We start from the raw sequence: 144179 nt of genomic DNA on the forward strand, positions 1-144179 counted from the left end.
ACTTTTTCTAATTTTATTTGTTAATAATTTTTATAAAAAAATTAGAAACACTTTATAAAATTACTATCAAATACATTCTTAAGGGATTAAAATAATTTATTTTCTCTATTATATCTCACATTTTTATTATTTCTCCATTTTAAAATAATTTATAATAACTTTTGAAAGATATTTAAAAAAACTACTATCTCATAGTTTTAAAAAATTAAAATTAATTTTTAAGGACTTAACATAAAAGTTATTATATTCTATATAGAAATTATTATTTATTATAAAAATGGTAGAAACAAGATGGGTAAAAAATGGAAAAGACTAGGGAAAAAAAGGAAAATAAACAAATTATACAGGCCTTGGATGCATTATTTGAATACATCCGAGTAATTGTTAAGCTAGAAAGCAGAGATGAATTATTGTCGAAGTGTCGGCCTGGCCGATATTGGTATGAGTTGTACATGACCATTTTCAAACACAGAGGTGACCCACGCACAGTTTCCGCCAAATCATTTTGATTATTTAATTTGTCCCACCACATCATTTATTTTCCAGATATTTAAATCTCACTCCTGGCTTTTAGCGGCACCTCGCTTTCCCTCTTTGGCGTTTGAGCTTCACCAGCGCTCACTGTCACTTACTTTAGTTTTATCTTTTTCGTGCCTAGCCGCGAAAGCTCCATGTTTTCTTCGCCAACTGCGAAACCCTAGCTACTCTACTTTTTGAGCAGTTCCGGTTTCGTACTTGTCCAGATCTAAGCTCCATTCTGGTGAGATCCACATTTCTCATCTCCTTTTTCTTTATACTAACTGCATTCACATTTTGGTTTTTTGGTCTCATCTCCTTCGTTTTTTTTTTTTCCTGGCTGAATCGACGTCGGATGGTTGGATTCTGGTTGGAAGAGCTGCATTTGGTGCTGGATCGGAGGAGGAGTTTTGGCATCCAGGGAGCGTTGCTGCATTTCTGAGATTTTGAGGTATTTGTGGAGTTTTGGAGTTGTGTGGTGGATTTTGGCTGAGTTGGCCTCTGTTTGGTTACTGAGAAAACTGGGGGGAAGGAAGGAAAATTAGAGTTTGGAGTCTTGAAGAAGGCGGCTCGGCTGAGTTGAGTAGTTGTGTTTGGCGCCGTTGGTGGTGAAATTGTGGAGATCTGAGATTTGAATTTTTGGCGTCTTTTCTTTTTCCATTTTCCTGTAATTTTCTTGGCAACCAATCGGCGCATTAGTGTGCATTTGCTTAATTTTTCTGATTATTCTTTATTTGGGGCTGTATCAGACATTTTGCCGATGATTTACTAGAACCGGTCTTGTTTAGACCAAAATGGAGGATCCGGTGGTACAATCCGGTGAAGGTCCTCCTGAGAAGCCTCAAGTATCTGAACAAAAGCCCTCTGTGAGTTCATCAGAAAGTGCAAAAAGGGTTTCAAGAACTGTAAAGCCTAGTGTTGCTGCGGCCTCGAAGGTCCTGGTGCCCACTGGTTCTATTCGAAAGAAAATGGAATCAAAGATCAACTCAGATTCGAGTTCAGGCGTGGTGAAATCTACTGTAACTGGGTCTGGGTCCGCTCGAAGTTCAAATTCAGTTCCGTTGAGAAGAAATAGCACTGGAGGCTTGCCCGAGAAGTCATCAGTTTCTGTTACTAAGCGCCCAAGCAATGTTAGCTCAGTTGCTAGCAAAAAGACTACGACATTGGCTTCAGACCCATTAAGACGTTCTCTTCCTGAAATTAGAAGGAGTTCATTACCTTCAGTGGTTACTAAAACGTCTCCCAGAGTGGGTGTTTCAGAGACTAGAAAGTCGGGGCCGGTTTCACCTCTTACTAGGAGTTTGAGGACATCAACTGAGTCTGATGTAAGGAAGCAAGAGACTGTCAAAAGGTCTTCAGTTAAATCTGCATCCTCAATTTCCTCTTCTTCAAAAAGGGTCACTTCATCATTGGACAGCAGTGGCAGCAGCACATTTAGGAAGGTGAGTTCTAAGCTTTCTTCTCCATCAGCTCGATCACCAGCTATTTCTAGTGGGTCGAAAGTTGGTTCTCTATCCTCATCAATGGACAGAAGTTCTAGTTTTTCTGGGAGGAGAAAAGCGGCAACTCCTGAAAGTCGGGATTCTCGGTTTATTGTTCTCCCACAGGTGGAGATCAAAGCTGGTGACGATGTGGTAAGCAAACTATCTATTTTAGTCAATATTTACGAAAATGCATGCATGCTGGTAAAGATGAACGATGTTTGGGTCTATTAAGTATTGTTATTCAGCTTGGTTTCACAAATTAGGGAAGCAATTGCGTTCAAATTCATTTTGTTGACCTTAAGGAACTCTTCTTCTTGGAGCTTCTCAATGTTTTACAATTGTAACTGTTCGAGATGTTGATTATCATAAGTTTGGTCATGTAAGGATGGCATTGCTATTTTTTCTTTTTCTATTTCCATTGTTTACTTGTATTGGTGATACATGCACGTTAAAAACCTATTGCCAAAAAAGATTGCATTTTTCTCTGCCCTTAAGGTGAAAACACTTTTTCTTTCTTGTATTTTTTTTTCTTCAGCTTGCTTATTTACAGTGTCTATGGTATTCAATGTTCATGATGTTTGAGAAGTGATCATATGTAAATTCCCAAAACTATTGGGAGTTGACAGAGCATGTGGAGAAGATAAAGCATGAAGATTGTTTGACTTGGATGAGAGTTCTGTATCTCCATTAGGATTCTCAATACTAGAGGATGCTTATTTCTGTATAACATGCATTTGATCACATGGTTGTTTCTTTTTGTACATCTAGGATGTGAATCCACGTCAAAACATTATTCTTGACCTTATTTAACCTTTGTTTTTCTACTAATATTATGTTTTCTATTTTTTATCTTGTTGTACTAGCGGTTGGACCTCAGGGGTCATAGAGTTCGCAGTCTCAATGCTAGTGGGTTGAATTTGTCACCAAATTTAGAGGTAAATTGTTCTTATATTGGGTGCATTAGTCTTGTTACTTATTTGGTGGACTGTTAATTAAAGAGTTAGAGGAGTTACAGCCATTTGTGGTTGTTGGATTACTTAACAATAATCTTTTTAAATGCTCCTGTGTAGTTTATGAAGTTTCAATCATTGATGCCACATGGTGATGTTAATTTTTTCATGCTCTTAGTAATTCTATATATTAGAGTTCATTTTTGTTGCATTATAAAAGAAATGGATATTTTACCTCTAGATTAATAGAACATGTTTTAAACATGAATCTTTAGTACTTAATTGGGTTACACAACAGTGACATTGACATGGGTATTAGTTTTCAACAAGGTAACCTCAAAATAAATTGTGCATGTACATAACAGGCTGAAACTATTTCTACCGTTTTAGACACTTAAATTTACATGAGAAGGAGAAGAATATTCATGCTGAAACTATTTCTACAATTTTAGACACTTAGATTTACATGGAGAAGGATATCGCAATGACAATTGAAATCTATAATAGATCACAATAGTGTCCCAAAGAAGTGAATGACTTATTCTCTACCCTTTTTTTGATAAGTGTAAATGTATTAGAGTAAAAATGGAGTGTACATGATGTATACAAAGCAACTAAAAAACCAAAAAAACGCAGGAACACAAAAACTAGCAATCATGCTCTACAAAGAGCCTATCTAGTCCACAAACTCTAACAACGATAAAAAGCCATCACCAACGTACAATCTTACCCACTCCTAAAAAAAAAAAATTCAAGTAAGAACTTTTGATTATTTGGTCCAAACTTTCACAATTTTCGAATGCTCTCCTATTTCTCTTCCTCCATATGGTTTAGAACAAGCATAATGGAGTAATCTTTTGAGCCTTTTTTCTTTTTTCCAACAAAAGACCTGTGTTAACTTAAGAGATACAAAGCAAAAATCAATTGCCATTATATACCGAACAAAGCAAAAATCAATTGTCACAAAACGCATGCTTTTGTGCAATGAAGAAGAATAAGATCACTCGTTTCTTTTTCTTCTTTGCACATGTAGCACCTATTGGGAATCCTCTAACCTCTCCTTCTAAGCTAATCCAGGATCAAAATCCTAGCTGAGGTTGCTTCCCAAGCAAAGAAGCTAACTCTTACTAGGACCTAGGAATTTCAAACTATGTCACGAGGGAAAGGCTTCGTTCACCCACTCGCCAAAGAGGAGTAATATGATATAACAAAGAAATTACCATTCTTTAACCCCAACCACACCATAGTATGCTCCGAGTTTAAGCTAATGGAGTGGTCATACAATCTCCCAAAAAATTCATCAACCTCCAATTCCCAATCTTGCAATTGTCTAACAAACCTTGGGCCCCAACTAGCACCATCCCATACATCAATCACCTAAGCATCTTTTGAAGAGGAATGAAGTGCCAAAAACAAGTCTTGCAAAGTTGTGTCTCCACACCATTTGTCTATCCAGAACTTCACCTTGTTGCTGGAGCCAACCTTGAAACCTATTCTATCTTTGAGTGCCTCCCAACCACTTCTGAGTGCCTTCCACACTCCCATTCCATGCCCCTCTCTCACTTCTTTAGTGTGCCAACCCACTTCTTCTTACTCATATTTCCCTACAATTATTTGTTTTCAAAGAGGGTTCCGTTCACTCACAAATCTCCATAACCATTTTCCCAAGAGAGCCTTATCAAGGATTGATAGGTTTTTGATGCCCAAACCTCCTTTTTGTTTTTCCATGCAAACAAGTGCCCAAATGCGACTTGTGAAGCAATGTCCCCTCTCCTCAAAGAAAATCCCTTGAATCTTTTTCAATCTCACAACTACGATCTTTGAGATGGTGAATAGGAACATGAAATAAATCAATAATTTGGACATAGTGCGCTTTATTAGAGTTTGCCTTTACCCTTTTGAAAGATATTGTCTCTTCCACAAAGCAAGCCTTTTTTGAATATGTTCTTCCACCATTTCCCAAACCCTAAGGTTATGTGGACTTTAAATAGGTGAGGATACACTTTACTGAATTTTATTTGTCGATCACTCGAATTATGCATGAATTGACTTATAACACTAAATGCGTATGACAAGTCAACTCTAGTGTGGGTGAGATAGATTAATTTCCCTATTAGTCTCTAATATCTTTCTTTGTTCGTTGGAATCTGATCAGGGTAGATAGACAAGCCATGATTTATCTTAATGGGAGTATCTATAGGTTTGCAAGCGGAGTTACTAGTTTCAACCAAAATATCTAATGTATACTTCTGTTGTGAGAGGAAGAGCACTCACTTGGATTGAGACACCTCAATACCCAAGAAATATTTTAGAGCACCCAAGTTCTTCATTTAAAATTCCTTGGCTAGATAGCTCCAAAGCTTCTCTATTTTTGTAGAGTTACTACTTGTAACAATCATGTCATCAACATAAACACTAAGTAAAGTAATATCATCACCATCTCTCTTATAAAATAGAGTGTGATTTGCTATTGCTTGTTTAAAACCATACTCCTTCATCGAGTAGCTCAACCTGCCAAACCATGCCCTTGACGACTGCTTTAATACATTCAAAGCCTTAATTTGTCTTACATTAATATGTCTTAATGGCTAGTCTAGATCACCATGGAAAAAGATATTTTTTACATTAATCTGTCTTAATGGCTAGTCTAGATTAATTGCAAGAGAGAGTATGACTGTCTCATCTGACTTGTACTATACTAAAAACTCCCACCATCTTCTTTTCTTGATGGAGCTCGACCATCTCTCAACTAGAGTTCTTCTGAAGAGCTTTTAATATATTTGCGTTGTTTACCTATCAAAAGAAAAAAAAAATCTATTCCACTAGGGCAATAGAAGAAAAGATGATCGATTGATTCACTATTCTTCTTGCACTTGGCAGCTAACTCTAGATTAAGAGCTTTGAAGAACCTCCACTTCTAGAAGATATCATTGATATTAATCCTCTTACTAGCCATGAGCCATGCAAAAACCTTTACTTTAGAAGGGGCATTAGATTTCCAAATAAAATTAGTCGGAGCAAAAAAAACAAAGGTGGATTAATGAGAAAGGCCTTTTGAACAAGCTCGAAGAGGACAAGTACCAAGCCTTGACTTTAGGATGGGGAGGTTTTGGGTATTGAAATAAATCACCTCACCAAGTGTAGGGCCTCTCATTCTTGTTTGTACATAACTATAGTTTTGATTAGAAAAGAAAATTAATGACATGGATTTAAAGAATTGAACTTGTGTTGCAAAAATCATAGTCATTGGAATAACTTGAACCCTTTGGTAACCTATATCCAAAGAGAAGTTAGGAATATAATCCTTTTTTTGATCGAACATCACTAACATGTTCCTTTTCCTTAATTCTATAACTGAAGTGAACTTGGTAAAAGGAAATTGGAATTTCACTTCTGTTATTGTGTAAAAACACAGTTAAATGTCAAAAGAGAGCAGGGGAATAAGATTTTTTCTTCTTTTGAATTTACCGAACTACCAAAATAGATCACCACCAAAGAAGGAATATGGAAGCGTAACCTAATTGATCCTGGGAAGGAGAACTATATTTTCCATAAAAAAAAATTCAGCCGGAAGTGAACTGTTGCTTTGCTGCTGAAATATGGTCTTTACATGTCTGGGTAAACAGCTTGACAAAGTGTTCTTTCCAGGTGCATCCTTTTAGTGTAACTTTCTTCTAGCACTTCTGTTCTTTCAATCACAGAATTTCTTCAACAGTCTTCAACATTCTACAAAGTTGAGCTTTTTGATGTTTGTATTCTAATGTCATGGACAAGGTTTTTGGTGGAGAAACGTGTCTATGAGACCCACTGTTTAATGTAAAAAGGTGGTAGTTGCTGTCTGGTGTATATATAAGTGTGCAGAATTACAGATAATGTACAATATGGAACACATAGATTGTTGACTTAAGTCTGGTTTTTAAAAAATGTTGCTATGTAATAGCTACTCACATTGTTTTGACCTGTTGACTTGCAATCTTGTTCCATGTGATTTTGAATTGCTATATGCCAAAGGCTTTTCCTTTTTATTTCCTAGAATCTATTTCGGAGTGGAGGGAGTGTGTCAAATTTGATCATTTCTTCAGTGATTTATTTATTCCTCAACTTCAATTCTTCTTTGGCAGTTTGTTTATCTTAGAGATAATCTCTTGTCTACATTGGAAGGAGTTGAAATATTGAAGCGGGTTAAGGTTTGTTTTCAGAATTAAGATATCATGGTTTTGTCTATTTAGTTATATGTATTTTCCTTCTGTTCAGAGATTGAACATTTATATTAGTTGTAAGTTCATGAAAACTACGGAATTGGAAGGGTTTCATTGGTAGTAATTTTCACTTTCCAGGTTCTTGATTTGAGCTTTAATGACTTCAAAGGGCCTGGGTTTGAGCCACTTGAGAACTGCAAGGCCCTACAGGTTTGGTGCCTCGTGCATCTTTATCTCTTGGAATGTCATGGTGTTGAAATATTTTAGTTTCCCATGTAATAAGGTCCTGAAATTTTTTATTAATTGTGAAGCAACTGTATCTTGCTGGAAATCAAATCACGTCACTTATAAGCCTTCCTCTGCTTCCTAATTTGGAGGTAAGTCTTTAAAAAAAGGTTGCAGTTCTGCCTGACCTGCTTTACTGTTTCTAATTCTGAACATGTTCACCATATAATATATTATTGTTCCTCTTTTCTTTTCCTAGTTTCTCTCTGTTGCTCAAAATAAGTTGAAGTCTCTTTCAATGGCCAGCCAACCTCGACTACAGGTTTGCTTGTTGTGTGAATTTTTTGTTCCTTTTTGCTTCTACTTTACATTTTTTTTTGTAGATGTTTGTGTGTGTGCATGCATGTATGTATGTATTTATTTGTATATTTAACATTTTATTGGCACAGGTACTGGCTGCCAGCAAAAACAAAATATCAACTCTGAAGGGTTTCCCATATTTACCTGTACTTGAGGTTGGTTTCCCATTAAATATGAGGGGATGTTACAATATTAATTGGGTGTTTTATATTTCTTCTGTAATTGAAATATTTGTAATAAAATCTACTAGGTTAGTTGGTAACTCTGTTGTAGGTTATGGCACAAACTTGGGCTTAAGCATCTGTATCACTGTCTACTTCCTTCAAAGGGAAAAGCTCCATAGTGAGAGATCATTCATCTCAGTCATACTCCACAACTAAGTCATTTTACAGCAATACCTAATATGCGTCTTTAACTATTATAAACTCTTGATATAAGAACACTGGATCCACTTGTTTTGGTGATTGGACAATCAACTAGTTATAACACTCTAGCTGAACAATGTATGTATATATATATATATATATACATATTTTGATAAGTACTCTAGTTGAACAATATATGGTCCTTTTCCAGGTTATTGTGTAGGTATTACCTCATGATGGGATGATAATGTGTAAGGAAACAATCTTGTTGAAATCATAGTTGTTAGAGGATCAAGGGCCATGCTTTACATGGAAGGCACAAGGGTCTCTTGGAGCCTAAGGACAAGCCACATTTTGAGGTGAGTGCCCAAGTAAAGGGTCATGCAGTTATCCAATATCAAAATCATTATTTAATTTACAATACCCAAAAGGGTCAAAACTATGTAAAATAGAGAATTAATTGTTACCTAAAGCCCATTGAAGTACTCAATATGTCTTCATTTGTATACAATATTGAGGGCTTACTCTAAAAATATTAAAGTGAATTTAGTTATTGAGGCGGAGAGACTAGCAATATTAGAAGACTTACTACATGTTAAAGTTTTGCGTCTTTCCAAATTCTACTGTTTTTTTTCTTTTTGATAGGCATCTTTCCAAATTCTACTCCTGTTATTTTCTCAGTGTATAATAGGGAAGGAGACTCATGGAAGTTTGATAGATGATTTCACAAAACTATATATCTTGATTGTAAGGTGTGATGCTCCTTCTATTGGGTTCCTTGCTTGGCTAGTCAAGTGGTAATCCAGTTGTTAAGCAAGGAGCAAAACACTTGGTTTCATTTGTTGGATATTTTATTCCATGCTGAATATATTGATTGTAAGAAAGTATGGAGAGGTAGAGGGGGGTTGGTGTTTTGGAGCATCAAGCAAAGGTTATGGGGTGGGTCTTTGGATATCAGACAAGGGTGGAAGGATTTTAACAAAAGGATTGTTTTTAGGGTAGGGAATGGAAGGAGGGTGAGATTTTGGAAGGATAAGTGGTGTGGTGAGGATACCTTGGGTGAGGCGTTCCCACAATTGTACTCAATAGCCTTTGTAAAAGATCCCTGGGTAGACCAGATCTGGGAGTAGGTGGGGGAAGTGGGTTGTTGGAATCCATTGTTCCCAAGACAAGATAATGATTGGGAAATGAGAGAGGTGGAGGATCTTTTTAGAAGGTTAGAAGGGGTGTTGAGGATGTCATGATTTGGCAGGAGTCAAATGGAGGTATCTTTTCAGTTAAATCATTTTACAACTCCTTAGCAGTTAGCAATCTATAAGTGTTCCCTTTAGGCATTGTGTGGAACCCTTAGGTCTAGAGGAGGGTTAGCCTTTTTGCTTGAGAAGAATTCTAACTCTTGATTAGCTAAAAAGGAGGGATTGGTGTTTGTTGAGCAAATGTTACTTCTGTAAAGGTGAGGAGGAATCAACTAATCATATCCTTTTTCATTGCCTTACGGTAGCCATGCTTTGGTAGCTTTTTTTTGGCTATTTTTGGTGTTCAATGGGTGATGCCTTCTTTGGTCAAGGATGCCCTGCTGAGTTGACATGACGCCTTTGTAGGGAAGAAAAGGAAGAAGACTTGGGAAGCAGCTCCCTTATGCTCATTTTGGACCCCATGGAAGGAGGGAAATCAGAGAGCTTTTGATGATTCTGATTTGGCGGACCAAGCTATTCTTAGGTCCTCATGAACATGTTCTTGGAATGGGTTATGGTGCATTTAGGCTATAGCTCGTTCTCATTATTTAATTTTATTGATTGGCTAGGGTGCAAGTGAGGTGAGGGTGTTGTTTTTTATGTATCCCTCTTCTTTTGTGGCCTTTGGTGCCTTGTTAACATCGTATATACTTTTGTGTGCCCTTCTTTAGTTGCTTTTTAATACAATCACTTTTACCTCTAAAAAAAAGTGTATGGATTGCTTTTTTCCGCCCATGGTGCAAATGGTTTTAGTTTTTTGTTGAGTAGTAGGTTTTTCTATTTGTGATAAGTAATTATAAATCTTGGAAGGATTGCTCATCCTTCTTTATATAGACCATTCAATGCAATGAATATTGTTTGTTTCTAATAAAATAGGACTCAATATATTTATATTATAATATAAAAGGATTATTTTATAATTAGCTTTGTATTACACTAGTTAAAGTAACATATCTATATGTTGTGTGTGATAGTATGGAATATAAGAGGTGACATCCTTGAATAGGCAAGGTATACAACACTATGGAAATTGAGTTTCAGTGGGGAAGAACAAATATAGAAAGCTTTATGAAAAGTGTAATTTTAAAAAATAAAAATAAATAAAGAAAGCGTATTTGTGGAGAGGATTCATTCTCACGAACTCTTTATTTATTATTAATACATCTCTTGTTTTTGATAAAAAAGAAAGAAAAAATTTCAAAATAATTTGAGGCAGAAAAATTTTAAAATAATTTTTGTAAGCTACCAATTAACCGAAAAACTTGAGTTGTTAGGTTGTGGTCGAAGCCTGAACACCCTATCTCATCAGCAAACTTTTGAGTTTTCATGTAGTTCAATAAATGGAGGAAAAATAAACATGCCGTGAGGATCAAATTCATGACTTCCTGACAGTTATGCTACAAGTTTGAGTAATCAGGTAGTAGGCTAATAATGTATGTCAATCTTATTTAATTAATTTGAGTTAAATCTCTAAAAATTTCAAAAGATATTTTTCTTATGGTTGCTAAAATAAAAAGTTCAAAGCCAAATTTACTGTTTGGAAAGCTTGGTCAAATTCCAAAAAAAGAAAAAAAAGAAATGCAAACAGCAGCTTTGAACAAGAAGAGAGAATCTTTCATGGTTTGGTGACGAGGAGGGAGCTATTGAGTGTGCCTGTAAAGATGGAGACAACTTTAGCAAAATAGTTCTTGGAGAGGGGTGATCAAGTCTTACAAAGCTTTGTACAACCTCCTTCGCATTCTGTCTTTGTTTTCTTATAAAGATCTTAGAGAGAGAGGGAGAGAGAGAGAGTAGGCTCTTCTTTGACATTAGGAGGCTTGGTTCAAGTGCTCAAGGCTAGCATCAAATTACTATGGGTGTGTGACATAACACCATATATTTAACATGGTAGAATATTTTATTAAAACAACATTTTAATTCATCCTGCTAGCTTTCCACGATGCCGATTTCTGAGGTTGGACCAATTACTTGTTGTGTTGTTTGGTCTTATTTCTTTGTTCGGTGTGCTAATTAATAGCCATATGGAGCTGTATAAATGCACTATTCCATGGCATGCACTAACTGGCATGCACTTTTGTGTGCACAAATATTTTTATTTATTTAACATCAAAATTTTGAACTACTCTCTTGTACTGCAGCATTTACGAGTGGAAGAGAACCCTATACTTCAGATGTCTCATTTAGAAGCAGCTTCAATTTTGCTTGTTGGCCCTACCTTGAAAAAGTTCAATGATAGAGGTATGTTTTAATAAATCAATATATTGCTTCAGTATCTTGACTGTGTGTTTGCACCTTTAATATGTAGCATGGTAATATGTTATATTGTTACTTATGAGACATTAATTCAAATGTCCCTTAAAACAACACTTTTTCCTTTTCATGCTTTCTTCTCATTTCTTTTGCTTCTTCCTTATTTCAGTGAGCTAAATCTTGTTATTTTCAATTTCTGGGTTTTGATGGTTTGTTAAAGCTTATGTTTGTTCTTATATATTAACTTGCTTACTGTATTTTATGTTAAAAACCTCCGCAGATCTTTCTCGAGAGGAGGTAGCAATTGCTAAGCATTATCCTGCACATACCGCTTTATGCATCAGAGATGGTTGGGAATTTTGCCGTCCAGAGCATGCAATTGGTGAGTTCTTTGCTACCTAGACAATGGCTGGTTTCCTACTATGTCAATTATTTCAGCATCATCAATGTGTCTTCAGTTTGTCACAGCTTTAAGACCTGTTTCTATTATGCAATTGATGGTCTGTTCTCCCTCTCTCTTTCCTGTTTTGAAGGATCTCTCATCCTTCTTGATTTTCTTTTATCAGTAATCTATACTATTATAAAGTGACGCTTCTTGGTTTTCTTTTATTCATAATGTATGGTATTATAGAGCAAAGAGAGTGAGGTTTCTCCTACACCCTCTTTTGCAATACTACTCTAGAACCTTCATATTGATTAAAACTGTTCAAAACCAATGTTTTCTTAAAGCTGCTCACAACTGCCTAAATTCCCTCTAAGATTAACTGACTAAAAGCATATTTGACTAAAACTCTCTAAAATCTTAGTTGACTTGTGTGAGGCCAGAAAAGAGGGGCCTTGATCCTGGAGATTTCATAGGTTACTGCTTGCTACATAATGGGATTTAGGCATATAGGATCCTAGTGTGTCATTGTTTTAGTTTGTCCTTTAGTTGTGATTTGTACTTAGATCCTTTTATTAAGGAACCCCAGTCACTTTGTCCCTTGATTCCTAAGGAACCTTGATCTTCTGTTCATTCTTATTCTTCTTTGATATTTTCTTGTGGAATTGTCTTCAAGATTTTCTTTGATATAACTTCTTTATTTTTCTTATTGAAGTTCTTTCCTTTTAGTATGGATGTGAAAATTTGGCATATGCTTGAAGTTTATGACTGTTGAATGCAACTTAATCTTTTGGTGTGACTTAATCTTTGGCTTTTGAGGAAAGTGATGCATTTTAAACTATTACAATATTGTATCTATGGATGGATGTTTTCAATGTTAAAGATATGGTCTCTTGAACAGATTCAACTTTTCGCTTTCTTGTTGAACAATGGAAAGATGATTTGCCTCTGGGCTACCTGATCAAGGAGACCTCTATTGACCAACCATTTGAAGAAGATGCTTGTCAGTGCCACTTTATTTTCGTTAAAGATGGTACTTCGAGCATTTGCTCAAATTTAGTCTTGAAATTCCAATGGTTTATAGGGGAGAGAAGTCTTTCAAATTTCACAGCTATTCCTGAGGCCATTGAACAGGTAAAGGGTTATTTGAAGCGTTATTCCTGTGTCTGAGCTTCTGAATCTCTACAGATGTTTCATTCTATATGATCTATATCATGATGATAATAGAATATTTGATTAGGTATATTGGCCAAAGCATGAGGACATTGGCAAAATTCTGAAAGTGGAATGTACTCCTATACTGGGAGAGATCGAGCATCGATCTATATTTGCTATCTCTTTACCCGTTTCACCAGGTATGCTTTTCTCACATTTTGTGTGAAAATGAATGCTTGATATTAAATGTTCATACTTGTTGATTGAGCTATGATGAACAATGTGGAATTGTTATACAATCAATGATGAGGCAATGTGGAATTTAAAGTTGAATGTTATCAATTCGGGCTACAAAGTGATCAATGGATCAAATTATGTAATCCCTCTTTTGTGTACTTGAGGTCTATGCTAAATGTATATTATATGTGCTATTTTTCCAAAAACTTACATATCATTTTGAAAAAACTATAAAGTTTTAGCTGACTTAACATGCAATAATGGTCTATTGCCTTAAACCTTGAGCTTTTCAGTTAATTGGTAGTTTAACATGCTGTTAAAGCTTTAGTTCCAAGAGGTCTTAGGTTTGAACCTCTTTGCTGGATGCATGTATTGGAAGAGGCCACAAATGAGATGGGTTGTCAAGTGTTATGTCAACTTGATGTACATTGTTGGTGCATTACCTAAAAGCTTAAGCCTTTGGGTTGATTGTTAATTCTCATTAATGGGCTCTCTGAACATGAATAGGGAGAACTTTTTTGAATTGATTGTAGTAGGGCTTTGGGATGTGGCCACTACTTTTTTAGCTTCTTTGTTTTGTTTACTCTAATTTGATGAGTCCTAAGTTGTAACTTAAGAGTCATAAAGGAAGTGCCACCGAGTCATAAGAATTGTTTAAGCAAAAAAAAGCAGGTGGTTTGTTGCATATGAATTCTCTGGAGTGGTTTTGGTTCAAGAAACCAATCTAAAGATCTTTAACAGAAAGATGCTGAATAACATTTGGGAGTCTAGCTGTGAAGAGTAGATTGTGCTCTTTTTTGTTGTAATATCTGGTCGTGTCCTTGTAACTTGGGGTTTAGTGCATACAACAATATGGTTGGACCAACATTGAGAGGAGCTTAGCTGGATTTGAGGAGATGTCATTTTTTGTGATATATCTCCTTGTATAGTGGAGGAGTTCTTTGTTTTGATCATGGTTGTGTATTTGTGGGAAGGATTCCTCATGCTTCTAATGAACTCTTTATTCAATTTTTTTTTTTTTTTTGAATGGATAAAAGGATGTATATTAAAAGAGAAGAGGAAACACCAAAAACAGTGCTTACAAAGTATACAGGGAGTATACAAAAATAGCCTAAAGACACACCGAGGGGGAAAGGATAGAAACACACCACCTTTCCTTACTTAAAACCTAACCAATCTAAAAAACTTACAAGAGAAGAAGGGCTCAAAACTATAGACACCCTAACCCAAGACCAAAGATTACATACAAAAGAATATTTCAGTCTTTGAAGCGAAAACTCCTCATTCCCAAAAACTAATAAATTCCTTTCCTTTCAGATTGACCAAAATATACATAAGGGGGCCATTTGCCAAGCCTTTTTTCGAGCTTTCCCCACAAATGCTCCATGCCACCCAATAAGAGTTTCCTTTACTGTACACGAGAGAGTCCAATCCACACCAAAAAGGGAGAAAAGAAGATTCCACAAAACTCTTTATTCATAATTAATACATCTCTACTTTCTAACAATAATAATAATAAAAAAAAACAAAAGAGTCTCAAAGTTGTTGTGGATTCTTTTTCCTTTTTCTATTAGATGTAAGGACAAATTGGACAACTTGTTGGTTGTAGATGTTAGGTTGGAGCTTTGGATTTAGTTAGGTCATATGTTTAGCTTGGTTTTCCTTCCTAGTTAGGGGAGGGGAATTCAATGCATCAATTGCTCTAACAAGAAACATGGATGGTATAGTATTACTAGAAGCATGAGGGTTAGGTGGGTTCTGTTGCCTCTTCTTTCTAGAACATGTGGCTCCATAACACTTGTTTCTCCATGATATTAGAAGATGGTAGATTGAGGATCATTTCTTGGTATGGGAAGGCCATTGTTTTGTGCAAGAGCTCAAATTTACAGAAGCCAAACTTATAGTGTGAAAGAAGCTCACCTTTATGGACCTTAGTGAGATGAAATATTCGCTTGTCAAGGGTATTGGCTTCTTAGATATCCTAAAGGGCTTGGGTTGTTTGTTTGACAATGTTAGACTTGTTATAGTGCCCATGAAATCTTAGCTTGCGTTGTGCTAAAAGAGAAAGTGAGCTAGAAGTAGAAATAGTGGCTGAAAGGATTTTAGTTAATTTCACTAGTCTTTTTAATGGTGAGTCTGAGAGGTAGTTAGATGCGTTTAGATGTTTGAGGTAAGCCAATCCTCTCTTTCTATTTTATATTTACTTTTGTGATGTTTGTGTGTTTTTTTTTTTTTTTTGTACAAGCAAATCAATTATCGTGTGACAAGTCACGAATGGAATGTTACTAGGTTGAAGGAAAATATTTAATTGAATGTTCTTTTATAGGGACGGTTAGTTTAAGGATCTTGCTTTCTAGTTGTTGATGAAGTTATTGTTTTCTCTAGGTCTATTGAAGATAAATTTTCAAAATCAATATTTTCTAGGCTTTTGTTGGTTTTTTTTTTAAAACAAAAACTAACTATTCATTTCTATCAATTTTTATTTTTTTATTATTATTAGAAACAAGAGATGTATTAATTAATGTGAAGAAGACACGAGAAGGATGAGAAATCCTCTCCATGAAATACAATTTTTTTTTTTTAAAAATTTTTTTTTTGATAAAAAAAAAACAATACAAATTTGATCAAAAGACCGAAAAAAAACCCTCTTCCTTACAAGGAGATTTGCACAAAAGGAAGAAAAAGACTATACAAGTATAACATCTCCAAAAGCTCATCTAGGCTCCTCACCATGTAGGTCGAACCCTAAGGTGTGCATACTGAAAGCCATCTAAGCTTAATGACACTCTAAGGGAAAGGGTTTAAAAATGTCAGTACCGTAGGCCTAAAAAGAGACATAGGAATGACGCAAGTCCTACATCATTTCAGGTGTCTAAAGTGCACCTCCCAACCCCTGCCACCACCTTCTTGTCTCCCCCAAAGATCAGCCACTACAGCAGAATTATGTGTTGCAATTCTAAACAGCAAAGGGAAGAGATCCTTCAGCTTAGAGTCTCCTACCCAAATATCCCACCAAAATCTGGTTTGTCTCCCATTTCCAATACAAATCCTAGTTCTAAGAAAGAACTCCTCCCAACCCTTTCTAATGTCTTTCCAAAGGCCCGTCCCATAAGACTCCTTCACCTCTCTAGTGGTCCAACCACCTTGCACCTCCCCAAATTTACCAACAATGACTCGTCTCCAAAAACTCTCCCTTTTTATAGGAAATCTCCAAAGCCATTTTCCGAGCAAAGCATGATTGAAGTCTTTCAAGTGCCTTAACCCCAACCCTCCATGCCTATTATCTTTGAAAATAACCGCCCATCTTACCAAGTTTATCTTCCTTCTCTCCTCCATATCTCCCCACAAGAACTCCCTTTGAATTTTTTCCAATCTAAGTCTCACTTTTCTTGGGATAACAAAAAGCGACATAAAGTAGATAGGGAGATTTGAGAGTGTGCTCTTGATGAGGGTAAGACGACCTTCCTTAGAAAGATATTGTTTTTTCCACGTAGCCAATTTTCTATTGAATCTTTCTTCTACCCCATCCCAAACTCTACACGACTTGTGGGGGGCCCCAAGAGGTAAACCTAGATAAGTAGTAGGGAGATTGCCTACTTTACACCCGAAAACTGCAGCAGCTCTATCCACCTCTTCCACTCTCCCAACTGGAATCATTTCGCTTTTCTGCAAATTAATTTTTAGGCCTGAAACCACTTCAAAGCAAATAACAACCCACTTCCATAAAATCAACTGGTCCCTATTATCCTCACAAAAAAGAAGAGTGTCATCAGCGAACAATAGATGGGAAATCAAAACCCCTTCTCCACGTCTTCTCGTTGCCTTGAAGCCCCTAATAAATCCTTTCTCCTCAGCTCTTGATATTAAACTACTGAAAGCTTTCATGATCAGCACAAACAGATAAGGTGAGAGTGGGTCACCCTGCCTTAGGCCTCTAAACGTTGAGAAGAAATCTGTGGGAGTACCATTCACTAAAACTGCTATTCTCACAGTCGATATGCAGAAAAAAATCCAGTTTCGCCATTTTGGACCAAAACCCATTTTCTCCAAGACTGAAAGAAGGAATCTTCAGTTTACAAATCATAAGCCTTTTCAATGTCCAATTTGCACACTAAGCCTGCGTCGACGCTTCTCTTCCTTGAGTCTATCGCCTCATTAGCTACCAAAACAACGTCCAAAATCTGCCTCCCTTCCACAAATGCATTCTGACTATTTGAAACCAATTTTCCCATCACTCTTTTCAGCCTATTTGCTAGAACTTTGGCAATAATTTTATAAAGACTCCCGACTAGACTGATTGGTCTATGATCCTGCACATCACTAGCCCCCTCTTTCTTCGGTATAAGCACTAAGAAAGTTTTCAAGATTGGGAGTTGGAGGAGGTGAATCGCTTTTTGGGTTACATTTCTGCAGTAAAGGTGCAAGAAGGGGAGGATTTTCTGGTTTGGAAAATTGAGAGGAAATGAATATTTAAGGTTAAATCTTATTATAGGTCTTTGAAGGAAGACAATAGCCCTTTATTTCCAACAAAGGAGGTTTGGGGTTCGTATGCCCCTTTAAGAACTCGTTTTTTTGCTTGGGAAGCAGTTTGGGGTAAAATTTCTACTGTAGATATGCTAATGAGGAGGGGTTGATCTATGGTTAATAGATGCAATCTTTGCAAAGAGAATGAGGAAACGACGAACCACATCCTAATTCATTGTGGTAAGACAAGGGATCTTTGGACTTTGTTGTTTTCTTCTTTTGGGGAGGTGTGGGTGCTCCCGGAATTAGTGAGAAATCTGCTTCTTGAATGGAAAATTAAGGGCCTAGGGAAGAAAAGGAGTGTAGTTTGGAAAATGACACCTATTTGTTTGTTTTGGTGTATTTGGGGAGAGCGAAATCGAAGAATCTTCCAAGAGGAAGAGATGTCAGATACGAGCTTGAGGAAACTCTTTCTTCGGTCTCTTCTTGAGTGGTCTCAACAATTTTTGGACTTGGACTTGGACTATCTCTCTTTTCAGAATTTGTTGGGTGATCGGGTTGTTGTTTAACTATTCCTTCTTAGGTTTTTTCTTTCTTTTGTTGCCATAATTTAGGCCTTCTTTGTATACAGCCTGTGTACACAGGGAGCGCCCCCTGTTTTTTGGCGTGTTTTAATCTAATTTTCTTCTTTGTCTATCAAAAAAAAAAAAATAAAAAATCATTTCAGGCGTCTTCCAAGTAGCCTAAACAATCCTAGCATTCCTCTCTCTCTACACAATCCACATCAAAGTGAAACAAGCAATCATTGAAAGAGTCTTGCCTTTGATGATCCTAAATTAATTTGAATGGAATTGGCAAGGAAGGTTAGGAGCATCTTAAATTTAATTGACATTGTTTCTATGTTGTGGCAAGAATTGCTATCATTTAGTTTTTTTTTTTTAAATGTTTGACGGTATGTGGAAAATATATCTTCTTCACCTTGTTTTTGAGTTACACCAATTATGGTGTAAATGATGTCTCTTAAAATTTCATATGCAAGCTTATTGGATGCTTATTGAAACAATTGTCCTATGGTGTTTGCAACTTGCATTTTTCTCTGTCATTCATTCTTACCTCACTGTTTTCTGAAGGAACTGGGTGTCCAAAGGTTGTAAGCCTTGATGTCCATGGGGAACTAGTGGAAGGAAATATTATCAAGGGCTATGCTAAGGTTGCATGGTGTGGTGGGACTCCAGGAAAAGGTGTTGCCAGGTGAGATTTCTTTTTGAACCATTGCAGGGTATATCATTGTATTAAATTCTCTCCCTCTAAAAGTAAAAGAAATGAATTTTCTTAGTTGAAGGGAGGAAAATGGTGAAAAACAGCCAAGGGCAAGCAAGGTCTCCGAGGAGAAACAACAGTTCAAAAGAGAGAAACCAAAAAATTTCCAAGAAAGAGTTGCTGCCTAAAATGTTGTCCTCTACTGAAGAAAACTCTTCTAGACACAATTGGTTTCAACTTCTTGTTTGGAAACATGGTATTTAAAAAAAAAAATTCTCTTTCCAAAATTCCAAAAGATTGCATGCAGAGCCACATTTCAAACCCTTCTTACCCTTTTGTCATCAACCAGATTCTGAAATGCGATAAAACAACTGCTTGCATGTTTGAGGCCACTTTTCAATGAAGAAATCAATGATCCTTAAGTCGTTTTATGGGTTATGTGGTGGGGGTTTGATGAAGAGGCCATGCAACCCTTCTTCACAGTTGTCAAGGATGGAGTTATTTTTTGATAGGAACAAGGATGGAGTTATCTTTGGCATCTTTCAGGAATGTATGCTTAGACGAGAAGACAAAAATAGATTTGAAGGTAATTGAACCCTCAATGAATTATGAGGAGAAATAGGGAGGGAGGGAGTGAGTGGGGGATGTGCGCTGAAAAGGGGGTGGTGCAGATGTTCCAATCTCTACTGTTAAAATCATTAGATCCTATTAAAATTTGGAACCTGTTTCCAGCTGTTCTACAATACTGTGAGGTTTTTCAAAGCAGCGATTTTACTCTTGTTGAAATTAAAAAATAATGTAGCTTTTCTATTTATGTCTTTCAGTTGGTTAAGAAGAAGATGGAACGGCAGTCCAGTGGCAATAGTTGGAGCAGAAGATGAGGAGTACCGATTGACTATAGAGGACATTGATTCGAGTTTGGTGTTCATGTACACGCCTGTAACAGAGGAGGGTGTTAAAGGAGAAGCTCAATATAAACATACAGATTTTGTAAAAGCAGGTATGGGTAGATGAAATTAGTGTTACCTATTCTAGTAGATCTGTTGAGTTATGATTTTACAGATGTGCTTGCATGGTATTGTAACTGTTTCTAAACCTTATCTGGTTTTAGGAAACACATGAGATATCTTTTTGGAATGGTATTCTCTTGTCAACCGACCATGTATTTAGATGATTTGTTTCATGGTCAGTGAGATTTTGATTTATGGTAATGATGTGGCATACGTTCTGTAATCTTAAAATTAATAAAAATGATTTTCAATCTTTGGACATGATATTATATGCTGAAGGAAATTAATAAATATTTACCTTTAGATAGACTTTATTTTTTATTTTTATTTTTTATTTATTTTTACCTATTTTAGATTTTTTTTTTCAAAGCTGGCATGCTTAATATTTTTATATTAGACACAAGTAGAAGTGACAAAATTCATTTTTGAGCTTCTTTGCTAACTTGTGTATTGTGGGTGGAAAATATGTCTAAACTCACTCAGAATTATAGTTGCTCTTTTCTCCTGCTATTTAGAAGATGTGCTTGCTTCTACCCATTTACTGACTTGGGTTGGTAGAGACAAGCATATTCATTGCCTTGGGAGGGTAAACACAAAGGATGTGTAATTCTTTCAAGATGTACAAGGTCTTAATAGAAAGTGGACATTTTATCTTGATCCACGAAAAGCTAAATCCATTTGTGCATACTATAGGTATAGAAAACGGTACACATACCCTAAAAGTTTCCAATACACTCAAAGAGAAAAAGTCTCAAAAACAAGAAACTAATGGCTTTGCTCCTTGCTTGGCTAACTGGTTTGCGGTTTGATTAGATGGACGAGGGATCCAACTTGGATCATCCAGAGAAGGAACACCCCACCTCACTACCAGTTGGAACCCCATTAACTAGAACTGAAAACTTGGCTGAAGATATACAACTCCACATCCAACCCAACCACTTTGAGCCAAATCCCATTTTGTGTAGTGTCTTCAACAAAAATTGCCAGTTGATGCTATCATACGCTTTCTCAATGTCCAACTTACAAATGAGCCCTTTCTCTTTTCTTTTCTGCCACGAGTCTATCACCTCATTCGCAATTAAAGAAGCATCAAGGATTTGTCTTCCCATCACAAATGCATTCTGGGTTGGGGCTACCACTTTGCTTAACACTCTCTTGAGTCTATTAGCTAACACTTTAGCCATCAATTTGTATAGCGCCCCCAAGAGACTAATGGGTCTAAAATCCCCCAGATCAGCCGTTCCCCCTTTCTTAGGAATCAGAACCAGGAAAGTATTATTGAGACTTTTGAGAAAGGAGCTTTGCTCATGAAACTCCTTAAACATCTCCAAGATCTACCCTTTCACAAAATCCTAACAACTTTGCCAAAACGCCATAGTAAAACCGTCTGGCCCAGAGGCTTTATCCCCATTCATCTCCATCAAGGCTGAATGGATCTCATTTTCAGAGAACGGAATCTCAAGATTCTCTGCTTCTTGCTGGCTAATTTGATCTAATTGGATCCTCCCAATATTTGCCTTCCACCCCAAGTCTTTTGAGAGCATCTGCTGATAAGCATTAGCAATCCCTTCCCTTACTTCCTGTTCCTCTAAGAGCCAAACCCCATCAATTTTAATTCTGTCCAAGGAGTTATTGTTACGGTGGGCATTCGCCATCCGATGAAAAAATCCCGTATTTTTATCCCCTTCCTTAAGCCATATCTCCCTTGAGAGTTGTCTCCAATGACTTTCTTCCAAGAGAACCCATTTTTTATAGCTTTCCTTTGCTTCCTTTTTTAATTCTGTCTCCTCCAAAGACAATCTTCTTTCACTTTCCACACGGTCCCAATAATCCACTTGCTGCAAAGCTGCACTTTTATTGCCTTCCAGATTTCCAAAGACCTCTCTATTCCAAACTTTTAGTTTCTGTTTGAGCTCCTTCATCTTTGCTGCCAAGCTATAACTAGTAGTGCCTCTGACCTCAATTCCCCTCCACCAATTCCGGATAAGGTCTAGAAAACCCTCAACTTTTAGCCACATGTTTTCGAACCTGAAAGGAGAAGGACCTCTCCTTAGCCCGCCTCCTTCTAGAAGAAGGGGGAAGTGGCCAGAAACAGGATGAGGCAGCCTTCTTTGAATCAACCCACTGAACTGATCTAACCAACTAGGAGACACCAAGAACCTGTCCAATCTAGCCCAGGACTGGTTGTTAAGGCCCCCGCTCCAAGTAAACACTCCCCCTTGCAACGGAAGATCTACCAACCCTAGATCATCAATAATATAAGCAAACCTCCTCATGGTCGGGGTTATTTTCCCTTGTCGGTTTCTTTATCTTTGAAAAAGGGTACTATTAAAGTCACCCCCTGAGCACCAAGGCTCGTCCCAAATTCCTCTTACAGCCCCAATCTCTTCCCACAAACATTCTCTTTCCTCTTTGGTGAAAGGACCATAGACTCCTTGTAAACACCCAAACAACCCCATCTTCCACATTCTTGAATCTACACGATAGGGAGTACTGGCCCTCCTCCCAATCCACAATTTCCAGCAACCTTTTATCCCAGCAAATCAACAGACCTCCCGCTGCCCCATCCGCATCCAAAGCCCTCCAATCTAAGAATCTTCCTGAGCCTAAACTTCTCACCACCCCCTCCGACATTGGCTGAATTTTTGTCTCCTGAATACACAGTAAGTCATCTTTTTGATTCCTTATGAATGCCTTGATAATTTTCCTCTTGGACCTGTCATTTGCCCCCCTCACATTCCAACTTAACAACTTTAGCTTCATTAATCTACTGCAATTTGATCCCCTTTGCCCTGTGAAGGGCCTTTTTGCTTATACCCCTTCTCATAATTAACTGAACACTCCAACCTCTTCAATTCCCTTTCAAATTTTGACTTCTCCATCAATTCTTTGCTATGAATTCTCTCCCATCTCTTTCTTATTTTGATCAAAAAGTTCAAAATTTCCTTTTCCAGCCCCTCTGTCAAAAAGCCTAAAAAGTGACTAAACTTGGCCAAGCTACTTTCCTTCCATCTATCCTCTTTCTCATTTATGATCTCTTGAGGTTCTGTCATCTCTGAATTCCACTCCACCCCCCTAGCCAAATTACGGTCCTTAGTGAATTCTACCAAGTCCCAGGATCCATTGCCATCCATTCCGGGGCCAACTTAATTTATTTCCCCTAGCACCCTAGAGTGAGCGAAAGACTCCCCCTCCGGAGTCCGATCAAAAGAATACAGGATAAGATGAGAAGACCCATAACCCCTTTCCCCCTTTATTCTTAGTCCAGAATCATACCTCATGGCTTCCTTTGCCAGAGCCTTGTCTGTTGCTGAGAGTATGGCTTTCTCCCTTTTCTTCCTTATTTCCTCTGTCTCCCAGATGACTAAGTGCTCTCCCTTTAAAGAACTCTCGTTGCTAGCAATTCTGCATTTTAGAAGACTTTCCTTCTCCAGGGGTCTTTTACCTTTGTTTTGGGCCATGGACTCACCTGATCTGGCCTCTTCCATCTCAGATGTTGGGCCTCTCCTATCATGAGCCCATCTTTTGGGCTGGCTAGCCTCTAGTCCAACAGAGATGGCCACCCTTTCCTTTAGCTTTAGGCCCATCGCTGCATTCGACCCACATGGACTCTTCTCTACGCCCCTTATCACTGGCGCCTGGGCCCGGTCTGCTATTCCTTTCCAGCCCAAGTTCCTCTCCTGCCAGCCCAGCCCCTTATCTGAATGTGTCAGCACCTCGGGCTGTTCGAAGACTTACTTTTAGGCCATGGGCTTAATTGGTTTGGCCCTATCTAGCAAAGAGCCATCCCCATCAAAAGCCCAGCTCTTGGATGGCCCAACCTCTGGCCTCGCCCCTTCTTTCACCACTCCCTTTAACTTTAGGCCCGAAAAGCTCGGCCCACAGGCCCTCCTCTCAGATCCCATGGGCGCTGATACTTGGGCCCGGTCAGCTATCACCTCCCGGCCCATAACCCTCTCATGTCTCCCTGTCCCCTCATCTGACAACAGTAGCTCCTCAGGCTTTTCAATGGCTGATTCCACCTCCACGCGCGAGCCGTAGCGTGAGAGGTTGTCACCCCTGACTTCCCCACTTTTTCGACTGTCAATCCTAATCTTCTTGACTGACGGCCTAAGCTCCCACCAAAGGAAGAGGGTGTAAGCTTCCTCCTCAATCCCAATCTCCAGCGTACTCGGCTTAGCTTCGCCGTCCATCTTAACCAGAATCCTAGCCCATTGGAGCTCTTCCAACTTCGTTGTCTGCGGATCGATGGCAACGAAGCCACCACATTCATCCCTCACCCTTCTTAACACAGTCGGGTTCCACAACGATACTGGTAGCCCAAAGATTCTAACCCAAACTTCATTACTTTGTTCCTCCTCCTCCCTGCAGCCAGTCCTTGGACTCTAGCCTATGCCCTCCCATCGTTCTCTCTCCTGAAAGGAAAGCCCGTTGAGCTTCATCCAAAAATTCAAATTCCAACAAGATTCTGTTTCTCTCCAATTTCGCCAACCCTAACCTTCCTTTCAATCCCCAAGAGCTCGCCAGAAATTTCCCCAATTTCTCCAAATCTTCTTCGCCTGACCTAGGGTTCCAACTTCCAACTACACAATATTCCAATTTTTCTAGATTTCTGTGGATTTCCTCCCTCCATACCTTCACCTTAACTGAATTTATATCTCTGCAGATCGGTCTCTTCACCACTTCCGCGAACGTTCTCTTCACAGCCAAGTTTCCACGAACCATTTCTTCTTGCATATTGTCCTTTCTGCCGATTAACCTTCGCAGTATCTATAGATTTTCCGCCATTGAAGCCCATCCCTTTTTTCCTCTTCTACCTTTTGGGATGTAGATACAGTATTGTTTTCGTTCCGAGTCGGTTACCCCTAGCCGGAGGAAGCATCCTGCTTTATTCGCGCTTCGCAACAGAGAGTATGATCTGCCCTGTTCCTTCCATTCCTTTACCCATCTGTCTTCCTTCTCGTCTCTTATACAGTGGTTTAGGTTCTCCATTAGGAACCCTAAGCTCTCCACTCCCACTCTGACCCAAGACGAGACTCCACCCTTACTTTCCTCTATAAATATTAGGGGTTTTCCTCTTCTCTCTATTAACGCCAGCTCGAACACCTTTGACTCTACTGCGAACCTGCTCCCCCTTCGTCTTCTTCGAGGCCCCTCCTTATCTTCAGCTCCTTCGTCGACGTAATCTTGCCTTCTTCCTTCATCACGTTCTCGCTCACCGCCGCGTTCACGCTCTCTCTCTAACCTAACCATCGTCAAGGGAGAATACTATTCAAATAGTGAATTGTGAGTCAGTATACTTGCCTAGAACTGTAACTGGCAAAGAACCAGATCACCGTTTCTTTAACATGCATGAGCAGTGTTGGAGTTTTATCTACTCTGGGCACCAAATGATTATGTGTTCTGCTTATAGATATTGTTGTATTGGAATGGTAGTTTATAGTATTTCCCCATTTTGAGAATTAATGTTAACGCTTGCTTTACCTTTGTACATGAGGTGAAAGGATCAATCCCACTATTTGATATTATTTTCTGGGGGTGGGGTGGGGGCATGTGTCTCTCTTGCACGTAAGCTAGCTTTGCTAGTGGCCTCCAAAATACTAAGTAAACCTAAACAATAGTAAAGTTCCACATCATAATATACAAAAAAATTAATTCATTGCTCTAATATTAGAATCTCTCAATTTTGTGTTTGGTTCTTAGGTAAGTTAAGAATTAATAGAGGTTGGTTTAGGGCCAAGGAGAGGATGAGAGGGGGAAAGTGCTGGTGTGCTATAGAGTCGAAGACGTTTGAAGTTTCAATAGAGGAAGTCAGAGGGAAGCTAAGAGGTACCATTGTGGAGAGGAGTAGAGGTTTCTCCTCTTGGAACAGGTTCGGGGTGGCAAGTCTGAGAAAACTTCTGGAAGGTTTTGAAGATTGTTGCAGGGATGAAAAGAAAGGAAGGTTAGTTAAAGTATGGGAGGAAGAGGAAAGAAAGTTCAGGTTGGAAAGGCGTGAAAATGGGGCGGGGAGATACATCTTATGTTCTGTGGTTGATGTAGAGACTAAGAGATTTTGCTTAGTTTTCCCTGAAGGAAAAGGTTTGCTAGGAGGCAGCAAAGTTTAAAGAGGCACTTCGAGTTGATTCAAAACTGAAAGTGGTGACAGCAGAAGATAAGGATGAAAGATGCCTTAGAAAAAAGGTGGAGGGTGAGAAAAAGACTTTTGTGGATGTTGCTAAGGAATCGGCTAGAAGGCAAGGAGATGCTTTATGGCTTCAGGTTGGAGGGAGAGGGTTGAGAAATAGGGAGGAAGGGTTGGGTCGGTGCCTTGTTGGAAGGTGGGGTGACAGGTTGGTGGTGGAGACGGAGATGGTTTCGTTTAGAAAATGGGAGGAGCGTAGCTGGAATCTTAAAAAAGGTGTAAAAGTGTTGAAACTGGGAGGGCCTTTCATGTTGTTGGAGTTTGAAGCTAAAGAGGAGGCAGAGAAAGTGTTGAAGAGGGGGACGCGCCGCTTTAAAGACAAAGTGTTGCACTTAGAGAGATGGAGTGAGGATGCGGGGTGCTTGCAGGAAGGAAGCCAAGCACAAGAAGTTTGGGTTAGGGTGGTGGGACTCCCGCTTCATTGTTGGAATATAGAGATGTTTAAAAGAATTGGTGACTGCTGTGGAGGTTTTGTTGAGGTGGATGAAGAAACAAAAAATTTATCTTAGAATCAATGGGCCGGAATTTTGGTGAAGAACATGGGAAATTTTTTTCCGGGAACTTTGCATTTGGTGATCGATTCTTATTGTTATGCATTATAGTTGTGGTGGGAGAGGCTGCCATGGATCTCTGTATTGGTGCCGATGAAGAAATTGAAAGAGGGAGAGGGGAAAAAGGTTAGGGAAGAGTGGGAGGTGGGCTCACGCGTAGGGAGTTGCAGTGGCAAGGGGAAGGAGAGGTGGCGTGTAGCAGAGGCTGATGGGGCAGGTTTAATCAGAAAGGTTAGGGGGGAAGAAAGGGGTGATGGAGAGGACGACAGGTACAACTGAAGTTTATTTAGCCTTTGGGAAGGAGGCTGGAGAAAAATGGAGTGATGGAGTGGGCTTAAGTGAGGGGCATGCTAGGCTTGAACATTGCAAGCCCGTCTGTGAAGTTGCTCAAGCCCAAATGGATTGGGTTTTAAAAGATAGGGAGACTTGTGGGCCCAGGGTGTGCTGAGAAGAGGGGCAGCCCAGTAGAAGTGTGGGGCGGGCCTCTTGTGATTGCCCTCCAAACTCTCAATGGGATGGGCTGGGTTGTGTGGCTTGTAGGCCCAAGTTGGGCTTGAAAGAGGGGCAGCCCATTAGAGGAGCAACTTAGGCTTCTTTTCCATTTAGGCCCATTATGGATGAACATATAAAAGAAGCTAGGGCTTTTTTTTGTCGAACGCGATCTGAAAGGTGGTTTGAAGAAGAGCTCTTGGCCGGCGGGATGGGTCCAGAAGTGGAGAAAGGGGAAACAAGAAAGTGTTCCCTGGCGGATGCGTGCCTTTTGGAGGAAGATTCTAGGTATTCCCTCTTTGAGCCTTCTTCTGTTTTTTTTTGGGGGGGGGGGGGGGGTGTCTCTTCTTCTTCTCCTTTCTCTAGGGTGGAGGGGGCTTTGATTGAGATAAAGGAAAGTCGTGGTTTTGATGCCTTGTTGAAGGAAAGCGAAGGGAAGTTGACTTTAAGTCCTTTGAGAGTGTGTCTGGCGGAAGGAAGGGTCGGTCAGAAGGTTGTTGGCGATTCTTTCTTGTTAGAGGAGGGGAGGGACGAAAGGGTTGAGAAAGAGGGAGAGGATGAAGAAGTGTGGAGGTACAGTTGCCTGGCAAGGTTCTGTCAGTGTTTGGGAATGCCTTTTGAGGGCTCTGAAAGTGAGATTTTGAAACTCTTTAATAGAATGAGAGAAAGAAGAGACTGATCTGAGAGAGTAAGTGGACAAAAGAGAAAGGGACAAAGACCTTCGAGATTTGATTGCGAGCTGAAGAAACTTGAATGGTTGATAAATTACGGTGGATCAAAAGGAGATCGGGGTCATCAGGAGTGTGTTAGATGAGGCTTAGAATCCTTTCGTGGAATGTAAGGGGAGTAAATGACAGAGACGAGAAAATTGATAAAGAATGTGATTAAAACACAGAAGGTGGACTTAGTGTGTCTCTAGGAAACAAAAACTCAGGAGATGACTCATGGAATTGTAAGAAGCCTCAGGGTAGGAAGATATTTGGAGTGGGGGCCTTAAATTCAAGTGGTGGGGGGGTTGTAGTGTTTTGGGATAATAGGGTGCTGCAAATGGAGGAGATGGAGGTGGGTAAATATTCAGTTTCCTGTCGCTTTAAGAATTGTGAAGATGGATTCTGCTGGATTTTTTTTAGGAGTGTATGGGCCCATTGTGAAAGTGGAGAGAGAAGATTTTTTGAGTGAGCTAGGGGCCATTAGAGGTTTGTGGAATGAGCCGTGGTGTGTAGCAGGAGACTTCAACATGATAAGATTTTCTTCTGAGCGGAGTAGAGGAGGTCGTATGTCCCCGACGATGAGGAGATTCTCAGAGGTTAGCCAAGGTGTTGGCTAACAGAATGAAAGGAGTGTTAGCCCAGGTGATCTCAATGTGTCAAAATGGTTTTGTGGAGGGGCGGCAGATTATGAATGCAGTGCTGATTGCTAATGAGGCAATAGACTCCATTTTGAAAAGTAATAGAGGGGCAATTCTTTGCAAATTAGACATTGAGAAAGTGTATGATCACGTGGACTGGTCATTTCTTTTAGCGGTATTGGAGAAGATGGGGTTTGGGGAAAGGTGGTGTAGTTGAATAAAGTGGTTTTTATCCACTGTTAGATTTTCAGTCTTGGTGAATGGAAGCCTTGTTGGTTTTTTTCCAGAGCTCAAGGGGTTTAAGGCAAGAAGACCCTCTCTCGCCTTATTTATTCGTAGTAGTCATGGAGGCTTCTAGTTGTTTGTTGAAAAGAGCAGTTGTTGGAGGTTATTTGACACTGTGGTCAGTTCGGGGAAGAAAGGGTGAAGGGGTCCAGATCTCCGATTTATTGTTTGCTGATGACACGCTGATTTTCTGTGAGGCTAAAGAGGAGCAGTTGACATATTTGTGCTGGTTGTTAATGTGGTTTGAGGCAATGTCAGGGTTAAGAGTGAATTTGGAAAAAAGTGAATTGATTCCAGTTGGTAGAGTTGAGAATGTGAAAGAGTTGGCTGATGAGTTCGGTTATTGAAGAATTTCTGAATTCCTTTATTGATATTTTTAGGTACACACCATACACATATATATACACAAATGACTGAATAAGAAAGTATCAATCTAGCTTGATTCTCTCCTAAAATTAGGAAACTGAATCATCCTAAATGATCTCTCCTTTTTTATTCCTAAAATACTTTCCTAAATTAAAAACCCTAACTTTGAATGCCAAATTCAACACTCCCCCTCAAGCTGGAGAATATATATCATATAATCCCAGTTTGCAAGTTAAGTCTTCAAAGTTAGGCCTAGGTAAAGCTTTGGTGAGGATGTCTGCGGTTTGGTGCTTGGTAGGAACATAGTTCAATCTAACCGTCTCACTAGTCACCTTCTCTGTGATGAAGTGTTTGTCAATCTCAACGTGCTTGGTCCTGTCATGGTGCACGGGGTTCTTTGCTATGCTTATAGCTGCCTGATTATCACACATCATCAGAATTGGAGATGAACTCGTTTGCCCCAGTTCACTAAGAACCCTTTTTATCCAAATCCCTTCACAGATTCCCTGTGCAAGAGCTCTGTACGCAGCTTCTGCACTACTTTTGGCTACAACTGATTGCTTCTTACTCCTCCAGGTAACAAGATTTCCCCAGACAAAAGAACAATATCCAGAAGTGGACCGCCTGTCAATGATGTTTCCTGCCCAATCCGCATCTGAGTATACTTCAGTGTCACGGTTCTCTGTCTTTCTGAAGAATAGGCCTTTCCCTGGTGTCATTCCAGGAAAGACCTACTTAATGCTCCTCTCCGTGCTAACCCATACCTTTCAATGTACATACGATTCGACCGACCGGAAAGCGTTTTCTCCCTTGGCTTTGAGAACAGGGACTGATGACCTGAATGAGAGATGGTCGGATTGAGAGATGACCAGAGAGATTTGGCCGGAATGAATGATGGCCTGAATAAGAGGTGGCCAGAAGGGATTAGGGTTTCAGAAAACTGGCTCTGATACCATGAAGAATTTCTGAATTCCTTTATTGATATTTTTAGGTACACACCATACACACATATATATACACAAATGACTGAATAAGAAAGTATCAATCTAGCTTGATTCTCTCCTAAAATTAGGAAACTGAATCATCCTAAATGATCTCTCCTTTTTTATTCCTAAAATACTTTCCTAAATTAAAAACCCTAACTTTGAATGCCAAATTTTAACAGTTATAAAGTGGGAAATTTTCCCTCCACCTACCTAGGAATGCCTTTGGGTGCTCCTTTTAAATCTGTTGGTGCATGGGATGGAACAGAAGAAAGATTCCGAAAGAAATTGGCTATGTGGAAGCGGCAGTACATCTCAAAAGGGGGGAGGATTACCTTAATTCGAAGTACCTTGACCAATTTACCGATCTATTTTATGTCTCTTTTCTAGTTGCCAAGGGTGGTCAGGATGAGACTGGAACAAATTCAAAGGGACTTTCTGTGGGGTGGTGGGGCTATTGAGCAAAAACTGCACTTAGTAAGGTGACCGATTGTGTGTGTAGACAAAAGTAAAGGAGGGTTGAGGGTTAAGAGTCTTGGTTATTTCAATAGGGCTTTCCTTGGCAAGTGGGTTAGGCGTTTCAATAGGCCTTTTAATGATTGGGAGATGGAAGAAGTGGGGAGACTACTTTGTTGCTTGGATGGGAAGATGGTTAGGGTGGATGAGGAGGATAGGGTGAGGTGGATGGATTCAAAGGATGGGGCTTTTTCGGTAAAATCGTTGTATAGGGCTTTGCAGCAGGTGTCTATTGCTTCATTCCCTTCGAAGATTATTTGGAATTCTTATGTGCAGCCCAAGATAAGCTTCTTTGCGTGGGAGGTTTCTTGGGGAAGAGTTCTAACCTTGGACCGTTTACAAAAGAGGGGTTGGGCTTTGGAAAATAGGTGCTTTTTGTGCCAAATGTGTGGGGAGTCAATTTACCACCTCCTCCTTCGTTGTGAAAGAACAAGGGAAGTGTGGACGTTGTTCCTCTCTTTTTTTGGAGTTTCTTGGGTCTTTCCTTATTCGATAAAGGAAACCCTTTTAGGATGGAGGGGTTGTTTTGTGGCAAGAAGAGGAAGGTGGTGTGGCAACTGAGACCATTATGCTTGTTTTGGGTCATTTGGAAGGCTAGGAATAAATTGCTTTTGAGGACGGTGTGCTGTCCATTCAAAAGTTGAAAGTTTCTTTTTGAAGAATTTCTGAATTCCTTTATTGATATTTTTAGGTACACACCATACACATATATATACACAAATGACTGAATAAGAAAGTATCAATCTAGCTTGATTCTCTCCTAAAATTAGGAAACTGAATCATCCTAAATGATCTCTCCTTTTTTATTCCTAAAATACTTTCCTAAATTAAAAACCCTAACTTTGAATGCCAAATTTCAACACTCCCCCTCAAGCTGGAGAATATATATCATATAATCCTAGTTTGCAAGTTAAGTCTTCAAAGTTAGGCCTAGGTAAAGCTTTGGTGAGGATGTCTGCGGTTTGGTGCTTGGTAGAAACATAGTTCAATCTAACCGTCTCACTAGTCACCTTCTCTGTGATGAAGTGTTTGTCAATCTCAACGTGCTTGGTCCTGTCATGGTGCACGGGGTTCTTTGCTATGCTTATAGCTGCCTGATTATCACACATCATCAGAATTGGAGATGAACTCGTTTGCCCCAGTTCACTAAGAACCCTTTTTATCCAAATCCCTTCACAGATTCCCTGTGCAAGAGCTCTGTACGCAGCTTCTGCACTACTTTTGGCTACAACTGATTGCTTCTTACTCCTCCAGGTAACAAGATTTCCCCAGACAAAAGAACAATATCCAGAAGTGGACCGCCTGTCAATGATGTTTCCTGCCCAATCCGCATCTGAGTATACTTCAGTGTCACGGTTCTCTGTCTTTCTGAAGAATAGGCCTTTCCCTGGTGTCATTCCAGGAAAGACCTACTTAATGCTCCTCTCCTTGCTAACCCATGCCTTTCAATGTACATACTAAGTACTTGTCGAGCTCTCACATTGAGAGGAATGCCTTTAAATGATGTGGTGCTAGAGGCCTAAAAGGAGGCGTAGGAATGAATTAGGTCCTAAAGAGTCTTTGAAGTTCTTGCCTTGTCCTAAAAACTCATAGATTTCATTCTTGCTAAATAACCTATATCAACGAGAGACAAGCGATTTGCCATAGAACCTTGCCTCTAATGGAGCTTCCCAATCCCTTATATGAGATGGTGATCATGTCACAAATACTCCTAGGAGGAATGCAATCCAAGTTAGCTAATCTAAATAGTCTATACCATAGCCCTAAAGTCAATAGACAATGTAAGAAAAGATGATCCACTGTTTCTCCACCCTCCATGCACCAAAAGCAAACATCATGACTTAGGGCTTTGTAGGATCTTCTCATTTGTAGCTTATTGTTGGTGTTTACCTTCTTGTGTGCCACTAGTCAAGCAAAAACCTTGGCCTTAGATGGGATTTTAGATTTCACAAAAAAGTTACTTGGATAAAAAAGAATAGGATATGATGGATTGGACAAAATTAAGAAGAATGACTTTACTATAAGTAATCTTGATGAAGATAATGACCAAACTTTTGCATTTGGGATGGATAGAAATAAATACAAACAATCGAGAGAGGACATGGCTCTTGATATGGTGATATGTTAAGTTGCATATTAGGTGGTAAGAGAAAGATCTAGCAAAATCAATGGTAGGCCTTGCATTTACAATTAATCTTTTTTGGCATTTTGGCTGCTGATGTTTTAACCACTGAAAATGATTCAATAAAAACAAATGCTGAAATATATTTTCTATTTTCATTTTGAAATAAATTTGTCTTTTCCCTTCCTCCTCGAGTGCTGCGGGTACGGTTTGGTTGTGTTTGCTTCGCTCTTTTTAGTGTGTTCTACTATGCGGCAACTTGTGCATTCCTCTTTCTTACTGATTTTCAATTTAAAAAATAAGAATGTGTTTTCAAAGTATGGTCTCTTTTTGTTAGCACACAGGCCATTGAACATTTTTAATATTGTGTGTTTTGGTCTTATGTTTGAGTGTTTTAGATGACAATGTACGGTGTTGGTTATTCTAGAAGCATCAATCATCTCTAGTTTTTTATCACCTTGCAGAGCCATAGTTGATTTTCTCCTTTTTTCCCTGTTATCATCAAACTATCAAAAATAAGGTAAGAAGTGCTAATGCATACTTGACATTATGTTTCATTTGACAGCACCTCCATCAGTCAACAATGTACGAATTATTGGAGTTCCTGTGGAGGGAAATACCATCAAAGGAGTTGGTGATTATTTTGGAGGAAGGGAAGGTCCAAGCAAGTTTGATTGGTTACGGGAGAATTTGGAAGCTGGGTTAGTATTCTTTGTGGTTAGTCCAATGGAGGACAATAGAATAAACAAGTAGGAAATTCTATTTTACATGATTTTCTTGCCTTCTTCCTTGAAAATTTGAGGTGTGACATAATTTAGTTCAATAGATTATTTCTCATTGGGGTTTTTTTTTTATTTTTTTATTTTTTATCTCCCTTAACTTTTGTTGGTTATATGTGAAAATAGACTAGAAAGTAATTGTTTGTTCAAAGATTTATTTCTTTTATGCTCCATTTAGATCAAAAGTGGTGGGGGGAAAAAGGGGAAAAAATAGGAAGGAATTTCAAATCCTCGTGTGCTTTGTGATTAAAAATATGAAAAAAAAGAATATAATTAAAAATATTTAAAGATTTTTAAAATTTCAAATTCTTTATTGTCTATATAAGAGAGGAATAAAGTTGGAGAATGATTAGGTTAAAATTCGTTGGACTTCATCATCCTTTTCTTCTGTCACTTTTCATCCTTCTTTTCTTTGCCTTGTCATTTCCCTTGAGCTTTCCATGATCCAAATGGAGCCTTAATGGCTTGATGAGTGGTTTATACTATGTGAAACATGTCTTTCTTACTGCTAGGGTTTGACTTATCACACAAAATCTAAAATCAAATTTATATTTACCTTTAAATTTCAACATTTAAATGCAATTAAAGCCCATCTGCATGCTTCCAAAAAGAGCTTCTGGGCTTCTGTGGTGTGCTTTTGAAATGATTTAGAACACACTTTGACATCTATGAAAGCCAAATAGGCACTTGGTTGTCTTTGGTGTGCTTTTGCCTTAAAACTTGCTTCTCATTCTTTGTTTTTGTTTTCTTGTGTTGCTTTCTATATGTTTCTGTTTTTTCAAGTACTTTTTGCTTCATGTTCTTGGTGAGCTCATGATTTAATAGAACTCCTTTGTTCATCCTTACTTCGTTTGGGAACTTTTGTTTCATTTAGCTTGGTTCTCTTCATTCATTTAAATTGGGAGCTTAACATTTTTCTTGATGGATTTTATTGGCAGAGATTTTGTTTTGGTGTCTAGTGGTACTGCTGAGTATACTTTGACAAAAGAAGATGTTGGACGACGTTTAGCTTTTGTATATGTACCTATGAATTTTGAGGGTATGCTTATTGATTATTTGTGAAAACATTTTTGGTTGCTATGAAGCTTGATAAGAGATTGTGGTGTGAATTTATATTTGGCGCTTATTTTCCAGGACAGGAAGGGGAATCTGTATCTGTTGTGTCTGAGACGATAAAGCAAGGTATGTATATTTTTGTGTCAAATTTTCCAGGACAGGAATAGTTCATGCATTTTGATATTGAGATTCCATGTTGTATTGCTGTCTCCTGAATCGGTCAATTTAGCATTTTCCCCATTGGGTTTTCTCATCACCCTTAGATTAAGTTTACAAATCTTTGGAAGCATATGTAATTTATTGAATTTGATCAACATTCTTTAATGTTTATAATTTCGACTACAAGTGAAACTTGAAGGCTTGGTGTAGGTAGGCCAACTACATAACTGATTGAGCGCCTTGCCTTTATTAAGGGTGTTGGTACATACGTTTTCTTTCATATCGCTAGAATCTTGTTTTTTTTTTGTTTGGGTGAGAATTGTTCTTGTGGCTCACAACTTGATTAGATAATGGCTGTTTTGACTGATAGTCCTTTCCGAAATGGAATTTGTTAATGATGTATTTTATACTGATCCTTTATCAAGGTTATTACATAAAGCACACTAACAAAAGGTGACAGATTTGAAATTTTTGGGCTTGCTTTGTACTGAAAATTATTAAAATGTGTAATTTTACTAATTAGGATTATGTGGTATCTTTGTTAAAAGCAGTTTTTATTTAAATTTAATTTTTTTTTTATATTTTGAATTAGATTTTTGTTTTTGGGATTTGTCCTTTTAGAAGTCAGAAAGCTTTCATGAAAGTTTCTTTTTCTTAGTTATTATTTTCTCTCGACTCTCTCTTTTTAATCTTTTCTGAAATATTAGTAAAGGAAGAGAAGATACAAGGAAAAGTGGGAGATCATTTAATATAAAATAAAAAGGTAAGACAATAGGAAGCCTATTAGAGGTCAGCTCTCGACAACAAAATTCTTACAACGTAAATCACCCAACAAAAATGATACTTGAGATACTAAAAGCAGGAGGTTCTCCAAATTTTAAATAAGGCATTCAAAGGCAAAAGACAATAGGAATTGAGACAAAAGACAATGAACAAAGTGATAATTTATGGCTATATTTTTGTCTAATAAACTAGGATAAAGAGAAAGAGATAAAGAGAGGGAGTCAAAGAATAGAGTTAGATTTTTTTTTTTTTTTTTTCGGTTTTTTGGTTTTTGTGATAGGAAGATAGGTATAAATGTCTTAATAAAAGAATCTAATGAAAAATAGGGCACAACTATTTACACAAGATGTATGCAATAGAAAAAAGGGGTGAACCAACCAAATTCTTCACTTGGCTATTCAACACCCACAATATCAAGACAAATGGAAAGGTGGGATTAGCTTAACTTGATCACCCATTTGGACCTAAGAATTGGGCCATAGAGGTGGTGGTACAATAATGAATGAGGAGAAAGCTAAAGGGAGAAAAGAGTAAGAAACTAATTGAGAAAGCCCTTTTTTAGGCCCTCTTCAGCACTCCCTCTGAATTCAATTTTGAACCCAAAATTTATGAAATCCCCCAATGAAAAAAAGGATAATCTCTCTATTGCAAAGATCCAAGAAGAAATTGACTGAGAAAAAGAGAATGGGAACTGTTGAAAGAGAGAGAGAGAAAACCTTAATTCTCATTCATATGATTAACTTCTTACAATAGAGAAATATATATACAAGGCTAGGTTGAACTAACTACCATATATGTGACCTATATTAAGAAAGGAAAGAAAGATTGTACACTATAAATACATTATATTCAACAGAAACCATCACTGTTGACATTGATTGAGAAGGATCCTTAAGAAAACCTAGACAAACTCAATTCCCTTTCAATTATGTCAAGTTGGCAATTTTAACCTTTTTTACTCAAGCATGTGTCCCACCTAGAAAGGGCCTTTCAAATAGAAAAAAATTTCTATTGGCTTTCTCCAAAAAGCCAGTGTGCATAATGCCTTAACTACTTGATTAAGGCGATAACTTCACTTTGTTTTACCTTGGTTTTAAGGTAACTAGGTGTGATGACTTGAACCTGGAGGCCAAGATGCCACCTTCAATTTACATGTGAAGCCTAAAGGCTTGACATGAGAGTGACCGGACAAGTTGGAGTAATTAGCAATATGCTAATCATAGAACTTGTTTGAAGTAGTAATTAAGCTAACAAAAAGTCATAAAGAGAAATCATCTTTCCATGCAAAAATTTATGAATCAAATTATGATTAATCTCTCAAAATGTAGTAGTGAAATAAACCACTAACATAAAAAAAAAAATCCAATTAAACTTGTCTTATAGCTAAAGAAAGAAATAAACTTCTCGAACCCTTCCTACCCACGCCCACGTCACTCCTTACTAGAATATCATGGGTACTTGAAAAATTTAATCAAAGAAGTGAGGTTGAAAGGCCACTAAGGGGTAGAGATCGAGTACATTTATTTTTTGAAAATGAAATAGTAAATGTTCGTAATATGAATCCAATCATGCAAAATAAACTTGTACTACATGTGCTATTTTCACACCAATCTCAAATTGAATTTTTCAATAAACATAAAATATATATTAAAAATTTCTACTAGTTAACATAAGTGCCCATCATAGTGAGACTTATAGAAGTGGTTAATCTCATATGTTTCTTACATGTTGATGGATGGAACTAGAACAAATCCAATAGTATACCATAGGTTAGTAACTACCCTATGGACTTTGTTCTTAGATCATCATTACCCCCACCAAGGGTTATAATGGTCAATATCTTTTCCCTTGTTGAAGGCTAGATAACTAAAATGTACATGCAAAGCAAAATATAGCCAATTAAAAAATGATTGTACATGTTCCTTCTCTTTACTTTGGCTAGATAACTAGAGAGTTTGTTCGTTTTTACTTTGTATTTTCTTGTTTTCGTATTCTTGTTGTTTAGTTTTCTTTGGTGGAAGGATTTCTCATCCTTCTCTTGTACTTCTTTTTTCTTTTAATATATTCCTTCGTCGTTTCCTATAAAAAAAAATGATTGTACATGTTGGTGGATGGAACTAGAGCCAATCCAATAGTATAGCATGGGTTAGCAATTACCCTATTGACTTTGTTCTTAGATCATCATTACCTCGACCAAGGGTTATTAAGGTCAATATCTTTTCCCTTGTTGATTAGGGTTAGATAACTAGAATGCAAATGCAAAGAAAAATATAGCCAATTCAAAAATAATTCCTAATTTTGATAATTCAAGCTTATCTAAACATTTTTTCTTTCAGAATTTACAAAAGAATATACTTGATCATTTATAACAAAAAAACATATTTTCATAGAATCCCTTTATTTGAGTTCGATAATCCCAAAAGAACAAAGTTGCAGAATTTTCCCTTGAATCACTTGAGAGATTTAATGGAATCCTTCAAACTAAAGTTCCAATAATTATTATACTTATTTATTTATCATTTAACCTACTGCCAAAAATAAACTAAAGTTCTAATAATTATTATACTTATTTATTTATCATTTAACCTAATGTGAAAATCAAATTTCCATTACTTAGGCTGACTTGACTTTGTTTTCCTAATGAATTACTCAAGTTTCTTTCCTAAGGAATTCAGGTTGGTGCATGTATATCAGATATGTCCAACTTGCCTAACATCTAATAAAATACATGACCTTTTTGTCCTTTAATAAAAATAGTTGCAAGTTGATTATTAGTTTTCATAGATGGTGTATAGATTTGACGGACTTGATCTTCTCCTTAATAAATCTTTGATTGACCTCAATATCCATAGTTCTATTAAGATGAATTGGATTATGAGATATGTTGATTGCTACTTTGCTGTCACAAGATAAACTTGTGGGTAGCTTAGCTTTTATTTCTAGTTCTTTGAGAAGAACCTTCATGTAAAAGTTGATGAATTCCCTGGGCCATTTCTATAAACTTGGTTATTGGACTTGACCTTGATACTAGTGGTTGTTTCTTTTTGCCAAGTTACAATATCTCCTCTAGGAAAGGTACGATATTCTGCAGTAGATCTTTTGTCAATTATAGAACACGCTCAATCTGCATTAATGAAGGCCTCAACTTCCACACAACCATCTTTCTTGTACTTCTTTTTGGGTCTATCCAATTTTCTAATAGAAGGAGATTCTGCTATTGGTATATCATAAGCGAACAAGAAAACCCCGAAAGTTTGATGGGCGGTTGCACCAAATTATTGATATTTTGTCAGAGTTAGGATGTTTCTTCACTTGAGCTCCTTGGTTAGGCAATCATGTGGTACATGCGTTGAGCAAAACATGAAGCTAGACAAATTGTTTCTTTTGTAAGGGATTTTATATCTATGATTTTGTATAGAAGATTGTATATTTCTAAGGAGTATTGTGCACTATTTTAATGCAATGAAATCATTGTTTTTATTTTATTTTATTTTATTTAAAGAATCCTTCTTGAGAGATGCTGTTCAGAACCCCAAAACTTTGTTTGTAGCCTCTTGATGGCAAGATGTGGGTGAATGCATATATTGGGTTATAACACTAAGTGCATAAACAATATTTGGTCTGGTGAGGGACAAACATATCAATCACCCCATAATTCTTTGAAATAAACTTGAATTTGTGAAAAGGCTTACACATGCATCACGTCATTGATGATTCACCTCAGTTGGTATGTCTACTGGTTTATATTATAGCATCCTAGGTTTATTCAACAAATCTAACACATTATCTTTGATAAGCACAGATTTCTTTATTTGATTGAGTTATCTCAATTCTAAGGAGATGCCTTAGGTTATTCAAGTCTTCGACTGCAAACTTTCTTCCTAGGTATTCTTTCAATAAGGAAATCTGAAATGCATCATTCTTGGTTAACACTGTAATCAACATACATGATCAGAACCATATGTTTAAGCTTGACAAAGAAGTGTGATCTTCCAGCCTTGGTGCACCAATATAAGTCAAAACTTCAACAAACCTATTAACCCATGTTCTTGGAGATCATTTCAGACCTTATAAAAAGCTTTCTTCAAATGACACACTTTCCTTCTCTTCCTGAAGTTTTGAATTATGGAGGTTGTATCATATGTACATCTTCGTCTAAATCTCTGTGTAAGAATACATTTTTACATCTCAGAGCATCATCTTGCACTCATTCTACACCATTCACACAAGGAAGAACTCTTGCAAAACTTTCTTCTTAAATGATTCTTTGAAGTTGCTATTTTGCTCAAGATGCATTTAGTGGTGCATAAGTTATAGTTTGCATGAACTAGTTCATGTAGAAGCTCAAATATATTCCTTTTTTTTTCCTTGTGTTTAAATTCCATTGTTTGTTTGTTTTGTCTTTGTTTTTGGTTCATAGTTGTTGTCTGTTGGTGTTCCATTTTCTAATTGAATAATGATGTGTTTCCTGTTGTTCTCATACGTATGTTCTGTTCTAATTCCAGCACCTCCAAAAGTAACAAATGTGAAGATAATTGGCGATGTAAGGGAGAATAATAAGGTTACTGTAACTGGTGTTGTCACTGGAGGATCAGAGGGATCTAGCAGAGTTCAATGGTTTAAAACACACTCTTCAGTATTGGATGGTGAGAATGGTCTTGAAGCAGTTAGTACTTCTAAAATTGCAAAGGTGGGATATGTTTAACTCGTCTAGGGTTGATTGGGTTGTAGTCATGCTTCAAACATGTCATTTGTCTTTCATGCTTGTATATTGCTGTACTCTTTGTTGAGCATTTACCTTTCTTCAGGCATTTCGCATACCTTTAGGGGCTGTGGGTTATTACATTGTTGCCAAGTTTACTCCTATGGCTGCAGATGGTGAATCTGGTGAACCTGCATATGTTATTTCTGAGAAAGCAGTTGAAAGTATGTACATCTTTTTCATTTTCCTCGTTGAATAGGATTGAATTTTGATTGAGAAGGAAAGCATCATGAATTTTGTGATTTTTTGTTTGATTATATAAGCTTGTGTTGTTATTCTCAAAAAATGGGTTTTTGTCATGAATTCTTTACATTGCATATGGCATTTAACTTAGTTAAGTTAGAGTACTAAGTTTCTCATACAGGCTAAAAATTAAACCATTGAAACTGGATGCCAACATTACAGTTAGGTGGTCACGTCGCAGCCGCCGCCGCCCCCCCCCCCCCCCCCCCCCGCCCCCCGGAAAATTGTATTCGCATGCATAATGTTACATGAGAGATAAGCATTTGTATTCACATGCATGGTGTTACATGAGAGATAAGCATGCCTATGTTTGATACTGGCCAGAATTTAATTTGGCACTAAACAAGCTGAGAATTTGTCTTCGCATGCATGATGTTACAGTTTAGATTGGTACAATGTGTAAACATAAGCAAGTTCTATGTTAGATTTACTTAATGATGTGCTAACAAAAAATATGAAGTTGCTCATTTTTGAGAAAAAAGAACATGAAAAAGTAAAGTTAGGAATGTCATCCAAGAAACTGTGGTGTGTTGGAGTATGAGGTGTGTTAGCATAATAAGTACTTCATTCTTATGGGAAATTTCCATCTAACTAAATGAAAATATCATTTAAGAAACAGAAGTGTTCATATCATAACTTAGCTTTGCTCTTAAGGTGGGACTCATGCGGTAAAGGGTTGAGATTGGATTGTGTAAGGTTTCATGTTCAAGTGCCAACAGGGGCGAAAAGGATGGAAAGAAAAATCATAATTTTTTTTTGTCCATGCTTTTTGTTCCTTGACAATTGCCTGTTACTTAACTTTGTTCTGCTCTTTTTTATATTTTATTTAAATGTTTGTGCTATTTGCCCTTCAAATATAGATTGAATAAATTTCAATTGTCTGTTCCTTTTGTGATTCTTTATTCTGTACAAGTAGTTTTTATCATTCTTCATTCTTCAAACTGCCTTAATAGTGTATATATTACTAAAATGTAATTAACTTTTTTGCAGCTCTTCCCCCAAGCCTTAATTTCTTGTCTATTACTGGTGACTACATTGAAGATGGGATACTAACAGCATCATATGGCTACATAGGGGGTCATGAAGGAAAAAGTATATACAATTGGTATCTTCATGAGGTATATATTTTAATTTAATTTATTCCTGTACAGTGCAAAAATTTATGTATGGTCAAGAGCCTAAATTTGTCAACTTACATGGTCATTTGCTCTCAATTCTTGTCTCCATTACAAAAGGGGAAAGAAACAGAATTTATGTTATGCTTGATGGAACCTGGATGCTTTAGTCAACTTTCCTACCCTCTTCTGCATTTGAGTAATAATGTTGTTCACTCTCACTTTTATAGCCATGTATTTTGTGTTTCAAAAAGGTAACATGTTAGAAGCAACTTTAGTTTAGAATTCCTTCCATGTGAACCAATTTGCTTCGGACCAGCCTTGAAAAGATTTATTTTATTAGTGTAAGTACAAGCTGTTCAAAAGGTCCAAGTAAAATTGGTAAAAATGCCAGTGTTTTTATAGAAAAAGTGGCCATCTATGAGGCTTCACTTGGAAGCAAAGCTGCAGGCTTTATCTATGAGGCAAGCCATAACGCACTTTTCAATGTACAATTACTTACCCTGGAGCGCAAGGAATCAACTGATGGGTATTCATTTTTGTAAAATACTTTTTTCTGTTGTGCATGCTTAGAGTGGTTAGATTGAGATTAGAGCAAATTCAAAGGGACTTTCTTTGGGGTGGGGAAGGGGGCTTTGGAGCGGAAGACTCATCTTGAAAAGTGGGCAGTTATTTGAAAGCCTTTCTATGCTTGATAGGGCCCTCTTGTGTAGATGGAGCTGGCGCTTCATGGAAGAAAGGAGGTTCTTTGGAAGCAAGTTATTAGTAAGAAGTTTGGGGTAGAAGAGGGTGGAATACCTGTGAAGTGAGGGAGGGGTTTGGAGTGGGGATATGGAAGGAGATTAGGAAGGAAGGTTCTTTGTTGAGCAACAATATTGTGTTTTCTGTGGGAAATGGTAGAAGAGTCAGATTTTGGAAGGATAAATGGTGCGGTGATGAGGCTTTGTGTGTTTCTTTCTCATCTTTGTATGGCTTGGCAGTTTCAAAAGTGGTGCGGGTGGCGGAGGTTTGAGACTCTTTGGTTGGGTGGGGGGAGGTTGGAATCCTTGTTTCTCTAGGCCTTTCAATGATTAGGATGTGGACTTGGTGGAGTCGTCCCTCTTGACAATTCAAGGGAAGAGGGTAAGTGCAGATTTGGAGGATAGGGTATTATGGAAAAAGACTAAAGATGAGATTTTTTCTGTTAAGTCCCTTTATGGTGCATTGGAGCCTGGAAATGCAGTTCTGTTTCCGTGGAGAATCATTTGGTGCCCTTGTGTTCCTTCCACAGTGGGCTTTTTTTCTTGGGAATCCTTGTAGGGTAAAGTCTTAATGTTGGATCAACTAAAGAGGAGGGGGTGGTCCCTAGAGAATAGATGTTTCCTTTGTCTTGCCATAGAAGTGTCTATTAATCACAGTTTAATCCATTGCACTAAGACTAGGGTTTTGTTTGTTTTGGTGTGACATGGGTCCTTTGTGGGCAAAAAGTGTAAAAAAGTTTGTATATTGGCTTATTTTCCTTCCATTCTTGGTTAGAGAGACTCTCTTTCTATTTTTTATTTATAACATTTTCCTGTGCTTTTACCTATCAAAAACAGAAAAAAAGACGCAACCTATGTATACAAGAAATATTCATTGTTTCATTTCCTAAAACAAAAAATAAAGCACATGGTTAACAGTTGTAATTTTTTTTTTTTTTTAATTTGGTGAGCATCAGAAATTCATTGTTCTAAGAGGCTTTTTAAATGCTTATAACATGCCTTTTGTGAAATGCATGCATTACAATTGCTACTGTAGTCATTGATTTGGATTTTTATGCCTCTGTTGATGTTATTCACACTTCATTTGTATGTTTTAATGACTTACATGCTATGTCTACTTTATGACTTTTTGTGTGGTTAACAACTTTTTATCAACATTCTCTTATGTCATCTTTATCAGATATTGGTATCTTTTGATTGCCCAGACAATTTTTTTCTCTCTTTTTATTTTTTATTTTTTTATTATTATGTTTCTTTATTTGATTCTGCTCTGTTTGATTTAGTATTTATATGGTGAATTTTCTTGCAATTTAATTTGCAAGAAAATGATTGTCATGTTTTTTCTACTAACTTTTTGTTTCTGCTTGTTTCTTAAATATCAATGCCATTATAGAAATGAAATACCTATTTTTGGTCTGTCTTTGTTTCCCTATATACATTTTCAGTAAGCCACCCCTAATGTCAACTTTCATAACTTCTTTCCAGTGATAACTGCAACCCTTGTGGTTTCCCTGTCTTCATCCTCTTAGGGTAAATCTGACATTTTTTTGCATGCATAAATCTTTTGCTCCCCTCTCTTAAAAATTAAAATTATAAGGCTTATGCCTCATACTTTGAGTCTGCATGTTTTGTGGGGATCAAACTAGGTTGGAGTTTTTGTTTTATTTATTATGTTGCCTTTAAAAACACTAGGCACATATGTGCTTTAGGCCCAAAAGCTTTTGATTTGATCTATGTTACATGGACATTTGATAGTATGTAAACCACCCTTTTTTATCATGGACTAGGGTTTGGATATGGGTGTCCTACACGAGTATTGGTCAAATATGCATATTAAAAGTTTAGTCAACAAATAAAAAGAAGAATAAATTGTTAGTTTATCTTTATTGGCCATAGGCTCACATGTTGGGCACTCTATCTTAGCTATTGATTCTATTTGACCTAGGGTATAGAATGAGAGGAAATGGAAAGTTAGCTTACGTGGTTGTGTCCCTGTGTCCTAAGGTATGGGGATTGAACAAATATAACACTCAGATATGCACAAATATAAAATACTTGTTACCGACTACATGTAACCCTTTGATCCGTTTGTATATTCCTGGTGTCTGCAGGTTGAAAGTGACTTTGGTACTTTAATACCAGAGGTTTCAGGGTTTCTACAGTATCGCATCTCCAAAGATGCAATTGGTAAATTTGTTTCCTTCCAGTGTACCCCAGTGCGTGATGATGGGATTGTTGGTGAGCCAAGAACTTGCTTGGGACAAGAACGAGTTCGTCCTGGTGATTACATTTCTTTGACCTTGAGGATTAGATTTACTAATATTGAAATATATTTAAGATTCTTTTTGTGTTCCTCATGCATGTTGTGTGATAGCTTTGACCAGAATGATTTTTGAGGGAAAAAATAAATGTGGTACAAATTTCAGAATGCAAGGGAAGTTAAAATGTACTTTTACATAAATTACAGGATAACCTTTAGTCTTCTGTAAAACTATGGTTTAAAATGTTTATTTCTTAATATGAATTCGGTCTCAACATATTATTTTCTGTTGTGGGAGGTTGCGCTATTGTTGGACACACCTGTTGTAGAACTTTCCAGTCAAATCTTAAGACCATTCCCACCTGTACTATGGTCTATATGATTTAGGTAGTAGTTGTTTTACATTATGTGTTGTTTTACGTTTTAAGTGCTACATGGTCAGGAAGCCCAAGATTGCTCTCTCTACAAATTGTTGGAACTGCGGTTGAAGGAACTTCACTTAGTGTGGACAAAAAATACTGGGGTGGCGAAGAGGGAAATTCAGTTTTTCGTTGGTTTCGGGTAATTTTTAGTAATTTTGTGGATTATTAAAATTTCTCTATTATATATATCTAGCAAAGCCATGATCTTGACTGATTTTAATTTGTATGTAACCTTACCTAGTACCTGTATCAGAGCTTTAGTTATTTCCATAGTTGGCATATTAAAGCATCAATCTGATAAAAAAAATATTAAGCATGAAACGATATAATGTTTCTAAGTTCTCTTTTTCTTTCTTTTTTCTTTTGTTTGCAGATGAGTTCAGATGGCACACAGATTGAAGTTAATGATGCCAGTACTGCATCATACAAACTATCAGTTGATGACATTGGGTTCTTTGTTTCAGTTTCATGTGAGCCTGTCAGAAGGGATTGGGCACGTGGACCCATTGTTCTTTCTGAACAAATTGGTCCAATAATAGCTGGTATACATCTGATTTCTTGGTGCAACCTTTTAATGAATTTTATACTCAAGAGGAATGGCAACAGTCTTTCTAGTCAAGGAACCTTCTTATGTCTTACCCATTTATTGGGTTAGACTGTTGACATGTAACATGGATAGCTTCAAAATTATTGAGTCCCATCTCGGAACAGAAAGAGAAACATGGCAGTGTACCCCCTTGCTCTCACAAAGATCTGCTTACTCAATGGTGTGATACATGCACATTCACGTGACACTTTGCAAGTTACTATCAATGCTAAATATGTTATTTGCCCCACCAAACACAAAGCCCTTCTTACCCATGATGCGAGGCACTCACATACATGTGGCACATCATTTGTTACTTATCAGAGTAAATATTTCTTTAGCTTGATGGGCCCTTGTTCCCTTTTCCTCTCATCTGATGCCTTTTTTCTTGCCCCAATGTGGATTTGGGATAAATTATCCATGTTTTAAACTGGTTTCCAATGTGGTTGGTCTTCACAAAATCTGCCGTGCTTCCATCCCTACATTTAAGAATTGTGGGTTTTAATTTCCTTCTTCCTTTGTGTGTATCATGGTTTGGGTTGATCAGCAGTGCTCTCTTTGTATTATTCTGTTAAACTCATGATGGTGCTTATGGATATTAACTATCCTTTTAGAGAGTGAAAAGTTTTAAACAGAATTATGATATATTTCTCTTAATATAAATGCAGGCCCACCAACTTGTCCATCTCTCGAATTTCTTGGATCTATGATGGAAGGACAAAGCTTGAGCTTTGTTGCATCTTATAGTGGAGGGTAAGATTTTTGGTGAACCTCCTCCATACATGTTTGATTGTATGTTGAACTCCAAAGCTTTTTATGGCTATAGCTGAAAGCCTGAAATTGAAGGTATTGTTTATGATTCAGGGAGAAAGGAAATTGTTTCCATGAATGGTTTAGGTTGAAGAGTAATGGTTCCAAGGAGAAACTAAAAGCAGATGGTGAGTTTTATTGGGTTATGGTGAAATTTTTTAAGTTATGCAGTAGGGATGATAAGATGTTGAGTTGTTATCTTAGCAGAGTTTCTGAATTTGACCATCGAGGATGTGGGAAAAGTTATTGAACTTGTTTACACTCCAGTCCGGAACGATGGAATAAGAGGGAATCCTAGGAGTGTAATATCTGAAGTGATTGCTCCTGGTAAGTAGCTCTTTTATCCTGCCACATCCAGCATACGTCTTCACATTGAACAGCTGATCATTACGTTTGGACTTTGTGGTATCTGATTGCCGAATGGTGCTACACTTATCCTATTATATTCTCTGAATTGCTTGGTGCTTCCACTTCATGACTAAGTGGCTTGCATTTAGCCTTTGACTGCATGAATGCATTAACAAGTCGGGTGGTGTTTTGGAACAAATTAGCTGGGGTCACTTTTTGATTATATCTGTAGGCCATTGCCTATCAAAAAAATATCTGTACGCCATTAGGACTACAGAGATGAGCCATAATGTTTTATTTTCCAACTTATGTTAAATTATGACTATCACTGTAATTTATAGAAAATGAATTATTTAGGTTGCGTTAGAAAGAAGTATATCTTTAAGATGGATCTGGCAGGTTCCACTGTCCTAATGATCCCTTAAGAATTATACTTTATTTACAATATATTTATGATTCTGATAAAAAAACAATATATTCATGATTTTCGAAAAGAACTTGGACTTAAGAAATAAGCCTTTTATGCTTGGAAAAGTTATGAAGAATAGTGTTTCCTTCTCCACCATGGAAATGTTCCATAAAAAATAAAACACCAATACATCTCTCAAGCCTTACCAAGGGGTATCATCTCATATCAGCTTCCTGATTAGCGGATCTAAGCTTCCAAGCAATGGAAGGGACAATACTCCTTAAAAAGTAAGGGATCCTGCTTATACAATCCCTTGACCTTAAGGTGTTTAGTACCTAAAAAACCTGTGTTCCAGTAGGGTAACACCTAGAGAGGGGTGAACGAGCGCATTTTGAAGATTATAGTATAGACATTGAAAAATTGAACCCAATTAAACCTGCGAGAGGGTTTTAAACCTTTTTAATTCAATTGAACCCCCTGGTAGATTAAAGATGATCAGAGAAAAAAACAAATCACACACACGAGACAAAAATTTTTACGTGAAAAACCTTCACTCTAATTGTGGAGATAAAAAACCATGGGGTTATGGTCTTTGGCACCAAGTTATTGCAAGTATTTATGAGACACTTCTTAATGGATGGGATGCCAACATGGTAGTTAGATGGTTGTATAGATGTCCTTGGAAGGCTATTGCTTAAGTTTTTTAGGATTTTTTTCCCATACATCCATCTTGTGGTGGAGAATGGGGAGAGAATCTGATTTTGGGAAGATCTTTTGTGGGGTGACCAACCTTTGTGTTTGTAGTTCCTAGGTTTCTATAGAGTTATCTTAGTGAAAAACCAAACTGTCTCAGTTGTTCTTGGTAATTCCTTTCTGTTCTCTTGGAATTTTAATTTTTGTCCTAATCTCATTGATATAGAAATTGAACTTCTTGAAAGACTCATGTCTTCCCTTAATTTAGTGCACTTGTCTCCTTTTGCTGTAGATTCATAAGCCTGGTCTTTATCCTCCTCGGGCTTATACACAGTTAATTTTTTTTTCTTGGCTATGTCCAATTACTCAAATCTTATCCCATTCCTTCCGGCCAATTTTTTTTTTTTTGGAAATTAAAAGCTCTCTCAAAGGTTAAGGTCTTTGTTTGGTTAGTAGCACATAGGAAGGTAAAAATGAATGACATGCTATAGTTGAGAAGACCTTATAAAATTCTTAGTCCTCACTGGTGCATTTTATGCAAAAGAAATGGAGAATCAATTGACCATATTTTTCTACATTGTCCATTAACTTTGGGGCTATGACGCAAGCTCTTCAGTCTAGCAAGGATGGATTGGGTTTCACCTATGAGTATTGAAGATATGATGATTATTTCTTTTAGAGGATTAGGGAGTTCAATCAAAGGCAAGACTCTTTGGCAAATTGCCTCACTTTATCGTGGATTGTGTGTCAGGAGAGAAACACTAGGATTTTTTAAGGAAAAGTGGATATTGGAAGGGATGTTGTGGGATTTACTTCACTTCTACTCCTTTTTTTGGGTCTCCTGTATTGCCTTGTTTAGAGAAGTTCCACTTAATGTTATTCAATTCAATTGACTTTTGGTTTGTGATTCAAAATTTTCTGATTGGTGGGGAATGCCTTTGTGTATAGTTTTTGCATAGGGGGATATCTGTATTACTTTGATCAGGTTCTATATTGCTTTGATCAGGAATTGTATTGCTTTGATTAGGATTTGTATTTCGAGGGAAGGACCTCTCATCCTTCTCTTGTTCTTTTATTATCATCAATAAATTTTTGTTTTTGATAAAAAAAAAAAAATCATGGGGTCTAAGACCTCAGATAAAACATCCACTATTTGAGATCAAGATACAAAAATTTACCTAATTGCTTACCCAAAGACTTACTCTATAGTACCTATATCATGATCCACATCCGCGACGCACCACTTCAACTACTCTAGTGGATTCGCCTTCGCTTGAACGGACTTAACCATCACTTGAGCACCTCAGACGCTCGAGCACTTATTTAAGCTCTTGAGTGGTGGCTTCAATGCTTGAGCACTTTGGCTAGTGCTTGGGTGCTCTTGTTTTACCAAAAATGATTTTATAATGCTTTCGTTTAAAAAATAATTATCCAATCCAATCCTTACCTTTTTTAAATATGAACTTGTGTTTAACAAATCTTTTTAGAGTTATCTGTCACAATCTAGTTGAATGAACAAGAACCTCAAATCTTCAATTACTAGTCACTATCTAAAAAGGTTCCTATGCCAGAATGAAAAAGATTCGAAATTGCCAACAAAAAAATTGAAAACATAATGCCTTAATAGTACCCATGTTGTTGTGATGTTAATTTATCTTTTCCATGTGTAAATTACTAAATGTTCTAGATTAAGCCTCTTTTGGCTCTTCCAAAAAGGCTAGCAAGTTTTCTTTAATGGCCATCCCAATTCTTTGTGCTAAGAGCTTGCTGCCTTCTAACAAAGTTAAAGTAGGAAGGATTCTTTTGATTCATCTCTTTCTTCTGAATACGGAAGCAAATAATATCCATTTTTGTTAAGAGCTTGTTGACATCTATGAATGTTGATGACACTATTTTTCTTGTTTAATTTAGAATATGGGACTCTAATCTCAATCTTATTTTTGGAGTATTTGATCTGGTCTTAAGCCTTAAGGTTAACATTGGTAAACTTTGTTTGGTTTAAAATGCATCAAGGTGTCACAATTTGCCACAAGCATATGGGTATTTTATCCTTCTTTGTAACTCAACTTTGACCATAGGCAAATTTATTGAACTATAATGGTCATCAGGTACCAGTTGCTTCAACATATAATTTTCACTAATAAGGGCATGCAATCCACACAAAACAACCAGCAATTATTATTGCACAATAACAGATGAATGTTTTTGTTATGGGAATTGGCTAGAGGCTAGAAGCATAATCCTTTTTTGTGGTTCCATTCTGGTTATGTTGTAGGGAATTGGATTAAGGAGAACAGGAGGAGTATAAGTTAAAAAGAAATTGATCAGAGAGATGTGATAGAATCTATTCTTGGCTTTGCTTTAATTCTTTGTCACCAAAGAGTTTACAGTAATTCCTATATGCATTGGTGGTTTCTTTGTCCATTATAGTGTGAAAGGAAAATCTCCCTTCATTTGACTCCCCCTTCTTGTTCTTTATATCAAAAAAAAAAAAAAAAAAAAAAAATTATGCAGTACATGTTGTGCATTATTTTGGTTATACTCTATTCACTATCCATTTCCTTGTTATAGCATATTTTTTCCAAAACATTTTTGTTATGCTGTATTCATTATCCATTTCCTTGTTATCATAAATTTTTTCTGAAACATTTTTGTCATACTTGAGCTGTATGGCTGTTTTGCTGATCTTTTGAGGAATGCTTTCTTCTTTTTTGTTTTTAATGAGACTTTGTATTTTTGGAAGGATTTTTGGCAGGATTTCTTTTCCTTTGCTTGTTTTTAAGACTTTATACCGATGAAAGAAACTTTCATCTAATACTTAGAACTTCTATCCAATATATGTATTCTTTCTGCAGGGGAGCCTACAGGTTTGGAGCTTATAATTCCTGATTGCTGTGAGGATAAGGATGTGGTTCCACAAAAGACATACTTTGGTGGACAGGAGGGTGTTGGAGAGTATATTTGGTACCGGACAAAGAATAAGCTGGACAGCTCTTCTCTCATGGATATATCTGATACTTGTGATGGTGTTGTTACGTGTGGAAAAACATTGTAAGTTCTGATATAAGGTGATGGGTTTAAGTTTTTGGTATTTGTATTTCTATCCTGCATAAAGTCATCTGAGTGATGTTCCATATGGCAGAACCTATACTCCATCCTTGGAAGATGTGGGGGCTTATTTGGCTTTATATTGGTTGCCCACTCGAGCAGATGGCAAATGTGGAAAACCATTAGTCTCAATTTGTAATTCTCCAGTTAACCCAGGTACAACTCTAGTTCTTCATATCTATCATAGTTTATCTATCTTTCCAGTGACCATGAGGGTAGTTAATCAATGTTCTGGCAGTAACAGTGGCTAACATGAGAACCAAAGGTTAAATGGCCTCATCTATGTATTATGCCTAAGTAACTCTTATTTGGTGATCAGTACCGCCATTCTTATATATTTTTCCTGAGGGTTGCAAAGTTTTTGGTACTTTTTTGTGCATGTGCTTATCCTGAGTGGTTGATTTTTATATCATGAGTAGTTGATTTTTGTTTGTTATGGTTAATATTGGTACAAGTGGCATCGTATTTTTGCTCAAATTGTTGGTCCTATGCAATTGCTATGCCCTTGATATTGTCTGTTCTGGTGACTTTTGTGCTAAGCCATACCAGAGGTTCCTGTTCATTTGTTTTGAAACTTCTCTGTTAACAAGTCAAAGTGAAAATATGGCAGCTCTCCCAATAGTTTCTAATGTTCAAGTGAAGAAGTTGTCTTCGGTTATCTACTGTGGAGAAGGAGAATATTTTGGTGGGTATGAGGGATCAAGCCTGTTTAGCTGGTATAGAGAAACTACTGATGGAACTATCATTCTTATTAATGGAGCTAACTCTAGCACTTATGAAGTCACAGATTCCGATTATAATTGCCGTTTATTGTTCGGGTAACTGTTCTGTCTCTCTCTTTTACTGTTATTCTAAATGGTGTCAATTAAAAGACAGTGATTATAACACCTCTTATTTTCTGACATTTTAAGCTCTATAAGTACAAATCAGTATTGCTGTACCGTTACATAGGTTGTATAATTGTGTTAGAAAGTTCTTTGAGAAATTCAGGAATACTTGTGTAGTAATTAGTACAATTTCTAGTTTATTAAAATCTCATGAAAATATTAAAAGGTTCTCTAGAAATGTTTGTGATATAAATATTTCATCACTTTTCATGACTAATTTTCAAATATTACACTCTAGCAGATCTGTGAAAAATATATGTGGGGAAATTTGAATTTCATTAATACAAATATTGAGATTATAGCAAGGAAATATATACATCTCTATAAAATTATTTTAGGAAACTATCAAATCAGTCTAGCCACCGTTCTAGGAGAATTTACAGCCTACATATTAACCTGCATATTTACAACAATAAGATAATTAGGGAAGAACTGTCAGTCTGCATATATACAACCTACACAACAGCCTGCATATTTTCATTCTTGAATATGTCACCTTTATTTTAAGGAAATATTTAAGCCTTCCTAAATCCTTGATTTCAAAATCACAAGCCAAATATTGGCTTAAATTTTTTATTTCTTCTTGATTATTTCCTGTCACAATTATATCATTTACATAGATGATTAGAACAACTACTTTATTTTGAGGTCTCTGTTTAATAAAAAAGGGCATGATCACGTTGACTTTGTTTGTATCCAAACCTCATCACGACCTTTGTAAATTTATCAAACAAGGCCCTAGGGGATCGCTTAAGGCTATATAATGACCTTTTGAGCCAACACACTTTCCTTTCAAACCTATCTATGAAACCAGGTGGAATTTCCATGTAAATCTCCTCATCTAGATCTCGATGCAAAAAACATTTTTTTATATCAAATTGCCGCAAGATCCAATTTAGATTATTAGCAAGAGAAATTAAAATTTTAATGTTATTCATTTTAGCCATTGAGGCAAAAGTTTCATGGTAATCTATCCTACTAGTTTGAGTGGATTCTGAATACCAACCTAGCATTATATCTCTCTAAAGACCCTTCAAATTTATGTTTGATTGTGAAGATCCATTTACAACTTACAAGCTTCCTCCCTTTAGACAAATCTACTATCTCCCAAATTTCATTCTTCTTCAAGGCTCTCATTTCTTCCAACGTAACTTCTTTCTAGTTTGGATTACAAAAGGCCTCTTTGACACTTTTAGGAATCTCTATGATAGGCAATTGGGAGACAAAAGAATTGAAAGTATGAGAATGGGGTATTGAATACATGTTCTTTTCCCTTTTCTAAGTGCAATAGGAAGAAACAAATCATCATTGGAAGCACTTGATTCAATTGAAATAGAATCAATATTACTTGGTTTTTGTTCCAATAGTTGAGCATGCTTTGGATCTATGATAGGCTTTTTCTTCCTTGAGTAAACCCTCAGTGGAGATGGCTTATCTTGCCCTTTAGATGGCAAGTCCTCCTTTGGAACAATAAGATCAGGTTCAATTTCTACAGTAGGAGATGAAATGGGAGATTCTTGTATGGGTGGTGACTTGGATGTAATGGGAGGCTTGGGGGAAATGAGTTAAATGAATGGCTATCAAAATAGCTTCACCCCAATCTAATTTTGTTACTTTCATTTGGAAAAGTAGAGTTCTAGTAGCCACAAGCAAATGTTTATTTTTCCTCTCAGTGACCCCATTTTGTTAGGGAGTATGAGTACATGAAAAACTATTGAATGACTCTAAAAGGGATCACTCTTTTTCTTTTTCTTTTTTTTACTTTTGAGTATAGAAACATGAAAGGGATCTTCTATCAATGAATTGGTGAAATAAAATATTGTTGTTGTTTGGTCTTAACCAGTGGCTTTCATGTTATTTATTGAACTCTGCTAGTGACTTGTTTATAAAATGCTAGTTTTTTTTTGGCGAAATCTGAAATATTGTGCAATGGGTTGATTCAAGGATAAGTTTAGCTAGTTATTTATTTATTTGTTTATTGTTTTGGTATTTATGGTTCATTTGATTGTATTACCATTTCTTGTTTTCTCCCCTTTCTTGAATGGTAACACTTATGAAAACATATTCACCTACATTTATACATTTCTTCAAACATTTTTCAAGTTTTCAAGAGACACCATTTTTTTAAAAATGAAAAGCTCTCATAATTCTTTTAAATGTACGAGTTTAGCAATTTATGGAGACAGACAAGAAATTTTATTTTATTGTTTCACATTTTTGTACTATGTCTTATACTACTTTCAATCATCCTCACTGCTGCCATTTTCCCCACTATCCAACAACTGTATCCACTGCAATCTTGACAATATTGGACATCCCACTTACTCCGTCACCACCACCACCACTAACTATTACCAACAACCCATACTAATTTTATTCTCTATTATAAGCAAAAACTAATTTATTGTGGTCATTGCACCTGGCTTCTATATAGAACCAGAGTCACATGGATCCACTTTACAATGCAACAAACAGTTTGACACTTAGATGCTTCTTAAATAAGGGTTATTGTCATTTTACTGACACATGTCAAATTTAGCCCTTGTGTATTTGCCTTATATGTCCTGGTACTACTCACATGCAAAGCCATTTTCTTCCAGAAGAGAAGCATATGCTGTAGTTGATTTTATTGGGGATCTCATGCCTACTTTTATAATTTTATTTTTAAATTTTTTATAATCTATTTTTTTAGGGATGAAAGTGAAGGCTTTTGACTATGAGAAATCTGTTGCTGTATGTCTGGGATTTTTTGTTGTCTCTTTTGAAGGATTTCTCATCCTTTTTCTTTTAGAAAATTCACTTTTGCATGCAGTACAAATATATGCCAATGCTAGCTTTAGTGTGGTCATCCACCTGGGCTGCTTTATTGCACCAGGGTGCCATGGATCCCCTTTACAATGCAACAAACTGTTTGAAACTTAGATTTTTCTCGAGTACGAGTTATTGTCATTTTACAGACACATGTCAAAGTTAGCCCATGTGTATTTACCTTATATGCCTTGGTACTATACACAAGAAAAAACATTTTCTTCCAACAGAGGAGCATCATCCCTAGTTGATTTTATTGGGAATCTCATGCCCCCTTTGTTTTTTATTTAAAATTTTTTTATCTTATATTTTTTAGGGATGAAAATGAAGGCTTTTGACTCTTAAGGATTTTGTTGCTGATCTCTTGGACTTTTTCTCTTTCTCTTTGAAGGATTTCTCAGTCTTTTGCTTTAAAAAAAATTCTCTTTTGCATGCAGCACAAATGTATTGTTTTTTAAAAACAAAAAAAGTAAATGATGCAACAATATAATCATGTTTTGGCCCAAAACCTTCTGTTCAGCTTGTGAAAATCAACATGGAGTTAACTTGCATGAACAAAATCTGGGAACTGAGATTGTCCCCATAAACCAACTTAACCTCTAAAACCAAAATGACCACTGAAACAAGCCATAGGAATCTCCCACCTTTGAGAAGAATCTAAGCTCTAAGACATTTCAAAATTGATATCTCAATTTTTTGTGCTTGAATGAAAACTAAAAGAAAAAATGAACCGTTGGTTATTCTTCCATTTATCTCTATTAACTAAGAGTGTATAGAAGTTCAACATAATTTTACTGAACCAACCCTGATTTGGTAAAAGTAGAATACTTAAATAATTCAAAATGAATTGGGTAGAGAATGAATTAGTGCCTCAAATAAGGGAAAGTGTAGAAGAGAGATTGAATAATAAAAGTTAGAAAATTCTTTTTCTTAATTCTTCTGTACTAAGACACATACACATATTTATATGCAAAAGTCCTAGAACTCAAATTAGGGACTTTCTTAAATCAATTACAACAAAATCCCTTTGATTATAGGATTGCCTAATTCTCCATTCAGAATCACATCTTTCCTAATTTCAATCTTCCACACTCCCCCTCAGATTGGTGAAAAGATGTTTTCCATTCCCAACTTGGATATGCTTGCTTGAAACTTTGTACTGCTTAAATGTTTTGTGAATATATCTGCAAGTTGGCGGTCAGTAGATACATATGGGTTAGAGATCAATCCACTATCTAGTTTCTCTTTGATAAAATGCCTGTCAATTTCCATGTGTTTCCTTCGATCGTGTTGCATTGGATTATGTGCAATATTGATTGCAGATTTATTGTTGCAGTAAATTCTCATTGGCCCATCCCATTTAATCTTCAAATCTTCCAAAATAATCTTCAACCATGGTAGTTCACAGACTCCTTGGGCCATTGCTTAAAATTCCGCTTCTACACTGGACCTTGCTACCAAACTTTGTTTTCACCAAATTCCCACCCATGTAGAAGAGAGATTGAAGAATAAAAGGTATAAAATTCTTCTTAATTCTTCTGTATAGAGACACGTACACACATATATATATATATATATATACAAAAATCCTAGAACCCAAATTAGGGACTCTCCTAGCTCAATTACAACAAAATCCCTTTGATTACGAGATTGCCTAATTCTTTATTCAGAATCACATCTTTCCTAATTTCAATCTTTCACAGAAAGACATTCAGTTCCAGAAAAATTCTAATCCTCTCTCTTTTCTCCCTTTTCTCCATAATTATCTGCCTCTCTCTCTAGGTTGCCCTTTTTTTTTTCTAGCATTGTCTCTTAAATTTGGTTGATGTATGAATGAAGATCTTATGTGTGAAATATTGGCCCTAAGTACTACAATATGCCTTTGCATAGGGGCAGAAGGTGGCAACACTAGAAGCTGGCACTTTGCATTCAAAGTTTGCCTATTTGCAAATTTTATGAATTTTCTGGATTTTTACCTACTGACACTAAATTCTCCCTAACCCACTTTACTACCATGCTTGATGCTTGCAAAATTACATCCAATGATCACATTAAGGCATTCAACATGTCGATTTTGAGTTCTAATGTATAGAGGTATAATACTTTTTTATTTATTTTTTAATCATCATTTTCCCAGTAATGTAAAGTCCATATTTTTATTGCTTAGGGCACATGATATGATTCTTAAATTTTGTTTCTCTATCAGCATTTATTTATTTATTTTGCTTAATATGTTTCTATTCCAACAAACCTGTTTAAATGCTTCTCACAGGTATACTCCAGTTCGCTCAGATTCTATTGTTGGAGAGCTGAGATTATCTGAGCCGACTGAGATTATTTTCCCAGGTAACTAGTCCCAATTGATAGTGCCAAAGCTTCTACTCTGTATTATCTCCATTATATTGTAAATGGACTGTACATCAAAGTCCTGACATGCAAGATATTGGAATTTCCTATTAAATTGATTACTAGTTCTTGATGTAGGTTCCATCTTGCAGCTTCTTCTGTCATTTGAATATATTTGTTAATTAAAATGCAATTGAACTTTTGTTGCATGGTTATTTTAGTCATGTATTATCACAGAAATAATAAGGAATATAGGCTGCTATAAAGAATGGGAGACAACAAACATTATTAACTGCTCTTTTGATTTGTTTTTGTCACATCATGCCTTTCTTTCTCCCCACCTTACTAGAAGTCATATGCTTAAAGGCACTAAGCTTTAATAAAGTTACCCAATTTTTAAAAAATAAACAAATATAGGTCCCTTGCTTAATAATCGAAATGCTCAACATTTCTAGAAACATCATTTTTTTTTTTTTGGCTTTCAACTGTTAGTGTTTATGGAAGCTTCTACGTATTTGATTTTTCTCTGGATTGTGATGGAATCAAGGAGAATGGTTTCTGTTTATGTCCTTTTCCTTATATATTGGAATGAATGGGCTCTTTTCAAGCAGTCTCATTATTTGGCCTGCAGCTGGCATTGATTTCTTTTCCATTTTTACTGCCATTTTTTATTGAAGCAGATGTGCCTCTTTCTAGTGTACAACTTTTACTTAGTATATTTGGATTGTGTGGAAAGAGAGAAATGCTAGGATTTTTGAGGATAATGGAAGGGTTGTGGGATTTACTTGACTTTTACTCCTCTTCCTGGGCCTTGTGCACCAAGGCTTTTAATGGTATTCCTCTCAATGTTATCCAACTCAACTAGCTTTTAGTGTATAAATCAAAAGGGTTTGGACATCCTTGAGAGGAGTTGCAATTATAGTATAAACCTTTTGTATATATTCCTTGTATAGTAGAGGAGGTCAATCATATTATGATCAGGTTTTTTTGTAATAGTGGGGTGGAGTCCTCATCCGTCTCACACTTTCATTAATATAAATATATACTTCTCTTGTTTCTAATAAAAGAAAAAAAATTTCCACTCAGTATGGTGCCACTGTAATCTGCATACTTTTAAGAACAAATATTTGGTGGCTATATTTCTATTCCCTTAAGGAATGGTTCAGTGACTTGATTTCCTTTATAGTCTTTTGTCTTGCTTCTCTTGTTCTTCTTTGCATCTTGAAGTGTTTTATCAGTAATATTTCCTTCATAATGAAGCTCAAGAAAATGACATTATTTTGAATTTAGAGCTTCCAAAAGTTGAGATGCTTGCTCTCACGGGAAAGGCAATGGAAGGAGATATCCTCACAGCCGTTGAAGTGATTCCAGAGACTGAGACTCAACAGCATGTGTGGAGCAAGTACAAGAAAGATGTTAAATACCAGTGGTATTGTGTTACTTCCCAGTTCTTTATGGTTACTTTTGGGGTTCTTCTTAGAAATAAAAATCATCTTTCTGTTGCAGTAAGTTTTCAGTTAGTGTGAAGTTATCCAAACTAGTACTGCAATATGAAATGAACACCTTCAATTTTTACAGAACTCAAAAATTCTTTACCAAAAAGACTTTTTTCAAAGTTGCTTTTTGAATATAGATTAAGTTGTTACAATGTTTATCTCTTTTTTTCCTTTTTGCAATCAATATGCAGACCAAGCAGATGAAAATTTTATTATTATGCCATTCATCTGTCTCATTTAGGTTTTTCCACATTGGCCTTTTATGTCTTCATGTACACCTGGAAGGCCTGAAGATTGTTTTTCAAGGAGTGAAATAAATTGTACCACATTTTTCGATGCATATTTATGATGCTGATTATTTAGAAGATATTATTTATTGTTGTACATGACACAAGGTATGCTGCAGGTTCTGTTCGACAGAAATGGGGGATAACAAGTCCTTTGAGCCATTACCTTTGCAGCGTTCCTGCTCATATAAGGTCCGGTTGGAGGACATTGGTTTCTGTTTGAGATGTGAATGCATTGTCACTGATGTTTTCGGAAGGTCAAGTGACCTGGCATATGCTGAAAGTGCTCCTGTTTCTCCAGGTCTTTTCCTTTTTTAAGGCAGTAACTTACTGAAAACTACTGTCTTGAACAATTTACTGGATGAGATTTCCTTTCTTTAATCTGTTGATTTGACTTGTAATGTTTTGGGGTGCCTGGGGCCTTGCTACTCAAGGAGTATGCAAAGAATTAAAAATACATGTCCATTCCTTTAATTGTTTTGACTTGAAGATGTGGATTTCACTTAAAGCTCATATTTCATTTTCTTGTTTCATTTTAGACTGAAGTGATCATAGACTGATATTAGCCTGTCAAGGTGTGTCCATTTTTCATTCTACCACAGTTTCTAGTGCAAATATTTTTGCACTAAAATCCTGTTTTAATGCTTCTTGTTTACAAAAATTGGAAAATTGCAAGTTGCTTCATCCTGTTTCCTTGTGAAATTTGTCTGTTGTTGACTAAATGTTAATCACTTTAACCTGGATGTGGTTTTGATTTGATCTATTATGTAACAGTGATGTCTTGCTTTGATAGTTTGTTTTCTTGAACATTAATCTTTTCTATGTTCTTGTCCTGCTTGTGTCTGTTTGGTGAGGGCCATGCTTAGATTTCACTTCAGTAACATGAAAATTTGGGGCAGAAATACCACAATATATAGTTGCTTTCCATTATTTTTTGTCACTCTTTTAAAGAAATTCCTGGCACTTGCGATTTTTTTTCCTCCACCTTAACAAATATTTACTTTTCAAATATTTTAATTAACCTTTTCAATATTATTTAATGTTTTACTTCTGTTCATGATCCCTCTATTTCACAAGTTTTTGTTGAGGTTTTACTACCAACTTTTTGGTGAATTTATTTATGATTTGTCTGTTTTGCAAATGTCCCCTTTTTTCTGCATAAGCGGATGTGTAATGGTTTATTTATTCCTTTATTTACAAGGAAGCATTAATTTCTGTTGCATCTTTGTGACTCTGCCTTTTTCCCCCACTCTTCAGGGATTCCTAGAATAGACAAATTGGAGATTGAGGGAAGGGGTTTCCATACCAATTTATATGCTGTTCGTGGCATTTATAGTGGGGGGAAGGAAGGCAAAAGTAGAATTCAGTGGCTTAGATCGATGGTCGGAAGTCCTGATCTCATATCTATACCTGGTATGCCTGGTCATTGTGTTATTGCTATACAATTCAAGCATTTATGTTCAGTTTTTTGGTAAATTCTATGAATTCTTTGATCTGTTTGTTTAATTTATTATTTAACTGTCTTTATCAAATACTTCATCATAGTTGCAAAATGAATGCAACATATATAAACTTGATGGGTGTATGTTGTGCGGAACATTACTGAAAGATTGTTCTTAACAAATGACTTTAAATCGAAGCGTCCCTGTGAACACTTTTTATAAATCCTGGCTCCAGCAATGCATGATTAGATTTTTTTATTTTTTTTTTTAAGTATTCTGAAAATTTATTTAATTAACTAAAAGAAGAATGATATAGAAGAGAATCATTGTAGTAGTGGGAAAATAATGAAAAGCTAAAGGTTGTGTACAGATATCGGGTCTATGATCCATCTAATTCTCAGATCTAGTTGATCCATCCCAATAATGAACATGATTAGCTATATTTTCCTTCTTTTTTTTTTTATTAACATTGTTTTCAAAATATAATCTCAATGATTTCTTGTTATCAAATCCAACTCAATAGTATTATTTTTATTGCCTACATTTCTTTTAGGTTACACAAGGGCAATGAGATCAAACATTGGGTTATTTGTGCAAACCAATGTGGGATGGGAGGAAAGGAATGACATTGTCATTCCAATTCTTGCTTTGCACAAAACCAAATCTCTAGAGTGTGAGCAGAGGCTAGAGGAGATTTCTCAATAAGTGAATTTTGAAACATACCCTGCTTACCACTTTACCAACCATAGATTTTCACATTGATCTGATTAAGATTATGGCAGAGGATCATAGCCCAAAATAGGAACTTTCAGCCAATCATTTTCTGGATTCAACCCTGCAAAAAATTTACTTCTCATTCCTTCAACAAAAGTGGATAGAGTTGGATGATTGTTGGAATTTTAGTGCTGATTGTTCAACAAATGCAGCAAAATACTGGAACATGATTGTGCAGGACTGGGTATTTAAATTTTTTGCAGGGTTGAATCCAGAAAATTACGGCGTTTAAATACTGGAACCTGATTTTTTTTTTTTTTATAAAAAAAAAGAGGCCCAAAATGATGCCGTTTTGGTTTGTTCTTTTTCCAAAACCCAATATATTATCATTTTGGACCTGTGAAACAGAAAAAAAATGCCCTAGCCTCCCAAACAGTGTGAAGAAGAGAAGAAGATGAAGAAGAAGGGGAAAAATAGAGGGAAAATTTTCAGGCACTTGATTATATTAAATAAAAATATATATGTAAAATAAGGTGTGCCTCACTTCACTAAAGCTTGTGCCTTAGGTGTGCCTCAGGCTCCGGGAGGACTTTGCGCCTTGGTGCACCTTGAGCCTTTTAAAACTATGTTCTAATAAAAAAAAATAAAAAAAAAGAGACAAGTAAAACATCAGTGGCTTCTTTCTTGCACAATTTTGTGAATTTCCTTGGTAATTGAAAATTTTTTATTGCACTTCTCACCTTTGAATAATTGAATAATTCTCAATCCTTGGCCATCTGTAGAAACATGCATACTATTACTGATTTAAGGTTTTAGGACATGGAGTAGCTGAGGCATCACAGTGGAATCCCCAACATCCTAGTTTTCATTTACATCACTTGAATGAGATTCTTTTATTCTCTAATCCAGGTAACCATTTTCCCTTTGCTCTTAATATGCATGAGGGTAGATTACTGGCAAGCCAGATACTTCCTTCCATCCAACTTCAATGTGGTAATTGGTGAAGCTGTTTTGCATCATGGGTATTACCCAGTCTCGTTTGACCCCTTCTATCGTGGATGAAGTTTTGAAATTTTTCAACATGTTTGAAAAATAGGAAGTCACTGGGTAAAGAGAAAACTTAATTAACATTAATGTTCTAACTCAAAATTAATTGAACCATTAGGCTTTCTTAATGAATTATGCCCTTGATATAAGATTGCAGTTATGCAATTTAACACCAACATCAATCCTGATGGAATAGGGTTACTATTAACATATGAGATGCTACTACAAAGCTAGATTGCACATCCGGTTTGTGAGTTTTCTGTTTGTTTGCATTCATGTGAACTAGGGGCACTTGAAAACCTCATCCAAATGGGCTAGTGGTGATGATACCAAAGGGTTCTGTGAGGTACTACTACCTTTAGATCGCATAGCTATTAGGAAACAATTTATGTGGCTTATTGTAAGAGTTCAAAGCTTAAATGAAACATCAGGAATGATTTTTTTTCCACTGCTCAGCTGTCAGAAAGAAAAGTTCGTCCATGTGTGTGGTTAAGAGTTCTCTCCACAAATAGTCCTCTTATCATTGGCTACAAGAATTTGTTACATTTCCTACTGATAATAAATATTTGTAATGAAAAGTTGTGGCATATCCTCTCTTTGATTTAATTTTGTTGCCTACATCAAGTTATCCAGTTCCACATATTTTCCAATGACTGAATGAAATTTGAGAATGCAGGGGAAATTGGAAGGATGTATGAAGCTAATGTTGATGATGTGGGCTACAGGCTGGTTGCAATTTATACTCCTATAAGAGAGGATGGAGTGGAGGGTCAACCTGTTTCTGCGTCAACGGATCCAATTGCAGTTGGTAAATTTTGAAGCTCATTTCTTATCTATATATTATTATTTACCTGTTTTCAGGTTCTGCAAATTTTTCTTGCTGTAAAATTTTCTTTTCTAATTAACCTTGTGCTTCATTGAAACTGTATGCCAGTATAGTGTTTTCTTTTGGATTCCTTTTTTCTTTAGTTGATTGTAAAAAAAAAAATGCAGATATCTAGAAGAGACATAAGACTGTTACACAGCACAAGGTTGTGTTTCAACCATACTTATTAAAGGGCACCTAGGCTAAAAGGTGCAATGAGGCCCCAGCTTTGGAGCCTTACCTGCCATGTGGCAAGGTGCTATTGTTGTTGGAGAGGCATGCCTGTTTCTTTTCTTTTCTTCTTCCTTTTCTTTCTTTTTCCTTCTTAAACTCCTGGCAAAAATTTGCTTTAACATTATGTCAAAGGATGTCAACATGAAAATTGCTTATACTTTTCTCAGACTCCTGAAATATATCTGTCATTGTAACAATAAAACAGTGTCTTTGTTTCTGGAATTTCTATTCTTAAAATTTTTTACTATCTATTGAAATTGTATATTATTGCATTATTTTTTGTCATATTCTGTTAAATGCTTGGGATTTTGGCCTTTTTTGTTGCTTGGATTGGAAATTTGGCTCACGTTTGGGTATATATGAGCACATAACAAATTTGTATAAGTGTATGTTTACGATATTTTATCAAATTTTGAATGCACCCAAGCTGCATCTCACTTCGCCCAAATGTGCTTCTTAGATTGCGCCCTATGCCTAGTCCTAGACCCTATGTTTGGTTCTTGGAAATTTGAGGGAAATGCGAGGGAAGCAAATTAGGTTGTAAAAATAGAAGGAAAGAAAAGGAGAATAAAAAATTGATTTAAAGTTTATTAATGATTTTACATATTTCTTTCAAGTTATTTAACTTATTTTTGCTTTTTTATATAAAGATTAAATAATTTGAAAATGCTAAGTTTCTCACTAATTTTAATTATATTTTATTTTCTTTTGTATTTTTCATTGTAGACCAAACATGAGAAAATTATTTTCCTTAATTTTTTTTCCCTTCCCTTGGTACTTTCCAAGAACCAAGCATAGCATAAGAGATTTTGGCACCTTCAACAACATCTACTATTTTTAATTGCATATTTGAATTGTATTAGATTTTTACTATAAGAAGTTTAATGGTTTTTCAAGAGAGTTCCATAAATGAACCTGTTTTAAAAAATATTGCTAATTGATCAGCAGTTATTTTAAATGCTACTATATTTAATTTACTTGGTTGGTTTGGGACTCTTAAAAAGGGGATTCGGGTTGCTCTATATCTATCTCTAGTTTTGTAGGTTGCATGAATCATAATCTCATGTGGTAGCTTACTTTTGAAAGGGAGTTTTATTGTACATTGTTGCATATTTTGTACATGTTTTTATGTCAAACTTTTGGATACAATTTCTTATTGCTCTTGTTACCTTTTTCTTCTTTTTTGATCATTCTTTGTATTTTGGAAGGATTTCTCAACTTTTGCTTGTACTTAAAATTCTTATAAATGAATAGTTTGTTTTTTTATTAAAATATATATATAATAAGGGTTTTCTTTTGGTTAGAAATATGCACATTATCATTGCAACTATTTTTTTTCTTTAAATGAATGCATGCCTGGTGGAAGATTTTTTTTTTTTGTTTTTTATTTTGGGTTCATTGTAATAAGGTTTTTATTTGGTTTACAATGCTGAATTAATTTTTATATTGGATTCCGAGAAGCTCAAGTTCAGCCTGCTTCAGAACTATTGAACTCCAGCTGATATAGCTGGTACTACTTGGCTTGATTTCTACCCCTAATCGGAGAATGTGGATGTTATTTTTCTTGCTTCATTAACTTTCATCACATAATATATTTGATTGATGAGGAATTTTGAAGTAGGACAACCCTAGGATGGTTACCTAGGCTCAAATAGGTGGGCTAGGCTTTTTATTTTTAGGGTGCATAGAGAGAAACAAGGAATAAAATTTATGGTAAAGAAAAGTAAAATTAAAACAATAGAGAGAAAGTTGATGCGACGAAGAAAAGATAGAAACCCTAGAGTCTCATTGAGGCCTTCTAGGCCATTGAATATTGCAACACTTGCAATGAAAAAAACATAATATTATTAACATCAATCAATTCATTCTTTTGACTTACATCGATTAGCCTAATTTATAAGCTTCTCTAAGAAATCCTAAGTCTACTAGGATTCTAATAACCCATTATGATTCTAATTCTAATTCTAATTGTCTTAGAACATAGTTAATCCTAATTTGACTCTAACAAATATTAATACTAATTTAATTCCAACTAATACTAATTCTAATTTAATTCCAAGTTATATTAATCCTACTTTAATTGTAACTAATACAAATTCCCTTTCTTGATGATATCTTAGAGATCCATCCTCATCAAATTTATATGAGATGGATATAAAAGGCATTCATGCTGCATTTATGAATGCTGGGATGAAAAAAATGTCTATACATAAAACAACTAATACAAGGACATTCAGATGGATGAATGATGAGATATGTGACATGATATTTGAATCTAATGCATGCTATGCAAATAAATGTAGCCTCAAGGTGACAAATTGAGGGTCAAATGACATGACTTACTCATGGAATAAAGACCAATGAACAACTTAGAATGATTAAAGTCTTTGAGCTTTATAGTTTTTTCAGGGGAGGAGTTGGATATCTTCTACATTTTAGTTAAAGCAGTTACTTTGAAGAGTTCCTGTCTATCATAATCTCAAGATTTTATATTTTTATTTTTCTTTTGCATTTATTACTGCATCTGATCTACTTGCAGAACCTGATGTTTTTAAAGAAGTGAAGCAGAAGCTTGATCTCGGATCAGTGAAGTTTGAGGCACTGTGTGGCTATTTTGTACTTTTATCTCTTTTGAGCTTCTTTTCAATCTCGTAACATATTTTTAATGTTTCTTGTAAGTTCATTAATATTTTCTATATATGTAAACACCCATAGAACACCAAAATGGACACGAGGTAATTCAAATTAATTTTTCATTAAAAGTAATCATGTTATTCAGGAGATATCATCAGCAAAGATACTAAAGAAATCTGTTGACCCTAATTATATGTGTTTACTACATCAAATGATTTGGAATAACAGTTATGACTACTTTTTGGGAAGGAGCCACTTTGATGTTTACCCATTGACAACCTCCAGATTCTGAACTAGACACACTACTTAACATAGATATTTCTAAATGTAGCTTTGCTAAAGATGGATGGCCCAAATAAAAATGCCATTGAAGAGGGGGGAGAATAGCAGTCAATCTAATGGAGGGTCGCTAAGATTTGGATAATATAACCCATCTTTCTCATGTCCTGAACCAATCATGCTCTTCATCTTGAGGTCCTAAAAAACACATGAATTGGGAGAAAAGATTATAAAACATTTTAAGTTTTTAGTAAGTTTACTTATATAAAGCAAATTAAATGAAAAATTAGAAGATAATGATATTGACTTTGTTGTGTAAGACACATTTCCTTATAATAAATGAAGAAAAATCATCAACTAAAACGATATGGTGCTTAACGAATTCAAACTTAGAGAAAAGAGATAAGTTACCAGATATGGGAGAATTAGCTTTAGAGTCGATGACCCAAGATGAAGTTCATTGGGCTTCAAATGTAGCATTGTTCTGAATTGGCTGAAGTGATAGTAGGAAAGGATAGAATGGAGGTTCACTATGTTTGGATGAAATCATTGAGTAGTAGGTGCATCATGAGAACTAGAATGAGAAGCTACATGCCTAGTGAAGTAGAAGGCTATAATGGTTGTGTAGTATGATCAATAACTTGATTCACATTAACTGGTTAACCATATTTCACCCTATAAACTGGTTAACCACAATGATGACACTTCCTATTACTGGGTCCACAAATATGGTCACATCCAAAGAAACCACCAAGAAAACTGCAACCACCACCACGGCTATGTTAGAGCATCACTGAGAACCACTATGACCTCTCCTACTAGCTATTTAGGAAAAAGACCGTAGAAGAGCCATAGTGGAGCTTTGTCTTAAAGAGAACCTTAAGAGTCAAAGAATCAGCATTAGCAGTAGCATATGGTCTTGCTAGCAAGCATATGATCCAGTGTTGTTAAAAGGAGAAGGCAAGGTTAAGGCAATAAGACTCCTTTTAGCCCAAGGCCAAAGGTGAAAAACAAGGCGATAATCTTGATTATAGAAAGATAATAAAATATATATATTTACCTATTCAATACTTAACCAATATAAGCATCATCTTCAACAATCAACACTATTTTTTTTTTTTTTGATAGGAAACGACAAAGGAATATATTGATAGAAAAATGAAGTATAAGAGAAGGATGAGGAATCCTCCCACCAAAGAAAACTAAACTACAAGAATACGAAAATAAGAAAATACAATGTAATAACGAACAAGCTCTCTAGACTAGACCAACCCAAAGGAATTACATGCCGCTAGCCAATCAAGTTGTAACACAATAAGGGGAGTCCCCTTAAAGACCTTGGAACAAAAAGCCCAACGAGAAGTAAGGAAATGAATAGAATCCCAAAGATTCTCTGAATTCCTTACTTTATCCTAAAAACTCCTCGCATTTCTTTCCTGCCACACAACCCAAATTATAGCTATACACGCAGCTTGCCACAAAACTATCATTCTCTTAGATAAACCAAAACCATTGTAATTGATGGACAACATGTCGGAAATGCTCCTCAGGGGAACCTAATCCGTCTTGGCTAACTGAAATAATTTGTGCCATAACCCCATCGTCAAAGAAAAATGTAGGAAAAGATGATCTGTTGATTCTCCATGCCTCATGCACAACTTACAAATATCAGGACTAAGAGCTTTGTAGGGTTTTCTCAATTGCAGCAAGTCATTAGTATTTACCTTCTTGTGTGCTACCAACCAGATAAATGACTTGACTTTGAAAGGGACTTGAGAATTCCAAACAAACTTAGTAGGGAAAACTGGAGGAGAACCAGAACATTGGGATAAGGCAAGAAAGAAAGATTTGACTGTAAAAAGTCCTGAAGAAGATAAAGACCAGGATCTAGCATCTGAAACCGAAGATGACAAATGCAAACAATCAAGTGACCGCATGAGGCCTTCTAAATCTTCTATCTCAAAATCGGATAGGTTGCGGCGAAAATTAAAGTTCCAAGATAAGGGACGAGTAGATCCGAGAATTGAAGAAATAGGAATATTTTTATCCGTGACTACTATAAATAGTCTTGGATATTGGGATCCCAAAGGTTGGTCCCCCCACCACAAGTCTTCCTAGAACCAAATTTTTTCCCCATCTCCTACCACAAACTGAGTAAACTTGGAAAACTCCTGAAAGACTTGTGCAATAGCCTTCCAAGGACAACGATGTGACCATTTGACTATAGTGTTAGCATCCTAACCATTAGAGTGTGATTCGTAAATGCTTAAAATAACCTGATGCCATAGAGCTGAACCCTCCCTAGGGTACCTCCACAACCATTCCCTAAGAGAGCGACATTCCTTAGAGCAATCTTCCCAAATCCCAAACCCCTTTTTGCCTTCGACTTACACACTACATCCTAACTAACAAGATGATCTCTTTTACCTTCCCCAACCCCTGACCATAAAAATTCCCTTTGCAATCTCTCAATTTTTGCAGTCACTGAAGCGAGTATCTTAAACAAGGAAAGAAAGTAGCAAGGCATGTGGGTGAGGCAAGATTGGATAAGAGTTATCCTACCTCCAAAAGATAAATAAGTCTTTTACCACCCATCTAATCTTCTTGAGATCCTCTCAATCATTGGATCCTCTCAATCATTGGATCCCAAAAGCCACAAGCCTTGGGATTCCCTCCCAAAGGATGACCCAAGTAGGGTATAGGCCAACCAGAAGCCTTGCAATCTAGCAACTCGGCCAACCTAGAAAGATGATTCTGTTCAAGATTGATGCCTTAAATATCACAATCAACACTATTAATCCCTCATTAATCCCTCATGGTGTCTTATGAAATTAACAATATAGTAATAATTATTCATAGTGTTAAATATTATTCCTCACATCATAAGAAATATCATATTGTTAAGATAAATTCATCCTATTCAAATGCATATTTTAATTTTCTATACATTTGAAAATCATAATTAAAAAAGAAAAGGGAGAGAAAGGACATCCTAGAGAAGCTTTGGGCATCATCATCATAGTCGTCATTGAAATTAAAATTGTCATTACTTTCATTAAGACTAGATTGATATCCCTCCATCTCATTATCAGTATGATTGATAACATAATATTCCATCTTAATTCTCATTAATGTTAGATTGAATTAAATTATAATCTAAGTGTTGAGAGAGAGAGAAAGAAGAAAGACCTTAATTCTCATTAATGTAATGATCTACTTACAAGTGAGTAATATATATATATACAAGGCTAAGAGTCCTAACTACCATACATGTGTCCTACCATATATGTGTCCTATATTAACAAGGAAAGGTTATACACTATAAATACATTATATTCAACACTCCCCCTCAAGCTGGAGCATATACGTCATATGCACCAAGCTTGTTACAAATATATTTAATCCTACGACTTCTGAGAGATTTAGTGAAGATGTCAGCTAGTTGATCATTTGAATTAACAAAACTTGTAGCAACACATCCTGATGCGATCTTCTCTCTAATGAAATGACAGTCAACTTCAATATGTTTGGTCCTTTCATGAAAGACTGGATTGGATGCAATATGTAATGCGGCCTGGTTATCACATATGAGTTTCATCTGTTCATCCTTTCCAAATCTCAACTCTCGAAGAAGATGTCTCAACCATAAGAGAAGGATGAGTTCACATGTTGCCAAAGCCATAGCTCGATACTCGGCTTCAGCGCTAGATCTGGCCACTACATCTTGTTTCTTACTCTTCCAAGATATTAGATTACCTCCAATAAAAACACAGTACCCTGAAGTGGAACGTCTATCTGTGGGTGAGCCAGCCCAATCTGCATCTGTGTAACCAACAACCTGAGTATGACCTCTGTTCTCGTACAACACACCTTGGCCTGGTGTACTTTTGATATATCGAAGAATGCGGATTACAACATCCCAATGGCTATCACATGGTGATTGTAGGAATTGACTAACAACACTCACAGGAAAAGAAATGCCTGGACGAGTAATGGTGAGATAGTTCAATTTACCTACGAGCCGTCGATATCTCCCGGGGTCTCCTAAAGGCTCCCCCTGTCCTGGTACAAGTTTGACATTCGGATCCATAGGTGTGTCTACCGGTTTACAGTCTAACATACCGGTTTCTTCCAGGATGTCTAAAGCATACTTCCTTTGGGAAAGGACCACAGCAGAACTGGATTGAGCTATCTCAATTCCCAAGAAATACTTGAGTTTCCCCAAGTCTTTGGTCTGAAAGTGGGTAAAAAAGTGTTGCTTTAGTTTCTGAATACCATCCTGATCACTGCCTGTAATGACGATGTCGTCCACATAAACAACCAGATAAATACACTGCCCCAAAGAGTTATGATGATAGAAAACTGAATGGTCTGTTGTACTGCGAAAGCATGCCAAACTCTTGAACAACAGAACTAAAACGGCCAAACCATGCTCGAGGAGATTGTTTCAAGCCATATAGAGAACGGCGTAACCTGCATACTAAACCAGACTCCCCCTGAGCAACAAAACCAGGAGGTTGCTCCATATAAACTTCCTCGGCAAGATCACCATGAAGGAAGGCATTTTTAATATCCAATTGATAAAGAGGCCAAGAACACATGGCAGCCATGGAGAGAAGCAGACGGACAGAAGCAATCTTGGCAACCGGAGAGAATGTGTCACCATAATCAGAACCATAAACCTGAGTATAGCCTTTAGCAACTAAGCGGGCCTTAAGGCGATCAACCTGACCATCAGGACCAACCTTAACTGCGTAGACCCAACGACAGCCAACGGTAGATTTAGAAGGCAGAGGAAGGGCCAAACCAATACCTTTAGCCACAGTTTGAGAACCATTAGCTAAGGTAACAGTAGGTAAAGCAGAGGTAGTAGTAATAGAGGAGAAAAAATCCTTATTACCAGATAAGTGATCAGAAGCTCCAGAATCTAGAATCCAGGGTCCAAGAGAAGATGTGTGGGTAAGGCAGGCAGAGGCATTACCAGGCTGGGCAACAGAGGCAACAGAAGCCTGAGATGCGGAAGAGCTCGGAGGCTGAGGCAGCGGAGAATCAGAGGACTGGGCCACATGGGCAGTGTGAGGAGGTCGTCCATGTAACTGATAGCAACGATCGCGAGTGTGGCCAAATTTATTGCAATAGGTGCAATGAGGACGTTGACCTCTACCTCGGGTACCACTGCGGCCTCCTCGAGAGTTAGTTTGAGAAACTAACACAAAAGAATCCGAAGAGCTATCAAATGGCAAAGTCTGAGTGGAGGAGATACGGAGGAGGCGAGCAAACACATCATCCAAGGACGAAACTGATGAACTACCAAGAATCTGATCGCGGACAGGCTCAAGATCCGTTCGGAGGCCAATAAGAGTAAGAACCATGAAGAACTTGTCAAGCTGTGTTTGTTGAGCCCCAACATCAGGAGTAAGAGGCATCACAGTCAAGAACTCCTCCTTAAGAGAGGCAATCTGGCCAATATAAGTAGATAGATCCAAGTCCTGTTGGCTGAGATGGACAATAGCAGAAGCCACCTTATAAAGACATTGGAAATCATTCGTATATAATCCTTTGGCCTGAGTCCAAAATTTAAAACAAGTTTTGTAGGCCCGAAGATGAAGAAGAATCTTGGGATCAACCGATTGCCATAATACACTACATAACTGTGCATCTATCTTCCTTCACTGTACGCGGTCAACCTCAGGGATATCTGCTTCCTGTGTAATCAAGTGATCCTCATATCCTTGACCCATAAACCAAAGTTCAACAGAGGCAGACCAGGAAAGATAATTGTCACTGCCAACCAATTTCTCCGAAGTAATCATAGGAGATCCAGATATAACAGCGGAAAAAATGGAATTTTTAGTAGTCATATCTACTTATCTGGAGAATGAAGTATGTTTGGATCGAAGAGAGCCCTAATACGGCTTCAGATTGCGGCGTGGCACCACCGAAAAAGGGAGACGGCCTCAGATCGCGGCGTGGTACCACCAGAAAGGTAGAAGAACACTTCCCAAGGCACGTGTAGGGATTGGAGTGGAGAAAAAGTAGTCGGAGCTTCGCCGGAAAGACTGTTTGGAGGGCCGATGGAGACAAAAATCCCCAAAAGAGGTACGTGCAGGGCTCGGATGGGAGAACCAGGGAGGTAGGGAGGCTGGTCGGCGTCAGGCGAAGCTGGAGGAGGAGGCGCGTCGCCGGAAAAGGCCTCATGCGCCCTCACGCGCCGGCGCGTGAGATGCAGCCGCCGGCCGGAAATTTGCGCATGGACAGCACGTGGATGAGCTTTTGGTGCCGGTGCCTCCACAAAAGTTGTAGATCTCCTCCAAACGCTCCTTCTGGTATGGTCGGTGTCGGAAAAATACGTCGTCGGAAAGTTCGCCGGCGGTGAGTGGTTTCTGTCGACGATCCGACTGACCGGAAAGTATTGGGAGATGGGGAAGGTGACCGGAATGAAACACGGTCACCGGAAGGTTTCCCAGAGTTGATGACATGGGAAACAGGAAAGAATTAGGTTTTCTTCCTTGGCTCTGATACCATGTTGAGAGAGAGAGAAAGAAGAAAGACCTTAATTCTCATTAATGTAATGATCTACTTACAATTGAGTAATATATATATATACAAGGCTAAGAGTCCTAACCACCATACATGTGTCCTACCATATATGTGTCCTATATTAACAAGGAAAGGTTATACACTATAAATACATTATATTCAACACTAAGTATGTTGTATCTTAACCCATGGTCAAAGGCTTTGCCTTTATGCCTGACGCCTTATCCCAAAGCGATTGCCTAAGCGTTATCTCTTTGAAGCTGTCCTGCCTGGGTCTTCAAGAAGTGACTTTTATCTACTCCACCTGGCCTTGTGGCCTTGGTGACCTAGACGATTGCCTTTGATAACATTGATATGATCTTTAAAACCATGAAGATTGGAGTCCAAACTGGATAACAAGGAAGCAATAATGAACTCCAAATCTCATTTATGTTGCTCTAAGTCGATGGTAAAAGGCCGATGCTATAGTAATAAATTTTTTTCATGACTATTAAACTCAAGAAGCATTATTTTGTTATGAAAATACTTTGCAAGTGAGTAGCAAATATTTTTAGAAGAATCTTAAAATTCAACTTTAGTCACAATATGGGGTTTAATATTATCATATCTATCCCATAATAGTAGTCTTCACACATTCTATCTTCATACCTCTAGTCTTTGTATCTAGGGGAAATATCTATCAAGTAGTTCGGCATCCTTTGTCCGCTTAGAAAGATCTGAAAAGAATGAATGCAATCAAGATAATTAACATCGTTCAATTATTTCAATGCAACTGATTTTGATATTCTATCATCCTTGTGAAGGTGTAATTTATCATCACCCATGAGAAATTCCAAAGCTCATACATCCAAGTAATTTGAAGCATTACAAATTAAACCCCCAAATTATAAACATTAAAAAAAAATTATCTAATACAAATAAACCAACAATCCAATCAATCTCCTAACCCAAGCTTGTGATTCCACTTGAGTCACAAACTAGCAGGTAAGCAACAATAAAGACTTCCAATTGGAGTAAACCAACAACCCAATTATCTCTTAAGCCTAGCATTCCATTTAGAACTGAATTGAACAAAAAACATCCACAAAATAACTGTCTCAAATTTCAAATTCAGAAAATATGGAGCACAATTCTGAAAATCATATGAAAATAGAAAAGTTTGATCAAACAGCTTCAATTCAAGTTTATTCACTGTACCAAAAAGAGAAAAAAAATCAGCGGATATAATCACTAGAAAAATCAAAGGATTGAACCTTGCAAATTTTGGCTTGAGAAACACTAGGATTGTGCTTTGGTAATAGGTTGAAACCAAGTGATTTTAGGGTTTTAAAGGATGGGGAGAACTACTTATTTAATATTTTTGAAACCAAAAAAGAGAAAATTACAATAATATTTCCATATAAACTCTAGCTAGAATAAACTCTGAGACTGCGTGTATTTGTATGGCATTATTTTGATTAGTTATTCAAAATCTCTGTACTACCACTATTATTACCCTTCCTCTCTTATTATATTTTTTATTGACAGATATTAGTTTTTTTTTTTTTACAAAAACAAAGACATCTCCACTGTATGTTTCACCTACTATTTACCACATCATTGACACAAAATGTTAGCATGGATATTCACATGGTAAGTAGGACATGGCATCTAAAACAGATCATTATATGATTAAATATTAATATGATTATATATTATCTATTATATGTGGCAATCATGAAAGTTTAATTTATTTTTATGATAACAATTATATAAAGTGGAAAAGTTTGAAAAATATAATATATGTAATTCTATTGAATAATGTGCTAATTTGGTCTGCTTATTACAGTGTTTCTTTAGAAATATATTATTTTTTATTTTACTAAAGCAAAATAATTGTATACCAGTAATCCCATTCAAAAGGAATAGTTGTGTCCAAATGTGTTCTGTGCATGCTTTTCCTTTTTCCCCCTTTTTTTTATCCCCTGGAGAACAAACTATCCTTGTACTGTTTTAAGTAATTGGCGGATGCATAAAGGGAAACATGCATATGAGTACATAAAACCAAGAGAGAAAACTCCCTGCAGAAAAAAAACTCTAGGCTTTAGAACCCTGAGGGTTGTTCCATCAAATCTCAGGAGTAACTGGAGAAGGGGATCCTCTCTTGGCCAGCCATCAGATGCCAAATTTGCAAATCTAGACTTCAACATGAAAGAGGCAATACTGTAGCAACTAGGGAGATCCATAGTCCTTCATGCTTATATATCCATGGCTCCTCTTCAGTTGGGTTTATGGCAGGTTCCAGGTTCAAGTTCCAATCAGGACAAGAAAAAAAAACCTATCAAAAAAAAATCCATGAGTCACTTTGACTGTTCGCCACCCAATAAAGGTTTTCTTAATTGAACCTTGCCCCACCAGGATATTGTACATACCCAACTATCTTACACATTTCAGACCCTCAAGTAAAGTGTTTCTGCCTCAATACCTTGTTAAATAACTAGGATATCAGAAATGCATACAGGAACTACCCATGCTGCTTTGCAGAAAGCAGTCTCCCAATTTGAATGCAATAAGGACTAATGGCTTTATGAATCGTGCTCTGGTCAGTGAGTGCTGTGTTTTGTGTCTTTGCACACACAAAGTATTCTTCTTAAACAACTAAAATAGCAGCTTCAGTGATATTATATTCCTTTCTGCTGTGACCATTGATTATCAATGGTTAACTTGATAAGGAGATTGCTTAAAGAATTTTTATAAAGAGTTTGCTGAAAGAATTCTCCTCTTTCTTTTGGTGTGTGTTGAGTCTTAAGTGGCTTTGAGTAACATAATATATCAGTTGGGCTATCCAATATGAGCAGCATTATACAAGAGCAATTTGCGGTTTAAATCAATTAGAATTTGTACAAAAGGTCCATGGTTTTTCAATCCAAGAATTAGAATTTCTTGTGGTTATGGGGTGTAGTCATTCCTAGGGAGTGCAATCTTTTTTTATGAGGAACAAAAGTATAGTATATTATAATAAGTACAGTAGAAGGATGGGAGATCCTCAAAAAAAATGTAAGAACCTCCAAAGTTCAAGTAAATCCACACAACTATAAGGTTCCACAAACCATGTCCCATATGGGAATATACAAAAAGCTAGAAGTGCAATCTTAGCATACGAAATTGTTTCTATTCTTCTTGGATGGGGATGGGGCCTGGTGCCTGGAGTGGGAAGATGATGCCAGTCAGTCCGATTAAGTCCAGACTTTTGGTCGGCAGATGAGATTGGAATCATCCATGCTAACAGTTAAACTTACATTGGAGGCACCCATGTGCTCTTTCATTTAAGCTAGGTGGATGTTCACTCCCCTTTACTTGTCAAGTAATTTCTCATTTCATCCATTGCTTGTTGCCATTCCATTCCAATTTTAAACCATCACTTGGGGTTTTTGTTGACTAAACTTTTTGGGAATATACAGCAGTACCCATAGAGCTTTACTGGATAGAAGTTTTATATGGTTTAAAATGTGCCTATGTATTTCTTTATAGTAAAATACCATTGATTTATTTACCAAAACCATGTGTTTTTACATATTTACACGCTACTTGGTTCTTGGGAAACAGGCACTGTGTGACAAGGACCGATCTCCAAAAAAGGTAGCTATCTTCTGTGTCACATATTCTGCCTACAATCTTTTAGTTTACATGCTCATTGTAAATAAGATGGACAAATCACTGTTTGTTTTGCAGGCTCCAGGAGTAGGGAGTTTTGAGAGAAGGATTCTAGAAGTTAATAGAAAGAGAGTCAAGGTTGTGAAGCCTGGTTCTAAAACTTCTTTTCCTACTACTGAAATTCGTGGAAGCTATGCTCCTCCTTTTCATGTAAGTTTTTGTCTGCCCTCAAGACACTCCCATATTTCATTGCATCCCTTTCATCCATGGGGATTTGGAAGGCTAGGGATTGACATTCCCACTCGTAGCATTCTCACACAATTATTTTAAGAAAATGCTTTGGCTGTGCTAATTCTTGGATTTACCTCTGCTGGATTGTGCTCCATTTCTGCATGGAAAAAGAAAGAAAAGGGAAATTTTTGAGTATTTCTGCTTTCTTTGGCTATTATAAGATTCCAAATTTTCTGATCATTGTTTCATATTTTCTTAGCTTCTAGATTGATAAGAGTTTAAATACAGAAAGTTTCTCCAGAAGTGGATTGGTTGGCGATAGTAAATAAAAGTTTAGGCTATGTTTGATTTCCAAAAAATGTGAGAGAAGATGCAAGGGAAAATAAATAAAAAGGAAAATAGAAGGAAAGAAAAGTGAACGAAAATAAGAAATAAAATTTAAAATTAATAAATTATTTTTACATACTTTCTTAGACTCATTTTACTAATTTTTCTTCTTCTATATGATGGTTAAATAATTCGAAAATATATAAGTTTCTAATTAATTTTGATTATATTTGATTTAACTATTTTTCATTGTAAAGCAGCAACCTAACAAAATCATTTTCTTTACTTAGTACTTTATCAAAACCAAACATTGCATTACATTAGTTCATATTTATGAGTCATGTACTGGGAAAGCTGTTTGTACATAGAGATGCTTGTAATTAGGCAGGTGAGAGACTCAAAACTATGCATCATATGCAGTGTGTGTTTCATGACTGTCTTGTTCATGGTTAAGTACAATCTGACAGTGAAGATTGTGTGTGCAGGTGGAGCTTTTTCGAAATGATCAGCATCGGCTTAGAATTGTGGTGGACAGTGAGAATGAAGTAGATTTGATGGTGCATTCCCGGCACTTGCGAGATGTCATTGTGCTTGTGATTCGAGGCCTTGCTCAACGGTTCAATAGTACATCCCTCAATTCACTCCTCAAGATAGAGACATAACTTATAATGAAGGTATATGTAAAGTCCATTCACAATGAAAAGTAGACATATCTAGGATTTTGGGGGTTATGTTGCCATTATTGCCCTCAATATTATTTTTATTTTTGTTTAAAAAAAGGAAGTCATTTTAGTATTGGCCAAGTATTGCGGGTATTGTGTTTGGGTTTTTGTTGTGTGATATATATGTTTGTGCAGCAGCTGTAGGGACTGGGGATGCCAGTTACTGTATATTAATGTATCAGAGACTAGTAATTTCTTAGAAACATTGGCGTTTCGGTTTATATTACCATTTCTTGCCCATCTTTCTTTGTATTAAAGTTTAAATATTCTACATCCTAGTTCTCCTATAGGAACTGAAATCATTAGTTTCTGTAAATGATAAAAAGAATATACAGCTGCCATTGAAATATAATTTTTATATTAATTCTTATTTGATGAAAAAATAATTTGATATATTTTTAAAAATATCAAAATGATAGAATTAACTATAATAATAAAATTATGGATAATGAATCCTTGTCATCCTTGAAAAAAAAAATGTTATATTTATTCTTAATTAAAATAAGTTATTTTAAAGTTATGATTTGACAAAAGATGAATTGATAAAACAATTTAATTATATATTTTTAAATGTTCAAAGACATCAAATTTGTTATAAAAAAAGCTATAGAAAATGACAAATTTCTTATAATTATAAAAGTTTAAATGTATCAAATATCCAAAAACCAAATGTGCTACATTTTAATAGTGGGATCAAGTCTTGTAATAAAATTCAAATGTATTAAATATGTAAAATAAGCAAATTAAATGTATCATATTACAGTAATTACATAAGCAATATACCATATTTATTACACAAATCCAAGTCAAATACTTAAAAGTCATTTCTCTAAGTTTTGAATCATCACATCTGCTCTTAGTCACTTTCCATATTTATTCACAACTCTCTATACTCTTTCTTCTTGCAAAACAAATTACTTGTTACATAATCGAATGGATTCTCGTAAGTTAAGAGTCTTTTCAAATCTCTATGGTTTTTCTTCTTGCAAAACAAATTAGTTGTTACATAATATAATGGATTCACATAAGCTAAGGAAAATCTTTCATACATTTATTCATTGAGGATCCTTCAAAATTCTTCAACACATTCATTATTCTATTAATTTCTTGAGTTTGTTTTTGTTTTTGTTTTTGTTTTTTTTTTGTTTTTTTTTTTTTCTTAGAACCTTGTATTTCATCACTAGTATTTCTTGGAAATTTGTCATCTTCCTCTAAACTAACTAGAGTTTCACTAGGCATAAATGTAGAACATATTGATAATTCCTCAACCTCAAAAGCTATCACTCCAATTTTTAAATCCCCAGTAACTAACAATCCTCCAAACAACGCCTCAAATTCCTCAACATTTACCAATGGTTTAAAATAGAATTGCTTAAATATTTCTATTTTACAATATAAATAATGAATTAGTCATACGTATGTATATAAGACAACCATTTTAAGAATTAAGTCAATAAGAAAATTACTTATAGATAATCTTCCCATATTTTTGCTGACCAATAAAAAGTTTTGGTTATAGAGTAGTAACCATGTCCTATCATAGTTATTAGTTTACTCCATGTAAGATATTACCCTTTTAAGGTAATCCCACCCATTCTAAGTTATTTTGGACCACAATGACTTCCCAATAACTTTTCCAACTCTTGAGTAACATATAAAAGAATGGATCAAACCCTATATGCTAAAAAGTTTAATCAAACAAATGAACATGGAACAAGATTCACTGTATTAAAAACATAAACAAGATGCAGATGCAATCACCATTTTTTCTTACAGTTCCAACAACATGCTTCATATATTAATTTTTTTCCCTACAATTCCACCAACTACAAAAATCTTCCTTAAACTCTACTCAAGAAGATGCAAAACAAAGTAAGTCTATGAAAGGGTGAAACAAATTAAAAATAACTTATAAAAATATGATGATGGGTGAAACAAGCATTGCTAATTCTTCCAGTCAAAAACTTAATCCAACTATGACTTTATCTTCATGAAAGGGGCACACATAATAGTTATAGTAAGTTTCTTCCATATAAAAGGGAGGAAACCTTATTATCGATTCAATTCTGTTGAATCATGTTAGAAACCTTTCTTTTTCTTCTTTTGATATGCATTGAATCATGTCATAAACCATATTTATTGCCTACTTATTAACATAGTCAAGAATTAGGAGTAACATATTGATTTAGAACAACTCTTAAAAAATCTACATAGATCAAATATAGAGTCCTTAAACAGGTCCTTAGATCTTACTAAGACAAAAAATATTGCATTGATTCTATGTAAAATGAAAGAAAAAGAGAAGGACAACTTGATAAACTAAAAATTAATAAAAATTGTCTTCATGATAATTGTGCGAAGTCGAAACTAGTCATCAAATTACTATATAGTGTAGAAAGTTACACTAGCCAACACCCACACACTTTCCATTGTATGTTTCATGATCTGTCTTATGTTACAATGTGTTTAAGGTTAAGGAATAAGATACAAGAGAATAAAGAAAATCCTCCAATGAACATAAATTTCCATAACTCAAAATTAAAGTGATTTAATCATTCAAGACTCTTCTTAGGAGTTACTATATGGCTAACTGAAATTTCATTAGCCTAATGTATTTTACCTAGCATTTTCAGTCTATAAATTGGTATTGCAGTAAGGATACATCAACAAAATCACAAAAATGAAGAAATGGGGTTAATCACCAAATCCCAAGAATACCCTTGGTCTCTAAATGCATGATTAATTATTCAATGATTGATAACTCAGATAACCAAAATCTATAGTTAGGATCCAAACATGCAACACTTTGGCTTCCATATGGGTAGCAAAGAAGAATCATTCTCAAAATTCCTTTTTGTTTCATTCTCTCAACCAAACTCGTGAAGAATGTTAATGATGCAAAAGGTCAAGGAGATCCCTTGCATGGCATGAAGGGTCATAGGCTCCAAAATCCTTCTTTGCACTAGTCAAGGAGCCCTATCGAGTTTACCCTAGTTGCCTATGAGTCTTCCTTTGAAATGGGGATGTCATGCATCTTTGACTCTAGTTGGACCATTTGGAACTTGTAGAATCTCTTTTTTGATCTTTTCCCCTCACACATTGTTCGTTTTCTTGCACATGACTTCTCCTTCGTGGCTATGGGGTGATTTATTAATTGATATTATATTGACATCCCTTTGAGCTTCACATTTTCTTAGGCAAGTGTTCTATTCCTTTTCACTAACTCTTCTATTCTTTGTAGTGTCTCCTTTTTTTTTACACAAACTTTTTTTTCTATTGCAATGATTTGCCCAATAGAATGTCTTTTTATGGTTGCTTGTTGTTTGTGCTAGTTGGATTCAAGTTTTTCTTTGTTTCTCATAGACAACGCGAATTTGAGTCATCAAAAAAGTGGTGGGTTCACTTTTGTTTACGACATTCCTCAAGATTAGAGAAGAAACTTAGAGTGGAGTGCTCGGTTTGGCCAACCCCTCTTTAATGATCAAGTTAGTCATAGGCAATGAGAGAATTTAACATATGGATACTAAGAGAAGGAATAAAGACCCAAAATCTTTTGCACCTTTACATACTTTAATTAGGTTTTTATAGCGGCTTGGTCTTACTGGTCTAGTTAGTTTGACTGCATCAGTTATTGACCCACGTACATAATTTTGTACCTAATTAATATGTCATTAGACAATGATTATGGGATGCTTGTTTTGTGGGATAAGGTTCCATATACAATGTAACAATGAAGGAAGAGTTAATCATATTTAAAGCCTATCTTGTTACATTAAATATTGCAACCAATGGCCCGAACCTTGCCTTAGGAGGGGATGGTAGTTCCACAAGTGTTGATCTTGAACCATCCAATCCTCCATTCACTCGTGCCTCTATATGTACATTGGAAAAGCCTGTAAAGCATGTGTTAGGTGGTATCTCTCTCATCTCTGGTATTTTTCCTATGCTACTCCCATATGATATAAGGATCGACCCTGTCTAATATTGCTCCAATGCTGGAGCCATTCTATGCACGTGAAAGCAATGAACTCTTAATAGTAATAAATATGTGCCAAGTAAAACCATTGAAAATATAAAAAGGAATAGGCTCCTAATAGTTTTGTACCGCTGAAATGAGAATGATCGAAGGCCAACAACAGAGAGATAACCGTATGTACACGAGTCTGAAAGGAAACAGTAACATACTTTACCCTCAGTGTTGCCCAAAAGATCAACTTAATTACCATGGACATCTTTTCCTTCTGAGAACTATGATGCAATCCCCGCTTCCATGCTGGTGGCCTGAGACACTTGAACTTCTTTTTGAGCCACCTTAGCTGCATCATATGAAGCATGTAATCCCACAAAAAAATAGTAGACGAGCAAGATCCCTGTCCACACAGCAAATCTTGCAAACGAACTTCCATCCATAGACCCCAGGATGAACACATTGATCGCAATGCTAGCTGATGGCAGCCATGGAACTATTGGTGCTCCCCAAATTTTGGGTTTCCTCCCTTGCTTCATTGTCACATGTAGACCCAGTGTTGCTAGGAACCAAACTGCACCTCCCACACTGTATCCAATCCATCCATGTTCGCTAACAGCCCAGTATACAGCCATGGAAATTGAAGACCCTAAGATTAGCACCAAGAAACCAATGAACTTATTTCGATCTGAATCTGATGTCTCGCCTGAAACATAGTATCGCCTCACCAGTAGCGCTAGGGCCACAAGTGAAAAGATAAACAAGGTTGAAATTGAGAGGAGGTTTGCCAGAACATCAAGACTTGTGAAGAATGCAATGACGGAGTTTGCAATGGTCATAAAAACTGTGGCGTTCACTGGGGTGCCGGTTTTCTTGTTGATGGTTGCCAGAAATGGCGGTGCCATGTGGGTTCGTCCAATGTGGGTGAAATATCGAGCTTCACCAATGATATTTGCTAGCAAAACTGTGGTCATGCCCTTCAATGCTCCAAAGGCAACAATGTACTTAGCCCAGTCCATCCCTACAGCTGAGAATGCCACACTGTATGGCGCATCAACATCAATCTGGGCATATGGCTGCATCAAGACTAGTGTGGCCGCGAGAAGGCAATAAACAATCATAACTAACGACATTGAGCCAATAAGCCCGATGGGGATATCGCGCGCAGGCTTCTTTATCTCTTCACCAAGGGTGGTAGTTCCATCAAACCCAACATAAGCAAAGAAGAGCATTGATGAAGCTTTTAAAATCCCACGAAGGCCAAATGGGGCAAAGTCCTTAAAATTAGCCGAGTCAGCCTTGGTGAGGCCTGCAACAAGCATGAAGGCTATGATTACCATGTGGACTATGGATGCAATCGAATTGAACCTTGAGGAACCCTTCATGCTCAATGAGGCCAGAACGCAAACCACAATTGACACAGCAACTGCAATAGGGTCTAAACGGTTGTAGCCTTCGGCCAGAGAGGAAGCATAGAAGCGAAAATCATTAGGGTCGTGGTTGCACAAAGTTGCAAAGTAGGAAGTCCAGGACCTGGCCACCCCAGCACCAGCAACAACATACTCAAACAGGATATTTCCAGCAGCAACATAGGCCACGAAGTCACCAAGCTCCACTCTGAGATAGGCAAATGAGCCTCCAGCTACTGGGAGTTCAACGGCAAATTCTGTGTAGCACAAGACAGATAGAATAGCAGAAACACCAGATATGAAGTAGGAAAGTACGACAGCAGGACCAGCATATTCATTGGCAGCTTCTCCTGTGAGGACAAATATGCCGGAGCCCATGACAGCCCCTATTCCAAACCAAAGAAGGTCCCACCAGTTGAGGGTTTTCTTCATCTCGTTCTTGCTGCGGTCGCGCACTGCATGTAGCTCAACCTCGTCCAAGGACCGCGTTAGGAGGCGGTCTTTCAGCCTTGCTGTTGTGTTGCCCAGTGCCTTGACGTAAGTTCCCCAGCTTTGGAATGATTCCTCTGGTAAGAAATCCTCCTTTGTCCATCCGCATCCCCTCTTCCTTGCCACCCCACCACCTTCACTCGTACTCCCCATATTCTTCTCCTGTAATTAACCCAAAATTTTATCGATCCCATCAAAGGAACAATTGGGTTGAGTTTTCTTCTTTTTATTTATTTATTCATTTATTTTGTGTTCTTTAAAACAAAAAATGCAATGAAAATCTTTAAGAAAAATGGAAAATTCTCCCCTCCCTACAGTGCGGACCCAGAAATCTGGTTCAAGGGGGCAATATAAGAGAGATTAGTATGATTGGTTTGTTTCTCTTTTAAACTTAGGCATGTGCCGCCTGGGCACTAACTAAATCCGTGTATGCTCCCAACCATGTTTAAGCTACTCCTTGGTATAAAGTTAAATTAAGTAAAGTTAGGAAGAGAGAGAAAGGAGAAAACAGAGTGCTCTATATTTTCTATGTTGATGAAAAATAGTAGATAATTTATTTAGGGATACAAGGATATTCTTTACATAGAAGGGAAATCAAAACAAAAAATTATTATATGAATATAATGAAATAAAATTAAATTCTATAAATTTTTACAAATTCCTTACTCAAAAATAAAAATAATAATAGTATAATCATAAAATTTTAAATCAAAATTTATTTTGGGATTTTCAAATTTTAGCCTCTTCCAAAATAATAAAACTAAAATAAATGCAAGTGCAAAATATATTTCTAAGTAATTGCCCCATAGATCCTATATCTATCTATATGAATAAGAAATTATGTAACAAAGGAGATTCTTATTTGTACAAATGGTACTTCAAACTTGTAACAAACATGAAAAAATTAATAATACTTCTTTATCTTTTGAGTTATTCTTTTTGATCGGTCGCTCAAGACCTTTGGTCTCTACCCAAACCTGATAAAAAAAAAAAATGGGATCACTTCTTATGAATTCATTGAGAATGTTGGAAATAAATCGATTTTATATCACCCTTCAATTCAAATTAACAAAAGCAATAGTTCGTTGCATAATATGGATTCCAAACATTCATGATTTGGATGTGAATAAGTCGAATTACTTATCCCTCAATATATTAGTGACCTATCTCTTCAGGGATTATAAAAGATGTTCCACTAAAAATATTCTTGTTAATGCTTTGACTCATATTCCCTAAAAAGTGAATCTCGCTCTAACAGCTTCAAATAAATTAAATACATGTATTAAGATACAAAGACTTCTTATTCCACAACAACAAAAATATTTTTTCACTCTTACATATATTGGGGATTTCACTTGAAAAAAAAAAATGTTCCATACTAATGGCTTCGGGTCCATAAACATGGATTCCAATGCACAAGATCTTGTAGCACTTACCAATGAAGCCCTATCGATTAATATTACATAGAAGAAATAAATTAGAAACACTAATACAATTGATTCAAAATTAACATGATACTCATCTAAAAATCCACTAAAATTAACAATTTTAATTAATTTAATTTAAAGAAGAAGTTGGGCTGGAGGAGGGGGGTGTGGGTGGGCTTGAGATGCTCTGCCCAAATTAAAATTTAAAAATTAATGAATTAACCTCAAACATCAACACACATTTCAAGTTGTTTTCGATTTAAAACCTAAATTAGAATAAATATATTAAGAACCTATCCTATGTGATGACAAAAGATCTCCTATCCATCCTCTTATGAAGTGAAATGAAAAGGAAACAATAAAATACTCAATAAATTTATTTTTTAAATTTTCAAAATCAGAAAACATAAATGTTATGCTTGATTCTCAGAAAATTTAAAGGAAAATATGAGAGAAAGAAAATAGAGACGAAAATGAAATAAAAATAAATGAATAAATAAATAATAAATGATAGATTTAAAGTTAATAAATTATTTTTATATACTTTTTCAAATTCATTTCATTTATTTTTCTTTATAATTATTAAATAATTTAAAAATATATAAATTTTTAACTAATTTTGATAATATTTGATTTTCATTCTTATTTTGTATAATGAAACCAAACATGGAAAAACCATTTTCCTTATTATTTTTTTCTTAGTATTTTTTAGGAATCAAACATAACAAAAAAACTTCATTTTATACTTTTTACCTCAGATTTTCTCTATTTTCATTCTTTCTTTTTCCCATATAAATAAAATAAAATTATAGCCCGTGGATATTTATGATTATAGAATTTTATTTGGTTCTCAAAAATTATTAAAAAATAATTTAAATATAATTAAAACTAATTAAAAATTTATATATTGTCAAATTTTTTATTTTTATTTTTATTTTTTTACTTTACCTCTCTATTTTCTTTCTCAAATATTTACTCTCAAATTTTCCACGAATGAAGCATAACCTAAATTACCAATATAAAAAAAATGAAAACAAAGGGGAAGATTTTTTACCTGATTAGATCTCCAAATTCAGCGTGGACTTTGAGGAAGACAAGCAATCAAAAATTTTGATTTTCTCAGCATCCAATTAAGGCCTTCAAGAATGTTCTCTTCTTGCTACTCAAATTTAAAGAAAAAAATGAATCAAATGAGTAAATGGGAAATTAAAATAATGAATGTGGGATGAGGAACCAGGAAACAATGAGAATCAATGAGAAAGAAGAAAAAGAAGAGAAGAGGCAAACTTGATTTTGCAGAATGAGTAAATGGGTAAAGTGTTAAGTCTCCTTTAATTTATGGAAAATCGTTAAGCCCAAAACTGCCTTTAAGTTTCCTAATAAATTACGATGATTTAATATATACATGTATAATAAGAAAAATAAAATAGACAATTTCTCTTAAATTCGTATAATTAAACATAGGTGTCAAGGAAAAACCCAACCATACCTTGCAAACCCAAATTTTCTTGGCTTACCAAAAACTTGTCTTTCTAATTTAGAATTCTTTCTCATTATTGAATATGTTTGGTTTTTGAAAAATACCCAAAAAAAGAAAGAATGTTAGGAAAAAAAAATGTTTTTTTATGTTTAATTTCACTATAAAAAAATATAAAAAAATTAAATATAATTAAAATTTATATATTTTAAAATTATTTAATTTTAAAATAATAGAAAAAAATAAATGAATTTGATAAAACATATAAAATAATCTATGAACTTTAAATTTTTTTCTACCTTTTCTCATCATTTTCTCTATTCATGCCGTGTTTAATATTTGATAAATGGCAGCCATGTTCTGCAATAATGATATGATTGCACTTTAAGACAGAAAATATTACCATGGCCCCGAATTTGTTAAATAATTACAAATGTGTCTCTCATTGTAACAGTCAATGCAAAAATGAGGTTGTGTGTGAATTATTACCAATCAAGAGTGCTTTTATTGAATGGATACCTAACTCAAATTAGAAAAGCTACAATCTTAATACATTATGCCCTTAATATATTCTAATTGTAGATCTAGGATCATATACATTACAACAAATTAAAATATATAATGTACTAGCATTGGACCTACTAATCCTTTTATAATTAAGAGCTACTTATAATGATGGTAATGGGTGGGTGTAGGAAGGGTGTAAATAATTTTTATTTTTATTTTTGGGAATTATTTTTAATTTAATTTATTTTATTTTATTATATTATTCTTATATTTTTGGGAAGTGTCCTATTAAGAATTATTTTTTATTTTATTCCATTAGTGTTATATTTTTAGGAAGAGTCTTACAATCCAATGGAGTCTCATTCCTTTTATAAGTAGATCCCCTTCCACTTTGTGTCATCTTCTAATTACTTGAAGGACAGATCTTAACTTATACAAGTTAATAACTTGGGTTTGTGATAATTTGTAAAATACATATGCTTGTGACAAGGAGGATAAGTCACAAAAAATCTGTGAACTCTTATTACTAATACTAGAAACTGACCTTTTTATAATCGAAATAAAGTGAATTTTCTTTTGATTTGGTTTACCAATTCTTTTTTGATTTCTTTCATTATTGTAAACGTATTTTTCAATAATTTTTTTTGTTGATTCAATAAAAAATTGTGCATTGGTTCTGGGAATATTAATGAGACATAGAAGAATATCTATGTATATCCTTTCAATGAAAAATTTTATAAAATAATGTAATTTGCGAATTAATCGAGAATTCCTTCTTTTTAATATTTGCCAAATGCTTTTTTGTGATTCTAATCTTTTAGCATTGAGACTGTGTTAATGCTTACACCCCTTATAGATATATACCAATTTCTCAACACCCCTTATAGATATATACCAATTTTTTAGAGAATTTTTTCAAAAAGTTTTTTAAGGAGTATTTTCATACGTCTATTTGGAGAAATTTTTTCAAAACTCAAATTGTATACATCTCGCTTTTAGAGTACACCAAAGACGAGATTTAGCTGTTGAATCCTGGAGGAAGGTGGATCTATTTTAAGGACAGTGTTTGTCACGCCTCAGTCGATAAGTTTTTCTTCTTATTCATTCTGTTCTTTATTTGTGTCTTTTGCGTTAGTGTTTTGTTTTCATACCCTTAAACCCAACAATGGGTTCAAGACAAGTCCCCCCATCCCTCTCATCTCCATCCTAATGGGAAGAGGGTATGAGAATTTCACATACCTCACCTCCCATTCTTTTTTTTTAAATAATTTTTTTTTATTAAAAATAAATATATTTTATAAATATATAAAATATTATAAATATATTTTATTAAAAAGTAATACTTTATCATTTTATGTGTAATTGGAGAAAAAACAATGGTAGCTCTAGCCTATTATCTATTCATTGTGAGTACATAGAAAAAAATATTTATAACATTTATAATACATATTGTCCTAATAATATTTATTTTTATATATTTTTTAATGAAAAAATATCAAATCATATTCCAGGTATCTTAAAAAAATTTCCTATTTACTATTTAAATTTTCATATAAATGGATGGAATTTATTTTCTTTTAATTATAGATGGATTTTGAATTATACAACCTGACTAACTTGAACCTAAACTCAACCCAAACAACTCAAGTATAACATGAACAACCCTAACTCAACCCAAACTTAAGAAAAATGAAGTTAGGTTAAACAACTCATCCCAAGCTTAGAAAAATGAAGTTGGGGTGGGCTTGGGTTGAGTGTTTCATGTTAGAGGTCAAGTTAGGTGGAGTTTGGGTTTGATTGTTTTTTAATTAGAGTTGGGCTTGAGTTTGTCATCAATCCGACCAACCCACTCAAATTGTAGCACTAGTTTTATTATAGAAAATAGAATTAAATATAGTTAAAATTAATTAAAAATTTAAGTATTTTCAAATTATTTAATCTTTAAATGAAAAATAAATAAATAAAATAACTTTAAAGTAGAGTATAAAAATAATTATCAACTTTTAAGTCTATCATTATTTTCGACATTTTTTTCCTTCTATCTTTTCACTTTATTTTCTTTTACTCCTATTTTTCCTCCTAAAAGAAACGATTTGGGTGGAACCTTGAACCATATAATGATACAAGGTAATAGGAATATGACATTGGGTTCATGGCGCTCATCATCTAGAAGAAGCAGCAGCAGCAGTTACATTTAAATCTGTAATGCTGAATAGAAGGTACTCGAAATACAACCTATATTTCTTTATAAACAAAGAGTTTGCTGTCAAATGAAGTACATTATTTTGGGAACATTACCTAGCGCATCATCGCTCCTTCAAATTTTTCACACTTGTCAAGTGATATACTAGTGAATCTCTACTTTTTCACAATATTATAGCAATCACACATTACTCCATCTCCAAAGAGAAATCCAAGGAAAACTTTAAAGGATTTGTAGAAGCATTGCTAGCTTTTACACCTGTGCTAGAGTCCACTGAGGGTGTCACAGCCCCCTCCTCCACCCTCTTATACTGCGTGGTTTCATGAGTCACCTTAGCAGACTCCTTGGCCGTGTCATATGACGCGTGCAATCCAAAGAAGAAATAGTAAACCATGAGAACTGCTGTCCATATTCCAAACCTTTCAAACGATGCTTTATCTATTGATCCCAGAAGGAAAATGTTGATGGCAATGGATGCTGATGGCAGCCATGGAACCAGTGGGACACCCCAAAGTTTAGGCTCTCTTGCTTGTGGAACAAATGCCCAGAGTGCCACAGTCGCTAGCAGCCAAATGGGAACTGTTACTACGTATCCAACCCACCCAGTCTCACTGAGACCCCAGTAAGTAGCGGTGGCAATTGAAGACCCGATTATAAGCACCAGGCACACAATAAGCTTGTTGCGATTTGTAGGTGTGGTCACATTGCTGACATAGTACCGTCTCACCAGAAGCCCAACAGCCACAAGCATGAAGATGAAAAGTGTGGAGATGGAGAGGAGGTTGGAGAGAATACCAAGATCTGTGAAGAAGGCAATGATTGCAGTGGCCACAAGCATCACAATAGTTGCATTCACCGGCGTCCCAGTTCTTGAATTCACGTGGGCTAGCCATGGGGGCATCATGTGGGTCCTCGCAATGTGAGTTAGATACCGAGCCTGACCCACCGCACTCACTAGCAAAACAGTGGTCATGCCTTTCAGAGCTCCTGCAGCTACAATATATTTAGCCCAGTTCCAACCTACGGCCTCGAATGCCACAGAAAATGGGGCATCCTTATCAATATCAGTATACTTTTGCATGAGACAGAGTGTGACAGCCAGCAGACAGTAAGCCAATGTAGTGATCGACATTGAACCTACAAGCCCTATTGGGATATCACGACCGGGATTCTTGGTCTCTTCGGCCATGGTGGAGACGGCATCAAACCCAATGTAAGCAAAGAAGAGAACTGCAGAGGATTTGAAAATACCGCGGACGCCGTTAGGAGCGAAAGGGGTATAGTTGCTGGTGTCAGCTTTGCAAAGGCCGGCGATGATGATAAAGAGAATAACGATAACATGGAAAATGGATGCGATGTAATTGAAGCGGGAAGAGCCCTTGGTGCTGAAGACAGCAAGTATGCAGATGATGGTAATAACACCGACGGCGATAGGGTCAAGTTGGTTGTAGTCCTCTTTGAGACTATGGGCTATGATTCGGAAATCTTCAGGTTTGTGGTTGCAGAGGGTGGCAAAGTAGGAGGTCCATGAACGGGCAACAGCAGCACCACCAATCACGTATTCAAGGAGGATGTTTCCCGCAGCAATGAAGGCCATGAAGTCACCAAGCTCTACTCTTAAGTAGGCAAACGACCCACCTGCAAGGTAACATTTTTGCTTTTCAGTATCCATAGATGCCCAAACTAACCCATCCCCTCCCCTTTCCAACCCTAATCCTATCTTGTTTACATTCCTAATCAATCAACCGTATCACATCTTTGGACACCTGAATAGATGATTAAATCCGGGGATCCTCCCATATTCCATGGAACCCAAATTTCTAGTAAATTTGGAATATCAAGGATCATGTTTCCTCCCAAGACCAACTGGGTTATTACAGCGTGTTACAAATAAAAATTATTTAGTAATTAATTTTTTCATATGAGTGGGGTAGGGTAATACACGAAAATCTGGGAAAAAATCACGCATCCAGATGAGCTCATGATAAGTCGTCCATGAAAGTGATCGTCTAAGTCAACTTGACCTCACCCATGTGCCCACAGAATAAAATATACTAATATACGGAATCGCATCGGACGGTAATATTTACGGACAGGTAAAAAAGGGTAAAAGATTGAAAACTTACCAGCAACTGGAATCTCGACGGCGAACTCAGTGTAGCAGAAGACGGAGAGCATGGCGGAGATGCCGGAAACGACGTACGACAGCACCACCGCCGGCCCGGCGACTTCCTTGGCTTGGAGTCCGGTAAGTACGAATATTCCGGCGCCAATGACGGCGCCGATCCCGAACCACATGAGATCCCACCAAGTCAGCGTCTTCTTCATCTCGTGTGCGCTCCGAGCCTTGATCTCGTTCATCTCGGTCGCGTCCAGGGACCGAGTCAACAGTCGGTCCTTCAGCCTGGCTGGAATCTCCGCCAGCGCCCTGCCATAGTTGCCCCAAGTCTTGAAGGACTCCTCAGGGAGAAAATCGTCTTTTGAGCAGGAACACCCCCTTCTCCTCACTCCCTCACTTGCCTCTATCCCCATTCTGAAATTTCCACAATCACAACACAAATCCTCAATATAACGATAAATTCAACACACAACAATAGAAAATCTTAAGCACAACAACACAGATTATAAAGATATAGAGCCTCCGTTTCACTCACTTATTTTGATATATTTCTGAAGATGGAGATTGGGAATGGAATTCTTATAATATAAAGAGATTCAAAGTCGGCAAAGAGAACAAGAAGACAAAAGAGTCGGGTTGAGAGCTTTGTTTTCGATTCAATCTCATGGCTTTTATATGAAAGCCAACAACAAACCATTACGCAATCACAGAAAGCGATTCCCACAAAGATAGAATAAACAACTACGCATTCACATTGTTTTTTGAAAAAAACAAAGTCAAAAGATTCAAGTAAAGGAGAAAAAAAGGCAAAAAAACAAACACCTCTGTTCGAAACTAATCGACGGCGAACGGACGGTGAACGGCAGGAATACCGCAATTACCGGCCAGAGGAAAGAGAAAGCGTGGTGATGGTGATGTGAACCGCGGGAAAAATCCAGAGGCGAGAGGAGATTTTATAAGCGGAGAAAGACTGAGTGACAGGTGGCAGTGGAACAGTGGGAGTTGAAGAGCAGCCGTTATGATCTGCTGTCTTCGCTTGATTTGTTTTATTATTTTATTCTAAACGAGGAGACGTTCGATTTGGTGAATTTGGAGCCGTGTGGTGGGCTGTCTGGCTGTTGAGTTTATACCGAATCAGAAAAGCTGGAGCCAGCAAAGGTGAAGGCTTGTTTGTTTCGGTGTGAAAAGGAAAAGCGCTTTATCGGTCTGTAGTGGACCGTGGACGGGAAATATATAATGTGGGGTCCTCACCGACTTAACTGTATATCCTACCATTAAGATTATTTAAAGGTAAATCTTTAAAAGGATATTTTATTTTCTATAGAAGTTAATAATGAGAAAAATATCTTTTTTATTACCAAATAATATATAATATTTTGACAACTAATATACCATGTAGGTTATACTTATTTTTAGAAACTAGAATCAAAAGAATTGTTATGTTTAATAAGGGAAAGATGGGTAAAATAATAAATAAATAAATAACTTTTTTTCTATTTTTGGAGAAAATATATATTCTTCAATAATTTAATTTGTTCTTCACTTTTTTTTTTATTTCCCTCTTATTTTTAGGTTATATTTGATTTTTGGGAAAGAAAACATATTAAAGAAAATGATTTTAAAAAATAAATAAATAAATAATATATATATATTCTTTAATAATTTAATTAATTCCTCGGTTTTTCTTTTCTTTTTTTTATTTATCTTTTTTTATTTTCTTTCCCTCCTACTTTTTAAGTTATATTTGATTTTCAAGAAAGAAAAAATATTAAATAAAATGATTTTCTATTATACAATAAAAAATATTTTAAAAAATCGGATATGATAATAATCTATTAAAAATTTATGTAGTTTCAAATTATATTTATCTTTATGTTTATGTTGAAGAATTAAAATAAGTAAAATAATTTTCAAAGAGCATATAATATTAATTTATTGACTTTTGAATCCGCTTTTTTATTTTTCTTCTGTGTTTCCTTTTATTTTCTTTTTCTTTTTTATTCTAATTTTCCTCAAAATTTTCAAAAGCCAAAAGAACCATAAATAAAGTTTTTCATATATTAATATATTATATTATCACCATGTTTTTAATTACTATAATTCAAAATAAATTCAAATAAAATTTTAAAAATATGTAAAAATAAAAAACTATGGGGTATCTCACTAAAAGGTGGTCTCTATCTATTGAAGCATTTAATCATTATCTACCATCTAATAAGGCAATAAAATGATAGGAAAAGTAATTATATCATGAACATTTTCCCATGAAAAAAATTATTAATGTATTATTAAGAAATACTAAATTATTTTTCCATTTTAGATAATTAATTAATCAAGTCTTTTCATTTAAATGATACCCAATTTAGTAATAATGCATAAAAGAAAAGGAGAAAATGATTAAAAAAAAGAGTAAATAAGGTTTATGAAAATATACAATTTGTTTTGCAATTATTTTTAAAAACAATCATTTTGTTTTTAAAAACATAAAATATATTTTTATAACTTGTTTTAAAGTTGGGATCTTATTAAAAAAAAAAAAGGAAAAACAACAAGCGTATTAATGATAAGAAATGTATTTTTATGTTGTACTTATTGTGCTATTATGTCCGAGCCTAGTTAAGGAAGAGTTACAAGGTGTAAAACAAAAAAATTATGTTGATTCAAAAAACAACAAACATATTCATGACGAGGAACATATTTTTGGTATGTTATTAATATTTGTACTTATTCTGCTTTAAAAATTATTTGAAAACAAAAACAAGTTAAGAACATTTAAAATTTTAAACAATTTTTTGTTTTAGAAAATATCAAAGCACAATTTTTAAATTTGAGAATTTTAAAATATGATTTCCAAGAAAGTCATAATTTTTTTTTTATTCTTCCTTTATTTCTTATTTCCTCAAACTTTTCCAAACATAATAGGTTAAAAAAAAAGGAAAAGAAATTTTGAATTAAAAGTTAACTCAATAATAATAATAATAATAATTACAAAAAAATATAAAAGAATATTCAAATGAGACAAAAAGAAAAAGAAAAAGGAGACAGAGAAAAACGAGGATATAGAAATAAGAGACCAAAAGAGAAGCTAGGAAAAGGCGTAGAATTCGGCAAGTTTGGAAAGTGGGTTTTGTGATCATCCCATATTGACTTTTGATTTTCCATCTCATTAATCAATTAATTAATTAATTAATAATAAATTATTCATCCATGCATCCGCTTTCAAAGCTATACCACTTTGTACGTATCCCTCTGTCTCATTCTTACACACAAACTTTGACTAATTGGCAAGGCTTCCTTCCCCACATCACATCACCCCCACAAAAGCACAAACATAATTTTATTTTATTTTTTAATATATTTATCTAAAAATTACTACCCTTTTTTGGTCAATGCCCATTAATGCAAGCTTACACAATTATAAGATTTTGATAATTTTGAGGTTGAGGTGAATCAAATTTTGATTTATATTGTAATTAAAATGTTACCAATTTTGAAGACCCATTCTTCCATATATTTCATTATTTTGAATCAAAATAGTTTTCCATATATTTTTCTAATTTTTTTGGAAAATTTTGAGGAAAAATGTAAGAAAAAAATAAAGAAAAAATAGAAGGAAAGAAAAAATTAAATAAAATAAAATAAAAAATTGAGTTAAAAGTTAAGAAATTATTTTTATTTACTATTTTAAACTTATTTTATAAGAAATAATTGGTTAAGAGGGTTGAAATACTCCTCATTTTTGCGAAATTATCTCTTCTTGTGTTTTTATTTAAAGAGTAATTCATGTTTGACATAAATAACCTTAACTATTTTGAATATTTACACTATGTTTTAAAAAAAAATGTTATTTTTACCAAATAATAATAATGACATTTTCATCAAAATGAACAAAAAAGATAAAAAATTACATTTCCAAAATTGGATTTAACCCTTTTATTTATTCTAATTCGTCACTATAAAAATTAAATAATTTTAAAATGTATAAGTGTTTAATTAATTTTAATTATATTATTTTGGAATTTTCCGTAGCACAACCAAACATGAGAAAATTGTAAAAATAAAAATAAAAATAATGATACATGTAACATTATCCTCCTTAAAATACATTTTCCAAACTTATACTACACAATTTAATCTATTTATTTTCAAAATAAGTATTTTCTCCTTTTTTTTTTTTTTTTATGTTTTCTAAATCTAAGTAAACACTTTATTTAGCAAGTTATTGACGAGAATTTAGAATGGTAAGAGGAACCTAATAATTTTGTATTTTCTTCTATTTATAATTTCTATATGAAATATGCAAAGCCAAATGTAATTATTATTTACCTTTTTTTTTGTATAATAGGTTTAATTAGGTGTGAGACAACTCCTTTTGTTTGAAAAGAAACTAAAATGGTAAATCCAATTAAAGAATTAAAGAATCCTTATGGAGCAAGGGATGATTTGGCTTACATGGCTTTCCTTATTAATATCTTTTTAATATATATATATATATATATATATATATATATATATATATATATATATAAATTGTTTTTGTTCGTTCTTTACCTAAAAAGAAAAAAAATTTAAAGTTAATAAATTATTTTTATGTGTTACTTTAAAATCATTTTACTTATTTTATCTAATCGATATAAAGATTAAATAATTTGAAAACATATAAGTTTTTAACTAGTTTTATTTATATTTGATTTTCTTTTGTATTTTTCATGGGATGATCAAACATGAGAAAATCATTTTTTTTATCAATTTTTTTCTTTCCTTAATACTTTTCAGAAATCAAATATAGTCTTAAGAAAAAATAAAAGAGGAAAAAATTAGAGAAAAGGGTGCTCAAGAAAAATTAAGAAAATAACACAATACATAAAATACATAATAAAAGCTTTAAGGGTTGAGAGAAATTCAACATTTTTTAGGCTATGTTTGGTTCAAAAAGTATTAAGAAAAAAAATGTTAAGAAAAATGGTTTTCACATGATTTCATTATGAAAAATGCAAAAAAAAACCCAAATATAATTAAAATTTCTTGAAAAATTAAATATTTTTAAATTATTTAATTTTTATATAATTGAGAGAAAAAAGTGAAATGAGTTTAAAGAAACCAATATTTAAAATATGGGTAAATACAGATGTAGTGGTACTTGAATTTTATGGATATATTAAAAATATTGAAGAAATATATCAAAATCTCGATTGAACATAAATAATTCAAAAATCATGAAAATGCTTAAAAAACTTTAAAAAAATAATAAAATAAGTTAAAATACATATATTAAAGTTATTTAATAAGTATAATTGACATAAATACGATTAAAGATAATATTTATCAAATTTTTATAAAAAAATTAGTTTAAAATAAAAAAACAGGATAAATATAAGAAAAATGGCTTTTTTTAGGGTGATTTTTTCAAAATATCCGACATTTTTACGCCGCCCATCGCCCACACGAGTGTCGCTCCATGCTTGGATTTTGTCGCCAATTTTTTAGTTGATATTTCACAAATATATCTACATAAATTCCAATTTTTTAAACACCGAAACAAACATATAAAAATTCCTTTCCTTTTACCTTTCTTTTATATGTTTTTTTTTTCTTCGTATTTTCCTTTAAATTTTTTAAAAATCAAATATAGTCTAAAACAAATTAATAAAAAATAAAATAAAATAAAATAAATATATGGATAGTATTATCAATTATGTCCATGCACTCAACACCCTATTTAAATCTTACACGCCACAACAGCCGACTAACTTCGTTTAGAAGTATGACTTCCCTTAATTTGATTATTTAAATGAGATTCTAAGGTGGGAATTGAAGTGGGAAAAGATTCTTAAAACCTTGGACCTTTATGAATGCAGAAGATTCTAAAGGAGAGGCTTAGAAAGTGGAAGAATAGTAAAAGATGGTGGGAAATGGTGATAGATAGAATAACAAATTTGACTATTTGACTATTTGACTTCAAATATTACTGTGCCATGTGCTCTTAATATTCAATTCCATCAACACAACCTCCCCATTCAAAATGGGTGTCCTGCATTCATGATCCTTTTTAAAAATTGAAAAGAATGGGATTCAAAATAATTAGAATAGCCCTTCATTTTTAATATTATTATTTTAATTCTTAAAAAATATATCATTGTTTCAATTTAAAATAATATTCAAAGTTAATTATGATGCATTCATTTATACATATAAAACTCATAAATTTATGTGGGGTATCAATTGTGTACATATTATTCGCCTTTTAAGTTATAAGAATATCACATAGGGATGTAATTTGGGAGGTTGATCCAATCCAACTCGATATTTGGATAAGTTTGAACAATCATTTTGAGTTGAGTTTTGATTAGATTTTTTCAACCCAAGTTTACTTTGAGTTGGACTCATGTCAAAGTTTGGACAATCCAATCCTAACTTTAATCTGATTTAATATCTTTATAATATTTATAATGCATATTATCTCATACAATAATATTCATTTTCTTTTTATATTTTTATAAAAGAATATCAAATTATATTATATCATATATTTTTTATTTTTTTAACAAAAATATATAAATATATGTTTATTCTTTTATTCCTATCTTAAATTTTTATCTTATTTACTATTTAAATTTTCATATAAATAAATATAAAAATAGTTTTTAAAAATACTGTAGATGGATTTTGAATTATATAATCTAATGAACTTGACTAACCCAATCAACTAGAGTATAATTCGATCAATTCAAAACTAATTCAAATAACTCAAACTTAGAAAAATGATATTGGATTGTACTTGGGGTGTAGATTGATTATTTTTTAATTCAAGTTTGACCTAAGTTAGTCATCGACCATATCAACCCAACCCACCCAAAAATACCACATAGATATTATTTGATTTCACGATTTTAAAACTCACATGTATAAGATCATATATAGTGTTTTTTTTCTATCCAATGTAAAATAAATTTGATAGCTATTTAAAAAAAAAAAAATAGTTTGGTATAATTTAAAATAAAAAAAATATGTATAATAATTTTTTTATTAAACAAATTTTTGAGAATTTATTTTAAAAATTAGATAACTTCTAAGGAAAATTTTCAAATGTTTTCTTTTTGTATATTTTGTAAATTGTCATGATAATCAAAGACTCTCATAGAAATCACTTCTAAAATTTTATTCTTTTGTTGCTATCTTAAAATTTTATCTTATTTACTATTTAAATTTTCATATAAATAAATATAAAAAAGTTCTTTAAAAATACTATAGATGAATTTTGAATTATATAACCTGTTAAACTTGACTAACCCAATCAACTAGAGTCTAATTCGATCAATTCAAATCTAATTCAAATAACCCAAACTTAGAAAAACGAGATTAGATTGCCCTTGGGGTGTGGATTGATTATTTTTTAATTCAAGTTTAACCTAGGTTAGTCATCAACCCGATGAACCCAACCCACCCAAGTTGCAGCCCTAATATCATAATCACCATAAAATACCACATAGATATTATTTGATTTCACAATTTTAAAACTCACGTAAATAAGATTATATATAGTGTTTTTTTTTCTATCCAATGTAAAATAAATTTGATAATTATTTTTTTTTTTAAAACAGTATGGTGTAATTTAAAATAATAAAAATAAAATAAAATAAAAAATATGTATAATAATTTTTTTAATAAACAGATTTTTGAGAATTTATTTTAGAAATTAGATAACTTCCAAAGAAAATTTTCAAATGGTTTTTTTTTGTATATTTTGTAACATGTCGTGAAAATCAAGGACTCTCGTAGAAATCACTTCTAAGTAACCACAATCCTAAATCCTAAATCCTAAATCCCTTTATCATCATCTTCTTCTTCACTCTTCAGGCTGGAATTAATTTTTTTTTTTCCTTTGAAACAATAAAATATTTTTTTAAGAACCGTAATGGAAAGGGTAGCTGGTTTTGAAAGAGAAACGAGTTTCTTGGCACTACCAAGTAAGCCCATTGAAGCTTCCCATTTCCATATGTCCCACTTGCTTGGTTTACCAAAAAGAGTTCCAAGTTGGGGTGAAGACAAGGCGCCTCATTAATTTCTCCCTACATATCACATCACATTCAATTTCTTTGCACAATCCATTCCAAACCTCCCCACATTTAAGCTCCATCGATGACTTTGACTCATTGTTTTTTAAAAGCAATTTAATCCCAAAAAGTATTTTTGAAGAAAAATGAAATGTTTGGGATGATTTTAAAAATATTTTTAAATTTTGAAAAACACTTTTTGTACTTTTAAAGAAAATATTTCGATTAAAAATATTATTTTACAAAAACTTCAACCTCGGAGGAGCTAAATTAAGCAAAAATCATCAGAAAAATTATATACTTTTTAAAGAAATATTTGTGATAAACCGATAACATAATTACCATATTTGAAAATATTTTCATTATTTTCTTGTGAAAATAACTTTATCTTGAAAAGTTATATGCAAATATTTGAAATGATGAAATATATTTTTTTTATATAAAAAATTGATTACTTTTTAAGAAAAAAATATGAAAATTATTATATTCACAATTTATGGATTATTCCATCCCTTTTAATAAAATATTCTTTCAAAAAATTAGTTCTTTTTAAAAATGAAATCTAAACAGCAAGAGAAAAGGATAGGGTTGTTTTCATGTAGTCCTAAAAAAATCACTTAATAATAGATATCAAGAAAATATGTGGATCAACATCAAGACACTAGATATTGGAGTTGTAGAATATGATTGAGTTGGATATTTTTCTATATGGGAAAGCATTATAGCAGTTGCCAAAGCAGATAAAGATAAAAGGGAAAAATAAGTACAAGGAGCAATTTTTAAATATAATACTACACTCAGCTCTGAATATGACTTTGAACCCATCCCCATTAAAAGGTAAGGAAAAGGACAATCACATTAAAGACAATAACCATATGTATCATCCAAATTCCACAACCAGTTTGATATCATTCTTCTTTTTTTGTAAGCAAATGATAAATCAAAATGGAATTAGATAATATGAGAAAAAGACTCGAGTGGTGTTTGTTTTTTTGGTTTTTTGCTGAAAATAATTTGTTTTCAAAATTTAGGTTATTTATTTTTTTACTTTTTCATGACTTATTATAAACTTTTTACTAAATAGAAAAAGTCAAAATATTTAACTTTTTCTAAATAGAAAAAATAACATATTGGTTTTTTTACTTTTTAATACTTAATAGAAATAAAATACTATAAAAATAAACAACTTAATATTTAACATTATTAAGCATTAAGGTTCTATTTAGAATTAAGTAAAAAAACAAACACCACCTTGTTCCGACTCCCAAACTCATTTCACAATATGATCAGACCCATATGTAATGTGTTAGTGGGTTTCTCCACAAATGGAGAGATTTTTATTGGGGTATTCTGGGAATGGGATTCCAAATTTCATTTGAAACCCATGTGGCTCAATGATCATCAACTGCAATTGCTATGTTGGGAGAGTGGGCAGGAAGAACAATGTATACTGACGCTACCCATAGTGTTTAACTACCATCATGCCTCCACCTACACCTTCAGCTTTACCATTTTTATCAATCATACCCCAATTTTATCAGGATAAAACCACTGGGATCATGGATAAGTCAGAATTTCAGAATACAAGCAAGGCATCAAGGGATTTCAATCAGGTTATTCTATTCCCAGGACAGATATTCGTATGGCAATGATGTGTACACAACCCAATTTATAGAATAAACCAGCGTTAGAGATGGCCATCTCTTTTCCTAGGTCAGGGAGCCTGGTAGAAACTATTGCACCGTGTTTGGTAGTAAGAAAATACTTATAAAAAAAAAATCAATTAAAAATTTATATATTTTTAATTATTTGACCTTTTTAAAATAAGTAAAATACATTTAAAATAATATATAAAAATAATTTATATACTTTTTTTTTTTTTCTTCTTTATTTTCTTTTCCTTTAAACTTCCTTGGGAGCAAACATAGCTCTTGTCAACTAGCCCCGGTCAAAACGCTCCCTGCTAATTCAAGGAGTATCAAAACCGCGCTGCTTCTACTGTTAAGGAGGACAACTAGCCCCAGGGATAATTTCTCTCACTCACACACACATATATATGTATATCATCTGCTTCTACTGTTAAGGACAACTAGCCCCTGGGATAATTTCACACACACATATATATGCACACACGCGCACAATAGCAACTCTTGTCAACTAGCCCCGGTCAAAACGCTCCCAGTTAATTTAAGGAGTAAGTGAGACTTTCAAAACCACGTCAATCAAGCATCTGCTTCTACTGTTAAGGAGGACAAGGGGTGCTGCTAGTGCTACAAACCCAAGGTTTTGTCTAACTAAATCCAAAATCTAAAAGCAGACGGATAGAAGTTACAATAAAAACCAGTTTCTGAGCCTCCACATTTATCAGCATACATCGGCAGAGGTGTACCCAATTTGCAGTCTCCAGGTCCCTACCTTGCCAGAAATCATCCCCAACAGATTGTAAAAATAACTTACCCATCTTTTGGTTGGCTGCAAAATTACAGGCAAAGCAGCACAGAGAGAGAGAGAGAGAGATGCAATATATATTTATGATCCCTCTGTATATCTTATAGTTCATAATGAATAAGTTAAATGGTTTCCAAACGATATCACAACTTCAAATACCAGAAAAACAATACAGGGAGTTGAATGTAGCCTGAATATAATAAAATAGAACTTAAAAGTACATCCCAAAAGGGCTGTTTAATTTGAAAATTTTCTATCAAAAAAAAAGGGGAAAATCCTGCCTTTAGCAAGAGCAGTTGTCAAAGAATGAATCTGAACATATAAGCTACAAGCATTAAAAAAAAGGTAAGACAAAAACATATGAACAACAGGGTAAGTAAGAAAAAGGGCAATTACCATGCTAGGATGCACTCTGCAGGCAACTATGTGAAAAGGGTGACAACATCTCTACGGTATCCCCTTACCATCAAAAGCCTAGGTACATTCTCTACCAAAAGATCCATATACTCCATGTAGAAATACGCTGGGTGGTTGAGAGGTGGTGGTGGTAAGCTCACAAGCACGACTGCAGCCATTCTTGAGTATCTAAGTATTGTCGAATTAAGCTTCAGTGTTGTGTAAAGAAATTTCTCCACCTGTTGCTCATTCACAACCACAGATTTCCCATCAGCCATCAGTGGAGTTCCTTCCCTCTTAGCTGCCTCCTTCATCTCACTCAAGTAACCAGCAATCCGCCGCTGAGCACCCGTGAATGCCTCTATTGATTCATCTTGCTGGGACACTCCTTCTCCTTGGGCGTCCCATGATTTCATCGATATAACAATCACTTCAGCATGCATGCGAAGATCATACAAAAACTTCTTGACATCAGCCTTGAGCTCCTCTGCATCAGAATCCTCCTCCGCAATGCAGAAGACCTGAATCTTACAACTCTCAAAGCTCTCCTTGGTAAGGAGGAGCTGGGAGAGGAGAAGCATAAGGCCCCCATCTCTCACAATCCAATACAGATCAATAGTACCATACTGCCTTTGATACTCATTGGGCCATTCATCAAGGCCCTTGACGATCACAACTGCCTTGTTTGCAACAATGCAGTCATTAATTATGCCAACAAAGGTAGCTGGGATTTCAATTAGGTTTTCCCGACGCCATATTTCAGGGTATCGCATGACCACAATGTTCGGCTTAAGATTGCCTAGGCCCATAGTTTGGACAATGCCACGGAAGCCATCTGACATACTGGGGGCCACAACTATCTCTGCAACACCTTCACAGCGCTTATAGTCAATGTAGGTACTCAGCTGCCTGCAGGCTGTCTTGGCATCTTCTGCACACTCATGGTAATCTCCATCTAAAATAGAGACAAAAATGGACATTCCACGACCCTTTTTCTTCATGCAGTTAGCAAAGTCAGCTAATTTAGGGTGGCAGGGCACATTCTCTGGCAGCTTCCCCCATGGCCGGCAGAATATGAGGGGAATAGGATACCAGTTCTTTGGGTGCACTTGGCTTGCTGCACATATAATGAGGTAAATAATAAGAACATGATGTTCATAAAAAACATGCATATATAATAAACACACAGGCAAGGGAAAAAGGTAGAGAGAGAAAAAAGAAAATCTAGATATCTGGATAGGAGCCATTCAGCAGGCACATACACATACTGTTAAAGATCATGTCCATCCATTCAAGTCGTTTTCCAATGGATCATGCTACATCTTTCAATGTTCTCTTTTTTTGATAGGCAAATTTTTGTCCCCATTGGGAGTTGAACCTGGAACGTCCCACAAATCCTCCCCATCCCTTTACCACTTGAGCCACAGGCCTCAAGGGGTAGATCTTTCAATGTTGAACACCCAAATGTGACACTGTGGATCTTCATATGGTCATAATAACTCAATTCCCTGAAACCTTAATCCCAACTACATGGAGTTGGCAAAAGAGGCTCATTTTCTGCCACTTGGCTATAATGGTATAACCTAAATCTAAAATCAAATGAGGAAGGACTGCTGTGTGGATGGTAAACCAATTCAAGGATTATTTGATTTTCAGGATATTCTAATCATATGAAATAGTTAGTTGCTAGACATCTGAAAACTTTACGATAAATGTTCATGTTAAAGTCCTAGCAGTTTAAATCCTAACAGTTAATAGAATATACAATTTCAGTTTAAAATTATTGGATTATCATTTTGTATTCCAAACATGAAATGCATGTCTCAGTCAATACCAATGAATTTGAGATAGATGAGATTGGCCTATGAACAGAATGAGCATATAAGAAAATTAAATAGTAGCTCCAGGTGACTTTTCAAGGAAGTGCTGACTCATGTTCAAGTGATACACTTGATGATAGTGGGAAATTGCGTGACAAAAGGCACTACAAGTTCCAAACTTGAAATGCATAGAAAGGTAGAGGATTCAGCTCCATGCTCCAAAGATATTCTTTGGAAAAGAAAAATGCCTGTGCAAGTGACTGTAAATGCACCGCAAAGACATGCCCACACAGAAAGTTAAACCTTCTAATCCTAGCCTACATCCACGCTCATACTCAACTACACAAACGCTTATGATATCATAGCTCCAGTAGTTGCACCATTAAAACTTCACTGAATTAGATTAAGTCCTGCAATCAGGTAGCAATTAGTTTAAGAGTCGTCTACGGCCATAACAGTGTTCAAGCTCCAAGTAACATTGGAATCAAGATTTGTGTATGAAATCCAAACATGTTACCAACATACTAGTTGCCACTCAGAAGGACTCAAGTTTCCAGTTTATAAGGATATCCCTGTCAGGCCTCAGGGGCTATTCTATTCAAGTGAACATGTTTTAATTGCCCTTAGGCCTAAACCTGCCACACAATCTCACAAGGACAACTTTGGACTAAGACTAAAAGAATCTGTCCTAAATAAGAAGAGACAAAAAAATACCATAAAGCTACATTTTGGTTCATGGGTATCTTAACCATCATGTTCAGGTAGACATAACATAGGAAGTTCTAATTTCCTTAGATATGAAATTCTCCCAATAATGGGAAAATCCTATACCCATGGAAGCCTTGGTATTTTTTATTTCATTTCATTGAAGTTATAAGGAATGTGGACAAATCATTTTCATTTTTATATTTATAATTAGATCCAATTTTCTCAATATTATTTGAGGAGGTTTTATGTAAATTCATATTAATTCTCAAGTAATTCATATGATAACCAAACACTATAATGGGAATAAAATTTGATAGGAATTTGAAATTTTGAATTTTAACCAAGCATTCCACATGGAAATCTCATATACATTACATTCCTGAAATTTATTTTAGAACATCTGATTTCCATTCCCAATTTTAGATGTCAGCAAACCAAATGCACCCTAAAACTCCATAATGCATTATAAAGAAAGGAAAAACCTGCAACAGAAACTAGAAAGAAGGGCATGTTCTGCAAATTGTTTTATATTCTAAATTTACAACAGCAACAAAATATCCAGAAACCCCAATGCTAATTTTCACAAAATTCTTTTTAATTAAAAGAAGCAGAAGCGTAACCCAAAAAATAAAAAATAAAAAGGAAGCCCTAAATATGGTGAAATACCCAGAACATCTTTTGTGCATCTAAACCCACATTGTTGGAATAAAAATTGGAGCTGTCTAAATGAGATGAGGCAGAATGAGATGTAAGCCTCAATAAACAAACAAACAAACAAAAGAAAAAGGGGAAAAAACCTCAAAAAAAAGTACTACTAGAGTCACATAAAAAATGAATAACAGAAAAAGCCAAAAAAAATTAATAATAAAAAATGAATTGCTTGTCATTTTCAATAGTTTCCAATTTAGATTCTCATTCTCTCTTCCAAAATATAACTTTTTCTCATGGCACTATAACCATCACTTAGGGTCTACCAAGGAATGGTCATCATATCTAATGGCTCCATCATCATTCTCATCGATGTTAGTGTCCACCCATTCATCATCATCATCCACCAATTGCAAAGGTCATTTTCTTTTTTCCCTTACTAGAAAAAACATATCATTGCCCTAAAGTATTCCTTCCAAATAATACAATTAAATAAGAAAATATCCTACAAAAGAGATCAATATTTGGATTAAAAAGAAAAGGCAACTGCACAGCCGAAAGTGGTTACAATAACAAAGTTAATACTTGGGGGTTAGAAAATACCCTACAAAAGAGACCAATATTTGGCTCCTTGTTTTACTAACATATCTGCCACATGATTATCTAAAAGAGGAACCCAACAAAAGATGCACCCCAAACTCTAAAGCAATATCAAAAATTGGGTGAAGTCAAACTATCAAAACTCCATAGGTCTTTTCTTTCTTATTCACCCAAAAAGGATCAGTTTGGAATATCCCTCTATTGTAAGACTAGAAAAACCCTCAATTTTAGCTAGCTTCAGACATTCCAACAATACTAGTATCTCAACCTCAATTGTCAAACCCACTCCAACCTGTTTATAGAATGACCTAACTAGCATTCCAGGATGATCCATCAGCATTCCTCCAATTCCTAGCTATCCCGAAATACCTAAGGAGCAACCATTAAAATTCTACTTATCCCAATATAATCAACCTAGTAGATCTCCATACAAGGTTCCAATCTAGTAATATAATACTCAAAGGGGACACCGGAAATATAGAACAAGTTGACACCCAAAGAGGAGGAGATATATAAATTAAATCCCATATTGCTTCCAAAATCCTCCATCTATCCTTAAAAATCATCATTTTGATAAATATGATGCACAATCACCCACTACTTTAGGATAGTTTCTAGTTCCGAACTATAGTGAATATGTCAAAAGAAAAACAAGTAATAAACATTAACCAATCACACCAAGATTCCCAGGGACCTAGGTTTCCTAAACAATTTGGGAAGAAACAAATGAAGAAAAAATATATTGGCAAGCTAGACAAAATTGCTCATAATCAATGTGATGTGAGCCTACCTCTCTTTAATAGGTGCATCTTCACAAGGCAAGCCTTTTGTGGAATCTCTCTTTCATCACATCTTAGACCATTAACAACTTAAAGAAGGCTTCCAACATAAGGCCTAGGTAGAGATGATGAGGAGCTCACCCTCCCCCTCCCCATGCCCTACACAGCAGTCAACTCCTCCACACTATGCACTCACTCTAATAGAAGGAACACACTATTTTCCAAATTAATTTTCAACCTAGACACTGTGCCAAACCACATGAGAATGTAATCTACAAATAAATGATGGGACACCTCCATCTCCTCACCACCCCTCTTTCCCACTTTGAAACCTGATATTAAACCACCTTTCTTCAACCCTTCTTAAAAAACAATTGATAGCCACAATGCCATAAGTAGGAAGAGCGATGCCCTAGCATCAATCCCACAGAGCTTTTAAAGAAGTCAGCGGCAACACTGTTCGCTAACACTGAGAATCTTGTTTTGAGATACACCATTTAATCTTATCAATCCCTTTCCACTTCTAAATTCTACTTTAAATGGCATTTTAAAGATGGAAAGGCAATATGCCGAAATACACACTAAACGAGCTTGCATCTGTGTAATTTGCCCCATAAGGACATGTAAGCTCTTGATCTGAATCCCAGAATATAGGCTAATCTCACTGGTTGATCAGAACCAAAATAAAGAGTGGAACTAAATAGCATCTGCCCATATGGTTTGAGACCAGACACCACTGCCAATACAGGAAGAACAACTTCAAAGTCATCAAACCACTCTTCATCCGTGCTAGAAAAGATAATTATGTCATCCAAAAAAATAAGAAAAAGAAAAAAGTACTTGTAGTGTACAACCATAAATGATTAGAAAAATGCTAAGTCTGCTAAATCTTTTAGATTCTAAGTTCAAATTTGCAAATTCCTAGCTCATATGTTTCACCTCCAATTATAAAATTTTCCCTTTTTTTGTCCTTTTTTCAGCAAAGGCAACAATAGAAAATAACCACAGCCTCTAAATGATCTTGCATTCCCACTATTTCCAAGAACTATACTTACATGTGTACAAATACATACACATATGCACATGCACACACATGAGCAGTAACCTTCATCATGTATTCACGTATGCTTAGTGCATCATGTTTAAATCCTAAAGTTAGTAGCTATTTAAGTTTCCAGCGGAAATATAGGTACTTCCCATATTAAGACTACTATTTGCAAAGGTCAGTGGTGTTTGTGTATGGGGGTTTCCTGTGGGACAGCAGCACCCAGCTTGTTTGTTAGTCCAAATGCACATGCAAACAAGCAATAAGCATACTAATAAACATGGTAATAGCAACTTACCATCAATTAATATTGCGATAGAGCAAACAAATTTTCACTATCGAATCTGAAAATATAGCTAATAGCCACTGAAATAGAACAGCAATGGAACTACAGTATTGAAATTTTTCACAAAATAATATACCCACCCCCCAGTGATCGAAGACTACGAAGGGCTAGTTGGAAATATGCACTCTTGAAGCCATCACCCCAGTCCCCAGCCTTCCCTTTGATGCATACATAATAATATATGAGACTTGCAAGGGCTAGGGACACCACAGTAAATGACCAAGATATCAAGAACATGATCACTGCACAAAACACAAGAAGCAGCTGTTAAATATGATCCTAAAAAAAAATACATGCATGTGGAGTAATACACACATGCACATGCACGTACACGACCATCCAAGTATCCATGGCGAGCCAGTCTATTCAATCCATCCCAGTGTACTCAAATATGTTATTATTTCACAAGAAAATGGATGCAATGTTCAATCTCTACAATGGTATCCACTAAAAAACAGTTGTAATGATTGCCCCGATTGCATTCCCACTCTTCCCAAGAAATAAATCCCTGCAATGGAATAAAATGAGAATAAACCATACCTATACAAAGAACTGCTCCAAGAAGAGAGAGGCTCCAGTGGTGAAATTTCCATCGTGGACGCCAACTGGGAGCATCTAGAAGATCCAGAAGGAAGCAAGACAAGTTCACACCAGCATAACACAAAAGGAAAAACATGGTAATTGTTGGTGTGATAAGATCCAGATTCCCGATTATGACACACCCAATACAGATTAATGCAGTAAAGAGGGTTGCAATATGAGGTTCACTCCCTTCAGCAACTCTGAAGTAATGAAGAACAGGAAGGATATCATCATTGGCTATTGCTGCAAGCAGCCGTGGAGCACCTGTAAGGCTTTGAAGAGCCGCCCCTAAGGTTGAAAGGATAATTCCAATGTAAATAATTGCCGGTAAAGGCCAAGCAATTGTAGCAGTTAGTAGCCTGCATAAAGAGTACAGTTATCCACTAATAGCAAAAACTAAAATAAATAATTTCTGCATAACAATTTTTTATTTCTATTTCTTAACAATGAAACTTTACATGACACTGAGTTTTATTACATGAAACATTCAAATATCAAATTTCCAAATTCAAACTAACATGGTATAGGTAATCACAATGAAGCTTCACCTACAAAATAAACCACACTTGAAAGGCTTTATTTTTTTCAAAAAACAAGGAGATGATGTGGTCACTCTAAGTAAAAAAAAGAAGTTTATTAAGTTCTAATATTTAATAAAAGTAGTAACTACATTAATTATACACACACTGCAACATGAGAGCCAAGTGGTAAAGCCAGTCTAAATGCTGGAGAAATACATAACAGTTATGTCGATCTTTAAAACCATGTATAAACAGCACAAAGCAACAAGCTCTTCATGACCTAGTCCAACCAGAGACAAATTACCTTCCCCAGGCAGTCAGGCCAAAACATGACTTGTTTCTCCCACTACACTGGCATGGTCTACTTTTACATGAAAAAAGTGATAACTATATTAATTATATACACTACAACTTGAGGGAGAAGTGCTAAAGCCAGTCTAAATGCTGAGGAAATACATAACAGTGAGGTAGATCTTTTTTTTTTTTTTTTGATAGGAAACCACGCATGAATATATTGATAAGATAAAATAGTACATAAGGAGGATGAGAAGTCCTCCTGCCAGGATTAAAACTAAACACAAGAAAATAACATGACACTACACCGTCTCATTGGAACTACACACTGCTAGCCAATCTAGTTGTAAAACGTTAAGGGGAATGCCCTTAAAACCCGCTAAGCAAAAAGCCCAAAACGAAGCAATGAAATGAATGGAGTCCCAAAGATTCTCTGAATTCCTAGCTTTGTCCTCAAATATCTAGCATTTCTTTCCCGCCACACAACCCAAATTAAAGCTATGCACGCATTTTGCCACAAAACCAACCCTCTCTTGGACTTGCCAAAACCTTTATAATTGATGAACATCATGTCTGAAATGCTTTTCGGAGGGACCCAATCCATCTTGGCTAGCTGAAATAGTCTGTGCCACAACCCCAACGTCACAGAACAATGAAGGAATAGATGATCTGCTAATTCTCCTTGCCCCATACACAACTTACAAATGTCAGGGCTAAGAGCTTTGTGGGGTCTCCTCAATTGTAGCAAGTCATTGGTATTTACCTTCTTGTGTGCCACAAGCCAGACAAAGGCCTTAACTTTGAAGGGAACTTGAGATTTCCATACAAACTTAGAAGGGAAAAAAGGAGATGCATCAGGCGTTTGGGACAAGGCTGTAAAGAAGGACTTGACTGTAAACAGTCCTGAAGACAATAAGGACCAAGATCTCGCATCTGAAGCGGAGGTGGATAAATTCATACAATCAATAGAGCGCATGAGGCGTTCTAGATCTTCTATCTCATAATCGGTTAGATCACAACAGAAATTAAAGTTCCATGAGAAAGGGCGAGCCAAACCAAGAATTGAATATATGGGAACACTTTTATCCATTACTACTCTAAATAGTCTTGGATATTGGTCTTTGAAGATTTGGTCCCCCCACCACAAATCTTCCCAAAAGCGAATTCTTTCCCCATTTCCTACGACCAACTGAGTATACTTGGAAAAATCCTGAAAGACTTGTGCAATGGCCTTCCAAGCACAACGATGTGACCACCTGACTAGTGTTGGCATCCCAACCATTTGAGTGTGTCCTGTATATGCTAAGAATGACTTGATGCCATAGAGTTGTACTCTCCCTAGGATACCTCCACAACCATTTCCCTAAAAGAGCACGATTCCTTAAAGGAATCTTCCCAATCCCCAAACCCCCTTTTACCCTCGACTTACACACAGCATCCCAACTAACAAGATAGTCTCTTTTGCCTTCCCCAACCCCTGACCAAAGAAAGTTCCTTTGCATCCTCTCAACTTTTGCAACCACTGAAGCAGGAATCTTAAACAGAGAAAGAAAGTAGCTAGGGATATGGGATAGACATGAGTGTAGGAGAGTTATCCTACCGCCGAAAGATAAGTAAGCTTTTTGTCACCCGTCTAATCTCCTAGAGATTCTCTCAATCACTGGATCCCAGAATCCACAAGCAGTTGGATTCCCTCCCAAAGGAAGACCCAGATAAAGGTAGATCTTTAACATGTGAAAATATCACAAAGCAAGGAGCTCTTCACAACCTAGTCCAACTACTTTAAAGGAGAGACATGAGCTTCCCCAGGCAATTAGGCCCCCAACATGACTTGTTTTTCCCAGTCCCACTGAACTCACATCATCTCTGATTATATATGTGGTATCCTCCAGGAGTCATTTCTATGAGGCTTTACCCTCACCTCCTGCAGACCTATTTGATAACCAACTTTAAATTCTACTAGAACCATTGCAGATATTGGATTACTAGCCTTAACAGTATCAAGGTTAATAAGGATAAGCCTTCAAGGTTTATTCATGAAAAGTACGAAAAGGAAGAAAAAGATAAGCTTTGCCGATTTAAGTATTTTAAATCATAATTAGTAAGTAGTTCATGTTTGAGTAACATCTAAGATTTTGCGCATCCAATTGTCAAATTTTCATTAACTTCTTTCCTTATTGATGACCTTAGATATAACAGTAGTAGAATCTCCCTCTATAGTTAAGGTGGAGAGGCCAAAAGCTTTTGCCTGCAAAAAAAAACCCTTAGACAATGCCAAAATCTCTACCTCAATAGCCAACCCCACACCTGCCTGCGAAGAGAAAGCTCTCAACACTGTACCAGAGTGATCTCTAATCACACCTCCAATACCCATTTGATCAAAGTTACCCAAGAAAGATCCATCAAAGTTCAACTTTATTAAACCTATTGGAGGGGGCAACTAACCAATCACAACTTTCTTCCTCAACCTATATAAGAAGCAAACATTTGTCCAAGCCAATATTAAAAGAAACAAAGGAATATCTGTAAAAAAGCTAGGTGATCGAGGCCCAAAGGAAACTATTAGAAGTAAATCAAAACCCAAATGGCATCCATAGATCTCCATCTGTCCTTGAAAATCCTTACATTCCTCTCTAACCATATAAACCATATCAAGAACAATACCACCACCTACCATAAAGTCTTCTCTTTTGGAAGGCTTCCAAAGCCCTTAAAGGAGATAACCATTATTTCTCTTGTGCCTCTAGGAGGAACCTATCAAGATTGGATTAGCAAAGCAATTTTTGCTGAAGTGCTAATCGGTGGGACAATGAATAAAGTGATGATCGGTTATGATTTGACATGAGAACTTTGTAGGGCCTCCTCAGTTGAAACAAGTCATTTTTTGTCAATAAGTAAAGATTGTGTTGTCGACGAAAGAAAAAGCAAGAAAGCATAAACGATGTATACAAAGCAGACAAAAGGCCTAAAAAAATGCCCTACATAGAGCCTAACCAATCCACAAAATCTATCAACAAGGGATAATCCCTAATAGACACTCTAACCTAATCCCAAAAGATATACAATAAGGAATGTTTAATTTCTTAGTCTATGATTTCAGAGCTTTAGGGGGTTGAGACAAGGGAACCCTCTTTCTCCTTATCTTTTTGTGATTGTCATGGAGGCCCTCAGTTGTTTGCTTAAGAGGGCCAAGATTGGAGGTTTCCTGCCGAGGTGGCAGGTGAGAAGAAGAGGAAAAAGGGGGGTGGACATATCTCATTTATTGTTTCTCAATGATACATTAGTTTTTTGTGAGCCTTCCCTAGACCAGTTGACTTACTTGAGTTGGGTGCTTATATGATTTGAGACCATTTTGGGGTTGAGGGTCAATTTGGATAAGAGCAAGCTAATCCCAATGAGGAGGGTAAAGAATATAGGGGAGTTGGATCACGAGTTTGGCTGCAAGGTTAAGGCGCTCCCATCCCACTTATTTGGGCCTCCTTCTAGGTGCTCATTTTAAGTTTGTGGCAATTTGGGACAACGTGGAGGAGAGGCTTTGAAAAAGGTTGCCTCTTTGGGAAAGGTAGTATGTTTCTAAGTAGGGGGAGATTTACCCTAATTCGTTGCACTCTATCTAACTTGCCTATTTATTTTAGGTCCTTGTTTTGCATGCTAAGATCAGTTGATTGCATTCTCCTTTATTGTAATAGAACAAGAGTTTTATGGCATCTTCTATTCTCATTTTTTAGTATATCATGGGTGCTCCCCTCCTCAATTAGAAAGGCTTTGTTAGGATGACATGGTTTTTTTGTTCCTTTATGCCTTTTTTAGACTGTTTAGAAGGAAAGAAATAGTAGGGCATTTGATAATGAGGGGCGGTCGATTCAAGGGTTTAAATTCTCCTTCATTTGTAATCTTTGGGCATGGTGCAAGTTGTACATAATTCCTAGTCCTCTTTCCTTTGTAGACTTTGTGGAGTGATTAGGTTTGGGCTAAGGGGGTTGTTATTGGTGTCCCTCTTTGTTTTTGTGTTGCCTTAAGATGTTTCTTTGTATACATCTTATCTACTTTGAAACGCTTTTTTTGACGTTTCTTTGTATAATATGATTTTGTTTACCTATCAAAAAAAAATGATTTCACAATTATTAAAAGCTCTCTTACTTCCCCCGCTCTAAATGGCACAAAACAAGCACAACAAAACAACCTTCCAAACCTTTTTCTTCTTCTTATTTCCTACAAAAAAAAACTCTTGTCAGCTCAAAAGAACACCCCCTAACTAAAGAAGGCATCACCTACTGCACACCAAAAAGAGCATAAATCATCTGCCACAAAAAGCCTACTTTCGAACAATGAAGGATATGGTCAACCATTTTTGCTTCTTTGCACTAGTAGCATTTGTTAGAAATCTTCCAACCCCTCCTTTTGAGTTGATCCAAAGTTATAATCCAACCATAAATTGCTTTCAAAGCAAAGAAGCTAATTCTTGATGGCATCCAGGAATTTCGTACTGTATCATAAGCAAACAACTTTGTCCTCCTATTTGACAACAAAGTTTTTAAAGGCAAAAGCATAAGGTGAGGCGTTTTTGTATTTACAAGGCAAGGCATAAGCCTCAAAGCGTTGATGCATAAGCCTTTCAAGACCCTCATTGTAAAATTAATAAATATTTAAAAATAAATAACAAGTCAGTTAGAGCAATAAAATAACCATACTAATAATTTCACACTTCACAAAAAATCATAAGAAAGTCATAAAATAACAAATAAAGTCAAACATATAAGATTAAAATATTTCAACTTAAATAAAAACATAAAAAACAAATTAATTAAAATCAAATTAATCAATTTCATTAATTTGGTCAAAAATTAAATTAAAACTATAAAAACCTAATAAAATTATGTTAAAGAATAAGTGAACTCTAATAATATTTTATTTCAAAGATATTCCTTTTTTCAAAAATAGAATAGGATTTAGAAAAACAAAATGAAAATTAAATTAAATTACATTAAAAGTAAAATCGAAGAAAGGACGTGTGGTGGTGAAAAAAAAAACATACATATGTAATATGTATGTATGCATATACATATGTAAAAAACATATATATATATATATATATCTAAAATATGTATGTATGTATGTATGTATGCATGCATGCATGCATGTAAGTGGTCGTAAGACAAAAAGAAAAAGACAAGAATTGAAGAAGTGAGATTTGAGAGACAAGAGGAAAGGGGTATAGGTGACACGAAGTTGTAGAGATGATGAAGGGAGCACGCTAAAGAAAAGTTGCCACTAAAGAAAGAGTCGACCTGCAATGGCAATGGTGGCACCAACCTATGCGAGGTATGGTTTCCAGTTTTGAGAGACATTTTTTTCACAACAGCTCAATGCGTTTTGGACCCACCTCACCCTAAGGGACGCCTCAAAATCGCCTTTGAAAATATTGTTTAACAAAGAAGAATAGAAGGACTTAACTAAGAAGCTACCATTCTTTATAACTAACCACACCAAATTATCTTCAGCATTCATACTCATGGAATGCTCATGCAACCTCCCAAAAAAGACTTCTACCTCCTCTAATTTCTCAGTCATCTCACTGTCCTACAAACCTAGGGCTCCAACTATCATCATCTCATATTTAACCACCCAAGCATTTTTTGAAGAGACTATAGCATTCTGAGCAAGACTCTCTCAAAGGCATGTCCCCATGCCACTTGTCCTTCCAGAATGTCACCCTATTCCCAAAACCCATCTTAAAACCTATTCCATCCTTGAAAGCCTCCCAACCACCCCCGATTGTCTTCCACATCCCCACTTTATAATCCTCTCTCGCCTCTCTAGTACACCACCCGCAATCATCTATAATTACCCATTTTCAAAGAGGATTCCTTTCACTCACAAATCTCCAACACCATTTTCCCATAAAAGCCTTATTAAGGATGGATAAATTTTTTATGCCCAAACCCCCTTTCTAATTTTCCATGCAAACAATAGACCAATTTTTTACTCATAACGGCTTATGTTCCAAAGCACCCTGTCTCCAAAGAAAATCTCTTTGAATCTTTTTTGGTCTAATAGCCACCCTCTTCAAGATAACAAAAATGGATACGAAATAAATTGGCAAGTTGGACAAAGTACTTTATTAGAGTCTGTCTTCCACATTTTGATAGATATTGTCTCTTCAACAAGCAAGCCTTCTCTGAATTCTTTCCTCAAAGTTCCTCCATGTTTGAGACCACCCCAATAGGAATCAACACACTTTTCTCCAAGTTGATCTTTAGTATTGATATTGCCTCAAACCACATAAAAACCCAACTTGTACTCTAAATTCTCCTTCTAGCATACCAAAGAATGAGGGTATCATCCACCAATAACAAATAGGAGACCTCCACCCCCACACCATCTTTTCCCCTAACTGAGAAGCTTTCAATAAACCCCTCCTTTGATGCCCTAATAGTTTGTATAAACCTCCTACCAAGCTAATTGGTCGAAAGTCCTCAAGTCTTCTGCACCCCCTTTTTTTTGGAACAAAAACTATGAACATGGCATTTAAACTCGTCTCAAAGGACCCTAAATCATGGAGCTCTATCAAAAAAAAAAACCCCATTACCTTCCTTTTCACAAAATCCAACAAAACTATCAAAAGGTCACGAAGGCCTCTAATTCAAGTCCTCCCCTCATCTATTTATTTGTCTATCTCTATCTCCTACAACGGATATGGGGCCACACATGAACTTCTAAGCCTAAAAATGATTAATATATCACACAAATTAAAAATTTAGATATCTTCCATTAAAAAATATGTATAAAATTGTGAGCATTTGAACTCCTCTCAAAGGACCTCAAATCATGGAACTCCCCAAATAAAAAAAACCCATCACCTCCCTTTTCACAAAACCCTAACAAAATTGCCAAATGGCCATGGAGGTCTATAATTCAAGTCCTCCCCTCATCTATTTATTTGTCTATCTTTGCCTCCTATAATGGATATGGGGCCACGCATGAACTTTTGAGCCCAAATATGATTTATCACACAAATTAAAAATTTTAAATGTCTTTGATTAGAAAATGTGTACAAAATTGTGAGCTTTATATCAAACAAATGCATTTTCACTAAATAAAATGAAGCACGAATTTTTAATATATTCCAAACCATAATCTCATTTAAACTATATAATAAAAAATTGTGAAAAAAAATAGTGAAAATGCACATTTTATTTATTACAAAATTGTAAAAAACTAGTGTGGATTCAATTTGACCATTTGAAAAGTGAAAAACTAGTCTCTTTGAATTGTATGAATTATAAGTTTGTCCTTACATTGTGAAACAGTCAAATCAAATCCAACACTTACGCTTTAGATGATATAAACAGGCCTTTTACTTTTGTAAACTCAAGCACTTTCAATATCCAATACTTACAATTCAGTACTAAAGTTTTCAATACTTTATATAAGAAAATTTAAACAAATTGATATTTTATTTTTCAGTAAAAATTCCAACAGATTTAACACACCACTGATAACAAACCCAAACTTAAAACTATGTATGAACCACATCAGTTGGTCAGATAGGTGTCTGCCATATCAGCTGCCACATAATCAAATAAACGTAGGTAATACAGAACAAGGCATAATTTTTCCATCAAGGAAATGATACTACATAATCTAATAACATAAAGAACTATTTAAAATGCAAAACATGGAAATCCTTGATAAAAACATTCCAAGAAACCTGCATGCACAATCAAGGAAAAATGAATAGCCAGCCATGTGTATGTTCTGAGAGCTTAATAGAAAATATGGATACCTGTCTGTCAAAAGTTTCTCCCTTGTTGCTAGAGATCCAAATAAAAGCACAGAAAATAGGTACATTGCAGAAGTAGAAAGAGTCGCAGCCAATGTTCCAACAGGAATTGAACGTTGAGTGTCTCTCAATGAAGCAGAGCGATTTGAACCTGCCATAATTCCCGTTACAGCAGGGAAAAATAGACCGACCAGTGCACTGACAATAGTGAAAAGTAGGATAGTTAGAAAACCATTAAGAAAATTAACTCCATTTCAAACCCATTTGTAATGTAATAGGTTGGCATGCATCATAGTTCAGATGAATGGCAGGTTGGCAGACATCAAAAGTTATTGACACAGGAAACCATAATTGCAACAACACAACTGAATGAATTGTGCACCTGCTTCAGTGGTTGAGTGAGAAGAAAACTGATACAGATCATATTTTTAGTAATTCAAAATGTGAAACCTTTCCAGATACAAGAAACAACTGAAAACAAAATCTTACCTTAAAAATTAGATAATAAGAATAGCTAAGGAATTTCTCCAGAACAGAAAATTCGTTAGGCTTTGAATTCATAACCATGGCTCTAAGATCCAGATTTCATACCCAGTGTACTCAACAAATCTATCATGTTACCCAAAACCTTCTCCTACTGGCATCTGGGACATACTATGAATTACATATGTAGACATAGGAATATAAATTTTTCAATTTTCAAAACCACTTGAGGTGATCTCAAAACTTTCAAGAAATTTCTCCACCACCAGATACATCATTAAAGGCTAATTGGCTGTGATCGATGTCATAGACCTATAATAAAAGCACATAAGATACCGAATCTAAATGTGCTAGTAACAACTACTGATTGGCATATAATGGTAAAAAAAACTAAGCTGAGAAAGCATTCATTTATGAAGGCCACAAACCCATTCATCCACAATGCCAAAACGATCGGCCAATATAAAATATAGGAACAAATACAATGTGAGTATACAAACAACTCCAATATATTACATTATTTACTAAAAAACATTAGTTCTACCATATGCTAAATACATTATACAGCTAACAAACATCTTAAAGAAAAAGAAAAAAAAAGGAAAGAGAGAAAAGAAAGAAACAAAGAAAGAAACCAGACAAGTAATGTGAGATCTAGCACCAAGAAAACTCAAATCCTACACTTAAGAGATCTTCAAATGGTCCTAAAAAGGGAAAAAAAAAATACAATTTTCTTAACTACCACAACAAAAAGTGATAATTGACACAGGTAAATAATTCAGAGCAACAAACAATTATGTTAAGAAGTAACAACACTCATGGCTTACTTGAAATTCCAGCTTACAGCTCCATCAGGATCAGGTATTCCAGCATTATTAGTATTTTGATAACTCGAGCTCCAATTATCTTTTAAGGATTTCAAACTCAAGCCAGTGACTCCAACTGTACCAAGCATTGTAAGAGGAAATTGTGAATTTTATTTGCCCAATAAAGAAATGAGACGAGATAAATAATTCAGGATGTAAGATCCAAGGTCAAAAATTAGATTGAAGAAAGGTTCACAAGGGTTCAAGTGCTACATTGCTCTACTAAGACATTTATCAATTGGTCCAACCTACAAAAGGAGTTGATCTGACTAGATGAACACATGTGATGTTATTGACAATTTTCTAGAAGTTTATTTAAATAAAGGCAATATATTACCAATAATGTGAACACAACATTTATTATTTTCTTTTTCCTAGTCTCTCTCTTTTTGTCATTCCTTGTTTCTTTCTTTTCTACCCATATAGGTTATGTTTTCAAGGATTTTTTTTTTTATTTTATCAGAAACGAAGAAGATTATATTAATAAAAGAACAAATACAGGAGAGAGAAAAGAGACAATAGAAAGAGAAAAAAACCAAGGGAAGGATGAGGTCCTTCCTACACAAATACCAAGGAAAAACACCCAACAATAGAGCTCTAAAAACAAAAGAAACCCCATCAATCTTCAAACTCTTGAGACGCAAACCCCAATCCAATTGAGTTGTAGAATGCTTAGAGGAACTCCTCTAAAAGCTTCAGTACAAGAAGCCCATAGAGAAGAATAAAACCGGATCAAATCCCAAACCATCTCTTCCGTTCTCCCTTTATCCTCAAAGATCCTTTTGTTTCTTTCTTGCCACACCATCCAAATCAAAGTAAGGCAAGCAATTTGTCAAAGTGTCTTGCCTCTTAATGAGTTCCCCAAGCCTTTAAAAGAAATAACCAACATGTCCTCAAGGCTCCTTGGAGGGACCCAAATCAAACCTACTAGATTGAACAACCTGTGCCAAAGTCCAATGGTAACAGGACAATGAAGAAAAAGGTGGTCAATCGACTCTCCATTTCCTTTGCAAAGAATGCACCATTGAGGACAGAGGGCTTTGTAGGGTCTTCTCAATTGCAACTTGTCATTAGTGTTTACCTTCCCATGTGCTACTAACCAAGCGAGGGCCTTAACCTTTGAAGGGACTTTTGAGCTCCATAAAAACTTGGCTGGAAGGAACATTAAAGGATTTGAAACTTTTGACAAGGCATAGAAAAAAGATTTCACTGAAAACGAGCCTGACGAAGACAAAGACCACGCTCTTGAGTTTGATGAAGAAGGGGAAAGAAGCACAGAATTAAGGGAGGACATTAATCTATGAAGGAGATCAATTTCTGAATCCATTAGATTGCGGCGAAAGTTAAAATTCCAAGACAATAGTAAGGAATTGCCAAGGACATTTGAGACAGTGAGGGTTTTCACATAAATAACTCTGTAGAGATCAGCAAATTGAGAACACAAAGTTTGGTTTCCCCACCAAAGATCTTCCCAAAACCGAATTCTCTCCCCATTGCCCACCACTAGGCGGACAAAAGGGGAGAACTCCTAGAAAACTTGAGCAATAGCCTTTCAAGGATTTTTTTGTAATCAAAAACAAGAATGTATGAGAGAACAATGAGGAATCCTCCCTAGATTTACAAAAGCTAAGCAAGAGAAGAATGATTGACCTACTCCAGTATACTTAAAGACCTATACATCCATATAGAACCAAAAGAGAAAAATCAATACAAAACCTCTCAATTGAACGAGGTTTTACACAGATTAACATCCATGAGGAATAACAACATTTCAATCAGAGAGGATCAAAACAAATCTCCTCTCATTATTCAAACCCTTATGACCTACAAATCAAATGTCAGTCGAGTTGGACCACATTGAAAGGGATGTCCTTGAATATCGAGGTACTAAGAGGCCTAGAAAGATGAATAGGAATGAATTAGATCCAAATTCTCTTTGAAGTCCTCTACTTGCCCTCAAAAATTCCAACATTTCTTTCCTTCCACACAAACCATATCAATAAAAGAAAAACAATTTGTCATAAGGCTTCGCCTCTGATGGAGCTCCCCAAAATTTCATATGAGATGGTCATTATATCACATATGCTCCTAGGAGGAACCCAATCCAAACTGACTAATTTGAATAGCCTTTTCCATAGGCCCAAAGTCACCAAGAAATGTAAAAAAAAAAAAATGGTTGACTATCTCCACCCCTTAAGCATAAAATGGCCATTCAAAGATAAGGGATTTATAAGATCTTCTTGATTGTAGCATGTCATTGGTGTTTACCTTCTTATTTGCCACTAGCCAAGGAAAGGCTTTGACCTTGATGGGACTTTAGATTTCCAAAAAACTTTAACTGTAGAGAAAATAACTTTGTCAATGGGATTGAATAAGGCTAAGAAAAAAGACTTTACCAAAAATAATCCTAAGGAAGATAATGACCAAGCTCTAGTATTTGGAACGGATCATGACAAGTGTGCACGAGTGGGAGAGGACATGAGTCTTTCAAGATCCTCTAAGTCATTGAGGTTATGGCAAAAATTTAGGTTCCTAGAAAAAAGGGAAGAGAAAGTCAAGGATAGTTGAGATAGGAAGATTTCTAATTGTGACAACTTTCAAAGTCCTATAAATTGATAGCAAAATGTTTGATTGCTCCATCAAATCTTCTCAAAAACGAATTCTTGCCCCATCACCAACCATAAAACGAGTAAATCTAGAAAAATCATGAAAAACTCATGTAATGACCTTCCATGGAGATTGGTGTGACCACTTGACTAGAATGTTAGTGTTACATCCATTGGATTGTGTCCACTAGATGCTCAAAATAACCTAGTGCTAAAGAGTAGAACTTTCCCTTAGAAACCTCCAAAGCTACATCCCTAAAAGGGCACAATTCTTCAAAGAAATCCTCCCAGAGCCTCTTCCATCCTTGGCTTGCATGCTAGGTCCTATTTGATGAGGTGGCCTCTCTTATCCTCCCCCACCCATGATCAATGAAAATCCCTTTGCAATTCTCAATCTTAGATGCGACTAAAGATGGACTCTTGAAAAATGGAGGAAATAACTAGGAATATATTTCGTTTTTTTATCCAAAAAAAAACTAGGAATATAAGACAAACAAGACTAAATTAGAGTTATTCTTTTGCCTAATGACAAAATAGCTTTTTTCCACCCCTTCAGACTTCGCAATATGATATCAATCATTGGACCCCAAAAAGTACTTGCCCTCAGATTCTCACCAAATGGAAGATTGAACACACATACTCCCAAAAGCCTAAGCTAATGGGGAGTAGAGGTAGTCTTACATATAAAGCCCAACCAATATTGGAAATCAGCCAATGTGGGACATTGGACCGTCCGTCCTATGTTAGACATCTATGCTCAATTGATGATGCCCACATCCGCAAGCACAGGGAGAGTTAGGCCAAACCTTACTCTAATGCCAAATAATGAAAGACTCTATATGCTCCCAAAAGTCTAAGCTAACATGGGGGTAGAGGTAGCCCCACATGTAAGGCCCAACCAACATTGGTAATTAGTCAATATGGGACATTGGACTTCCATCCGTCCTATGATAAAGACCTAAGTAGGATTAAGGCCAATCAAAGACACTGCATTTAAAAATTTCTCATCTTGCTTTGGAAAGTCCCCATCTTTTGTTTCTTGCCAAAAAAGTGAATGTTGATGTATTAGTCTAGGTTAGCAATTTTGTTCCATTTTTACATTAAGTTTGATGTATCTTACCTCTAAGGGTTTTACCAATTATGGTTGACCTCGAGTTGATCCAAAGTTGGTTATTCTTTTGAGGTACGTATGCATTTGAAGTAATTAGAGCTTAAGGAATGATTATGGTATGATAGTGAGGTGACAATTTTGGATAAAATATGAAAAATAAAGTCTATCAAAAAAAATATATGAAAACTAAAGGTTATAGATTTACTTGCAAATGTTCGATTCATGATATTTTACATCAAAAGAGTTTCTAGGCAACTCTCTAGGTGGTTTTTCCCTTTTACCCATGGTTACATCTCATTGTTTTTAGAAGATTTAGGAATGGTCCAAAGGTAGTCTGATTCGACAAGGAACAACCATGCTTGTCACCTTATAGGTTATTTGGTTACAAAAAGAATGTTTGGATGTTTGACGATAGGTTGAGGTCCCCACAACCTTAGTAAGAAGTTTTATATAATCGTAGTGTTTCTAAGGATAGTTACTAAAAAGGTTCAATGGCACTCTTGTTAGCATGATTTTGCTTGATTACAAAGGAATGTATGAGTTAGCATGTATTAGGATGGGGTTTCGGAAATATGGAAACCTTGAGATTGACAGGTGCTCATTGAAGAATCTACATTAAATAGGAATTTAAGGGTCTTCTTAGATATCTTAAGGATAATGCAAATAGGACTTTCTCAAAGATAGGATTCTGGCTTTCTCAACATTGTTTTGAGGGATCAACACCCTTGATTCTAAGTTCTGAGCATGCTCTTCCTACCACACTACTTTGGGTTTTGTATAGTAGACTTTATTTATGAATCAAAATCACTTTTGGTTGGATTATGGTCACTGATAGGTCTATGAAATTTTTTTAGCACATTTGCTGCTTTATTATTCTTAAAATGGGATTTTTTTTTTTTTTTTTATTTAGTCACTTCATGCAGAGTTGGACTTGGTCTGGAAAATGAAGGCAATTCCATCAAATTCAAAGGTCATTAGTTTGGAGGCATGAGAGAAAATATAGAAAAAGAAAAGAAAAGAAGCAAAATTTTGTAATTTGAAACTCTTTTGCAGTACATAAAACCTTGATAAACAAAAATGCCCAATAGACCACTAGTATTAGTTTCCACTATTTTCCCAAGAAACCAAAAGGAGGGATTTAATGTAAGCAATGTATAATTAAAAAAAAAATAAGAAAAAGCAAAAAAAAAAAAAAACTCACCAGCAGGGTGATCCTTTCTTGCCAAAACAGCCCCAACAAATATGCAGAACAAGGAGAATAAAACAGGTATAAGGAAAGCAGGTGCAACCCGATTGATCATCTTAACACCACCAAACACAATAAAGCATAGGATTATCGTCACAACTATCCCATAGACTTGCAGGTCATGCAAATTTGGACTTGGAACGGCCACTGCAGCTTCTGTGCCATTAACTTTTGTGACAACCTCTGTATTGCCAACACAAGGGAATAAAAAATAAACAAGCAGTCTAAAATAACTCTAGTTTGGTATCTTACAGTTGCATCCTTTGATTATTACTACAAACTACTGATTCCAACCAATAACATTTTGGTCATCCATAATATATACCAAATATAAAACTAAAACCCACACAAAGACAAGCAATACATGGGAGTCAATCTAAGGCAAATGCAGCACACACAGATGATCAATACATGGGAGTCCATCCAAGGCAAATTTTCATAAGTGACCTCCATCAGAAAACTGTTATTTTAGTAACCCCTTTCTTTCTTTTCTTCTCTTTTTTTTTCACTCCTTTTCTTTTCTTCTTTTCTTCTTTTCTTCTTTTCTTTAAGAATAATCCAACTTTTCCATATCTTTTTTCTTTATATAATATAATTTAATGAAATAGTTGTTTCTCACCCAAAGGAAAATGGCTACAACCCTGCAAGAGTCTACTTATTACAATTATTGAAATGGCCAATAAGTTTCTTTCATGTGACAAAAAAGACATACAAGACTCATTTACAATGTTCCCATATTGCAAAATTTTCACTCAACCCCCTATATATATATATATAATAGTAAGGCTGCTGGCTGGTGTTTGATCGGAGTTACTGTTACAATACTTATAATAGTTATATCACAAAATTGTAATAGCTGAGGGAACAAAAAGAAGCCAACCAGAAAAATCAAATTTGCCAAAATTCCATAATTGTCACCAAAAGCCAAAAGTGAGTTTCTCAAAGGATTGGTTTCTAAAATGAGAAGGTTTTAAATGTCAACTTTTTCTATTTCTTGATCATTACCTCCAAAAATCCCAGCACCTGGCAAGGCATCTAAGAAGGTTTCTACAGCTCCCAGCACATAACTAGAACCACAAGCAAATGGAAAGGTAAGGATAATGACATTAGTACAGCATTAATAGTTGAGCCTTCAACAGAATATCACATTTATGCAAGCATCATTTTTGTGATCATCATAGCCGTCAAACATGCAAATACCCATGTCATCATAATCAATTTCAAATTCACTCACAGAGATCCAGCTACTGCATTCCCAAGGAAGAAACATAGTCCAATGCTAACTCCAACTTCTGGACCAAGGGCACGACCAATGAGATAATATGGCCCCCCACCCTAGAAACAAAGAGGTCAAGAAAATAGATTGGAATCAATTAATACAAAAAGGACAACAAAAAGAAGGAAGCCTAAGCCAGTAAAACAAGAGTTATGAAAGCAACAAGAAACAAGATAACAGAAGAGCTAAAGGCAGAGGGCTTCAAGGCCCCCCACACCCTATCAATCAGATCCAAAAAGGACAGGCTCTCCTCTCATAATGAAATGTTAACCAAACAACAGAGATTTTAAAACTTTTTTTTTCTGTTCCTACTTCAAACATTCGCATCTCACTCCAAATAAACAGAGCAAAGCATAATTAGTCCATACTTCAAAATTTCCTCCTCTTCCTCACAAATCTGCCATGTCATCTGGCAAGAGTTTACCATACACTCAAGTCACCTAAAGAGGTATGAACACCATACATTCCCATTTATGGGGAACTACATTTTAAAGAAGGGGAAAATAAAAAGGAATGAAGAGCCATCCTTCAGTCTATGCAATAAAAAGAAGAAACAGGCAAGAAAACAGTGACAGAAAACAACAAAGACACCAGGCGCTCAAGAATATAACAAGAAGCCATGAAACTCAGGGTGAAAGAAATCCTCTCATAAAAGACTCCATTGATGAGGCTCACCGGTCAATTTGCTAATGCATTAGCAAACCTAGGCCCAAATATAAAGAGCACCCATTTCCCTTCAAAAGTTAACGATCCAACAAATCCAACCCTCCAATGTCTAGGTTTCAGACCCTTACTAAGTTGATGTGGAATTAAGGCTTCAAGTGGTGGCACCTTGCACCCATGAATGCTTATGGCATATGGGTTGACATGCCATGCTTAAGACAAGGTGACAAGTGGGGAGGGTTGCAAGGCTGAAATGTGTCAATGTAAAGAGATGTGTGCTAGGTGGCGCCATGGTGGTGACTTGAGGGTGGCAGCAAGCAGGCATGCGCACATGTAAGGCAAAACCTGAGTAGCATGGCTCAGCCAAGATTCAAGTATGGGATTTCAATGAGTTGAGATTTTTCTTTCAAAGGGAATGCCTAGAGGAGTTTTCAAGTGGGAAAATAATTTTCAGATTTTCTTCAATTTTAAAAAAAAACTGTTATACTTGCAAAAGCACTCATGGGGTCTCCTCCTATCAAAAGGGAAATTGCTTAAAACGCTCTTTAAGAAGGGGGTGACTCTCTAAATCATTTATTTATGTTCTGCTAGTAGATTTTTGTAACCATTTCATTGTTCATCTGGTAACATTCCTTGTTAAGGAGTTTTTTTCTCTTGTTTTGATCAAATTTTTAATTGTGAAAGGATATCTTGTCATTCTTGATCTTTATTTTTTTATAGACAAAAGCTTGTATTAAGAAGTGCCAAAAAAGGAGGTGCGCCCAACATATACAGACAAAATATACAAAAAACAACCCAAGCACCAGGAAAAAAAAACCTAGAAAAGAGCAAGACTAGCCACAATAAAGTATCTAAAGTGTTTTTTATCCAAAAAAAAAAAAGCAAGAGTTTGGGAAGCAGTGGACTATCAGAAGTCCTATGGAGTCTTGAAGCCAGGAACATTTTCTTCTGTATCTCCTCTTCTTCATGAGTCCTAAGCAAGGAACACTGACTCATTTTGGTGGCTAGGGCTTGTAAAGGGCAGACAAAGATGAGATTGCGTACTTTTATTTTTTGATAGGTAAACAAGAAATGCATTAAAAGAGCCAAAAAGAGAGCACCAAGGTACACAGGACGTATACAACAGCATCCTTTTATAAAAATAAAAAATAAAAAATAGATCTAAAAGCCCAAAAATAATTTTAAAAAACGTGCAATTAATTGTGCACTTGCCTAAGGCAGGGTATGCACCTTGCACCAAAACACAAACAGTGCACTTCGGCCTAGGGGAGACACCCATTGTTGTTAACTTGTAAAATTTATCATACATCATTTTTCTATTTTTCCAAATCATGTATCATAATTCTTTTTATAAAGTGAAAAATAACTAGAAAAAATACATTTATATGTGCATATATGTTGGAAGCATGAACTATAAAATAATATATAACCAAGTTTATGGCAGATAGTAGGACTCAAAAGAGTTTAAACTATACCATACCACAACCTCCAATAACCCATGAAAGCAAATTTTGCATCCAAAGATATGAGACTCAACATATGCCAAGAAACTCTTGCTGACTGACATTAGAATGGGTCAAAAAAACAGCAAACAGATTTTTAACTCTTTCTGCAGTGAACTCTCTGAAACATGGTTTTGCAGGAAGGAGAAGATTTTTTGAGGTGGAAAGAAAGAATTTTGAAATCAGTTTTGAAGGCATTCATGGAGGGAAGTGGATTTCCATCACTGCAATTAGTCGAGGTGCTGTTTTCTTTGTGGCTTTTGATAAGTAAGAGATTATTTGGTTTTTGGAGCAGCTAAAGAATGCGGAGAGTTCAGAGAGCTCCTTGGATTTCAACAGTAAGTTCAGGAGAAAGTCAAGGACCCATCTGTTAGAGGTCTGTTTTAACAGCAGAAGAAGGTTCTTAAAGCTGTCAGAGTTCGCTACAAATCAACAAACTATATTTATGGTGATTCCAAAAGAAATTAAAAGAAGAGGGTGAGATATTTTAAGTTCGAAGATATCTTTAATGGGAAAAAGTTCATCCAGTGATTTTCTAGTTAGGTTACCAGAGGTAATGCCAATGGCGAGGTTACAGGGCAGCAGTCAATATGGCTTCAAGTGGTCTTATGCTAGTGTTGTGGTGGAAAAGGGTCCAAGGAAAGGTGCAAATGTCCCAGTAGGAAAATGAGCTAGAGCTGTGATTTGTGACAGCAAGGACAGTATAAAGGATTGGTCAGAAGTTGGAAGGGCTATTGCAAGATTTCTGGGTCTGAAAGGTATGGTGTCTGTTTCACCTTTCTTGTTCTTCAAAGGATTATGCTTTGTGGATTCTGTTGGAAGAGCTCATTGCCTTCAAGAGCTAGGAATCGTTCCAATGAAGGAAGGTGTTGTGATTTCCTTAAGGAGGTGGTCGCCAAGAAAAAACATGGTGGTGCTTAGAAAATTTAAGCAATGTTGGATAAAGTAGCAGTGCCTTCCATTCCATTTATGGTCTGAAAATCACCTACATCATTTGTTGAAATGGTGGGGACTAACAGAAATTGATCATCAATCCTTCAAATTAGTTGATCTCTCAAAGATCAAGATGAAAACGGAGCTGAAAGCAAAAGTGGTGTTACCTGTGCAATTATATGCGAAAGATGGGACATGGAGCTTTACAATCTCAATTTCAGTCATCAGGGAGGAAAAAGAAGAGCACTATTGCAGGAAGGAAGATGCAGTACAACATGACTACAGCAGGTGGCAAAGTCCAATCATTTGGACAGGTGGCAGCAACAGTTTGAATCTTGGTGATAGCTGTTCTCCACATGCTTTTTTTTCCAATTCAATATTAAGGCCAAACAGAGATAAAAGCCCACTCAAGGAAGGTGCTACCAATAGATAGAACAAGGCCCATTTCTTTCCAAAAAGGTAAAGCCCATGAAGAGTGGAGGAGACGCCCAAAAGAGTAAAATAGATTTTTGTCTTCTGAAGTCCATGTAGCTGTCAAAACAAAGGCCAAGGCCCAATTAGTTGGAAGCCCAAACCATGGAATGAAGAGGCAAGCCCATTTGACTCCAGAAAAGGAGACAACTCAAGTCCGTGTTTGTGTAGTGAGGATAGCCCCTTTGTCTCTGGTCCTCCAAAAGGTCACGAATCTAGTATTGCATCCCCTCGAGTTTTCTACCACTGCAATCATGTAGGAGATTGCATCACAAGAATCAGGTTCAAACATCCCTATTTTCATGTGAGAAGCATGCCTCCACATTTCAAAGTTTCGAGTTCAAACTAAAAATGTTTTCCAGGAATCAAAGAGGACCAAAGAGGGTACGGGTCTACCATAGCTTGTGACGACGAAAACATCAAAGAAGGCCATAGGTCCTTTAGGAACTAGATGGGGTGTAATGTATTATCTGAAGCCACAAGACATGTAATTGATCGAGTATTGCTTCCGAAGAGAGGGGGCAAGGATGGTCTTAGGTCAAAAATGATAAGGGCAAACACTAGTAAGGTTGAGGGTGGAGGAGGTATTCTTCGTTGTGGTCTTCCAATCTAAGTATTTCATTCTAATACACAAATCAATGTAAATAGCCAAAGTTTAGATAGGGCTCCCAATTTGCCTCCTCTCTCATTTACACCAATTTTGCGGTCTCCACCTTTTCGTCTCTAGCTTCTAGGTTCATTCTTGGCTCTCCTTTATCCCCATTCATAACCTCAAATGGCCTTGTTTCAGCATTTGTCTCTAATGTTGGCAATCCCAATTTCGAAGGTGCAAAGTTCCCTATAGCTTATCCTAGCCAAGAGTTATAGGCTACCACCTAGCGGCTCTATTAAGATTCAATCCCCAATTAGAGATCAACCTCTAGAAACACTTCCTCCTCAATAGAAGGCTTTCATATAGAGGGTCTTTCACCTAATAAAATGGATAGGGTTTAGTCTGTTTTGGCAACTATGAACATCAAGATGGTCAATTATAGCGAGAATAATTTCCCAAGAACAAATAGCAAGGTGCGCCACTCGAGTAACGTCTATTTTAGAAGGAAGTTCATATATGTATCTAGGGCATTGAGTGATTCCTAGGTTCTAATTCTAAGGTTTTTGGGCCCTTAGAGTATCATATAAAAATTATTAACTAAAATATTAAAGGTTTAGATTCTAGGAAGAAAAGAAAGATCGTTAAGGATTTTCTTTGCCATGAAAACCTGGATTGTGATGCTTCATGAAACAAAAAGGGAGTCATGCTCCAAGAAACAATTAGTCATGCTTATCCCACATCCCTGACTTTTTTTTTATCAAAAACGAGAGATGCCTTAATTATGAATAAAGAGTTCATGAGAAGGATGAGCAATCCTCCCCATAAATACACAAACCTAATCAAAAGAAAGAACTCCTCAACCTATACAAGGAGATATTTACTAAAAGATAGATCACAAAAGAAGGTACAAAGATGTCATCGCCTCAAATTTGGCTAAGCTCCTCTCATTATTGGTTCAACCCTATTAGCGTACACACTGAATGTCAATTGAGATGAATGACATTTAAAGGGATTCCTTTAAAATCAATAGTACAAGAGGCCCAAAAATAAGAAAAGAAGTAAATCTCACATCCCCAACTATTTCTTATCTCTTTTCAAGATTCCAATGTCACTAGCAGCTAAGATTGAGAAATTGCAAAGATATTTTCACTAGTTAGGAGTTAGGAAGGGTAAAAAAGATCATTTCATTAGTTGGAACCTAATGTGTAACCCTAAGGAGTCTAGAGGTCTGGAATTTGGGTTGATCTCTCTAAGGAATTATGCTCTTTTAAGGCAACGACTTTAGAGGTTCCCTAAGGAAAGTTCTGGCCATTTGCTTCAAGTTATTTTGAGCATTTATGGTACACATCCTTATGGATGGGACATCAACATTATAATCAAATGATCACATAGGTGTCCTTGGAAGGCTATTGCACAAGTGTTCCAGGTTTTTTCAAGTTACACTTGTTTTGTAGTGGGTGACAAGGAGAAATCACTTCTGGGAGGATCAACCTTTGTGTATTTTCATGTACTTATAGAGTTGTCACTGTTAAAAATCTCACCATTTTGACTATTCTTGATCACTCTCTTTACCTACCAAAAAAAAAAAAACTTTAAGGCATATTTAGACAAGCCAAAATAGATGGGATTCCAACCAAGGAATTGATTGGCCCTCATATACAAACACCCTAGACCGACCACAAATTACAAATAAAAGAGTTTTTCATTCTTTGGATCGAAAGCTCCACATTATCAAAAACAATCATGTTCATTTCCTTCCAAACTGTCCAAAAGATACATAAGGAGGCAACCTTCTAAGTCTTTTGGCGATTTTTTCCAAAGAAGGAAGCATGTCACCCAAGGAGTCTCTCTAACCATGACACACCAAAGAAAGTAAAAAGCAACATCAATAGAACTTAGTCTTTACACAATGGACAAGAATGTGATCAACGAATTCACCTTCATTATAGCAAAGAAAACATATGTTTGCCAAAAAACACCCCCTCCTCTAGACCTAATCCAAAGTTAGGTTGTCCCCCCACGTCGCCTCCCATGCAAGGAAGGCCACCTTAGGTGGCACGCACAAACTGCAAATGATGCTCATCAGAAACAAAACTGGGTCACCAGCTCCAAAGCAGAATAGAGGGATTTGACCGAAAACTTACCGTTTTTCAACTCATTCCAAAACCACCCTATCTTCCTCATCCCTATAAACCCTTTTATGTTGAAGTTTCAGCAGAAATCGCTCAAAAGATCCCACTCCCTTCTTATCGTTTTCCATAGTCCAACACCATGTCCATCCCTCACCTCGCAACAATGCTAATTTTCATCTTCACCATACTTTCCATTGATAACTTGTTTATAAAGCGCCCCCTTTCTTCAACAAAACACCAACTCCATTTACAAAACAAAATTTTGTTCAGCACTAAAAGACACCTCACACACAAACCCCCCTTTCTTTTACTTGAGCAGGCATCCATCTACCTTACTAAGTGTAGTTTTTGCACGAAAGCCCCACCGCCCCACAGAATATCCCTTTGGATTTGCTCTAATCTTAATCTAACCAGCCTCGGCATGAAAATAAAGACATGAAGTAGATAGACATACTAGAAAGAGTGTTTCAAATCATAGTAGGTTTCTCTCCTTTTGAGATGTATTGTTTTTTTTCATATAGCCAACCTTTTGTAGAACCTCTCTTCCACCCCATCCTAAGCTACCACAAAATTAAAAGGGGCCCCAAAGAAAGAACCAAGTAAGAAGAAAGGACAGCACCCTCCTTACAACCAAACTCCAAGGCCAAGTCATCTAAATTATCCACACTCCCTAAGGAATTAACTCACTTTTGTCCAAATTGATTCTCAAACTCAAAATGGCTTCAAACCAGATAAGCAACCAACTTAAATAAATCATTTGATCCTATGATGCCTCACAGAAAACAAGAGTGTGTATAAGGAACTGACAATTGAGATTTTCTTTAATTGGTATTCAACAAATGTTTTAGAGCCAAGAAGCTAACAATAAAGAGTTTGTGAAGGACACTTTTTTTTATTTTTGATAGGAAAATAAAGAAAATCATATTAATGGAATGAAGATGGGAAAGAGCTTGTACAATAAATTTTCCAACACTAGTCTCTAAGAAAAAGGCACCATTCCTCCAAAACATAATGATTAGAATTGTAAACAAGCCTTTTCTCTTATTAAGGCTTAAGAAAATAATCACAGAAAGATCATCTCATAAGCAATGATAGTGGCTTAAGAATAAAGAATCCAGTCTACCTTCATTGCACCATTAGTTGCGATAGCACTCAATGATATCGAAGTCAGGAAAGTACACAAACCACAAAAGGACACCAGCAAAAGCGACTGACCAATGCCTGCCATACCAACGATCCTGTGATTTTCACAAAGAATGAAGCCAGTTTAGCAAAAAAGATATCATGTTGACTTTAATCATATGCCAAAAGAAAGAGACATAAAACAATAAAAATAATAAATTAAAATCCAGCCGAGTTCACATAAATATATTTTTACTTTTAATTCTGTCCTTCCCTTTGCTGTCACCTGGACATCTAAACTTCCCAGTTTGGCTAACATGTTTTAGGGAAATTTTGTCTATTCACCATCTAGAAATTTGTGTTTTACCATAAAGCATGATACGCATATAATCATTTCAAGAATTCTCCCTTTACCCCCTTAGCATAGCAGGTTGAGGCAGAATTCATATCTTGGCTTAAAGGCATACTCCCTTTTTTATATGAAAGACGCACCCCCCTTAGAAACCCAAAACGAGGCTCACAGGCCACTTGACAGTCAAGTAGCTATTTAGGTCCAACAAAATAGCTATTTAGGTACTTGCTCGTTCGGTTTTCAATTCCACAATCTGTTAAACTACCTAATATTATAATTTTATATTACACTATTGTTTTCCTTGCTTCCCTTTGGGCTTTCTGTTCCAAGGCATTTAAGGGGACTCCCCTTAATGTGATTCAACTAGATTGGATAGCGGCGTGTTCTCCTTAAGGATTGGTCCTTAGTGGGAGTTCGTTTGTTTATGTGTATTTTCCTGTAATTTAGTTGCCTTTGGTGGGAGGATTTCTCATCCTTCTTATTGTACTTCTTTTTGCTATCAATATATCTTTGCGTCGTTTCCAATCAAAAAAAAAAAAAAAATTATAATTTTATATCTAAAGCTGGAAATTTTTAAAGTACTGACTTGCCAAAAATGGGTTTCAGTGGCATTACCTACTGCAGCAGCCACAATACCCAGATACCATAGTGTACTACTGTTCACACAATTAAGTAAGCTGCTAGCACCTTTCTCCTGAAGGTAGCTCCTTTTGGCTCTTATTACCCAGATTGTAGCTGATGATTGAGCTGAATTTCATTTAAGCAGCAAGGATTAATTGTTATTAGGCTTTATATGTCCATAAAGGGTATCTCCCCTTTGAAGCACTAATATTTGAATACCAAATTTGCAGCTTATGGGCAATCATCTCTCCTTTGAAGCACTAATATTTGAATTCAAAATTTGCAGCTATGAATCTTTGTTTAGAAGGCGGAAGCACAAGGAACCGTTTCTTGCTTTCTTTCTTCATTCTGTCTTTTTTTTTTTTTTTTTTGCCAAACCACAAAAAGTATTCCAACAGCCCTGTCTTATCCTGCTCCCAAAATCCTATTCTACCACTTTCTACTCATCCCTCAGCTATTTTACACTACAATTAAAACCCAATCAATCAAAATAGATGTGATATAAAAGCATCTTAATCAATTTGATATTCAAAACTATCTTAAGCATGCAAGTTCATTAAAATTTTCAATTTCTGAATTCTACTACCATGATCATAAACACCAATCTCTCTTAAGTTTTGCAGCCTTCTAAGGTCATTACATGACCGGCAATAATCTTGTAATCTTGTATTGCTAAATATTATTATTAAGTATTGTACAAATGTCTTGTGCACAGTAATGTAAACAAAAGAAATTAATTCCAACAAAAAAGCATCAGGCAAATGAGATTTACCAAGAAAATCGTATATAGTAGATAATTCCTAAAATGTTTTGCAAGCACGGCACAAATACTCCCATCAATGTCCCTAATTTGAGATCATTAGCCTGCATGATAAATATATGTCAAAAACATGAAAAGGTATCTACACATCATGGAAAAAGAGATCCGCATGCATAAGCTTTGATTACATTGTCAATTTTCAAGCCCAAAGGAACAATAAGATGAGTTCAGACAATAGATAAATGACAAGAAGCTTATGTAACGATTGGGTGGATATGCTCACTTACATGCACTATATTCATTTTAAGGGCATACTTTGCACTTTATATTAACACCCCCCAACCCCTGGACCAAATAAACCAATGGAAAAACCAAGGATTATACATTCAACAATAAATGACGGAACCTCCAAGAACCTTCCCTTCCCAAACAAATTTATGAAATAATCATTACAGAATCTTCTTCCTTTAAAAGACGTCTAATGCCTTCCACTAAAAGGTGTCTAATTCAAAAGCCATCTGCTAGGGTGAGGCTCTTCAAAAGCACTAACAGTTCAGCTTCAATGATAATCCAAATTCCACTAATTTGGAGAAAGCATACAATATCTCATCCTAGCGGTCCCAAAAGCTACCCCTAATCTCGACTCCACCTCAAACAATGAGAAAGCCACCAAGAACTTTCCATACTTAAACAAAGGCATAAAATAAGAGTTACACAATTTCTTTATATTAAATGGCTCCTAGCACCCAAACAAAATAACAAGATGAGACCTTTCAAATTGCTAAGGGTTAAGCTTTGATAGCCACCCAAATCTTAATATGGTGAATCGATTGACTTATAAGGGCACTAGTTCACTTTAGTCTTTTATAGAGGACTTTTAATCGCCAATCAGGGTTCTTGTGCTTCTATTTACTTTTATTCAAATTTATGTTCCTCAAAACCTCAAGATTATCCTTTTGGTTTTTGGGCAAGTATCTGGTTTAAAAATCAACTTAGAAAAAAGCACCATTTCAGGTATTAACACTAGGCATGAGTTGTTGTCTAGTTTGGCTTTGGTTTTGGATTGCAGAGTGTCAGAGTGGCCTTTGTCTTATTTAGGCCTTCCTTTGGGAGGGAACCCAAAGACAATAGGCTTTTGGGATCCAGTGGTTGAGAGAATTTCGACGAGGCTGGATGGGTGGAAAAAGGCCTATTTGTCTTTGGGAGAGGATTACTTTAATTCAGTCTTGTCTGTCTCACATCCCTAGCTACTTCCTCTCCCTCTTTAAAATCCCAGTATCAATAGCTTCAAAGATTGAGAAGATGCAAAGGGATTTCCTCTAGTCTGGGGCTGGGGAAGGGAAGAAAGATCACCTTATCAGATGGGAGATTGTTAGTAGACCAAAGGAGATGGGAGGTTTGGGCTTTGGGAAGACTTCTATGAGAAATATTGCCCTCTTAGGGAAATGGCTCTGGAAGTTCCCTAGAGAAAGGAGCGGTCTTTGGCATAAGGTTTTTTTTTTTTTTTGATAAGTAAAGGATATGCATTAAAAAGGCAAAACGCCACAAAGTATACAGGAAGTATACAAGGCAGCTAAGGCCTCAAAAAACAAAGACAAAAAGAATCACCTCCCTTTAAGTGGATGCTATCCAATCTAGGAAGCCTATAAGGGAGAACGCCTCCTCACCTACATACAATTTGGCTCAACTCCACAAATTACAAACAAAAAAATTCTTTAACTTTTGAACGTTCAACACCCCCCCCTAAAAGCTAATCTACAATTTGGCATAAGGTTATTGCGAGTATATATGGGACACATCCTAATGGATGGGACGCCAACACGGTGGTTAGATGGTCTCACAGATGTCCTTGGAAGGCTATTGCTCAAGTTTTCCAGGAGTTCTCCCCTTTTATCCGCCTAGTGGTGGGCAATGGGGAGAGAATTCAGTTTTGGGAAGATCTTTGGTGGGGAAACCAAACTTTGTGCTCTCAATTTGCTGATCTTTACAGAGTTATTTCTGTGAAAAACCTCACTGTCTCAAATGTCCTTGGCAATTCCTTATCACTGTCTTGGAATTTTAACTTTCGCCGCAATCTAACAGATTCAAAAATTGATCTCCTTCAGAGATTAATGTCCTCCCTTAATTCTGTGCTTTTTTCCCTTTCTTCATCAAATTCAAGAGCGTGGTCTTTGTCTTCGTCAGGCTTGTTTTCAGTGAAATCTTTTTTCTGTACCTTGTCAAAAGTTTCAAATCCTTTAATGTTCCTTCCGGCCAAGTTTTTTTGGAGCTCAAAAGTCCCTTCAAAGGTTAAGGCCCTCACTTGGTTAGTAGCACATGGGAAGGTAAACACTAATGACAAGTTGCAATTGAGAAGACCCTACAAAGCCCTCTGTCCTCAATGGTGCATTCTTTGCAAAGGAAATGGAGAGTCGATTTACCACCTTTTTCTTCATTGTCCCGTTACCATTGGACTTTGGCACAGGTTGTTCAATCTAGTAGGGTTGATTTGGGTCCCTCCAAGGAGCCTTGAGGACATGTTGGTTATTTCTTTTAAAGGCTTGGGGAACTCATTAAGAGGCAAGACACTTTGGCAAATTGCTTGCCTTACTTTGATTTGGATGGTGTCGCAAGAAAGAAACAATAGGATCTTCGAGGATTAAGGGAGAACGGAAGAGATGGTTTGGGATTTGATCCGGTTTTATTCTTCTCTATGGGCTTCTTGTACTGAAGCTTTTAGAGGAGTTCCTCTAAGCATTCTACAACTCAATTGGATTGGGGTTTGCGTTTCAAAAGTTTGAAGATTGATGGGGTTTCTCTCTGTTTTTAGAGTTCTATTGTTGGGAGTTTTTTCCTTGGTTAATTTGTGTAGGAAGGACCTCTCATCCTTCCCTTGGTTTTTTTCTCTTTCTATTGTCTCTTTTTTCTCTCCTGTATTTGTTCTTATATTAATATAATCTTCTTCGTTTCTGATCAATAAAAAAAACCATACAGACATTCTGATAAAAAAGAAAAAATAAAATAAAACATCATACAAACATTTTTCATGTTTATTTACCGATCCCTCATCCTACTATATGCCCATTTCTCTATACAACTGTAATCCCTTTACCCTTATTTTCTGTTATTCTCTGGTCCTTTCTCTTGTTATTCTCTGTTTTTCTTATCTCCTCCTCTCCGATTGTCCCCTCTGCTCTCAAACATAATAATGATCTTTAAATAATAAAAACAAGAACAATGAAAATCATAGTAGATTATTGCAACCATGAAAAATTGTTGACACATTGTGAACAGTATTACCCAATCCATTTGGAAAATCAGGAAAAGAAAACTCATGGGAAGAATGGTGAAATGCTGAAAATCATTGGCATACCTTGGAACGCCCAGGTGTAATAGAAACATCCTCGCCATCTCTAGGACTCGAAGGAGCTGCAATTGCCTCCCCTGTCATACTGGAATAACATTAAAATGTAAAGTGAAAAAAGGTTCTATTAAGATCAGAATGCAACACTTGAAACTGTCTAAACAATAAAAAGCAATCAATTACCTCTTAAGACCTAGAATATTAACAAGAGAGTCAAAACCGAACAATTCCAATTTGGATTCTCTTTCAGAACCATTGAGTTCTTCATGATTAGTAGATGACTCTTCTCTTGCATCAGAACTCATGTTTCCCTGCATGCTTATTTTAAGGTTCCTGCCACAGCATAAGAAGAACATATAAATACTCAAAAGATGACATACATAATTTCTCTTAAAAGAATTCAAATATATAAATCATAATATCCATTTCATGAAACTTCTCTGCAATGCTGTAAATGAATTGTTTATAAACATAAAAATATCTATGCATACAAGTTTCTCTAATTGTTTTCTCCTCTTGATTCTTGCCCTGTAGATTTGATAATGTGGAACATTAGATACCCCCTAACCACTCTAAGACGAGAAGGCATGTGTGTGTGCAATTTGAATGCACATAACAATGTATTCTTATCACCTCCAATGTTACCTACACTACCATGGAGCGCAGCCCAAAAAATGATAATGATGGGTTGGAGAAAGATTGGATCTTGATGCAACAATTACAATTAATCCATCTGACCAGGCTGCTTTTAATTTCAAAATTCACTTGGTTCCATTTTCTATAACCAGTCTCCCTTTTCAGTTGCTGGGGTTAAGAATCAGCATGGTGGACTACTTAATTTCACTTATGTAACCTTAGGATCTTTTTTTTTGTTTTTCTTTTTTTTTGGCCCAAGTAACAGTGCCCGGGAATTTCTTAAAATCCCCAAGAAGTTTTGAACTCCATACCTTTCTAGACTGAAGTCTCTTCATGCTATATCATCAAACGAACAGGTCATTCATGTTAATAAGCTTCCCCTTACATTAGCCTGAAACCTAATTTAACACTTGTAAGCCTAGCACCAAAATTCAATTCAACCTACTGTTACTCCTTCTATTTGATCCTGCCCAAATCTCTATTTCACCTCTACTTTTGCAAGTTGAATTTGTTTATAACTTACCAAAAGAATCTGCGTTTATTAATTCAATCATGAAGTATATATTTAGTGTGCAATACTATATCTAATCGAATTTTACAAAATTGCTGGCATGATCCGTGCAAACTACATCCATCTAATCAGACATGTGAAACGATTTTGTCTCATGAACACAAAAAATAAAAAAGTAAATAAATAAATAAAAAAAGAACTAGGCGAGCCTATCGCCCCGGCCCGGCACTCTAATTAACCATCCTTTTATCCTCAATTTCCCGAAAATGACAGAAAAATAAGATGAATTCAAACTGGAAGATAAATAAAGCAGATTCAAAACCTCATTTTTCTTATCGTTCTTCAGTTTTCCACGACATGCATTTTCTCAACCGACTAATTCAAATCCACAGACCTAGAGGGATTTCTCAATCAAGAAACAATAAAACCGAAAAACCTATCCGCCTCAGTGGAGCCAAGTTTTCTCAACAAAAGAACCCGATATTCAAATTCGTTTTGCCTTCTAATATCCTTCCTCCGTTTTCTCAGCAACAAAACGGAGGATCAAACCAAACCGAAAATCAATGTAGAGAGAGAAACCATACGTGAAAGGTGATTGAGGGACGGGGAGAGAAGAGGAAGATCCGGAATCCAAAGAGGACATTTGGAGAACAGCGCGGTCATGCGAGACGACTGGTCTGTATTTGCGTCCGCTTTGCCCGCCGAACTCGTCTTCCGCGTTTTCAATGTCTCCGTTGTCCATTCTCGGATCTCTGGTTTTTTTGCAGATTCACAGATCTACCTCTCTATATATATGGATTGATGCTGAGATTTCTCGGAAAGATCTGAGAGCAGCCACCACCGAAAACGCAATTTATTTAAGAGAGAAAAGAAGAAAATCACCTGAACATATAAAATTAAAATGCAAACGAGAGAGTGAGAGAAAATGAAATAGAAAATATTAGAAATAGAGACTTTTCGAATTGAAACAGAATCGACGAAGAAAATTCAGATGTCCCCATTTTAACAAAATCAGATATTGTACCCACGCGCTGCTCAATCGCTTCTAGCCACACGCCATTCCACGAAATGTCCAACTTTGTAATATATATATATATATATATATACTCATCAATAAAAATATCAATTTTACAAATATATCAAAAATATATCAATTAACATTTTGATATAAACAAATGAAACTAAATATAAAAAAATGGGACTTAAATTGTACAATTAAAACTATCGAATTATCGAGTTATCGATGTCTTTTTAATATATATATATATATATATATATATATAATACATTTTTATATTGTAATAATAATCATAATTTATATACATATATAAAATTGTATTTCATTTAATTATTTTTGCTAAAAATAAAATTTTTCACTTTAAGGTGACTTATTTTGAAAAAGGTATTAAGATGATTTAGCATTACTAATAAGATTAATTATTAGTTGAAGTCATGGTAACTACACACTTCATTTATGTAGGTGAGGACTTAATTTTATGATGTCATTTATCATATTGTTAATTTCTTTTGATTTAGTAGCCATGAAATATAATTTTTTACAATTGGAAGTTCTAATGCAATTATTAGGATGTGTTTGATAGTTTCATATTTTTTTAATACAATTTATTGCACTTCAAAACAAAAAGTAGGGGTTTATTTAGTAATTATTTTTTGAGAATAATTTTTTATTATTCATAACAAAAAATAAGAAAAAGTGTTTGACAACTAGAAATTGTTTTTGTTTTTGTTTTTGTTTTTTAAGAATAAAAAATAAGATGTTTTCAAAAAAAACATATTTTAATTGTTTTATATTATTTTCACTTTTTTATGTTGTTTTAAAAAATGATTATACGAGCATATAAAATGATTAAAAATAAAGTATTAGATATAAAATTTATTTTTAAAAACATATTTCAAAATATTAAAAATAAATTAAAAACATTTCAAAATTTCAAACAAATTTTTATTTTCTAAAACATCAAAAAACAATTTTTAAAAGTTGTTTTTCATAACTATTTTAAAAAATAGTTATCAAATAAGGCATAGGTTTTTTCAAACTTCAAAGTAGAGTTTTATTTAATTATTCTTTTTTAATATAATTTTCAAATATAAAATTTAATCACATAATAATCATAGAGGTTTATATTTTTAATAAAATCATTTTTTGAATATTGCTTTTAAATATAAACGTTTGAAGAAAGACATGATAAATTGAGTTGAAAAGAATAAGACCAAAATTTTAGAATCATATAAAAAAACAATTCTTGAAATTGTATATTCGACCTTGGTAGAATTTTTTAATAACATTTTTAAAATGTGATCAATTATTAAATAAAAAAATTACATAATTAAATTCATTGATCCAATCAATGATTAAAGTATGCGGAGTGTAATATTGATATAACATTATAAACATATAATATATACATTATTAATTTAAAAATGATTATAAAAATTTAAAATATATAAACAATTAAAATATTTTAAAAATGCTTCCTCTTTTTATTTTAAACATTGTTTTTCCTTTATTTAGTAGTTTATTTTCACATGGTTAAGATTCATTTTAATTTTTTTTCAATAAAAATTAAATAATAATAATAATAATAATAATAATAATAAAAGCATGCCTAACTATTAGTGTATTAGTTATTACATTGTGAATGACACCTATACAAAGTAACCCACCCACCATTCCTTCAATTGCAAGTTAGCCTAAGTGGAATATAGCATGGGATGGTGTGAAATGACGAGTAGAGAAGGTTGTAAACAGAAGTAAAAAGAAAGGAGAAAGGACTTTTTGGTCTCTACACATTTAATTTAGATTTATTAATTTAATGCTGCTAATAAAAGATAAAAACCTGTAATTTTTTATTTAACATATTGAATTTATTAATATTTATTATTTTATCAATTTAAAGAAATATATTAAAGATTCAAATAAAATTTTATTATTAATTGTATCAATATTTCAAGAGTTATTATTTATGGCATAGGAATCTGACTTTTGAAGATTTATGGTTGTTGGTCCAATCGAAAAAAAAAAAGTCATAGGTAAGATTTGGGTTGTAACAAATTAGGTAATTAAAGGGAATAAAATGATTCGGTATATTTTTTTAATGACTTGAAAATATTTGTTAAAGATAAGTTAATTTTTTTATAAGGTAATATTCGATCAAAAATTTAAAATTTGAACTAAAATCTTTTTATTAATTTTTGACAACTTACCCTACCATTCTAAATATTTTAAGAAAGATTTAAAAATTAAATTTTGGATTATTGGAAGATCACCATCCCTTGAGAAGTATTCACTCGAGTAATCAAATATTAAACGGATTAAAAAAAAATTAAATCTATAAAAGTCCTATCATTGAATCTATATTAAGTGAACTAAAAAATTGGACGAAATTGCCTTAATTCACAAGTTGAAACGATTCTAAAAATGTCTAGTTAATAATTTGTTTTGTCCAATTCGGTTTTCAAAACATTTTCTCTTAGTATTTAAAATAAATAATTCAAAGATTATCTCAATCTTGATACGCTTCAATCAAGGTTTTTCACGTGCAATTGCATTAAATACATTTTAATCAAGGTTTTCCACGTGCAATTACATTAATTTTATGGCATAGTTGCCGTAGTCCTTGGGCACCACCACCTACGTATATGATATGGAGCCATAAAAAGTGGTCCCTCTTATTCTTCCCAACTCTTTTAAGGCATCCTCACGAGATAAGTGGTAATGGAATGTTAAAAAAATTGTAAAATTAATAGCTTGCAAATGGGATTTAAAATAGTTTTTTGTTCATAAAAATATAAAACTGTTTTTAAAAGTTTTTAATACTATTAGACTGTTGTTTTTTAAAAACAAAGTAAAATCAAAAACAATTTTTAAAGAACAAATATAAATTATTTTCATCAGTTTTTCAAATAAAAGGGAAATATAGAGTTTTACTATGTTTTCGAAAAAATATTTAAACAAACACTAATTCATATTAATTTATTTTCTATTCATCTGACCACCTTTTGTCACCCCTCATTATTGTTATGTAAGAATGTAACAAAAATAATTATTAAACGTGCTATTAATTTGAAAAACATTTGTTTTTAAGAATTAAAATTGATTTTTAAAAACATTTTTCAAACAAATTAAATGTTTTTCAAAGGTAAAAATTGTAGCACAACTAGTCTTTGCTTTTAATATGTACATGATAAATACCTAAATCACCAATCAAGCATAATTGATGTATTTAATGAATTAATTAATCTTATTATCTTCGTATTATTTATTAGATTATTAATTCTTTCATTATAATAATCAGGAAATTTTGAATAAAAATAAAATAAGTATAGTTAATTTGAAGGTCTAATGCAACTATTAGAGAGTTTGGGAAGATGGAAATATCATAAATTTGTGGAATATTGACAGTTGAATTTACAAAAATATTGGATATAAATTAGAGAAAAAAATTGGTAAGATGTGAATTGATCAAAACCCATAAAAGTGTTAAAAAATTATAAGAAATTATAAAACAAATAATAATGTGTATATTAAAATTGTATTTTTTATATTAAGAAAAAGTCAAAATTTATGATGTTGGACAATAATATAATATACCGATAAGAAATATGAAATTTAAAAGCTCATACTTAAAATTAATATGGAAGTACAAGTTTGATTTCATTAAATATTAATACTTTATGGAAAATTGTGTTTACTATTAAGATAATATTAATTCCACAATATTAAAGTTATACAATATTAATTGTAAGTATAAAATGTTTAGATAGGTCTCGAGAGAGAGTTTTATTTAAATATTTAACTCATTCTTAAGTTTTAAACATCTTTTAGTATATAAAAAGAGATTATTTGACTAAAGGAAACATTGAAAATGAAAATTCGGAAGAATCGCGTTTGACTTTTAAAGTCTAAACCCATGACAAAAAACAATTTTTGTATAAAATTGACCTTCGACAAATTTTTAATGCTTATTTTAACACGAAACACTTTTTGGATCAAAGGCTTAATGATAAAAACGTGCAAATGAGGTTATATATGTAATTTTAAATACATTAAAGTCATTTTTTCTAAATACGCGTATTACCCCACCTCTTAAAAAATTCTTTAATACTCTTCAATATTCAAGATATTCTCTCGTATATGCCCCATGATGATTATAAAAAAATTAAAATTGATAAAGGGTATTTTTGTGCAATTTTTTATTTTTTTATTTTGAAAGACATGTAGTTCTTCTTTGTAAAATTAATAAAATATAGAATTTTAAGAAAAGACACAGCAACATATATGCATATGAATCATATCATCTAGGATAGATGTAATATTTAATAATTATTGAAATTCAAGGATGTAATATTTAATAATTATTGAAATTCAAGGACATGGGAGAATTTTCCTCCATGGAAAGGGCTTCTTCTAGAAGTTTTATATTGACAAATGCAATGTCATTTAATATATGTGTGAAAAGAAAACACCAAACCACCATCTCTATAAAAAAAACCATCTTTGTGTTAATAAATAATTAAATTTATTGTATTTTGATAATTGGAAAATACAACCAAATAATAATTTTTTTAATCAAACAAAAATTTTGTTTCATAATATATATATTTACATT

At 35.2% G+C, this 144179-nt stretch overlaps 4 protein-coding genes across 10 annotated transcripts; 1 reads left to right on the forward strand and 3 right to left on the reverse strand.

Annotated features, from left to right (window-relative positions):
• Positions 1–583: 583 nt before the first annotated feature.
• Positions 584–77941, forward strand: LOC117923915 (187-kDa microtubule-associated protein AIR9). 4 transcript variants are annotated; one of them, XM_034842402.1, is made up of 39 exons: positions 585–760; positions 894–967; positions 1266–2150; positions 2864–2935; positions 7072–7137; positions 7288–7359; positions 7461–7526; positions 7634–7696; positions 7824–7889; positions 11473–11572; positions 11865–11966; positions 12868–13100; positions 13207–13321; positions 18953–19073; positions 19907–20082; positions 33502–33637; positions 34654–34754; positions 34850–34897; positions 40219–40403; positions 40522–40639; positions 41709–41836; positions 44685–44853; positions 45276–45394; positions 45629–45797; positions 46510–46594; positions 46706–46779; positions 46856–46978; positions 50957–51152; positions 51244–51365; positions 51820–52027; positions 57177–57250; positions 58541–58679; positions 59153–59334; positions 60291–60446; positions 62913–63044; positions 65875–65933; positions 76374–76406; positions 76500–76631; positions 77465–77941. In XM_034842402.1, the coding sequence occupies exons 3-39, from the start codon at positions 1311–1313 to the stop codon at positions 77639–77641; spliced, it is 5157 nt and encodes a 1718-aa protein (XP_034698293.1). In that variant the 5' UTR covers positions 585–760; positions 894–967; positions 1266–1310; the 3' UTR covers positions 77642–77941. The 4 variants fall into 4 exon arrangements, with proteins under 4 accessions (XP_034698295.1, XP_034698293.1, XP_034698292.1 ...); XM_034842401.1 differs by having other exon boundaries at positions 894–2150; XM_034842403.1 differs by having other exon boundaries at positions 894–2150; positions 46859–46978.
• A 3873-nt stretch (positions 77942–81814) lies between these two features.
• On the reverse strand, positions 81815–86224 carry LOC117924233 (cationic amino acid transporter 1-like). 2 transcript variants are annotated; one of them, XM_034842821.1, is made up of 3 exons: positions 86048–86224; positions 84481–84543; positions 81815–83728 (listed from the first exon to the last, which is right to left on the reverse strand). In XM_034842821.1, the coding sequence occupies exon 3, from the start codon at positions 83717–83719 to the stop codon at positions 81950–81952; it is 1770 nt and encodes a 589-aa protein (XP_034698712.1). In that variant the 5' UTR covers positions 83720–83728; positions 84481–84543; positions 86048–86224; the 3' UTR covers positions 81815–81949. The 2 variants fall into 2 exon arrangements, with proteins under 2 accessions (XP_034698712.1, XP_034698711.1); XM_034842820.1 differs by lacking the exon at positions 84481–84543.
• A 2945-nt stretch (positions 86225–89169) lies between these two features.
• LOC117924247 (cationic amino acid transporter 1-like) lies at positions 89170–92280 on the reverse strand. 2 transcript variants are annotated; one of them, XM_034842837.1, is made up of 3 exons: positions 92122–92280; positions 91307–91713; positions 89170–90818 (listed from the first exon to the last, which is right to left on the reverse strand). In XM_034842837.1, the coding sequence occupies exons 2-3, from the start codon at positions 91710–91712 to the stop codon at positions 89368–89370; spliced, it is 1857 nt and encodes a 618-aa protein (XP_034698728.1). In that variant the 5' UTR covers position 91713; positions 92122–92280; the 3' UTR covers positions 89170–89367. The 2 variants fall into 2 exon arrangements, with proteins under 2 accessions (XP_034698728.1, XP_034698729.1); XM_034842838.1 differs by lacking the exon at positions 92122–92280 and adding an exon at positions 91835–92114.
• Positions 92281–101931: 9651 nt separating this feature from the next.
• On the reverse strand, positions 101932–139478 carry LOC117923599 (cation-chloride cotransporter 1). Of its 2 annotated transcripts, none has more exons than XM_034841965.1 (13): positions 139134–139478; positions 137586–137735; positions 137412–137490; positions 134072–134163; positions 132328–132442; positions 124870–124970; positions 124641–124702; positions 123591–123818; positions 118634–118748; positions 117327–117521; positions 108684–109084; positions 108224–108385; positions 101932–103314 (listed from the first exon to the last, which is right to left on the reverse strand). In XM_034841965.1, the coding sequence occupies exons 1-13, from the start codon at positions 139289–139291 to the stop codon at positions 102224–102226; spliced, it is 2949 nt and encodes a 982-aa protein (XP_034697856.1). In that variant the 5' UTR covers positions 139292–139478; the 3' UTR covers positions 101932–102223. The 2 variants fall into 2 exon arrangements, with proteins under 2 accessions (XP_034697856.1, XP_034697857.1); XM_034841966.1 differs by lacking the exon at positions 139134–139478 and adding an exon at positions 138872–139122.
• Between the last annotated feature and the right edge of the window lie 4701 nt (positions 139479–144179).

Source organism: Vitis riparia, chromosome 10 (assembly GCF_004353265.1).
Source record: "Vitis riparia cultivar Riparia Gloire de Montpellier isolate 1030 chromosome 10, EGFV_Vit.rip_1.0, whole genome shotgun sequence".
Taxonomy (NCBI): domain Eukaryota; kingdom Viridiplantae; phylum Streptophyta; class Magnoliopsida; order Vitales; family Vitaceae; genus Vitis; species Vitis riparia.

What these genes read in the sequence shown, in the direction of transcription:
- LOC117923915 (XM_034842401.1), top strand. Translation starts at nt 1,311, where the DNA reads ATGGAGGATCCGGTGGTACAATCCGGTGAAGGTCCTCCTGAGAAGCCT. An exon ending in GTACTTCTAAAATTGCAAAG is followed by an intron (nt 40,404 to 40,521) that starts GTGGGATATGTT and finishes ACCTTTCTTCAG; the next exon opens with GCATTTCGCATACCTTTAGG. An exon ending in TTCTGAGAAAGCAGTTGAAA is followed by an intron (nt 40,640 to 41,708) that starts GTATGTACATCT and finishes ACTTTTTTGCAG; the next exon opens with CTCTTCCCCCAAGCCTTAAT.
- LOC117923599 (XM_034841965.1), bottom strand. Translation starts at nt 139,291, where the DNA reads ATGGACAACGGAGACATTGAAAACGCGGAAGACGAGTTCGGCGGGCAA. An exon ending in AATGCAGTAGCTGGATCTCT is followed by an intron (nt 124,703 to 124,869) that starts GTGAGTGAATTT and finishes TTGTGGTTCTAG; the next exon opens with TTATGTGCTGGGAGCTGTAG. An exon ending in TGGAGCAGTTCTTTGTATAG is followed by an intron (nt 108,386 to 108,683) that starts GTATGGTTTATT and finishes TGTTTTGTGCAG; the next exon opens with TGATCATGTTCTTGATATCT.
- LOC117924247 (XM_034842837.1), bottom strand. Translation starts at nt 91,712, where the DNA reads ATGGGGATAGAGGCAAGTGAGGGAGTGAGGAGAAGGGGGTGTTCCTGC. An exon ending in CGTCGAGATTCCAGTTGCTG is followed by an intron (nt 90,819 to 91,306) that starts GTAAGTTTTCAA and finishes GTTACCTTGCAG; the next exon opens with GTGGGTCGTTTGCCTACTTA.
- LOC117924233 (XM_034842820.1), bottom strand. Translation starts at nt 83,719, where the DNA reads ATGGGGAGTACGAGTGAAGGTGGTGGGGTGGCAAGGAAGAGGGGATGC.